General features: G+C 38.0%; 7 protein-coding genes and 1 long non-coding RNA gene across 17 annotated transcripts in view; 4 read left to right on the top strand and 4 right to left on the bottom strand.

The window, feature by feature from the left end:
- The first annotated feature begins 691 nt into the window (after window positions 1-691).
- marveld3 (MARVEL domain containing 3) lies at window positions 692-5,070 on the top strand. 2 transcript variants are annotated; one of them, XM_028436111.1, is made up of 4 exons: window positions 692-887; window positions 2,748-3,014; window positions 3,144-3,226; window positions 4,274-5,064. In XM_028436111.1, exons 2-4 carry the CDS (start codon window positions 2,758-2,760, stop codon window positions 4,879-4,881), a joined length of 948 nt encoding a protein of 315 aa, XP_028291912.1. In that variant the 5' UTR covers window positions 692-887; window positions 2,748-2,757; the 3' UTR covers window positions 4,882-5,064. The 2 variants fall into 2 exon arrangements, with proteins under 2 accessions (XP_028291912.1, XP_028291919.1); XM_028436118.1 differs by having other exon boundaries at window positions 827-870; window positions 4,274-5,070.
- Window positions 5,071-5,497: 427 nt separating this feature from the next.
- On the bottom strand, window positions 5,498-46,132 carry phlpp2 (PH domain and leucine rich repeat protein phosphatase 2). Of its 2 annotated transcripts, none has more exons than XM_028436011.1 (19): window positions 45,671-46,132; window positions 42,460-42,740; window positions 40,196-40,329; window positions 28,023-28,213; window positions 25,615-25,740; window positions 23,878-24,032; window positions 23,017-23,163; window positions 22,525-22,755; window positions 21,664-21,866; window positions 21,507-21,567; window positions 20,523-20,618; window positions 19,023-19,178; window positions 16,886-17,086; window positions 14,025-14,187; window positions 13,809-13,939; window positions 13,586-13,699; window positions 13,070-13,264; window positions 11,790-12,021; window positions 5,498-11,673 (listed from the first exon to the last, which is right to left on the bottom strand). In XM_028436011.1, the coding sequence occupies exons 1-19, from the start codon at window positions 45,872-45,874 to the stop codon at window positions 10,393-10,395; spliced, it is 4,302 nt and encodes a 1,433-aa protein (XP_028291812.1). In that variant the 5' UTR covers window positions 45,875-46,132; the 3' UTR covers window positions 5,498-10,392. The 2 variants fall into 2 exon arrangements, with proteins under 2 accessions (XP_028291812.1, XP_028291803.1); XM_028436002.1 differs by having other exon boundaries at window positions 42,460-42,743.
- LOC114455107 (uncharacterized) lies at window positions 26,370-51,261 on the top strand. The gene is made up of 3 exons (XR_003672651.1): window positions 26,370-26,393; window positions 26,430-26,572; window positions 51,232-51,261. It is a non-coding gene; the product is annotated as an uncharacterized LOC114455107 (long non-coding RNA).
- ap1g1 (adaptor related protein complex 1 subunit gamma 1) lies at window positions 50,106-73,700 on the bottom strand. 2 transcript variants are annotated; one of them, XM_028436043.1, is made up of 24 exons: window positions 73,597-73,700; window positions 65,387-65,590; window positions 65,140-65,264; window positions 64,849-64,990; window positions 64,612-64,708; window positions 62,303-62,379; window positions 61,865-61,873; window positions 59,134-59,229; window positions 58,714-58,794; window positions 58,529-58,627; window positions 58,399-58,454; window positions 58,205-58,318; window positions 57,976-58,116; window positions 56,642-56,696; window positions 56,334-56,456; window positions 56,163-56,252; window positions 55,920-56,044; window positions 55,086-55,190; window positions 54,832-54,973; window positions 54,469-54,592; window positions 53,237-53,341; window positions 52,980-53,140; window positions 52,772-52,870; window positions 50,106-52,687 (listed from the first exon to the last, which is right to left on the bottom strand). In XM_028436043.1, the coding sequence occupies exons 2-24, from the start codon at window positions 65,585-65,587 to the stop codon at window positions 52,586-52,588; spliced, it is 2,469 nt and encodes an 822-aa protein (XP_028291844.1). In that variant the 5' UTR covers window positions 65,588-65,590; window positions 73,597-73,700; the 3' UTR covers window positions 50,106-52,585. The 2 variants fall into 2 exon arrangements, with proteins under 2 accessions (XP_028291844.1, XP_028291851.1); XM_028436050.1 differs by lacking the exon at window positions 61,865-61,873.
- znf821 (zinc finger protein 821) lies at window positions 73,475-94,486 on the top strand. 6 transcript variants are annotated; one of them, XM_028436093.1, is made up of 6 exons: window positions 73,475-73,546; window positions 82,990-83,118; window positions 83,242-83,360; window positions 84,993-85,088; window positions 86,024-86,190; window positions 91,662-94,486. In XM_028436093.1, exons 2-6 carry the CDS (start codon window positions 83,037-83,039, stop codon window positions 92,638-92,640), a joined length of 1,443 nt encoding a protein of 480 aa, XP_028291894.1. In that variant the 5' UTR covers window positions 73,475-73,546; window positions 82,990-83,036; the 3' UTR covers window positions 92,641-94,486. The 6 variants fall into 6 exon arrangements, with proteins under 6 accessions (XP_028291894.1, XP_028291877.1, XP_028291885.1 ...); XM_028436076.1 differs by lacking the exon at window positions 73,475-73,546 and adding an exon at window positions 74,328-74,413; XM_028436084.1 differs by lacking the exon at window positions 73,475-73,546 and adding an exon at window positions 77,272-77,783.
- A 3,002-nt stretch (window positions 94,487-97,488) lies between these two features.
- atxn1l (ataxin 1-like) lies at window positions 97,489-108,868 on the bottom strand. Its single transcript, XM_028442148.1, has 3 exons — window positions 108,739-108,868; window positions 105,615-106,766; window positions 97,489-103,850 (listed from the first exon to the last, which is right to left on the bottom strand). Exons 2-3 carry the CDS (start codon window positions 106,641-106,643, stop codon window positions 102,441-102,443), a joined length of 2,439 nt encoding a protein of 812 aa, XP_028297949.1. The 5' UTR covers window positions 106,644-106,766; window positions 108,739-108,868; the 3' UTR covers window positions 97,489-102,440.
- A 1,207-nt stretch (window positions 108,869-110,075) lies between these two features.
- Window positions 110,076-128,007, bottom strand: mtmr10 (myotubularin related protein 10). The gene is made up of 16 exons (XM_028440998.1): window positions 127,390-128,007; window positions 124,024-124,081; window positions 121,216-121,352; window positions 120,758-120,830; window positions 120,231-120,373; window positions 117,587-117,680; window positions 117,307-117,454; window positions 115,878-115,965; window positions 115,637-115,725; window positions 115,421-115,551; window positions 115,206-115,275; window positions 115,015-115,085; window positions 114,658-114,830; window positions 114,402-114,572; window positions 113,546-113,728; window positions 110,076-113,431 (listed from the first exon to the last, which is right to left on the bottom strand). Exons 1-16 carry the CDS (start codon window positions 127,444-127,446, stop codon window positions 112,817-112,819), a joined length of 2,301 nt encoding a protein of 766 aa, XP_028296799.1. The 5' UTR covers window positions 127,447-128,007; the 3' UTR covers window positions 110,076-112,816.
- Window positions 128,008-131,250: 3,243 nt separating this feature from the next.
- myo1ea (myosin IEa) overlaps window positions 131,251-144,179 on the top strand; it is a 68,986-nt gene continuing 56,057 nt past the window's right edge. For both annotated transcript variants that reach the window (XM_028439797.1, XM_028439805.1), the window contains exons 1-2: window positions 131,251-131,536; window positions 143,778-143,921. In XM_028439797.1, the coding sequence (XP_028295598.1) occupies window positions 131,534-131,536; window positions 143,778-143,921 (147 nt within the window). In that variant the 5' untranslated portion in view covers window positions 131,251-131,533. The remainder of the gene's footprint in view (window positions 131,537-143,777; window positions 143,922-144,179) is intronic.

Consider the following 144,179-nt stretch of genomic DNA (forward strand, 5'->3'; position numbering starts at 1 on the left):
TTTATGTCTCTTTGGTAGTGCAAACTTTGCCTTATTCATTGACAAGTTTTCAATAATTTGGGGAATCTTAACTGCAGGTTTAGGCTGCACCCATACTTAACAGTATTTTTATTTTTTTATATATATTTTGACCTCATTTTAAATTGTGAAAAACATGGATGTTTTTATATAGCTACATTTATGACTGAACAATTTTGCCAAAATTAAAATTCAGATTTCCAAAAATATTTTTGCTTTTATTCTTTTAATTTAACCCAAAGTTAATCTGACCAAACTAAAGTGATGGAAAGCTGCAGCCCTGTAATGAAACCCAAAAAGTCTTTCTTTGCTTAAATATGAAAAAAATAAGTGTTTTTTTGTTTTTTTTTAATCAGGAGAAATATCTTTTAAAATATATTTTATTTGCAAAGGAAGTGAAACAAAGTTGTTGCCCTCGTAAGGACCTTTACGTTGAAATGTCAATAAACAGAAACGGAAGTACTCGATATCACAGATTGTGAAATCTCATCACGCGGTCTTACGGTGAAACACGAGTTTTTGATAAAAGTGTTTGTTTCTGTTCGGTTTTAAGCGTTAGTGGTACATTTTGTATCACAACACGCTTCATCCAACAATATTTTATAAGTTGGTGATCCATTCACTAATAAAGTGACTCGGTATTGAAAAATAAACGCCATGGTCAAAAGTAAGACATTTCCTGAAGCTTATTTTAGAACGAATGTAAAAACAACGTTACACAAACTAAAAAAAATAAAAACAAAACAGGAGAAAAAAGTTGTAAACAACTACTGACTCAGTGGGCGTGGCATGTCGCAGGTGAGTTGCGGAGGGAACGTGAAACAGGAAGTTCACAGGCTGGTGTTTGTCTGCGTGAGTGGGAATCAGTGGTAGGAAACGCTTTTATAAGTGTTTATCATTTGTGTAAATATCTCCTTGTACAATTTCAACACATGTTTGGTTACTTTTGCAACAAAATGACAAAAAGAAAGCTTGTTTATGAATCACGGGGCAATTATGTTTTCTAGCTGATGTGTTGCATCAGGAAAACTGAAGATATCAACAATTGTTTTCTATCAAATGTAACTAACGTAATGTTTTCTTGGTGCTTTTTCAAATTTCATTATGCATTTCAGTAGACAATGAAACCATAGCTACAGACTTTCCTTACAAATACACTTAAACTAGTGGTTCTGAAACTGGGGTACGTGTACCCCTAGGGCAGGGGTCTGCAACCTGCGGCTCTGGAGCCTCATGTGGCTCTTTGACTCTTTTGCAATGGCTCCCTGTAGCTTTAAAAAAAATACTAAAATAATGAATTTTTATTTCTTACAAAGGGTATTGATGATTAATGGCATTCATTTCAAATAAAATGATGATCAAACAATTGGTTTACCTAAAAATAAATCACATTGTGCAATAACTCTGACATCTTATTACTTCAACTCCTGCAACCTCTACAGACCATCAATTTTCCTTACACCTGTGGTTAACCTTGGGTTTTAAATCCCTGGTAGGATATCTAAACCAACAAAAAGACTATTCTGGAAGAAAATAGAAACTTTATTTGTGTGGGGAAAGATCTATTTAATTGCCAACATGCAGCTTAATATGCATGCTTGATGTGTTGCAAGAAATTAGCAATTAGCATGTGACATCACATGATCTCGTGTATCAAATTCAAGTTATTTTTTGTAGCCCTTCAAATCCATTAACTCATAAAATTATTTGATACTATTTCAACTGTATAGAATTTTATAAAGTGTATTGTCTTCATTGAGAAGATATTTTTTTCGGCTCGGAAGGATTTTATTCCAGACGAGATTAGGCAAAATGGCTCCTTTGAGAATAAAGGTTGCAGACCCCTGCCCTAGGGGTACTTGAACACCTCTCAGGAGGTACACAGAAACATTTGTCAGTTTATTTTTTAACATTGTAGATTTTTTTTTTGGACATGCACACAGACATTTGTCTCATCCTGCAATAATAATTTGTTGTGGCACAACAAAATTCAGGATAGACCGATAAGGATTTTTTTTTATCGCCGATGTTGATTTTTTTCCATCAGCCTTAGCCGATGATCGATACGGACTGCCGATTGTCTTGAGCCAATATTTGGAGCCGATACTACTTTTGCTCCCTCAATTTACATCATAAAAATTACACAATGATGTTAACAAATGAGTCTGAATTTTTTAAAAAGGAACATTTATTGAAATTAACAATGGTGAGGCAGAACAACAAGTAAAACATATTTAACAAATATTAAAAAAGGTGATGTAGAACAAGAACAAGTAAAAGATATTTCTGTTCTCTGTAAATAATACAGATCGGCAAACACAGCAGCCCGCATCGGCCAATCAGCCGATATATCAGTCTATCACTATCTGAAATACACCAAAAAGTTCATTTCAAATTCTATAAGGAGCAACGCTTCAGAAATAAAGGAATAAAAAGGCCTAAATTCAAGCGTAATGTTGGGCGAGACACATGAAAGAGTTTAGGTGAGCCTGCAAATACAAATAAATAATGTATGACATGAGCTAAGGGTACTTACGATAAGAAATAAAGGCTAAGGGGTACATGGGGCAGTAAAGATTGGGAAACACTGACTTAAACAAATGTTTTCCACAATCCTGCAAAGCTGTTTATTGTCCTGCACAGACATACAAGCCAGTCATTCACTTTGCATTATTGGTGTAAGGAATTTGATTAATAGCAGTTTATTTTTCTAAACTCTTCTTCCGCAGACAGATCAAGATGCCAGAGAGGGGAAGACGCCAGCAGAGGAGTGATGAATACGCAGAATATGAGAACAGGGACAGAAACTATCCATACAATGGAGACCGCTCTCCATATGACAACAGAGACAGAGACCGACGTGACAGAGCTGAGGATGAGAGACACTCTGCTCATGACAGGAGGCCCAGAGACGACAGACAGAGGGACACGACAACCACCTCTCACAAACAGCCACCTGTTCTCAGAGACCACCACCATGGAGGACCCTCCAGACCGTAAGAGGAAATCAACACAAGCGTGTCTTCCTCTGACACTAGCATGCTTTTTTTGTGTTATTAAACAGTTGTTTCTTGGTGTTGATGTAAAGCAAACATTTCTAAACACTTCACTTTGTGTCTTCACAGGATAAGAGACACATCTTTGTATTACATGGAAAGGGAGCCCAAACCCAAGCTTTACAACTTCAGATATGCGTTAACCACTAGAGGCAAGTACCTCTATTTTTATAGTATCCATCCACCTGTGTGCAAACTGCTTTTAGCCATTCAGCCTTTCTCTCCTGGATATTAGTCTTAGTCTTCATTTAGTCATCAGAATTCTATGTATTGTCATTTAAGTGGACTAAATTTACAAAGATTTTAGTTGACTAAACAATAAATGTGCAGGGTATAGTGTATTAAATCACTTTTATTTACATTCATTAACCTGATCATCTCATTTAACATCATTTCACACCACCTTGCCGACTGTACTTACCTTTTTTTGGTCATTATATTTAAAGGCAGTCTAAATTAAGTTTTCAGAGAAAAGACGACAACAATAAACATCAGCATAAAAGGATTAAAAAAAATATCGGTCTGAATTTTAAAAGCATGTTTATCTATAATTCCCCCCAATATACAGTATATTATAAGAGTACAAAGTAGGGCTGAGCAATATATAGAGATTCAAGATATATCCAGATTTCCATTTTGGCGATAAAGGAAATTTCAATATAGCCTATAGCGATACATTGTTATTTTATAACTTATTACTTATTTTAGGAGTCGCTGCTTTCACTACTCACTCACACGTGCTGTCCGTTAGAGGAGAAAAAGTCAAAAGTTGACATATTTTGCAGATGTTTGTTAATAAATGTGTCTGTGTGGCATTTTACATCACAAATTTAACCCAGAATTCTCATTCTGGAGTTTAAAATATTGAGATTTATATCATATATCGTCATTTAGAGAAAAAAATATTAAGATGTGAGTTTTGGCCCATATCGCCCAGCCCTAGTACAAAGGAGAAAACACATTAGTTGAAAGGAAAATTTCACCCACACACACACAATCCTGCTAATGACGGCGTGGGTTAAAGTATTAAAGTATTATGGTAACTCTTAGAATTGAGTCATAAAATGATGAGGTTTCAGTTCAGTCTCCTCATAATTTTACTGCAACATTTGGAAATAAAATTGTAAATCTACATTTAGAGAGACATCCTTCAGTTGGACTCACACTGACTCTGATTGTTGCTTCTTTGTGTCCTTAAGGTCTTTGTCAGCTTATGGAGATTTTCGTAAATCTGCTTATTGTAATCTGTGCTGGAGTTCCGTACAGTAACAACGGTGGATACCGGGACCTGGCCAGCCTCGGTGGAATCTACTATTATCACTTTGGTGGAGCCAACGCCTTCAGTGGAGCCGACGCAGACAGAGTGAAGGAGCTCGACCGTATGTTCCATCAGCTGAAGAGGCCTCCGTATGTTTTCACCATGGCCTGTGGGGGCCTTTTAATGGTCTACGCTAGTGTCATGTTTGCCCTGGGAATTTTCCGTGTCCCTTTCCGTTTTCCACCCGTGCTGTTTGGGGAAACTGTGTTGAATATCCTCATTGGCCTGGGTTACATCCCTGCACTGGCCTTCTACTTGATTAAATTACAGGAAACCTACGACAGTCCAATTTGCAAAGAGAGAGAGCAGATGTACAAAAGCAAAGGGCACAAAGGCTTTGAGTGCAAGTACCACGGTGCAGATATTGCAGGTGCTCTTTTTGCTGTGCTGGGAGTTTTTGTTTTTATTTTCGGTGCAGTTTTGGCCATCAGGGCTTTCCGATTAGTGCGAGAGCTGAAGAAGCCACAAACGAATGAAGACAACTTGTAAGGTAGTGTTGTGTGTGGGGCCGTGTTGAAATCATGTTACAAGGTTGGTTTTTTTTTATCTTTTGTATTCATTTTTTGTAAACTTTTAGAAAAAACAGTATAACAAAACAAAATAGCTCCTTCTTATAGTTTACAAATGAGGTGCACTGTTACATTTTCTTTAATAATGTGTGTATAATAAATATGAACTAAGTTAGTATTTTGTCTTTTTTTTTTTTTTAAATCGATTTCTCTGAAGCGAATAAGCAAATGATTTATCAAACAGATTTATTACATAGAATTACAGTCTTTACACTGTCATTGTTGAATTTTACCTTTTTTTTTTTTTTTTATAAATACTGGTTCATAAAATGTTCATATTTGCCTACCAAGACAAAAATGAGGATGTGTTTTACCAAAAACCGTTTTGTATTCAGTGGACTTAAAATCCATGAAAGAGAATTTTGTTTACTAAAGAAAATAAACTCCTTTTGTCAGAAAACAAAGGCATTTATAATTCTTCAGCTGCTGGTTTAGTAAAAACTTTCCATTTCTACAGTAAGAGGGACCCTGTGAATATTTTATATCCAATACACATCTCAAATATACTGAGTAAAATAAACACAAAACAAACACAGTCACAGTATAAAAGTTTTATTGCTACTTGGCTTAACTGTGTTATAAAAACAACAACAACTGAGAACTAAAATGATAGCAGCATTTAAAAAATAATAATAATCATCCTTTACCCTCAGAGTTCATAAGAGTACAATTCTGTCTGGCCTTCAGCAAAAAGTACTCTTCACTAGGTTAGTCTGAAGATAAATAAACTTTAATTTGTAAAACTAACAAAATGAATTCTGCAGAAATCTGCCTGTAAAAAAAAAAAGAAAAGATATTCCATTTTACACCAACAAATCACTATGTATGTTCTTTATGGTAACGCATATTTAGGGCATGCTTTCATTATTTTTTTTTAGCTTGTTCCTTAAATTGTACCTTGATGGGGTCAATCTGAAAAATTAACAAAAAATTTTAGATAGTAGAAAGAGGAATATAAATTTGAAGGAATGAAGTACAAAAATAAAGATCCGCTTCTTGGCATTGAGGAAAAAAATATTCAAGCATTTCCGGAAATAAATGATACACACGGTAACTGGGAGATCAACCAAATGGCTACTTTGGCGACGTTACCTAAAGCATCTCTGATCAAATTTCCTCCAGTTTACAGACGGATTTTTAGTCTGACTATTATCACACAAACATGCATACACTTTCTGTATGTGTGCACAAAAGCTTGGAACTACACACAACAAGCGCACACACTCTCACAGCAGTTACTCAATGAATCGGCAGTTAAGAAGTACAAACCCTCTACTTTTGAGTGATTCACATGATTGGTTCCCTTTTGCGTCAGTGGAAGAAAATATCTTTTGAGTCATTGCATCGTACACTGTGCTCGCTGCTCACTCTTCTTCTGCATATAGTCTGCGTATGTACATGCATGCCAATTTAGTCTGCTATATTTGGACACGTGTGCTCGACTGATCGGGGAGTATTTAGAAAGGCCAGGTGAATGCACAGTAATCATGCAACTGTGACACACAATGACGTCCTTCATGAACAAATGTACTGTATGTTGATGTGTGACAATGAAAGGATCACAGAAAGGGAGAAAACAAAAACAAACATTTCAAAAAGTAATCAGACCACATAAATATCTCACGCGCACACATTCCGTCCATATTTATTCTTAGACAGATAAGAAGTTAGACTTTTAGATGATGAAAACGATAGATCAGTGTCCACGTTTTTATTTACAGGTGTTATTTTACAGATGACGGAAAATTAACCGTTGTCTTTTAAAAAAAAAAAAAAAAAAAAAAAAGTACACTAAATGTACATGGTCTGTATTTGTTTCCCCTGTGCCAGCTTGCAGATAATGAGAGTTCAGATAATGGAGCTCTGAGCACAGTTAAAATCCACATTTTGGCTTACAGACCCAATAAAAGGCCACTGGAGCTAAAGAAATGATAGAAAAATAACAAAATAAAAATCTGGTTCCTCGTTTGAATCGTTTAAACAAAAACAGTGTGAAAATGTTCAAACATTCACTCGGCATACACAGAGCAATAGCACTAGGTTATGTTGGTATTATTTGTCGAATACAGATCATTACTGCAGGAGAGTCAGAAAACACGTTCAGGTGTGGCACATCATCAGTGTTAAGTTAGCAGTATGTTCATATAAACTACATGTTTTCACTCATACTATTTTCTTAGTTTCCCCTTAAGAGCTATGTATTTATATACAGTGCACTTGATCACGTTTTATGATTTTTTTAAAATATATATTGCAATAATATTTAGTTAGGACGGCTTATTCTGCTGTCTGCACAATATTAGTACCTATAATAAAAATGTTAATTACAGTAACTGAGGGCATTCAATAAAAATAAAAAAAATTGTCTTATTAATTTACACCAAAAACTGAAAGTCAGTTTTATTAATTGTTTCTTAAACTCAACACGAGGGCTACATAGTCCCAACACTATAAATACATCTTTAATTAAATGCGTATTTTCCACATACAGTATCTCCAAATGACACTATGTACAGTGTAGAAAGTGCTTTGAACAGTGTTTTTTCCTTTAAAGAAACAAAAATGGAAAATGTTCACACACACTCATTTTTAAAGGCTTCATCACTGACCCCTGCACTCATTCTCACGGAGAACTAGGAAATAAACACAGCACCTAAAGAAGGATTAGATCAAACTAAAGACTCTGTATGGACAAATACTGAGCACTGTTACTTTAAGGCTATGAGGGAGCACTGCAGCACTTAATAGAAAAAACAAAAATGTAAAAAAATAAAAATGACACCAGTCGTAGTAATCATCAACACGATAAAAAGCAAAAAAAAAACCTCTAGTGTGTCAAAAACTATCGTGTGCAACTGCCCACCTACGATATCTCACACCTGGAGTAGCTTCACTGAAATGCTCTTTATTTTGGCACAAGCGGGGAATGTTGAAGACTGCATGAGGTTTGCATATATTGAGAATAATTTCACATATTAAAAAAAGAAACACATATTGATATGAATCTGCTAAAGTAAATCAGCCCGAGACTATTCATATTCATCGCAGTTTATGTTACTGTTTCATGTTGACTTTGATCCTATACATAAGATGTCAGAATGACACGTACACCTTGAGGACTGTCGTCTTGCAGGTTTTAAATAGCTGATTGGACAGCTTCGTTAAAATTCGGGAAGTCGGACATCCGGGTAAGTTGTGACTTTCCTGCCTAGCAACGCCAGTCGCCATATTTGATTGGGGGAAAAACAACGTTAACGACGTATTGACTTCTGTTGTAACAGAAAAAGTTTCACCATGCCGAAGAGCTGTTATACAGTATGTTTGGCTATTCGTCCAATGTAAAAAATAAAATAGATATAATTTTTCATATCATCCCAAAAGAAAAAACGCTGGCTTTCCTTTATAGGACGGATGAAAATGCTGGAGTCTACACTATGTGTGCTCTCTACATTTCATAACCGAGAAGTGAACAGTTAAGATCTGAAATGAGGATTGAGGATTTTACTCATTCTATACGGCATTATGTTGTATTTATTTCCATTGTAGCTCTGTTATAAAGTAAACTATGATTAATAGTGTGTGAAGATTTACCCCAGGATTTTTACCATGCGGGTTACTCATGAAGTTCATTTATTAGGTATTTGTAAAGATCTGGGTAGGTGAAATTGGGCCAATGTTTTAGATTGTTCATCCAAGTGTTGGCTGGGACATTTTATAGAACTCATATATTCCTATAGCATTGATAACTTAGCCTTATATTGTCCCCTGGTCTGTTCTGGTAGTGTTTATTGATAGTTATATGCCATGCTGGGATATAAATCACTCCTGTATTGTAATACAGATGTTTTTGTCATTGGACAAACATGAGTTGTTTTCCCCCATTTCAAGATGGCGCTCGTTTATTTACTACCGCTAATGTCATCTGTGACGTAAGCCCGACTTCCCGAATGGTTTTCTGCTGATTAGAACAACATCTAAAACATGTTGGATTACAGCCCATCAGGACCAAAGTTTGAGATCCATGATTAAGTGACAACAATGACGCCTATACATACATCATGTTACATGCTATTGGACCGTTGAAGGAAATTCCAGAATTCCAGAGGTAAACCAAATGTGCTTCAGGGAGAACCTGCAAACACCACACACTGTCAATCTCTAGCAAACTCTGAGCCAGTAATTCCTGAGGGAGCATCTTTTCATGGAATAAGGGCACAGGTGCAAATGTGATCGAGTCGTTACGTCAAATCATTGTGTAGTGTTGTGTATCTATGTCCCAGAGCGCCAGTTTGTAACCAGATGTGCGTCACCCAGTGCACAAAGCTGAGCACTACTATGAAATCCAATCCTAATTCTGTAATGGGTCATAGGAGCACATCTTGAACATGACCTGTTGGAGTGTGTGGTGCACTTGAGGGATAAGTGTAAAAACGGAGAAGATTTAAACTGTTGATGATAACATCTGGATGCAGGGATGTGCAACGTTCTTAATAGGCAGCAGCATCCTGTGGCTGAAAATGAATTACTTCAATTTTAGGAGGAATATTTAAATGTTTCTACAAATGCGGTTTCATCATGCCAACTGTAAAAAGGGGTTTTAAACACTTACATTACACCAGCACTTGACCAATGACTGACACTTTATTGCCCTAAATAGCAATAGTTAATCTTAAAGTCAGAAGCATCAGCACACCAGATTAAATCAGTGCTAATTATGAGTGTCTCTTTAGCGATGATAGTACTATACTGTGTAGAATAGAGTTCTCTATTTTAAAGGTTATTGTCTTCTTATGCTGAAAAAACAAATACAGTGATTTTGAACAAAAGTTATTTGATCATCATATTCTTCCCTTCTCTCTGTCTTACAAGACGTGGTCATCTTTGAAAGCCATAGAAGCAGAGGATGTGTTTTTGTTTTTTTGTTCTTCTTTCCTCCCAACTAAGCAGATAAGCTCACCTCTCCAAACCCAGCCTGGATGTGCAGCTCTGAGCTGTGCTGTCTGCAGTAGGCACTTCTTTGTTTTTCATCCAAGGCTTCGCTCCTGGTGTCTGCAGAGTCCCCCGGAGTGGATTCTCAACATCATCTCTTACACACCCGAATGCACGACTTTCCAAGTAAAGGGAATTGCTATTGACATGTTTGGATACAAAAGCATCCCATTTCAGGTCAGGCTGGTTTTTGTCTGCGATAGCCAGCTGTGCTTTGTTTTGTTTCATTGTGTCATGATTCGGTATCTTTGAAAGCATCTATGGCCTATAGCAGACTCACTCCATGCTTTTTAAAAATACTGATGGCCTTGTTTCACATTATGACTATCGGGGTGCCACAGGCTTTTCCTGACACAGTGTCTGTGTGGCATCCACAGGTCTGAGAACGATCTTGGCACAAATGCAGATAAACAGCCACATGGCACTGTGCAATTATCGCCCTCTAGAGGGCAGTATCATAAACTTCCTTTTGTAGGATGGGAGCCGGGCCTGGACCTGAGACCAGGTGTGAGGCAAATGAAGGGGGATGGGTATGATCCCAAATGGGATAGTTAAAGGAAGTGGGTGTGGTTGGTGCCGAGGGGCCTAAGATGGGAGGGTTCTGGCCCTTCAGCTGCTCCCTGACTTCCTGCTCTAGACTGGGAGGCACAATGAGCTGGTCCTCTGGGTCCTGCTGTGCTGGGGCAGTGAAGTAGCCAGACTTTTTCTTCGGAGCCTCTAGAGCAACCTCTATAAGGTTATGGCTGTCTTCAGGAGCTACCACGGAACCATTGGCCAGCTTCTTACCGAACAGGCAGGACGTTGAAGGAGACTTCTTCAGGTCTATGATCTCTCGCCTACACACAGCCAACAGGCAACCATTGGTCGCAGACACCACCACGCTGTTCTGTCTGCGTATTTTCTCACAGAGAAAATCAGAGCTGTGCTTTTCAAGATTCAAATCTTTGGGTGTTTCGGGAGCCCCTGACAGCAGTTGAAAAGCACAGCAGTGAATGTCTACTTCCACCTCCAACTTGCTACCATTGGAAATAACACCCTCGAGTGGAGCTTCATCGTCACTGTCTAAGCCGTTGTCGGAGTGCTTACTAGAGAACGTAGCACTAGACGGCTGCCGCTGAAGCGGGCTTTGCTGGGCTCCTCCAGGACCTGAACCAGGGATCCGGATTCCACAGAGGGCAGTGGCAGGGTGCACACTACAACGTCTCTCAGGACGTGATGCAGGCCCAGATGATGTCTGTTCATCTGAAGCTGTGGAGCCCGCCTCGCTGCCTAACTCTGAGGCTGAGGTTTCACTGCTCAACTCGGTCACAACACCGCTGCTCGGTATTAAGGTGGTTGGGTCACCTGGACCCGGCGTCACAGGTGCAGGCCCGGGAGGGGGGCCTCTTTGTTCTGCAGTGGAGACGGGAGGCTCACACGTACAGCTGTCCTCACCAATACGAAGCGACACCACCACAGCTCCGATGTTGTCCTTGCAGCCATAACTCTGAGCCAGTGAACACAGCTTTTTAGCAGCAGCACGTGGATCCTGAACAGACTGCACAGTGCACACGGCCTCCTGGTAGGACACACGCTCAAACAACGCTCGATTTCCGAGGATCAAGAACTCATCCTGGGAACAGAGAGGCTCAGTGTGCACCCAGGGCTTTGGGAGCACCCAGGGAGACAGATAAGAGCATCCCAGCAGGCGAGAGCAGCATGTCACTCCGCTCACTTTGTTATCCTGGAAAACAGAGGTGGCATTAATGGGGCCAATGGGTAAACAGATTCATTAGCTTAAAAATTCATCATATAACACCAAATCTATAACAGTTGATAGAATAGATGGGAATTTGTTACCTCAGTAATAATGGCTTTACAGATTTGAACCCTTTCCCTCTCCTCCGTGCAGTTCTCCAAGTTGTAGATCTTAGAGAGGGGAACAGAGCGTCCATCCCTGCACAGCACAGCCTGGCAGTTGCCCACGTTGGCCACAGTCACACTATAGGAACCTCCTGGATCTGAAGACTCACGGTGGATATAGCACAACAAAGCCGAGGCACCCAGTTTCTGTCCTGCCATACCAAGTTTCCTGTTTCCCAAAAACAAAAAGTGCACTTCAGCTTTCGTGTCAAACTCATTTCAGCTCAAGTGCCACATACACGACCAGAAAAATTAATGCTTTTGTAATGGAAAAAAGCACAAATTCAAATTTGCAATGTAATTTGCAAGAATTTTCCATCTTTTTTTAAAAATAATTGCAATTTAATATCACTGTAAATAATGTAGTATTTCATAGTAATTCCCTCATCGTAATTTATCCACAACTTTATATGGCAATTTACAAAAAGTCCTGTTTTTGCTGTAATTTCTACTTTGAACAAAAGCTTTCTGTTGGCCGGACTAGTTTATCTGGCGGGCCGAACTTGTCCTGCTGGCCTTGAGTTTGACATATGTGCTGTATGATATGCAGCTTATTACCGGAGGATCGACAGTATATTTTACTATCAGTATAATCTGTGTGATGAAGAATGTAATGGTAGTAGTTAGCATGTGGAAATCAATGATGACTAGTTGAGAAAAGGGATTATTCAGTTGTTTTTTAAAAAACAAAAGAAAGTATAATGTGGGGGAGTCAACATTTTCTGTTGACTAATATTGTGGAATAATCTGAGATTTAACCTCAAGTTTAAAAGTTTGTGTTCCACATGTTTGGCACACACGAGTGTATGGCAATAAAGAAATAATAAAGCTGATATGTTACCTTAACAAAGCCTTTTTTCCCTTTATTTGTATTTCATTATTCATCACAAACAACTTAGCACCCATGGTAAATGGTAATGGTAAATGGACTAGATTTTATACAGCGCTTTATCACCACACTGAAGCAGTCCCAAAGCGCTTTACATATCAGCTCATTCACCCAATCACTCTCACATTCACACACCAGTGGGACAGGACTGCCATGCAAGGCGCTAGTCGACCACTGGGAGCAACTTAGGGTTCAGTGTCTTGCCCAAGGACACTTCGACACATAGTCAGGTACTGGGATCGAACCCCCGACCTCTCGATCAGAAGATAACCCTCTACCACCTGAGCCACGGTCGCCCATAATGGAGAAGCTATAACATCTGTTGTACCTGTGTGAGGTCAGGAAAGTGTTGCACATGTACACAGAGTCGACACTAGAGTCCAGCAGTTCCTCAGACAGCACGTCTCCCATGGTACACTGCAACAGCCGCGGCACTTCCTCATTACGGTCTCCATCGAATATACCGTAACACGCTTCCACGTTGTCTCCAAACTGGTCCACAGCCAGCACAGACACACACAGCCTATCCAACACAAAGATTTTACATACAAACACATTTATATGAACGAAATAGTGTTTATATTACTTTTAATGATGGCATTAGGTAGTAAAAACAGATAATATACAGCCTATTTCATAGACACTCAAATTATGTTTTAAGAAGAAGACAAGACTTTAAAATGTTCAGTTTAAATGAGTAAATTATTCATTTGGAATGCATAGATAGCTTTTTTCCAGACGTGGGGTCCATAAAAACCAAACAAACAAACAAACAAAACACATATAAAAAGGTCTAACAGTCAAATTATAAATACTTGACAGAGAATCAAAGAGTAGTACACACTTGTTCCTTTGGCCGCTCATTTCAGAGTAACCATGGTTCCAAGGAGTTGAGCTATTCTGGGAGTCTGCTGCTGTCGTGGGTGGTTTCTGGTCGAATTTCAGGGTTGTAATATGACTGAAATAAAAAATAAGAGGTGATGTCTCCCACTAAAAATGACTATGATAAGGTTCTGTGTCGAGGATCTTTCTTTGTTTTGCACAAAGATCACTGAGTTGCTTCTCACCTGAACAGATTGAGAGTTTTGTGCTCTAGCATGAGGCTACTGTTTCCAGTCAGGTCCAACTCTTGCAGAGTAGAAGGGAGGGATTCTGGTAGTTGGATCTCTGTGAGCTCATTACAGCTGAGATCTACAATCTAACCACAGAACACCAAGCTGAGGTAATCAGACCGATGTTATTTCAACACACGTTTATCACTTGATCTAAATAAATTGTCTGACCTTGATCTCGGGCAGATTGAGAATCTCTGGGAAGACTTTGATATGATTGGAATGTGCGATGAGGGTGTGTAGCCGTTTGCAGCTGGACACTGTGGAGGGGATTGTCTTCAGCTTGTTGCCGCTTAAATTGAGCTCTTCCAACTGCTCCAGTTTGCTCAGCTTACTGCAGAAAACACATCAAAGGTAAATGAACTGGACATTTAAATCTGCTATCCATGATCATTTCTTTGGATAAAATATTACTGTAGGCCTCATAGATCAATGAAGAAAACATAATTTACTCAAAACCAAAAAGGTTGTAATAGCTGCATGAAAGTTTTTTTTCATCTCCACCGTAAACATCTCCCTTTGTTGAACATTTCGCACATTGCATTGTGGGATGCAGAGTCGCGGAGACAAGTGCATCAAGTGTTTTTATATGAAGGTAGATATGTTGCAAAATGGGAGAGCTTGTAGAATATAATGTGAGCTTGTGTATGAAAAAATCCACACACATGAAATGAATTTCATGTCACAAATGATTGGAAGAAATGTGAACATGTGGAGTTAAAATTTAAACCCAAAGAGAATATTCACACATGCGGGATCTGAATGTGAAGTCAAGGAAAACAAGTTCTGATGAACTACGGAAGATAGCACGTACCACCTTCCCAAGAATTCAGTGAAATGACTTGGTTCTACCGAGTAAAACAAATGTAATTGTGCAACGTAAAATCATAATCTACGTTGAATTGCCTTTGAAACGATGTATCACACGACTATGTTCCGACAAATTTAGAACTTACAGGAAAAGGGGCCCCCGTCCCCCCCCTTTCAAAAAGTTCTCAGAGAGGCTCCTGATATCCACTTATAGGAGTCCATGTCAAATTACAGCCCGATTCAACAAGCATTTACGGAGGAGTAGTCATTTGAAGAATGAGGCCCCCGGGGGCCCCCATGGTACATAGACTAATGGGCCCCATTCATATATTGATATGTGCCAATGATTTGGTACCACCAACTGTCGCAATATTTGACTCATAAATAAATGAGAAAACAACTTCAATGGAAATTGCCTTAAAAGGGGGGGGCTAATCAAATTGTGCAAGGGCATAATTGTAATCTACGTTGAATTATCTTTGAAACTATATATCACACTACTATGTTCCCATAAATTTGGAAATTACCAGAAATGGAGGGTTGGCCCCTGGGCCCCCTACCCTATTTAAAAAAAAAAAGGGCTCCGAGTGTCTCATCATATTCATTCATAGAGTATTCATACCAAACCATATTCCAATCTAACGAGAACTAACGGAAGAAGTCGCTTTGAGTCTGGTAACCTGGCCTAAAAATATTTACAAATGTGTAGACTGGTGTTTACACAAATAAAATGACAGCTGTAAACTTGTCCAACACTTACTCACATGTTTCTTTTTTATTACTCTTGCCTATTATCATTCACAACCACAACTCTGCGGTTACATCTTCTTGAATGAGACGTCTGTTGTGAGACTAAACCTGTTGAATATTTTCTTTGGATTGAAATTTGAACTCTCCAGGTTCACATTTCTTCCCATCATTTGTGACATGAAATTCATTTCACATGCGTGTGGATTTTTTTTATACACAGGCTCACATCACATTCTACAAACTCTCTCATTTTGCAACATATCTACCTTCATATTTTTTTTTACTTCATTCTGTCATTCATCATGGGGAATACCTGGAACAAATTAGAACAAAAATGATGTCAAAAGAATCACTGTCCTCCTTGTGTGACGAAAAAACAAATAAACAGGGTAAGAATCTATGCGACACCACATTTCACAATGCAATGTGCGAAAGTATCAACACATTAAATGTTTAGATGAAAACAAACTTTCAAATGGGAATTTCAACCTTTTTCTTTTTTTTTTGGAGTAAATGATGCTTGATTCATTGATCTATGAGCCATACACTCACAATTATTGGGAGTAGCAGCTCTAAAGGTTATCAATTATCATCAATAATAATGACATCATTATTTTATTATTGTTATAATTATAAAAAAAACATGTTAAAAACAGAAATGTTTGAAACTTTTAGCTGATCTGCTGAGTTATGAAAATGTTTGTTCATGCTTAAAGGTGCAGTCTGCAACTATGTAAGGACAGCTTTACACCAATTTTGTAGTTTCTGTGAAAAAAAAAAACACTCATTGAGCCCCCCCTGCTGCTCCTGCAGCCTTTGGCAGATTGCCTGAACGCACCACGAAAAGAACCAATCAGAGCCAGGATTGTGTTTGATGGACTGTCTGACAGCTGTTGCTCATAGGCCCCGCCCCTTTCCCGGAGCTAGAGCGCCATCTTTTTTTTTTACAGTGTATGGTCTGGAGGAGTAGAAGATGGAATTGGTGACTTTTCTGCTTTAAAGGTAATTACTGCTGCTTGATTTACATTATGTTTGATTTGTAATTGTTACACTAGAACTCTGTGGTGCATGTGTTGTTCATGTGCGCGCAGCAGCCTCCGTGTGATCTGCTGGAAGTGACACGTGTTGTTGTTGTTGCTGCTGCTGAGGTGTGTGCACATACAGAGAGAAGCACTGCAGTAATATGCTTTTAACAGAGCATGTTATATTACTGTGATGTTGCTATCGGACTAACGTTAGCTTGTTAGCTCCTCTGAGGGAGGAACTTTGGAAAGTTTGGATGCAGGGCAAGAGAGCAGCGGGGAGGGAGGGGGAGAGAGGGATCTGAGAGTTTCGGACTGCACCTTTAAGTGTTTAAACGCTGTGGACACACAAAGATTACATTCAGCTGTAAACAATAACATCAGATGATCTTTAACACTCCAGGGTTGGTGGTCACATGACACAGTGACACAGAGGCTACTGAGACATACCTGGCGGGGAAAGAGACCAACTGGTTGTAGGCGATGTGAAGGATCCGCAGGTTCTGGTGTCCCACCAGCAAAGCTCCACAGTCCTCGTTCAGGTGGTTTCCTGTCAGGTAGAGCTCCTGGAGTGTGCTGAGGCTCTCCTCTGATTGGCTACTTGGAGGAATGCTTTTCAGCTGATTGGCTGATACATTTAGGTACTTTAGGCTGTAAGGGAAGGACATTATTCATGTAAAGTTATTAAATTTAAACAACATTTTCCTCATCTGACTAAGAGGGAATCTGCTTTATTACAGTTCTATAATAAACACACTTATCTGAGAATTAAAACATTTTAAATGGCAACTCTTTGATAAAAGCAACATGACATGTTTCTGACAGGGTTACATGGACAGGTTTCTTTACTTTATAACAGCAATAACATATATTGGACACAATACAAGTTGAAGGAATGCCAAAAGAGAAACAAACTGCTAAATGTTGCAGATTTACTTTAATTTCATTCAAGTACGTTTTAGATGAAGTTAGCCAAAATAAATCAAACAGATATCCCAATGATAATGAGGGTTAGGAGTTATAAAGTGTTGTGACGTCACCTGCATCAATAAAGCTGTAATAAAATGTGTCCTTGTGAATCAATAAAACCACAACCATAAAACTAAAGCAGACATTATTAGAGTGCTGACATAAACTAAAACACAATGCTGTCTCCAAGACAACGTGTGCATAAAAGTGTAGATAAACTTCTTCCGATCAGACAAAATTTCAGTCGCTGCTGTTTTTCTCACAGAGTGAGTTTCCTTTAGCTCTCCAGCCGAGCAGCCCTGGGATATCATCAGATCAAAGTGTATTAACAACAAAGGCACTGCCATTATATTTTAGATGCAGAGACATTAAAGTGCATTAGATCAATTGAACTGGACAGAGGAAATATGGGAGCAAATGAAGCTCCAGTTACTATCTGGAATGGAACAATAAGCTAGATCACAATACTGTCACAACCTATTTTTCTAAACCAGGGGTTTCCAACTGGTCATGCTTTGGGAAAAACCATTAACTACTTCTAAAAAAAAAAAAAAACCTCGGACCAGACACAAGGATAATGTTAAAAGTATTTTAATTACTCATTAAAATTATTGTGAAGTTTGAACTTCAGTGATCAAGATCTCGTGAAAAAGAGTCAAAGTATGATTTTTTTTAAATATCTATTTATTAATGTATTAAATGTATCTTGAACATGAAACAAAGACATTTAATTTAAAAAGGAAAGAAACAGTCCTATAAACTCATATGACAAAATCAGAAGAAAAGACGAAATAAAGAACTGTTGAGGTTAAAAAGGGAGTAGAAATACCTTCCTACACCTGAGTCCTTTCAAAACAAACAAACAAACAAACAAAAACTACAATATTACAACAATGTTTATACATAACAAACACACAACAAGAAATTAAGCTCATTTGATCCCAAATCAGGCTGTCCCTTTCAAAATAAAAGAAGAGATGCTGAATCAGAATCAGAATTCCTTTATTAATCCCAGGGGGAAATTGCTTACTTTTTGGTCTAGACCCATGAGTTGAGAACCTCTGCTCTACAAAAACTGTGAGCTACTTCAAATCTAGTGAATAGTGCAAAGGGCTACCAGTTTAACAAGCGCTACATTTTCACTTTAAGTTTTAATTGATTTTATGCAATTGTTTCATTTTCATGACGTTCCACAAAAAATCATCATGTTCCTATTTTACTAGCCACTAACAACTTTAAATAATCAAATATGTAACATGTTTGTACAATTTAACCATTATTTTAATATTTCAGGAAAATCTACTTTAATTATCACAACCCATATCCCAAATCTGTGACACATAAAACCATTTGTCACAATGTTTCGATGAAAATAACTATATATAACTTATAAAGTGCAGCAATATGTAACTCTACTAAGGCACTGACTACTTCCGTCATTTGCATTTATCTGTGTGGTTTTGAAGCCTGGCAAGTAAATCCCATTTTAGAGTTCCAGAACAGTTCTGGGGTCACCTCAAATGGTCTATGCGGGCCACCATGTTGGTGACCCCTGGACTAAATGATCTGAGGGACACAACAAAAACTGGTCCAAAGAGAAGAGGGTTGAAGGACTTACTTTAAGGCTTTGCAAAAGAGACTCTCGGGAAGCTCTGCTAGCTTGTTGTGCTGTAAGTCGAGAGCTTCCAGAGGGACGTGGTCAAGTAGGTCAGGCACTCTCTGCAAGTAATTGTTCCCCACCAGAAGCTTTCTCAGGCTCAAGCTGTTGAGCAGTCTGTTTAGAGGGGAAAGGAGACGGTACAGAATAAGATTAAAACAAGGAACGCTTAGCACTAGGTCACTGTATGGTGGATTGTGGCACGGTCGGTGATGTCGGCTGATAACACGGCATTTCTGCTTGTTTGGATGTACTGGAATGTGAAGCTGCTGACGACCTATTTACCTCCACCCACAGAGAAGCTTCCCCTTTGAGATTATTTTCTCTATCACAGACATGATGAAAGGGGGACATTAGATGTGGGAGTACAATGGTGTTTTGCAAATCGTATTCTGAATTATTTATTCAAACGTAAATGTCTGCAATGAGAGCTGTGATTGCTCTCCAAGCCAAGCGATTCAGTCAACAGCGTTAATACAGCTTTCACAAACCAGCAATCATATCCCTTTTGTGCAAGGGTTCTCAAGATTGGGATCAGGACCCTATTTGGGGTCGCGAGACACTGGGAGGAGGTCACCAGATGCCTTCAAGAACCTAAGAATATTTTACTTTTATACCAAACTTTCCACATTTTAACCTATTTTCATCACTTTTTCTTGTCATATTTTTGCTTCTTTTAATGCATTTTTGCTACATTAATCCCATTTCTGCCACTTCTCCATCAAATTTCAATGCCTTATCTGCACCTTTTCACCACTTTTCCCACCTAATGGCGCAGTTGTTGACCCATTATTGTCACTTTTCAATATATTTCATGCTTTGCCAGTTTAAACTAATTGTTCCGACTTTTTAAATGACATTACCCCTAACCCCCTTCCTAACCTTTCTGCCACTTTCAACCCAGTTTTTGGCCACTCTAATTTGCAACTTTTAATCAATTTCTGTGGTTTTTAAAATCCAATTTCACCACCTTTTTCAACATTTTTGGTCACTTTTAACCCATTTTATTTCTGAGAAAAACAAAAAGTTACATCGTTAAGATGACTATAAATACTGTGGTACAAATAATAATAAACATGCTGGACAACAGAAGATATTATTCAGATAAATAAATAAATGTGGTTATCACAGATTCATAGAACAATGGATCATCATTTTGCTGACTTTATGGATGGGCTCCAAAAAACCCTCCCTTTATAGATGACCATCTCCACATGACTGTTCTTCAATTTCCACGTTTGTTTTCAACCACCTTCAGGTACAGTGGGGGTCTTCGGTGTCTGGAACCTTTATTTTGGGGGTCGCGGCCTGAAGAGGTTGAGAACCACTGCCCTCGTGGTTCAAATATGTGAATAACATGTGCATTCTAAAACCTGGAACGCTGACTGAAGTAAAATTGTGCAGAGCATAATAAAGAACGTATTGAGAAAAGAGTGTTTAAGGAAAAAAAAGCTGTGTAACCTGGAGGGAAGCTCCGAGAGGAGGTTGGATGAGACGTCAAGCATTTCTATTTTTCTGCAGTCACACACCCAGTCCGGGAGATACTCCAAGAGATTCCTGTCTCAACAAACACAGTCCCACACACACAAAACTCAAACTGAGCAGATTTGGATGTGACAGGTAAAACTGACAGAAAGTAAAGAAGAAAAGAAAATCAAGAGCCAAATACCTACTAAATGCAAGAAAACAATAAATTATAGTTATTGTTAATATTATAAATCATGGGTTTGCAACCTGTGGCTCTGGAGCCTCATGTGGCTCTTATGCAATGGCTCCCTACAGCTTTAAAAAAAAAACTACTGAAATTTATTTATTTTTTTTTTTTTTTTTTAACCAGGGGCTATTAATGATTGATTACAAATACAATTAGGAAAATACATGTTGTTACCCTAAAATAAATCACATTGTGCAATGACTCAGCACCTTCCTACTTCACCTCTTACAACATCTATAGATCATTAACTTTCCTGCACGTGTTGCTCACCTTAAGTTTTAAATCCCGCCAATGTGACGGTTAAATATGCATGCTTTACGTGTGGCAAGAAATTAGCAATTAGCATGTGTTGACCACATGATCATGTGTAATCAAATTCAAGTTACTTGAACTAAAAAAAATCTTCTTTATATAACATTGTGCTCATGTAAACTGAGATGCATAAGAATTTGAAGATGCAAGATACTGTTTTATTTCTTGATGTTAATCAATTTTATTTTAAACTGTTTTTAAGCTGCCATTTACATGATCAATATAAATCAAATCAAATTAAACAATATTCTATATAATTTTAACTGTATAGAATTGATTCAAATGTATTGTTTTCATTGAGAAGGTGTTTTTTCGGCTCCGGGAGGACTTTAATCCAGGTGAGATGAGGCAAATTGGCTCCTTGTAGAGTAAAGGTTGCAGACCCCTGGTATAAACAAAGCCATCACCACAGAACTCACTGAGATAGGTCCATGTGTGTCATTTGGTTAGGGACGGGATAAATGTTGACTGTTAAAAGGCCTGTTGATGGACAAAAGCAACAGTCATTTAAACCAGTCTGTGTAGGATGGTGAGCTCAATGCAGGAGGACAGGAGTTGATGCTCTATTTGACTCACGATTGCTGCTGGCATGGAGCGAGCGCAGGGTGAAGCCGCCGAGCGTGAGGCTGCCCAGCTGGTTGCGCTGGCAGTGCAGAGTCTCCAGGTTGCAGACGGAGCTCAGGTCCAGTGATTCCAAGTAATTGTCCCGCAGGTCCAACTGTGTCACCTGACAAGCTGCCTTAAGACCCTCACTATTCACCCATCGCAGCCCATTTAACCTACAAAGATAAGACAAACAAGTGTGTTTGTTTCAAGTTGGGGAGCTTTGTTTGAAAATAAAGGAGGATGAGTAAATATGAAGAAGAAAGAGAAACAAAATGATCCAAAAAAACGTATGTGATGTGTTTTCATAGAATGCAGGAAATGGATTGGATAGTTGAAGACACATGATTGTAGGGGAATTCTAATTGTCACTAAAACACAAACACCACCCTTACATTTGCCTTCATTAATAGAAACTGAAATATTTACCCTTTGAAAAAACAGAACACAGAATTGAAAAGCTGAAATAAATTCAGTCAACTTCAATTTATCGTATATAGCACCAACTACAACAAAAACGTATAACTCGTCACAAAATAAAATCAATAAAAAAAAAAAATGATCAAATTAAATCAAACATTATGTATGATAATAGGAAGAATACTTTACAGTATATACATATATTACAAAAATAAAATCAACTAAAAAATATTATCACTAAAACTACATCAAACATTATGTATGATAATAGGAAAATACTTTACATATGTATATTTTAAAAGGGTAAAGTTCAGTGAACATGAAGCTAACAAGTTAGTATGGAAAAGCATGAACAGCTCGGGTTAAGAAAAGTGTTGATGTTGACCATGACCTCGTGTACTGATTGACACGTACCGTAGGTCGATGTTTTTTAGGTGGTTCATTCCCACCAGCACAGACAGCTCTAAACTCTCCACTCTGTTCCCAGCCATAGCCAGTTTATCCACTGCACTCAGACGCTCCAGAAGAGCAGGGATGTGAGAGAAGTTATTGAATGAAAGTCCAAGGCTGTTGAGCTGAAACAGGCCTCCCACGTCTTCAGGCAAGGAACTGAGGTGGTTTCCATCTAAAGACAAAATCTGCAGGCTATAGAGGGGAAAAGGGGTTTCCTGTTAGAGGAGTCAAAATATTAGAATCAGATCTTTTGACTAAATATGCACAGTTAGGAAGCTTCATGTGAGTTGGTACGCGAGCCCTGAATGCGCTCTGACATCATGCTCCATTAAATGTGAATGCATCATGTCCTGCTTTTCATGCACTGCCTCACATTCATGTTATATAGAACTATGTGCAATGTGTCACGCATGCGTGCGTATGTGTGTGTGTGTGTGTGTGTGTGTGTGTTACTTCTGTAGATTTCCAATCTGTACAGGGATGCTGTGAAGACTATTGCAGGAGAGGTTTAGTTCAGTCAGTGTAAGAATGTCGCACACACACTCCGGGAACACACCCAAGCGGTTGTGAGATAAGTTGAGACTCTTCAGCTGGGAAAACCTAAAAAGTGTTAGAGAAGAATCAACTACAGACGTTTGTTTGGATTTATGCTTTTCATATTTATTCCTATTTGTGCAATGAAAAAAATCGGATGCACATCAGCCTTCCTGTAAGGCAGGGTTCAACCTTGGGGTCACCTGGAAATAAAATGGGGTCACCTGAAATGTCTAGTAATAGCACAATTTAGAAAAATGATTAAAATTATATTTTTAAATTTCTATATTATTTTTTTTAATATTTTATTATTAGTATTTTTAATATCTATTTTGCACAATTAAAAAAAACAATACTTATTATTTTTTTCATATGAAAACACCACACAAAATCTCAAACAACTGTATTTATTTATTTTTTTCACTTTCACAAATATACATATAGTTTAAGTAAAATGTAGTATTTATTGTTCGTTTGTGAACTGATACTGGCTACTCTGTATTTGTAACAAACATGATCAAAAAACTAAAATTAGAGGCAAAAAAAGGATATCAAAATAGGGTCACAACACAAAAAAATGTTGGGAACCACTGCTATAAGGCCTTGGACGCTTAATATTAGATCATTTTTGTTGATCACTAGATGAAGCTATGAGCCGATCATCAGATGCTGAGTACAGCATGAAAAATTAATTTGAGTGAGAAAGGCAGCACAAAGACGACATTCTCTACTCCGCAGCTGAATGTCTTTGCGACACAAAGGAAAACTTAGTGTGCTAACCTGGGCAGGTTGAGCAGACTCCCGGGTCCCTGCAGGCTCATGAAGTTGTGTCGCAGATTAAGGTGTGTGATATCCTGACAGTAAAACAGATACTCAGGCACAGTTTCCAGGCTGTAGCAGGAAAGATCCACCAAGCTGATGGTCTGAGACACCACCTGTTCACACACACACAAACACGCAAATGTTCACTCTTTAAGCAGTGCAGAAAAACACTGTCCCAAAGGCTCTTCCTCATTCAATCAATAAAAGCCTATGCTAAAAGATTGATCTGTACAATCTGCTAGAGAGAGAGAGAGAGAGAGAGAGAGAGAGAGAGAGAGAGAGAGAGAGAGAGAGAGAGAGATCCCACACTTTGCAAGAATCTGCAACTAATTGGATTTTGCTCTTTTCTCTGTTGGCTTTCTCCTCTTGTGGATCATTTCAGGCCTAATTGTTTACTGGCTCTGCCTCACTGCAAGCTTTCATGGCTGTTGATCAGCTCTAGGAGGGAACTGTGGTGTAACAGACAAATTCAAGGGCTTTAATAGACAAAGCAAGCACAACACACACAGACAATTGAGTTTGTGGGAACATCTGTACAAGCTTTGTGAGGTCGCCTTTTTTTAAGAACTGTCAATTATGACTAAATATTCTGTTAAGGAATATCAGGCTCTGGAGCTTAATACAGCTGCTCAGAGCACAATCAAAATAATCACACCCTGCTGAGATGAAGAAGCCAATAAAGAGGAACACATGCAAATCCCACCCAAAACACAGTGCCCTGAACTGAAGACAAAACGATTAAACGGCACCTTCTGCAGTATTATATTTTGTAAATACTTTCCTTGTTAAAAAAAAGGCAAAAAAGTGAGATGAAATGTCAAGAGTTGGCCAACAATCAATCAACAACACTACTTCATTAGCCTGGAATCCATCCTAATCTCCTATTATTCAATGTTTAATACAAGCGATTCATCTGGAAACGCTCACAAGACACAAGCATAGATCTTTTTCCCTAAACAGAGCCGGCAGAGGAAAATGGCATGTAGTAACTTCTTCTTCTTCTTCTTGATTGTTGTACATACAGTATCTAAATCACATTTGTATAATTTTTGTAAATATCTGAATCATATTGGTATATATTTGTATATTATTATTATTATCTATCCTACTTTTTTTCTACTACTGTAATGTGTGTGTTTCTGATCACTATTTTTAACAGTCTTTTACTTAATGATACACTTATTTATTGTTTATTCTTTCTTTTGTCTTTCGTTAACGTTTTTATTCTTTTATTTGTGATGTGTTCTGTGGCTGGAACAATTTCCCCTTGGGATTAATAAAGTTATTCTGATTCTGATTCTTCTTGTTGTGATTTGAACAATATATCCAGGTCTCTTAAAACGGGGCAGAGCAGCAGCTCTGAGCGGCTTCTCCGTCACAGGCGCCATGTTTGTTTTTGACACAGCTTGGAGATATGACGTTCTTTCTGTACGACTCTGATTGGCTCTGTGTTTTTTCGAGCCAAAGAAGTGAGCAGAAAACAGCCACATTACCATACTTACTTTCTTACAAAAAATAGGGAAGTGGGTGTGGCTTATCACCCGGCTACTTCATACCCAAATACATTTGTTTTCAGAAGAAAAAAAAGTGATGATTTTGTGGTTTAGTTCCTCTTTAAGAAAACCAAACATGGAACACAGTGTTACTAAAATAAAACTCAGGTCACAAACACCTCCCACACACGCACTTGCTTACTTTTAACGCCTGCCGATACCATCGCTGATAATCTGCCAGGGTATCAAAGTTGACAAAGTATGTTTGTGCCTGTGAGCCAGCTGAGCTGAACATCAGACAGTGCTGCCGCCGCTTGACCTCCTCCACCTCAACAAAAGCAAGGAGAAAAAAATATATTCAACCAGACTGAAGTGGTATCAATATAAACAAACATTACTGAGTGTCATTATAATATTGATTATATATATATATATATATATAAGCAATATCACATGAGAGGGAGTGCTGTTGTACTAAAATATCAGCACTGGTGTGATTCGGTCGATAACAGTGTGATATTGCTTTTATACAACAGTTCTACAAGCACATTTTATTAGCTAGCAGGAATAAGTGACAAAGGATTAGGATTTGTTGATTTAATCATTTTCCTCCACCAACAAAAATAGTTCCACAGGTGGAAAGCAGACAGTGTACTGCAGTGTGTAGTTTGTCCAAGATATAACGGTAATTAAAGGTATTTAGATCAGCTGTAGAGCGGAGTGATACGATCTGTACAGGGGTGGACTGGCCATCTGGCATACCGGAAATCATCCCAGTGGGCCGGCCGGTCTGCTACGCTTTTGTTTTGTTTTGTGTAGGCAGACATGGTAACAGGTGTCCAAAAATGGTCCAGAAGTGGCAAAAATGTGGCAAGAAAAGAGTGTAAAGTGACTATAATGCGCCAAAGACAGTCACGAGTGGCCAGAAAATGGGGAAAATAAATAGGACCTAAGTCATATGTAATGGCAAATGGTAGCTTGGTAGCAAATGGTAGCAAAATGTGGCAAAGAAAAAAGAAAAAGGGCAAAATGTGGCAAACAACAGTGTAAAAGGGCAAAAATGTGGAACAAAGAGAGGTAAAAAGTAAGGAAGAAAAGGAAACAAGTGCTATTAATTGGACAAAAGGTAACTCATTGGGATGAAAAGTCATCAAAAAAATGTAACAAAGGACTAAATTTGGATTAAAGCGTCAAAGAGAACTCGCAAAAAAAAATGACAAAAAACCAAGAAAAGGTGTATGTGTATGCATTGGCAAAAGGTAGCTTAAGTCTAAAATTAACTGGAAAGTTTTGAAAAGGGTCAAAAATGTGACAAAAGAAGTTGCAAAATAGCCAAAGGAAATTGGTAAAAAGGGGTCAAAAAGTTTCTCCCTTTTAAGGTGTTTTGGGGGAATAATAATTCAAATTAAGACATTAAGAGCATTACTGACTTAATAATGGCTTTTTCGTGGTGTCCGCTGATAATCAGTGTTGGGAATGTTACTTTAAAAAAGCAATTAGTTACAGTATAAATACTCACTACTTGTTCCAAAAAAGTAACTGCGTTAGTAACTGAATTACTCTATAATAAAAGTAACTCATTACCAAGGAAAGTAACTATTTGTGTTACTGTTAATAAAAAAAGAAAGTTGCTCTATGTCAAAGAATTAGGATTTTTTTAGATGAGTGTGTCGTTGTGAGGTGCTTCATTAAATTTGAGTTGCTTACAACGGACGTTAACAAAGTCTTCACTCCTGGATATAATGAACACTTCACATGTACGTTCTTGCCTTTGACCACAATTAATTTAAAGTAGTGTTTGTATCGCCACCTTAAAAATGCCAACTTTTCTCTCTCAATCTCTGCTGATTCATCAAATCTGTAGTGGTTGTGTGCGTGCGTGTGTCGCGTGTGTGTGTCGCGTGTGCTGGCACGTCGCCTTAGCCAATCATAATCGCTCACCTTGTTTTTAACCCGCCTCCTCACTACAGCTGAGTAAGAAGCCAGGGATGCTTTCGAATAAAAGTTTATTCAATCAATGCATGTAACGCACCGCATTTAACGTTCAGTAATGATAACGCCGTTGTAACGGCGTAAAGAGTCATTAGTTAGATTACCCCGTTACTGAAAATCGCCGTTATTTTAAACGCCGTTATTCCAAACACTGCTGATAATGTGGTGAGTTGGTCTGAATAGAAAATGCCAGGGCTACATTTTCGTCTCAGTCCCCCCCCCTGGATCGGTCAGACGTCTCGGTGCTGTTGTTACTCATGTCAGCACTTTTGGAATGTCTGTTGTCCAATCAAATTACTTGGTCGGAACTAACTGATATATATTTATATAGATGACCAGCTTCTCTTTGACTTTTATAAATATAGAGGGGCTACAAACAGTACCAATAATAACATTGCAAGACTCTTTATAACTTTTTCAATTGTTTCTTCCTTTAAAAATCTTTTGTATGGACTCATAAAGCGCGTTATCCAAAGACTTAAGGAGCACCAAGTTCAATGACACAATTCTTCATAACAGTGTGTCATCATCCTTTTACCTCCATCCGGCCTCCAAACACAGCTGTGTTGTTGTAAGCGTGAGAGTGAAAGGTGAACGCCCTCTCAGGCTAACTCTCACCTTTCCCCCGACCAGAGGCAGGATGTGCATCTTCCCCGTCGTGCTGTCTTTGACCGAGGCCACGATTAAACAGGTGCCGCAGAGGATGACCTGCCGCTCTGCCCACTTGTGCAGCTGCGTCTTGCCCTTCCTTACGCTGAACACACCTTTCAATAAGGTCCGGTCCTGTTGGTCAGCATTCACTGGACGCTCTAGGAGAGAAAAGCCCACACACAGAGCTGAGTCACAGATCATGATGATATCACCTATAGATTAGGTGACTCCAGGGTGCAGTTATTACATTAATGGCTCTGACGTAAGTTATTAGAAAGATAACGGGCCTGTTTTCTCACACATTATACCTGTGGGTAAATCTGACTGTAAAGTGATCTCTGCTTCTTCTCATAGCGATTGGGTAAGACCTTTTTTTCTAATCTGAACTTTTAAAAATCTATTAAAACAAAATCACATTTGTATTTTGACAATAAAAATTCTCTGTTTCTCTCCAGTAATGCAGTCTAACATGTGAGTAAGCTGCTGTATTATTGCTGAATGAGAGTTCCATTGAATTATGCCAGTTTGCACAGCAGGCAGGCTCTGCTGCTTTTTTCTGAAAAACACACGATTGCCAAGCTTTGCATCATTTGATGAAGTGTGTTGATTTTAAAGCTGTGCTCGTCAAAGTCTTAAAGCTGCAATTTGTAACTTTTTTTTTGGCATCATTTGGTCAGAAACCCATAATAATCTTTGAGCATATTGTAATCAAAGTGTTCTGAGTGGACAGTGTAGCTATACTCCTTTGAAAAATGACATTTATAAATCCAGGAGCGTGACACGCTGGACTTCAGCCAGTCAGAGATCTTTCAACAAACACATGTGCTCCATGAGCTGTTTTTGGCATTACTATTGGTGTTCAGGTACCCACGGTAGTTTAAGTGTAATGACGGACATCCCAGCAAAAGTCTCCATAACACCGTTAGAGACAACAGTTACACAACTAATCAAAAGGAAAAAGACAGACCGATGTGGAGAAGCAACAATTTAAAGCCACAAACATACTGAGGAGGAACAGATCGCTATGTGTGGGGTCCGCCCCACTCACACACACAGGTGTCAGAGAGAGAGTGATAACAGACGCGTGTAAACCAAGATAAGCTTATTCAAGGTGAATTAATTCTAAAGTCTGGAAGCAGAGTGATGGTTGTCAGTCCGCTCAGAGCGGCAGTCAGCAGGGATCTCTGTGCCACCCGGCGGGGATGAGCTGACGGCAGCAACCGCGTTGCTCCGGACAGTAACTAGAGTGAAACGTGCGTTCATGTTACAGTGTCTAAAACACCAGACAAATCTCCAATAACACAAGATAAAGTCCATACATTTGTCACTAGTCTATATTAAGAAAAAAGTCGCTAAGAGCGTTCAGAAAATATACCGGTAAAGGAGGTTCGGCTTCGGTTTCGGTTTCAAAACGGAGCGGAGAGAGGATTCTACAAACTGCAGCTTTAATGTGATTAAGGTTTTCATAAATTCAAGTTAGTTAATCAAAAACGACAATCAGGATTGTAGATGGCAGAGTGTCATAAGGATTACAGCAGTCATCCCCATTTTTTTATTTTATTTTGCAAGATCCCATATTAAAGGCTCATTAGAACCTAACATTTTGAGGAACCCTGCTCAGAACATTAAAATATGTTGTCCAAAAAGCCAGCTAATCAACATAAAGTGTGACAAGTAACAGCTAAAATTCCTACAGTATATTATAATGTTTATCTCCAGAGAACTAGTAGGTTAAGGCAGGCTAACTCTGAGCTATCAAATGACACATGATGCAACATTGAACACTGAGGCTGTGACTGGAAGTTTTAGGAAGAAAATTACAAAACAAATTTAACAATTAAGCCTAATGATTCACTCTTGTCCAAATGTGAATTTATAAATTCCTATTTTATTTTATTTGTATTTTTTTTTCTAAACTTTTAAATCATAATCCTTGGCTTTAGGGCAATGCAGTGCCATATCACAAGTTGTACTTCTATGACCTGTGTTTGCCCTGTGTTTGATGAATATACAACAATAAACAACAGGCAGTGGAGCTGAGATGTGAACATGAAGTAAAAAGGCTTTACAAGTATATTAACTATTGATTCAAAAAATAAATGCCCTTGCCTACCAAATGGCTTTGTTTTTTAATCTATAGCTTATATTAAGTTCCTGTTAGATGATGTTACATCTTTCTTTCGTTATGAAACCTATGATTATTATTATTATCTCCTCCCTCGGGTTTTGTTCACTTGCTACAGCACATCTTCAGACGTTTTACACAAATTATCCATGTAGATTTTCCCTTTACCAAAACTACAGTGAATCAGAATGACTGTAAATAGTGTTGTAAACATATACTAATTCATTTTAGATGATGTTTAGAAAATGTGTAGCTCAAGAACTACAGTTTTTACAGCAATTTTAATTTTGATCTCATGCGAACAATTGAAGTCAATGCAAAAATGGCAGTTTTAAACATCAGTTATTCACTAATAGAAAAACAAATGACCAACATGTACATGCTGTTTAGATACAGTTTGTGTATTATCAGATTTTTGTCTTAATGATTTAATTTTCGACAGCCCTTTACAATCTGCTTTTACAAGCTAAATTGCCTGGCCCCCACTATTACTGTGCATCAGCTATAATTTAAAATCCTATATCCTTTCACATCAGATATTTTAGATGAGTCAACACATTTCTGACCTAGAACAGAATGTATGTAAACAGTATTGTACCATTATGTCTATATAACTGTTATGAGACATGATTGCACTAATGTTATTGTCTTTTTCTCTCTCTGTCAGACCTCACCTTAGAATGAACAAATGCTTTCAGGTTTTTATCCACACACTGATTACAAGTCAACTGTTGAACACTCAGCAAACACAATACTGCCAGTATCCTAGAGCCTTTTTTGTCTTGCTAAAGATTGCATAGATTGCATTAGCATGCAGTAGGGGGTCAGTGGAGGCGGAAACACAGTCTAATTTGACTCAGAACAGCAAGCTCTTTTTGGCAGCAAATTCAAATTCAACCCACTCCATAAATGCCTCTCCTTGGTGGTCTGTGTTAACTGGTGTAAGGAAAACAACAGTCGACTTTGTGAAAGAATTTCACATCGGACGTCGAGGAGGGGTTTATTTTGCAGTACATGAATGAGTAGGAGAAGTTATGATGATGTTATGATTGATTCAAATAAACAATGAATGTTTTGGGAAAAGTAAAGCATCATCCTCATTGAGGGTGTGAAGAAAACAGAGTGTGGACAACAGGCTCCACTGGTATCCATATTTATTAACATTTAGAACATATAGGGCACCAAAAACAAAACATTGTAATGCAATAAGTCGTACTTTCTTTTAATAATCTTAGAGCTGTCGCCTCTCAAGTCCAATTGTACTCCATTTCCTATTTCTGCATCCGTACCGATGTTTGCGAAACTATAAACTTCACCATTCAAACCTCACACCTCGTTCTGATAGTGTTCTCTAACAAACTGATATATTCTGCTTACTGACTGTATGTATAGGGCAGTGTTGGGCGGTAACGCCCAACATCACTTTTGACAGAAACTAGTACTGTAAAGCAATATTTTTCTAAAACATAACGCCGTTACCATTACAATATGGTGAGTTTGTCCGTTACTTTGCTAGCAGCAGTGTACTTCCTGCTTACAGTGGCGCTACATATTTTTGCGGGATGCCGAGCCAAACACGGTAAAATCTGTTTACATCACGTGCGCCAATCATGGCGAGTCAATGCGAGAGCAGGACGAGCTTCTCAGAGTGGAAATACGCGCATTATTTTTGTCTCCAAAAGATGCATCAGTGAAGCTAAGCTAACGCTGCGACTGGATTTTAACGGACTGTGACTGTTATCCAGGGACAGGTCAGCCAAACTATTGCACGGTATGTTGTTGTAAATATGCAGCCTGTCGCTGCTGCTGAGTCACTGCTAACAGCAGCTCATTAACATGATATGTTTAGCATTGTGTAGCTGAGAAAAATGCTGTGACATCCTTTTTCCACAAATAATTTTTATAAGCATTTTCAACAGCAGAATGTGCACCTGGAATATGCACAGCTTACTTTACATTACTGTGCTAAGGCTGAAAATTTACTGTTTTAATTTTGGAGCCGCTGTTTTGTGCTTTATATGCACATCATTTATGGTTGTTTTATAGCAGCTGATCAACAGTGGATTATTATATTATTACAGCACTGATATGAAGCTGTACGGACACAAATGACCCAAAATAAATAATACATTCTTTAATTCTAAGTAACTCAAAAGTGACTTTTTCCAGTAACGCATTACTTTTTGGTGTAAGTAATCAAAATATTAACTGAGTTACTTTGTGAATGAAGTACCTAGTAACGGTAACGAGTTACTTTTTTTCAGTAACTAGCACAACACTGGTATAGGGTTGTTTTAAACTGCTAGGGATAATATTCTTTCATCAGTTAAAGACATTGTGTAGGCCTGATAGATCAATAAATCAAAGGTCATTTGCTCAAAAAAAAAAAAAAAAAAATGATGTAAAAGGTTTAAATTGCTGCTCTATTCTAAACACTCTCTTATTGACAATGTTGGAAAAGTTTTGCCAATTGCATTGTGGGATGGGGAGTCCCGTCGTTGGAACCACAGAGGTGTTTTTAATTTATTGTTATTGTGATTTCTTGTGTTTCTTTTTTCTCCAGACAAGGAAGACAGTGATTCATTTGACACCATTTTTGTTCTCGTTTGTTCCCGGTATTGTCTGTGATTTCACCTCACTCCGTGAGACATTCAATTTTATCCGGATTCAAATCTTTCTGTGTAAGCCCCAAAATAAACATCTGCCATTGCTTTGCCACAACCTTCAGTCCATGAAAAAACACCAGAAATGTGTGAGTTTTTGAGGGGCAACTGCAAGAAATCACAGTAACAAATCACTAGTCGGTCTTAAAGCCCAACAACCAAGCAGCAGCTGATTTGTAATAACAGCTGATATCCATAAACTCTGAAACCGGCCATTTAAATAATTTGAATTCAAACCTTAAATATCACATTTTTATAGTGTTTTGATTTGGAGTTGTGAATATACCCGTTTGTGACCCTGAAGGCTGGTAGGCAGTGTGTCGTCCACAATGCATCCCAAGAATAACATCATACGTAGAATATGCACAACTATCACCACATTGCACTCTCAACTTAAAATAGTCGACTCTTCCCCACCCCTTCCATTGTCCTACCCTGACTCCCTCTTCCCTGTTCCTTTCCCCCCTCACTAGAGCGTAACACTGCCCTCTCTTTTTATATTCTCCCTTTAATAAAGTTTTTTTTCCTTAAATAGGGCTTTATTTAATTACAATAATAAAACATGTATAGCTGTCACAAAACAATTGCACTACAGTGTTGACCTTTGACGACATGTGCAGACATGGTAAAAAAAAAAATAAAAAAAAAAAAATAAGCACAGCTGGGTTTTTTTAATCAATGATTGGGACATCTGTTTATGTGAACCTGTTAGCAAGAAATGAGAGGTACATGTAAACATCAGCCTTCAGAATAACTTCATAGCATTTCAGTCATTGACATAGACAAACTAACATTATATTTAAAGTGAAATAGATATATTTCCATTTATGCTAAGGTCAAACTGACACTGCGCTAAAAACCTGCCTGGTCACGATTCATTACTGGGTCACAACCTCCAAAGACAGTAGGTGAGTAACATTTGGCACCAATGTCTGGTTTAATTCTCACGTCATACCTGGTATTTGTCTGAGTTTCAGACCTTGCATCATAATCTGTCATCTGAACATCCCTGTTCTCAATTTATTTTTATATTCCTTCTGTTAAATGACCACCAGCAATACTGTGTGAGTTCACACTACTCTGAGATGACTCATCTTCCAATCTTTGCCTAATATCTAATAATAAAAGCAAGAAAGGTCTGCGTGCATGTGTAAGTGTGTGTGTGAATGCTTGTGGAGCGAATATCTCCCCGGCATGGTGTCTGTTTGACCTGAAACTTTGTCAACAGCTTCCAAATACTACAAGTGTGTGCATCCGTTATTTTGGAGTAATTTGGTGTTGCAAAACATTCATTTTAATTTTAAGATTACGGCCTCCTCTTGGTATTGAGCGTGCCACTTCCGGTTCCGTGTCACTGGGTCATGGCGTCACAGTGTCGCAGTTTGTTTGGGTGTAAAAAAGAAGGTCAATATAAATATGTTTTTGAACTGCTAAAAGTTATTTCAGTTAATGTTTCATGGTCATTTAAAAATATTCCCGTGAGTCGACTTCCTCTTCCGTCTCCATCACTGTGCCATGCCATCATCAGCGTCCAAAAAACGGGAGCTCTCTGAATAGATCATTTGAAACCGTCAGCCACTGGTGAGTCTTTCACCGACAAGCATCCCATTAAACCATATAACGGTCAGTGTAATTGCTCACTAACACGCTGCGTCTCACGCATTTCAACAACCTGTGACGGAGTATGTGCATGCGCGAGGCTGATGCGCGCACACACACACAAAATACACAAAAATGACTCCAGAATCACACTACAATGGCAACAAAAAACAATATCTAAACAAATAATGCACAAAAAGACAACAGAAAGATACAAAATACACAAAAATGACTCCAGAATCAAACTACAATGGCAACAAAAAACAATATCTATACAAAAAAATGCGCAAAAAGACAACAGAAAGATACAAAAATACACAGAATGACTCAAAAAACATTAATTACAGAAAAATACATCAAACAAAAAAAATATAAAAATTAGTAAAAAAAACAAACACATTTATTATCCGCATGTCTCATAGAATCAAACCAGGGAAATCGCACAGGCCATTTTACTTTGCACCCACACATACAGTATACCCCTTTATAATACTACAGAGTATGTACACCTCTTTGTACATCCAACCTTCAAACACATACTCATTTGGCCATAACTGACAACACTACTTAAGTCCCCACTATATGAATACATACTTCTGACGGGCACTGTACTAGTAGAGTCTTAACTCAAACTACAGGACACACACAGCAGCTTCAGGTCTCTAAACTCAGAGAAAATGTAGATCATCCACTCAGAGGTGAAAAACAGCCCAGGGGTTGGGCACCAAAGATAACAGCAGGCTGTTTTTGTGCTGTGGCTTTAAGGGCCAGAACAAAGAACCACTGACCCTTTAGATCTCTGCATCTGCTTTCACTGGGAGCCTTTTTACTGAGTCAGTATGTAGAAATGTTACCTCCCTTGTCCCTGTTTGTTTTAATTTAATCAGTGCAAAGAGGGGTGATTGTGGGGAGAGAGAATGAAAGAAGTAAAGGAAAACAAAAAAGGACGTTAATGAATGACCTGCTACACTGAACTTTGACTCACTTCACTGACTGGATTTTTACAGCAATGAAGATTTAAAAAAAATGTCTTAGAGATGTTTGTATGTACATCAGATTACATACTGTACACTGTTACAGGGTCAGTGCACTCAAATTTAAAACATTTCTCATGCAGTCACAACAATGAAGGCTGCTCTCATTATGCTCGCTCGATCATTTTAGAGTGCCTCTAATCATTTTGCAAGAAAACAAATTACTGCTTAATATAATGAAGAAATTGCTGTGAGCCACACACAAAGATTGGAATTTATAAGTATCTCCACTGCTGCATAATCTCTGATTTCATTCTCCAACTGCTCTCGGAAACAAGTAACGTCCAATGACAGGGACTCTTAAAGCCATTTGACACAGAGCTTACTCATGCAGTTCACCAAATATGGTGTTTCAGCTGCAGTCTTTACTGAATGACCACATGATTAGTCAGATCATCACCCCTGGCAACAGCCTTTAGGCAAGGTAACACCTGGGAGAAGGCTCTTAAAACAAGGCTGTTGGTGTACTCTTGTAACAACGCATACACAGTCCAGCCGACACGATGCAAAACCAAACCCTGGAAAGATCACTTGCTAGACACACGCACACACACATGCATGCAAACACGCACACAAATCTTTTCCCCAGCAACGATCTACGAATAAAATTAACAAAAAATATTTAAAACCTAATTTTTTGTTTTATTTTTCCATATTTCATTCATTATTTTCATTTAAAACCTTTTTTAGATTTTTTATTATTATTATATTATTTATTTATTTTATTTTATAAATTAATTTTTTTTACAATAAAAGACTCAAATATAAGGACATTTAGCTTAGGACAGACAAGAAATAAAGCGACCATTGCAGCTAAAGTGCATAAGTGCAGAAGATAAAGTGCAGACGTGCTAATATTTTGTCTTAAATAACGAAGTGCACCGATTGCTAAATTCATTGCACACCACCCGTGGCCTAGTTAATTGTTAGTTAAAGTTTTAATATTATTGCACATAGCCCTATTGCACATGGTTAGTATTAATGTTATTTATTCAATTTTTTTTGCAGGTCTATCATTATCAGGAATGGCAAAACAATAACAAAAAAAAAAAAAAAAAAGGAATGGCAAAACAAAATCTACCAACATTTGTACCTTAATTCTCATAAAAACAGAAAATAAAAAAATTTTTGGGGACATTGCAAACTCTTTAACAATGTTATGGTAGTATTTATCTGTTAGTGAGCTTGTGTTCACATGTAAAAATAAAATAGTTTGGAAAGAAAAAAAAAAAATGGTCTAGTTTTACAAAGTCAAGTTCTTCCGTTTGGCCTCAAAACAGGCCTGACAACCATAGAGCCCTAGTCCAAGGTCTTTTTTTTCCCATGATCTGATAAAAGAAGGGAGAGAGGCTCTGAGAGTGGCCTGGCCAGGCTCTGGCTCATGTGGTTTGACTGCTAATAGTAGCTGAGATGTGACCAGCTCTTTTGTTTAGAAGAGTCTCACTGCATACATGATGATGAGAAATGGGTGAACTTTAAGGATTTGTCCTTTTAAAGCACAATGAGTGAAGGCTAATTATAGCCTATTTCTGCACCGAGTGATGCTTCAAATAAAGGTTGTGCAAATTGGTGTGCTAGAGAATAAAATACAAACACATTTTAAGCTTCACAACCAATTTAAAATACTCACAAAACTCATATATATATAATGATAGTCATAACACACATACTGTAAAGCCTCGCGGCATTCCAGCATATGGAGCCCTCAGATATTATGACTTTGCACAGCCTTCCTCATCTAAACTGAAATTTGCTGAGTATAGATGCTGAATCAGCAGGACTCTGAGCTAGTTTATTAAAGTTGAGAGCAATACACAACATCATTCACCATTTATTTACTAATGTGCAAATATTAAATTGCTACTCAAGCATGAGCACTAGTAGAGAAGGAATCGTGGTGGAAAGTAAAGTGTGAGAAAAGACTGTGAGCAACTTTTAACCATGAGCCTAATGTTCCTCACACTGGCTCTTAGATATGTAAACAGTTAGTCATGGAGTAAATAAAGCATGCAACACTATTAGATGCATGTCAGTCATCCACCACAGGAAACCATGATGAGTTTATAGTATTCATTGTGCTAATGGTGCAGAAGAACATTCATCACATTATATTTATACTCTCTCTATATATATATACACTCTAAAATGTGTACTTCAGCAGTTCTTGAAGTATAACTTAAAGTTCTGATTGAGTTTTAATCACATTTCTGTCTACAGCCTGCTATTCTCATTAGAGTGAACCTGCATTAATTCAGTTTCTCCTAATGCTCTGCGTCTGAAGTCATGATGTCTTCGCCTTGTGTAGAATTTCTCTATAAAAATACCCAGAAGAAAATTCAGATTTTATGTTAAAATTGTAATTTTATTTATTAAGTAAAAATAAAATAAAATAAATTAAGGTTACTACAAAGAGGAATTGTCATTAAATTGTCGTATCAGGCTAGAAGCAGAGGGGTGGCCGAATGGTTACAGAAGCAGACTTTTAACTGGAGGGTTGCTAGTTTGAATTCCACCGTGCCTCATCGCTATCGGCCCTTGAGCAAGGCCCTACCCTGCTACTCGGTGCTGCAGCAGGAAAGAAAAGAAGACGATAGTATCATGTCAGGAAAGAGCAGTATTTTACTTTTGAGTTATACAAATTACAGAGTTGGAAAAAACTGAAAACTTCAAGTTGACTTGGCTTCATTTTAAGTTAGACTAATGTAAAACATTGATATAAGAACAATTAAATTACGTTTAGTCAATTAAATCACTTGTGTTAATCTAACTTATTTACTTAACTCATTTACCTCTAACCAAGTGAAACAATTCACTTAAGTTGCTCCAAAAATGTTCTTTTTTCAGAGTACAATTAATTATCAATAAATATAACTATTCAATCGAAGGTTCGGCTGCAAGAAAAAAAAAAAAGATACCAAACTCTATAGCCATGGCTCTCAAATGGCACTAGCAGCCTGTTAAAGGTGCAGTCCGTAACTCTTATTAGCTGTCACTATGTAAGGACAACTTTACATGAAACTAGTAGTTTGTGTGAAAAAAACAGACTCATTGAGTCCTCCCTGATGCTCCTGCAGCCTTTGGCAGTTTGCCAGAATGCACCGCGACCAAGCAAATAGAACCAATCAGAGCCAAGATTGTGTTTGATGGACTGTTTGACAGCTGTTGCTCACAGCCCCCGCCCCCTTCCGCTGTGGCCAAAACACAGCAATGCTCATAGCGAGGTAGTGCCTGGAGCGTCGTCTTTTATTACAGTGTATGGTCTGGAAGAGTAGAAGATGGAATTGGCAACTTTTCTGCTTGAAAGTTAATTACTGTTGCTTGATTTACATTATGTTTGATTTGTAACTCTGTAGTGCATGTGTTGTTTGCACGTGTGCAAGCTGCCATCACTGCAGCCTCCGTGTGGGCTGCTGTGAGTGACACTGTGTTGTTGTTGCTGCTGATAGGTTGGTGTGTGCACATTCAGAGAGAGAAACGCTGCAGTAATATGCTTTTAACAGTGCATGTTATGTTACTGTGATGTTACTGTCGGGCTAACGTTAGCTTGTTAGCTCCTCTGAGGAAGGGACTTTGGAGGCAGGGCAAGAGAGCAGCAGAGAAGAAGGGGGAGGGAGGGATCTGAAAGTTACGGACTGCACCTTTAACTGTCTGCCTTTCCATTTCGGTCAGCACATGTTAATGGGCTATCATCTGTGGCTGTGTGCCTATTACTGTCATAGACCTCTCTCATAGATCCTGTACATCCTATCTCAGCTCACATTTAGCCTAAGGCATGGGTAGACGTCTGCAGCAGGGCCCACAGACAGAGACGCACATCCCTTTCACACGCTCATTCGCTCCAATGGGCAATTCAGAGATTTCAATCAACCTTACATGCTTTACAAAGCAGGACAAAAATCCACTGTAAGTGCAGGAAAAAAACTACACAGAACCTTTCAGAGCAATACCCATTTTAAGTGGGTACGCATTAGAAAGCAGGGGTACGAGCCAGGGTGGGGATCAATTACATTTTTCAGTTACTATTAAGTTTTCAATTACCCATGTTCAATTACAATTAAATTAAGATTACAGTGACAAGCATTCTTTCCAATTACAATTGTTCTTTTACCTTCAGAAAGTTAATTAAAATGACGTTCTCAATTACTAAAGTTCAATTACAATTAATCACAATTACTGAGCCTGAAATAAATAACCTAATAAAAGTGAACCTTCCTCTTGTGTTAGCTTTCTGTTAGCATCTCTTATGATAACATTTCCTAAATCAGCTGTAAAATACTCTAAAAACAAATATTTATCATGCCATTTCTTTCATATCTATTGGTTACCTTTTTGGCTTCCTAATCAATGAAAATATAGGTTTTTAATATTTTCGGTGTGGGTGTCTGACCCTTTTTTGTGTCAGTATACCTCAAGATTTCAATTTTTTTTTTAAATGGTAAATTGTGGGAAAGCTTCTTGTGAAACATATTTTAATAATTGCTACCTAGATATGTGCATAACTGTACATAGAATTGTAACATGGTTCCCCAGTTTTGCGTTAAATTATAATATTTTGTTGAATTTTCATGGCAATGACAAATACAAAGTCAATTACCTGAACTCAATTACGATTACGACAGCAATTATTATTACGCCATAATTGCAATTAATTATCAACTACACAATTATAAATATAATAGACCCCAACCCTGGTACTGGCTAACATAGTGAGCTACTCACCACTGTAGAACCGTATTAGACAGCTAAGGTCTGAGTTGGCAGCTTCCTGTTGAACTCGTACAGGGTCTGAGTAGCCCATCGACGTCAGGTAGTCATACACCAGCTGAAGGGGACGCTCTGAAAGTTCAAGTCTCCTGTAGAACAAAAAGACAAAGTCATTGTTCATGGTCGGTTAGCAAACACACATACGGTAAAAGTTGATCAAAACACGCAACAATAAGGTAGATTCTCTGCAGGCTCCTTAGCTTTAAAACTGACCCATTTTTTCCCACTCGAGCACCTTTATCATGAATAATACAATACTTTGCACCGAATTTTAGTCATTACACTATTTCGATTTCAAAAACTGCAAGTCTTCCATTCTTTTATTTTTTTTTTTAAAAATGATTTTATGATTTATTTTTTTTACAACACAGTCATCAGAATAAGTGGTTCTTACTGTTGAAATTAGAACAAAGAACCCCCCACAATAGAGTCTAAAGATTAAAAACAACAACAAAGTAATGGTAATAATAATTGAAAGACATACGTACAGTAATTAAATGAGATAATGATAATACCTAACAATAACAATGACAACAATAACATAAAGAAAATCATAAAATAGTTATTCTAATAATGAAATAAAAAAGCGAGTAAACAAAATACAGTCCAGTGAGTTACAATATGTTACATGTTGGACACCTAAAGACTAAATAAAGTTTCTAATGTTTGGGTTTATAATGCCTGTTACAGAGAAAGAACGTAATGTTCAGTCATTTATAAAATGATGAGAGCTTAGACTTAGAAAGGGTTGCCATTACAGTAAGAACGTGTCAGCTGACCCTCTGACAGTATACCTCATCTCATTCTCTAGTTTATAAAGTACAACATGTCTTTAATCCACTGTGTAAATGTTGGAGGCTTACATTCTTTCCATCTCATCAAAATCTGTCTTCTGGCTATAAGAGTGGCAAAAGACAGACATTCTAAAAACAAATATTTCATCAATATTAAAGCGTGTGCCTTTAAAAGCTTCTTTTTCTTTACCAATATGAACAAGCTGACTGACTTTAATTGCATTTTTTTTTTTTTACTAGCTTTGATGATCCCATGTGACAGATGTAAAGCAGAGACTAGCAACATCTTCCCACAGTCACATAACAAGATGGCTGCATTGATCTACAGTTAGAGAGATGTGGAGTCTGACTGCAACAGATTTAAGCCTTGTTCTTATTTTTAGGACACTAAAAACTAACTCAGACAAAAGATCATTTAGGTATGTTATGTATTTGAGTTAACTGTTCAAGGACTTGTGACGTAAGTGCATCTATCAAACATCTAGATTGAACTGGGGCTGCAATGTGCTTAGAATGCAATGTAAAATGTAAAATGCTCCCAGATAATCTTTGAGATTTTCAACTAATACTGAACATATTTCATTCAAATGGTAGTACTTGTGATTGCATTAAAACAGGCATTGGAAGCTTGCTTTGATCATGATGCATTTCTATAACCCGTATGTGTCAAACTCAAGGCCCAGGGGCCAAATCCGGCCCTTCAGAGCATCCGATTCGGCCCGCAGGAGAAAGTGAAAATATGAATCATCTATCTATAGAAGCAAGAAAAGTCTGCGTGCGTGTTTGTGCAAATAATTCGGATGTAAATTGTTATTGAAAGAACTCAATTTTTTTCCAAAATCCTGCAAATTTCCTTAAATCATTCCAAAAAATCTCCCCAAATTAAATCAAATGTGGTCAAAAAATAAATAAATCAAAGGACATTTAAGTATTTGTCACTTATTACTTGGATTTTGTTGATGCCTTTCATATTTTATGCCTAGTTTATAACTGGAAGTGTAAACTTTGGCACATTAATGTTGAAATAGTTTGTTTTCCTGCCTAAAACTTGCGGCCCACTTGTGATTAAACTGGTCCGTATTTGGCCCTTGAACTAAAATGAGTTTGACACCCCTGCAATAATCTATGGGGAGCAAGAGAAATTCAAATATACTGTATGCTGATTTATGTTAGTTATGTGGTTAAAATTCTTACTGCAAATCATATTGATAAAATCAAATATTAGAAATGTCCATGATTACTGTAATCTCACCTTTTACCATTAACATCATTCTCCTCCTAAAAAGGGCCAAACTCTAGACTGATGAGTTGCTTACCGCAGCATTAACCATCACTGCAAAGTGGAGTTGAAATCTGAGCATCCATTAAATCTGTCTGACAATAGACAAAATAATTCTATATATGCTTATAAATGGATGAGTTTACCTGACCAGGTCTCCGTGCAGCTGTGCATAAAGTGCCTGTCCGTTCCTCTGAGCGCACAGTTCCTCCACTGTGGTACTGGTGGAGCAGAGCACCAGCTGGAGGTCAGTCTGAGGGCTGGAGGAGGCCTGGGGGCCAGAGGCAGGCGGCTGAAGGTCCGCCGTGCCCCGATACACGCACACACAACCTCGCTGCGTGTCCCCCTTCAGCCAGTCCCGCTCTCGGGATCCAAACCTGGTCTTTCTGGTCATGCAGCTCCGACTGCCATTCCGCTTCATGTTCCTCTGCTGACACAGAGAGAGTTTATTCTAATCCAGTTTAGTCATTTCAATCTAAGTGGTTAATCAAACCAATTTCCTTTCTAGATTTGGACTGGATATGGACTCAGTCACCTCAAACAGAGAGCATCAGTAGCAGCAGCAACACATTTAATGTCATTTCACTCATTTTAAAAGAAAAGGCTGAGATCTAATGTGTTAGCAAATGTGCTAATGTGTTTTGTCAGCATCACCAGACAAAAATATATATGCCTAACAGGTATTTCTAAGATATATATTTTTAGTAATCACAGCTGCTCCTAAAAGAAACAGTAGTGAAATGATGTCACTTTAACTGTTGGATTCCAGCTGTGCATTATAGAGCTAAAAGATCAACATCATAATTTACCAGGTTTACATACAAAATCTTTGAAAATCAAGACTGCTTAGTGACTTAAAGGGGTTGTTTGACCTTCCGTTAGCTGTAAGAACACTACCAAAATGTTTCTTAAGTTCTTCTAGAATGATTTAAATAATAAAAGTGAAATATGCCTTAAACACTCACACGTAATTAATGCAGTAGTTTCATTGCCCAGAGCAGTGAAATGATTCCAGTGAAAAGGAATTTAGGCTGATACAGAAATCTCATCAAATATGATCATTTCAGTTATAAATAGTGTAACATTACATATTTATTGTCTGTGAAGGTTCTCATTCATCCATGTAATATTATTTGTATTTAAACGTGAAGACTTTTACCCTCATCCAAGAGGATGCTTGAGTTCTGAACAAGAGCCTGACTGTGCCGATACCAATATTAGTCAACATGTGAAATGAGAACATTGACATACACATGGATACTAGCGGTGGGAACCTCTGGGCACCTCACGATACGATACCATTATCACACGATTATGACGATACTGCGATTGTCGGTATATTGGTCAGAAATCAATTTACGATCATTCACAAGAAAAAAAAGATTAAATGAAAAATACAATAAATTGAAAAAGTGTCCTATGAACAGTGACACTATTATTATTATTATTATTACTATTTCTGTAAATAAGTGTCAACATAACAATGTAAATGAGTAAGTATCTCCAATAGTGCTTTCTGTAAACAAAAAATAGGGTGTTTCTAACCAGTGACACCATTATAGTGCACTATTCCAGTAAATAATGTACTGGTTCCTGTGACATTTCTGTGAAGACCTACCAGCACATTTTAGTGAAAAAGCAGAAAAGGTTTAAAAAGAAAGAAAAAAAAAAGATAATTAGCGCGAGCATATCGATAATTGATTGTGCGAAGAAAAAAAAAAAAAAATTTGTGATGTATCGCCGTATCGAGATATCGTCACACTGTACATGACATGAACACAAATCCTTATAATACCAAAAATGTGATTCAAGACAAAAAATAAAAACACTACTAAATTGAAATAAGGAACTTTTACAAGATACAATGTCAAAAAAATAAATAAATAAAATTAAAGTTGCTCAAATCACAAACAGTACATTTGGATAAATCAAAAAGAGGCAAGATGTTGGTAGCAATGAACTCGTGCACGTTGTAATTTTGTAATCATTCCTGCTGATTCTAAAGTGTTGGCTTATAAAACAGAAAGCACAGCAAAGAGCTACAGAAGTTATACAATGCAAAGAAACTTCGTGTATCGGTTACAAATTAGAGCTCAACAGATCAATCAGCCAGTCTTACGTCTGATATCGGTGAAAGGTAAAATAGGCCCCGATTAATCGGTCTGCCTCTATTCTTGAACTTATACGTGAAGCTTTTTGTACTTATTGATTTCTGTCTTCTCTACTTTACTTCTTCACCCCACAGGAGTAAACTAGACCTTGAGAAGAAACGGATCTGGCCCACAAACCATACATTGGACACCCCTGACATTTCCCCTAGCAGCAGGCTAACACATAGAACTGGGCAACATAACCAAGATATATCGAGTTTTCTACTTTGGTGATATAGGAAATTACAATATCGCTTATTTCAATATATATTAAGGCAGAACGATTAATTGCATTTTCTATATTATTGCAATATCATAAAATGCAATTTTAGGTTAGTTAGATATGTTGAAGAGGTACAGCCACAGATTTTTTTACTTTATTGTTGTAATCTATGCTTTAAAATGTATATTTTATATTTATTTAAAGTTTAAATGCATCTGAAATAGTTTATTATGAACTATATTGATTTATTGCTTGTGTTCACTGAAAAATACATGACAAGAGGCCGTTGAAAAGATATTTGCTTCTTAAATCGCAATCGCAATATTGAGGGATCGCAATTAGATTATTTTTCCAAAATCGTTCAGCCCTAATAGCTTATTTTTGTTTTAAAACACTTGTTTTAGGAGTCGCTGCTTTCACTACTTCCTAGAACAGCATTAAAAGCACGATTAGATGGCTTACTGAGTGTGTTTTAACCCAGACCATCCACTAAACAAGCCACACTCACATGTACTGTCCCTTATTGGAGAAAAAGACCTAAGTGCCAGATATTGTGCAGCTGATTGTTGATAAATGTGCCTGTGTGTCATTTTGCATCAGCAAATTTAATCCAGAACTGTGTTTCTGGTCAGACTTCCTTTGGAATAAAGTTATTGAGATTTATATTGTATATCGACATTTTAATTTAAAAAAAATTAAAAAAAATTGAGATATGAGTTTTGATTCATATCGCCCAGCCCTACTAACACATACATAGTGGAACATGTGACGTTCGTAATGGATGGCTGTGGGACACTCATCACTGACTGTCAATCACGCACAGACACACAGCGAGTCCAGTGGTTATGTAATGTTGTAACGACTGCTTTTTAGATGTGTCCTTCTTTTAATCCCACTATGTGATTACATGGAGACAGTGACATGTATAACATGGCTCTGTAAAGCACTTTGTCCCGGGTGCATGAATCCCCGTGTGTGACCTGCCTTTAGCACTCGGATCCCCGTAGCAGTGTGAGCTCCAGGTCCGCTGCGGCCACTCCGACTCACGGTGTGGTTCAGCCGCCCCTGGTGGACCACCGTGTCCGGCTGCCTGTCAACGCAAGCCCCGTTATCTCCGACATCAGCTCCGCTCCCGGTGCCCGCTGGAGCTGCATTTGCCGAGCTGTTCTCCTCGACCTCCATCGCCATGTACGGTCCCTCCTAGCGGCGACGGAAAGCCTGCTGCACCATCCCAGTGCGACACTCGCAGATTCCCACGGAGAGGAGGAGAACACGCATCCCCGCCATGTCCCGACCGAGCGGGCTGTGGTGAGACGGGCCTGCCAGTGGCGACAGCTGATCAATAGACATGAACATGGGCGGCTCCACAGCTACTTTAACCACTTGATGCAGTTCACAGGGACAATCACGACGACGCGGAGGGGGCGTGTCCTTATGCCAACTTCATGCAGTTGGTGAAACGTGTGACCATTATTTCGTTTCTACGTTATATTAATATATTGTTAAGGAAGGTGTTCTCGCGGGCCACCAGGGGCGGAAATAGCTTTTTACGCCAGGGGTGGACAGAGCGATGTTATACAACCCCAACGGTCAGCTGTAGTTAACCCTAAAATACATATACTAACTAGGGTTGGGGTCATTTACATTTCTTTTAAGTTACAATTACGATTTCAATTAACCAAGTTAAATTACAATTCAGTTATGATTACAGTGACCAGCATTTTTACCAGTTGTAATTAATTTTTTTTTCAATTCTCAGAAAGTCAATTACAATTTTGTTCTTAATTAAAGTTTTTAATCACAATTACAGAGCCTGAAATAAATAGCAAAATAAAAGTTAACCTTCCTCTTGTGTAAGCTTTCTGTTAAAAAAAAAAAAAAAACCCTAAATCTAACCACAAGCCTGTTTGTAGTAAAAAATGTTTCTTATAAGTATGTCTTTTTTTTTTTTCTTTCTTTTATTCGAATTTATATTTAGTTAAGAAACTTGGATTTTGTCACTTCAGAGTTTTGCCTGCTAAAAAGGTTTTGTTCTGTCACCAATCAATTGTACATATGAATAATTGCAGGTTTGGGTAATTTATTTCTATAATGAGTCACATGAAACACCTGAATCTTCTCATTAAGCCACACACACAATAAATTAATCTTCATTTTGCTCAATGTTTTTTTTTTTTTTTTGAATATGTAAATATAAATTTAAAATTGTCTTGTAGGTGAAGAAAACAGTAATAAAGAGTAGAAACAAAAAAAAAAAAAAAAAAAAAAACATGATAGTGTCAGTCTTTAATGTAAAATTTTGAATTGCTCATAATTATTGAAACATTTGTAACAACATTGTAGAGAAAACATTTTTAATGTTGTAGCTGAGGCATCCAGTGCATTCCAGCATCACCACTGAAAGAACTGGTTCTGAAAGGTAGTTATGGAATTATGACACCAGGATGCATTAGATTTTCATAATCAAGCATCTATTAAAAAAAAAAAAAAAAAATGTGTAATGATTAGTCCAAATGTATTTCAATCACAAAAAGGATAAACTTGATTGTCATCTTAGTAAGTTGATCATTCATTTTCAGAGTTTCAGAACCATCCCAGGACAGTGTTGGAAGTTTAGATAGAGCAGTTTTTGATCAGAACCAAAAAGAAAAACCTCACTACATTCATAAACTCATTAAAATTAAAATAAAAAAGTGGCATTAACAGTAAATTCGTTGGTATTTAGTTAATTTGCAAGTTTCTCCATTATTTAGGACAACAAGAAAAAAAACAATTTTATATATATGTATATAGTCATTTTTGCAGGATGTTCTATCCTTTAGAAATTACATCATGTGAAAGACCTACATGTGTTTTTGCTTGATACTTAAAGAGCTTTCACATCAAATAATTCAACATTAAGGCATGTCTTTCTGAAGTTGTTCTATACTTATATGATATAGTATAAAAGCCAATATATTCACACTTGACTCTTCTCAGATATTGGCGTTCGCGGTGTCCCGATCCGACATTGATATTGGTCTGATATCAGCCAGAAAATCAATATCGGATTCTATCAGACTGCATCCAAAATCTCCGATATAAGCGCTCCGATAAGTTTTTGTTGTTTCTGTCCCTACCCTGAGTTGTTCCCACCATATACTGACAGTAAAAAATAACTGAAGTGAAATTGAATTGTTGACTATTGTTCTCTGTTAGAGTAACATCACGTGATCAAGCCTTTTCTAACATTCCACACTACAAAATAAGTTATAAAAGTATGTATGATTTGTGCTGATATCGGATCGGTCAATACTCAAGGCTGCAATATCAGTATCGTATCGAAAGTGAAAAAGTTGTATCGGGACATCCCTAATTGGCGTCTGTTGATCCCATGAGGAACTATATGTACATGTATTCTTTTCATCTCTGCCAATTTAATGGTTCATCATTCTACACCAGTGGTTCCCAACCTGTTCAGGGTCATGACCTCATTTTGACATCACAAATGCCCGGCAACTGCAGATATTTTTTTCCCTTCTAGAATTATTATTATTTTTTTTTTTATCATGTGTGTTGCTAATACAGACTAGCCACCTCAGGTATTGTTAAATGTATTTTATTTGAACTAGATTTATATTTGAGAAAGTTTGGGATAGTTATTTGATATTTATTGTGTGTAATGTGTATTTGAATAAGAATAATCTTGAAAAAAAAACCTGAAAAATTTAATTCTAATCCATTGTTTACTTTTTTTTTTTTACCAATTACTAGACATTTCAGGTGACCCTAAGGTTGAAAAACACTGTTCTACGCAAACCAAGGTTTAATAAAAGTTGGTACATAAGGTTCATTTGAAGAGCACACGGACACTCTACCCAAAGAGAATTAATGATCAGAAATCAAGAATTTGATTTCATTTTTTATTTGCTTGGTCATTTTCTCCACCCCAAAGACAAGAATACACAGCATAAAATGAAAATATCCCATTTAATTGTTTACAACTTCTCATCTTTAATCACTTCATGTGTTCAGTCTGACATTCACACTCACCTTGAAGCCAAGGAACTGGGATACAGTTTGTGTCAAACTTGAGAGGAAACCATCCCCCCCCCCCCCCCTGCCTATGCCTTCTCCCTCCCCCAGCCCACCAGGTCACATGTAGTTCTCAGTCAGGGCAGGTCTTGGGAAGGTTACAGAATTTTTTTTGTCTTTAAAATACAATGGATGCATTTCACTTGCCATTTTTGATTCAACCAAGAACATGAACAAAGGCGGTTATTCAGATGCTCTCCCAAGCCCTTTACACGCTGAATTCCCCCTAAACAGTAAAAAAAAAAGAGCAAAACAGAAATCTAATACCAAACAATCAGAAGGACAGATGACCACTTATATTACCTTCCTAAAAAAAGAAAAATCAACAGTACTATGAGTGTTGGACGTGTTAGTACTGAGCCATGACGGTGTGATGAGGGATGATGTTTAAACTGTTCTTGCATTTGAAAGTCTCCGAGTAGAAATTCTATTATTTACACCGGCCTTGAAGAATTGCAGAAATCACAACCAGAAGGTATGTCATATATGGATAAAAGACATGTTTCACACGTGCACTCTGACTAAAGACCACACTTTAGATGGGAAGCATCAGGGCGTCAATAAAGGGGTGAACTCAGCGTGGAGTCATTGAAATAAATCATTGGTGTGATTAGTATGAATACACACTGGTTTAACAATACACAGCACACAAACAAAACAAAACAAAATCAAATCAAGAACATAAGTATGAGGCTTCCTTTCAACCTTCAAATGTGCAGATTTCCCCATGTGGTTACCAGCCTGTTTTATACAGTTATACAGAACTAATCTGCTCAAGATCGGCCACTTTTAAGAAAAACAGACCAACACAAACTTGCCTTGATTATGATCATGTCATTGTGACTAAACAGCGGAGGCTCAGGTCAATTTCAAAAGAGTTCAAATGTATCCATTCATTGAAAAGAAAAAAGGTAAACAGAAAAAAGATGCATGAAGAGAAAAAACAAAAAAATAAAATAAGTGTACTGCTCAGAACCAGGGAAAAAATAAATAAAAAAATCAGGTACTCGAAAGGAAAATGATGGGTTAAAAAAAGAAAGTGACAGGTTCAAAACCCAGAATAGATTTAAGTTTTAATCTAAAAATAGAAATCCAAGCAACGTATAGTAAACCCAGTGTGGGGATCACTCCACAAGGCTTTAAGTAGGCTGGACAAAGTTTATTAGATGCAAATTGTCAAGAGAGCAACGAAAGGCCAAAAGGGAAGTGAGCAGCTGGACGGCCTGGGAAGGAGAGGACGCATGAGGTGATGGCAGACAACCTGTGCAGCACTTTGCTTTCTCAGTAGTATATATCACTCACACGACACCTGTTACCACAGAAACCAAACCTATGTCAACAGTCCTGACAGACCAATCCACTTTAATTATAAATAGAGGTGGACCCATGGTAAATCAGATGCAGCTTGCTTGCAATCCAGGGAGATCTTTTTGTGTGCACACTGTTATAATATGCTAATAGTACATCTTCATTTGGGCTCTATTTAATCTGATCAGTGTTTGTTTTACAACTATATACAATATACAGACAGCAGATCATATAATCCTTTACAACGAATGACTGATGATACATGGGTGTTTTAACTGACCAATGCTGACAAAATCTATTACATATACATCGTGAATTATTGGATTTTTTTTTTTTTAGAAAATGGAATCTAAAAAAAGATGATAGTACAAGAAACAATTGTAAAAGTCCCCGATATGTACAGAAAAAGCCAAACATAGCATTTGTCAACAGCAAGAAAAACAAACAAAAAAACTGAATAATTTTCTCCATATACACATATTGCAGCTCAAAAATATTTTCAAAGCTAATAGTTCCTCTGATTTGGTCACAAAGGTGAGATGACAATGAAGCATAGAGTTATACCATCTGATGGAACATGTTTAGCATCTCACAGAAAACCCAGTAGAGCTGCTCCTTTCTCTACGACTGACATGTCGTACACACACACGCGCACACGTACTCTGCAGCTGCTCCTATTGATAATAACCAGAACCAAACTAAAGCTGCTTGCCACAGACAGTAAACAGAAAAAGGACAATATGAGGTAATGAAGTTACTGTTCCTCACAGTGTGGCTAAACATTGGATTTACAGGTGAAACCAAATAATATTAATTATTAACAATTATAATTTAATCAGTCATACAATAACAACTGGTTCCTGCATCCTCCAAACTTATAAAGGACTTGTACAGTATTTAACATTTTTTAGAAGCAAATTTTCATGCCAGTTTGAAAGGTTTACTCAACAAGCTGTCTTTATTTACTCATTCATTAAGAATTGTAGATTATTTATACATATATTTTAGTTGAATGATTGAAAAGATCTACGTGAAAAATCTGCACACTGTAGAGAAACAATCAGCAATAGTATTTTAGTCAGAATATAAAAAGCACACTGCTGTGGACATCCACAAGTAGGTGATTGACTATTCACTTAATATTAGATATTAGAAGAGTTAAGTTAAAGAAAGTGACAAACCAATTCAACTCAATGAGAATCTTTTCTCTCTCCGTTTAAAATAAAGAGGGAAAAAAAATAAACATGTTGACACAGACAGACTTACAAAGCTCATAGAGGACTCAGCAGTTCAGGGGCTTTTATCTAAGCCGAGTCAGAAAGGCACATCACTTCGATATCAGGCATAAATTAAGTCAATTTACTGCAGATTTAAAACACACTAGTGCCAGGAGAACATCAGAGAAGGTGTGAAAAAGAGAAGTCCAGGGAGAAAAATAAGCATTCAGTGCATGTAACTACATTCATAACTAGCTTCATTTACGTTTGTGCAGGCTGAACACGTTCAACCAGGTTAAGTAAATCTGAAATGTACCTACAATGCAAGTTAGACTGATTACATATAGACAAAAAAAAAACTTTAAAACGCAGATATCCAGCACAGTTTTAGCTCAATGTCAAGGCAGAATTAAGCCTAGCCATATCAATGACCATCCTCCGACTACACAAAGCAAGAAACCAGTTTATTTATCACACATATCTAAAAGGCTGCCACTGCCCAACTGGTGTGGTGACAGCTGTTTGATAGTGGTTTGCGTGGAAAAAGCCACAGGACAATAAAGTGAGCGTCCATCTTTTTTACAGGCTTAACCCTGTGACATTACAAATCAAAACTTGTGACAAACTTGCGACAGAAACAAGGAATGGTGATCCTAACATTGCCCAAACATGCTCTAAGCTCATCAATGTGAATCAAAATCAATGTGAAGGGTCCGTTTGGAGTTACCGACAAGTTTACGAATGCACTAAATTCAGAGATTTTTCTGCTGATGTCAAAGTTTTTACGGTTTTTGTCAGACAACATGAATACAAAGCCAATTTTAAATATTCAAGGAGCAGATCTTAACAGCGTTTTTAAATCTATCTTTACTGCAGTGCAAAGTGGGCAACACTTGTTTCTCTACAGTGACCTGAGAGGTAAAGTGAATACCACAGTGAATGGTGTCTATGTGCTTCAGTGGGCAGGAAAGGTACTAGGCAGAGGATTGTAAGAAAATGAAGAACCACAAACAAAGAGGATGTGAGAACCGATTAAAATAAAAATAAAGACAAAATTCATTGATTGATATGTTGCTGCATTTAAATTAATCTGATGATGTCAATAGTCAACAAGGTCTCGGTAACATCTGGATTTTTTTTCTCCTGCGCTCAATGCTCTGCTGTTTCCCATGCAACTGGAGGGCAGCAGTCTGCAGTGACGTCACAGCGGGATCCGTTGGAAGAAAGGTGGGAGGTGAAAGGAACGTCGCTTTCTTAGTTTCCTTAGTGAGGCTTTGATAAGAGCAACAGGAGCAGCTCATCACTGCCACGACTGAGGCGGGAAGTTATTGACCTCAGACAGGTCTTGAAAAGCTGAGCCTTTGTGTGTGTACGTCAGCTTGACCCTCATTCGTAGCTGTTGCTGAAAATTTATCGGGATGTTTAATGGTTAATTAGTGCGCACCTTAAATGGGCAGCATTGAAGTTTGTGGAGGAAATATCTTACCTTCTGTGGATTGAGGACTCTGATGACTTGTGTGACAGTTCCCTGGTTAAGTGCTGGGACAACATTACTGCTGGGGGAGAGGAGCTGCAGCTGGAATGTCTAAAACAGGGAGGAGACAGTGCTCTCTCATCACGGATTTGTAACAGAAATGTGGTTGTGCAAGTATTGAAAAGTCTTTTTGAAATGGCTGATGCACCGCTTTGGTTACCTTTGGTACTGCAGCCTGAAAAACAAAGTCCGTCATGTCTGCCTCTGTTGAGTTGGATGCGTGGATGGTGATGACAGCGATGTTTGGGTTGGGATTTGCTCTTTCAAATGTAAAGTCTATTTTAAGACCGTTCTTGTTGTATGCCGTCATAGGAGGAATTCCTGTGGAATAGAATAATATAAACCACTCAAAGATATTGGCGCCATTTACCTGGAACAAAAAACTAAGTAAACAAAGTGAGTCAAAGAGGTTTTCACCTGCTGCTGCAATGTCATTAAATAGAGGCTGTGAAGAGATGCCATCCAATAGGAAAGTGGGTTGGGAAGTGGGTACAGAGGGAGCAGGAGCAGGGGCTGGACCACCTGGGAGGGGCAGAGCAACATCTCAAGATTTAGATGGAGGCCAACACAAGCCTTAAAGCGGAAGTGAAACACTTTGACAAGTGGATACATTTTTGATTAATTGGTATAAGCATTAAAGTTCCATCAAAGGTTGTATTCTGTGCATAAAAATACATGTTTCCGTGTCAGAATGCAACCATAGTAACATGCACACTTTAACAAAAGCAAAGAAAACCTGGTATTGAGAGTCATTGAGTTAATGAGCCATTCACAGTTTTGACCCTCTCTACTTAGTTTTCCATTGCCTAATCTTTGAGACAGACAAAGCAGCTGCTAAACTAAGTTAGCAGGACGAACAGCTGATTGCTATTAGCCATAAACAAACCGGCCTCATTCCATCTGTTCGGTTGGTGAAGCAGAATACAGAGGTGGAGAAAAGGAATATATATGTGGAGAACTGAGTGGAGAAGCAGGAACAGTACAGCAGGATTAACAATGTTATCATTACTGGGCTCCATATGAAATCCCCATCCTACGCCTGGGCATGGCTACAGAGAATGCTGTGGATAGACTTCAGGGACGCTGAGAGGGAGACAACCTGACAACCCAGTGGCTGTCCTCACCAGATTTATCAAGAGGAAACACAAGATCAAGCTGCTGAAACAGGGAAAAAGCTAAAATGTTCTAATGTTTTTATGAATAAGCACCAGGCAGAGGCTCTGCAAGCAGTGCACTGGGCAGAGAGGGAGGTTTAGGATATGCTGTGTCATTCATATGGGCTCAGGGGTGCGCATGGGGAACCTCTATCACTGCTGTGGGAGGAAGGCTGCTGGGTAATAATGGTATTCATACAATAACATAGCAGCCAAAATGGTGGAACAAGTGTAGAGTTTATGTGCGGTAAATGCTGGATAATTTCAAAAAAAGCTAATTTATATTTGTTGGAGGGTTTCACTTCCTATTTAAAATCATTTTTCTTTTTTGCAACAACAGACTGCTAAATTGAAAACTTAGTGTGAGCAAATATAAGGTAGGTTTCTGGTGCAGTAGGACTCCAGCAATACAAGGAAAAAGGTTTTCACATTGACGAAAGCATCTAAAAGCTATAGCAGTTACCAGGAAAGAGGATAAACATTATTAAACCGTACCACTTAGTGAGAGATCACCCAGCAGATCAAGCAGCTCTCCTCCAGAAGAAGCAGTCTTGGTGGGCATTGTGGTCTGAATTACTGGTACGTCATTACCACCCAACAAGTCTAGCAGATCATTTGCCTGGGAAGCAAGGATGAATTACGTTTAAATAAATACTTTTTTCTCGACACAAATATACCTACATTCTAAAATATTAAAATAAGATATATAATCAAAACAATAAAAAAATAAATGGCATGAATTATAAATATAAAAATGAGAACTATCAGGGCTAATATCTTGTGTCGCGTCAAAAAAAGTTGAATTAGGTGTTAAAAATTCTATGTTTCAAATCAAGTGCTGGATAAAACTTCTCTCACCTGGTTGGCTGGCTGGCCAATGGGGGGTGGATGTTTGGATTCCCCCATTGAAGGCTCAGTTTCCCCGTTTGTTTGCACAATCTCTGTGGGGCCATTAGACGCCGTTTTCTCCATAATGGGCATTCGCTCAAGTAGAGCAGGCCTGCAGTTCCATACCAAGAAAAGAATCTCCAATTGAAACAAACAGTATGGCTAGAAATAATGTGTTGTTATGACAATGACCAATGAGACTAATTTTCATGATGCGTCTTCACCTCATGTGGTCGTATTTCTTGAAAAGTGCATTGTACTCCACAGCTCTCTGCTGCAACTCCACATCTATGCTGCTGCCGTATATCGAAACCACCTTCTTTATCCGGCTGAAACCAGAAAAACATTTTAACATTTCAAATCACCAAATCAAAATCTATCAACAAATTGTGCAGTTTATGTCGTAATAAAATCATTACATCAAGGAAAGTATTTCTAGGCCTGATGAGCCTGTCCTACATGCCATTACATCCAGGAAAAGGTGTAAATGGTAAATGGACTTGATTTTATATAGCGCTTTATCACCACACTGAAGCAGTCTCAAAGCACTTTACATATCAGCTCATTCACCCATTCACTCTCACATTCACACACCAGTGGGACAGGACTGCCATGCAAGGCGCTAGTCGACCACTGGGAGCAACTTAGGGTTCAGTGTCTTGCCCAAGGACACTTCGACACATAGTCAGGTACTGGGATCGAACCCCCAACCTCTCGATCAGAAGACGACCCACTACCACCTGAGCCACGGTCGCCCGTAGGTGTAGGCCTACTCTAATATTTCACACTCTGGTTTTGCTTTGTTGATCATTTAAAGCCCTCAGCTCTTCTGATCAAAGCCCTTCAAAATGTGAATAAATGCTGATTAAACACATGAAACCAATACCTTGCATGACAGAGCGAGTGATGTAATACTACATGACTGGGCAAAAACTTAACATCACCCCAGCTTAGCAAAAAGATGAAATGTTCACCATTAAAATACTTTTTGAGAATTGTTTTTAAGGCGTGTGTGGGTGCTCATATGAAAGGCAACAAGATGGGTGTCAAAGGCTCACTTTACACTGCTGAAGCGAGTGGACAGCTTCATAATGGCGGTGAGGGAGTAACCTCGGGTGACAGGCGTCGAGAGGTTGGACACAAGGAGGCCCTCCAACACATCCAGAACTTCATCTTCTGTCACCTAAATTCAAACAAAAAAAAAAAGGATACCAAATTATTAGCATTAGCTCAAGATCTGGTATTCCCTTTGAATACAAATGTGAGTAGGAATTACAACAGATTTGTTTTAAAAGGTTTACCTGAATGGGCTCCTCCTCTTCACATTGTCCAGATACAAGCAGGTCCCCGTACTCTCCTATGCACCAGGACGCTACTTGCACTAGAGGTTGCTGTAGATGACAAAGAAGAAGAAGCAGCAATCAGCATCTTAAGGTTTCATAAGCTACTGTCTGAAAAAATAGGAGTTCAACCTGAGAGATGTCATCCAACAATGCTTTGTAAAGTCTCTGAACTGTATAGGCATGCATCTCAACACTGTTGGTGATGAGTTGTATGAGGTTGGGAACCGAATCATCCCGCACGTAACTTCCAGCCTGTAAAAAGGAGAAATGACATAAAGGACAAAGCCATATTGTCTTTAAAGTAAACTTTGAGAAGTCTAATTAACTTCAAAAAGAACCAAATCAAGAGATAATGTTAGGGTAATCTGATTTACCATGAGGGGATTTTTAGAAAAAGTGCATGTTTGGTTGTTAAGTGCGTGGTGAAAAAAACCTACTGTTGTTAGGACTCTCATAATGGTGTCTATGTGCCACCGTTTTGAAGGAGCATACCTATGAAAAAGAAAAGATAAATCAGGAAAGAATAAGAAACTCTACACAAGCAACTATATCTGTAGACAAATGCTGTCAGAAGACAAATGGTGTCAGCATAGTCTGTCAGACGATGGATCACTCAATGTTTCATCATTCAGCATTTAGATGTTAGCAGCCCAAATAGTCCCACAACAATATTTAAGCTGCAGCAACTAGAGCCAACATCTGCAGCAGATAGACATTGCTCTATTTAGTGATGCTTCAGAGGCAATATTCCAAAGATACTAGTGACTTTAGCAAACATGCATGTTCACTGCATAGAAACACCATCAAAGCAATAACACTATTCAGCAAGGGAGCGACGCCTCCTCAGGATGCAGCAAATTTTATACACAACGCCTTTTTATGCAGTCCAAAAACATTGTTGCAATGCAGAGAAGTGCTGGTTCTGAACTACTTGAACTGACAGTAATAAATAATAAAAAAAAATCCTACATAGCACAACTGCATTATGACAATTTAACCACTACAGCAAAGTGTTGTTAATTCAGAGGAAGAAGAAATAACACCCAGTAGACTACACTTTTGGGTGCGAGATTATAAACATTTTCCACTTAAGAATACAATGAGCACTCATCTAAGATAACAGAGTCCAGCATAATTTAAAGTTCCCTGGACTCGCTGTTACTTAACTCCATGGAGGCCTGCTCAGACAATGCCTACTCATCCAAATGTGCTTAATGACAACATTATGATGCTGGTCAGAGTTTTACCTTTCAGAATAATTCTATGCATACATTTATATCAATGTGTGGGTGTTCAGGGCTATTTCAAAGAGTGAACGGAAAAATGAGCGAAATGAACAGGAGGAATTATGCTGATTTTTATGTAAACTTTCTAATAAACGCAACTGTTGCCTCAGGGTGTATAAAACTTGGGTTCAATCCCTTGAATGCCTGTTTGTTGGCCAAATGATAGACTGCCATCCTGACCCTGGAGTAACCAGCAATATTGCCTGAATCAAACAACCACTGTCCAGAATGATGGGTAGAAAAGACAAGTAAAGTCTGCACTAAATAAAATTTAAATAATATACTAAAATGAACACCAAACAGAGGTGAGATTATCTAGAATTCATGACTTGAAGCAAAAGTACACTGCAGCAGCAAACAATCATACAGGCAAACTCCTACGGTATGCCTTAAGTCTCAACGGGCGGCGATCATCATATGACTCGACAGGATGAGTCACAAAACCCCCCTTAAAACTTGATTATGGTCATAAGTTTGTGTCTCACTTTTCTGCAGCTAGAAAAACTCCCGATGCGCAGTCTGCCTTAAATTCTGGGTCACATGAGTCCAGGAAGTAGAGCAGCTCTTTCATCATGCCTCTAATGTTGTTGCCATTCACCAGGGCAAAGCTCAGCTCCATTGCACGTCTGCATGTCAATAAAAATCATAGTTCAGTACCAGGATGACACAATAACATAAAATAAAAAAAAAAACAAGAGGACCAGTGCAAATCACCTTTTGATCGACACATCCAGATCTTTTAAACAGTCAACAATGGTGCTTCGATGCCTCTGCACTGCATTGTGATCCGTCTGTACCGTCTTTAGTAGAGATGTCAATGCCACGTATCTGGAGCAAGGAAAACAGCAGATGCATTTACAACATATAGGAGCAAAAATATTTGTGTTGTGTTCAGTTACAACAATTACCTTATATTTTTGTCGTTGTTAAGCAGGAAGCGACCGAGAATGTTAATGGCCAAGACCTGCAAAAAAAAAAAGATTTAGTTGGTATGACAACAAAACACCTCTTTGTGTTGTTTAAGGTAAGTTTGCTCACCCTTAGTCCACTTTCAGACTTAATGTCCATTATAGTCAGTACAGTCTCATACAGGATTGCATTTCCTACATTTTTACTCGTCTCTGTGTTCGTCGCCACCTGGAAGTGTGTACAAAGTGAAACAATCAAGAAAGCTTGTTTTAAAAAAGCCCGTGATTTTTTTGTGTCCGGTAATGTTTTCTGACCTGAGCAAGAATGTCATTCATTGCTTCGCTGGAGTCATCATCACTCCTGCCTAAAATCCGTAGTAATCTCAATATCCGAACCTTTACCAAGAAAAAGCAAACAGTCAGATCATAGTCCTTTTATAGCTTTGCTTGTTAGCTAATTCTGACGTCTTCTCTTCTTTTTTCATCTTCCTTACTAGATGTTCAACAGTTAGATGAAAATTCGCAGGATAAAGTATTTACGGTGGAAATGAAAACAAACATTCAAGCGTTCTTTTGCTTTCTTCTTGGAGTAAATGATGTTCAATTCATTGATCTATGAGGCATAAACTGTGATTGTGGGTAGCAGCTTTAAATATTTTTATTCTCTAGAATAATGCCTGATACAAAAAGCACCTTGAGGTAGTGGCATCCCCATCTCGAGAGTAAAAATCTTACCTGAAGAAAAGGGTCACTTATTCCTGACACATCGTGCTCAGGTGAATATCCCGACATTATTAAGTTCTTCAAGATTCTCACCAACTGTGGGACCAGCTACAAACAGGACCGACAACAGAAAGAAGAAATATCAAGGTATTTTGTACAAAATTGGTTCATCAAAAACATCTCCGTCTCAATCACCCATCTCTTAATAAATTTAGAGTACGTTGTAACTCACACAATACAATGTGCAAAGACACATTTATTATGTAATTAAATAATATAGTTATAACAGTTTGCTGTATGTTAAGATTATCAAAGCAGTGTATTTTAAATTCTGAACAAAGAAAAATATTTTGTTGGATGGAAAAACCAGTTTAGTTAGTGAGAGAAAATTCTGGCTTCACACATCCAAGTCTGATCCAGAATTCACTAAGCAAGTTCACTAAATAACACTAAACGTGAGCTGGGGATCAACCGTGATGACACGTTTGTTTGGCCCTAAACTTGTTTATCTTTGAGGTGGATTAAGGCAATGACATATGATCAAGACTGTGCCAGTACAAAATGCAGTAGTACTGTTGTCATCAAGAAAAAAGAAAAAAAAAACATTAGTGGAGCTATCTCAGACTTTAAAGTTGTGCATACCAAGTTTGTATATTTATGAACAAACATTCCCACTCCAGTGATCTTGGTTGCATTTAAATAAATTGGACCAACAAATCAAGCTGAATGTAAGACACTCTTGATCAATAAGGGTAAGTCCTTCACTGGCAGCAGTCGGAATGCAATTCAAGGACTTTATAGCTTTTAAAGTAAATAATGGTGTCCTTTAGTATATAAAGCAAGGTTTCAAACTTGTTGTTACATCCGGCTGAACATTGTTGCAGAGGATATTACCTTACAGGGAGGGAACAGACGAAAGTGATATAAGATCATTTGCTGGTTTGACAACAAACAAGAAATGACATGTTGGGGGAGTGGGGAGATAGGGATGGGAGAGGATCAAAAAATGCTGTCTGCTCAGCCATCACAAGTTCATAACTGAACAGATTACAACCAAACCTATACTGTTATACTATTAAATCCATTTTGATAATTGTTGTAAATGTATTAGAAGATGGGCATGTATATTTTGTTGATAGGTGAAGTACGGATGACTGAGGAGACTTTACTTTTTGACCACGTCTTGTTAAAACATTGGACCTCGTCCGTCTTCAGTCCTTAGTAAAACCTCTTCAGTTTTCCTTTATACACCAACATTGAATGCCTTTTTTCTTTCAGGAAAAAAATATAACATTTTGTTTCTACAAACTTGATATTTCTAAGATGTTAGCACCAACTATGTAGCTGTTGTATACACTGCCATATTGGAGGTCAAAACCAGAAAGAATACACAGCATAACAAAAAGCCAAATTTCTAAACATTGCTTTGATTTTTTTTTTTTTTTTTTTACAATATGAATTGTTAAACCTACAATTGGATTTTCCACTTTATCAGAATTTTTTTCTTTATAGTTCACTAGGGTGGCCGAAAATAACTTTTTTTTTTAGATTATCTACATTAGAACCCTGTATTTGGTTCCATATCTGGTTAAATTATTTGGCTCCAAATATTAGGCAAATTAATTAATATTTAAAGGTTGCACAAGACACTTGAAAATTGCTCTATACCATAACATAGCAAGCCAAATTAAAAAGGCATATTGCAATCATTTGTGGTTATTATGCAAAAACAAATGGAAACTTGGACAAAAATGTTACTTAGGAACTCCAGCAAGCACTGTGGCTTTGTTGACATCTGCTGGAGGAATTCTTAAGAATGTTTGTGGCAGATCCAGAGTTTCAAAGAAACACATCGTGCCGGTGGTGACAAAAATCACTCATCTGCTTCCTTTCATTATCTGCTTGATTAAGGTCATCACAATGCTTTGGTGGAATCTTTGAACCTTCATTTTCTATAATGTTATGTATGTATAATGTATATTTAATTAGTCAATTTCCAGGAAACTTTGAGCAGCTTGTGCAGCCTCTAAAATATCTCCTTTTTTCCCCAAATTTCTTTCGAAATCATCTTCTGGATACCAAAACCTAATGCAGGGTTCTAATTGAGGTTATCTGAATTTCTTCTTTTTTTTACCATGTTTTGATGGACCACTCTACAGATATCAACACCTTCAGAGATGTTGCAATGCTTTCTTTGCAACTTTTGAGTGTACCCACATTGCCCCTGCTATCCCTTAGTGACTGTACAAGAAACACATGTACGTATGGCACACCAAGCATGTTAGCAGACTTCAAACTAAAAGCTGCCCAGAGGCATACTTTTGATTCCTAAAGTATTAACAGGATACAAAATTGTGAGGTAGGACGGTAAGATTCATGTGTAGCCTAAAAAATAACTGGAGAGTAAATGTCCATCTGTCCTGCATTGATGTCCAATATGGCAGTATAAACAAGAAGACAAAAATGAACCCGTGACATTAGGTGAAAAAACCTGACTGCCCAATAGACAGTGAACAGAGAATGTGAATTATTGTATATTTTTGACAAATGGACCCAAACCTAGTTTAGGTGGTTTAAAAAACTGACACAGTAATGATCACTTTACAAGTCAAAGTAATTAAAACGGTAAATTAAAGCACAACATGAGATTACTCAACACAAATCTGGTAACATTTAAGGTGATTGTGAGGATTGATAACTATTTACAGCATGCACCAGCGATGAAATCAGAATGTCCTCTTACCTTCTCATTCTAACACAATGCAGGAATTGTAACAAAGACAAATGACAGAAAAAATATGAGGTAGATGTTAGGGAGGGGAAACTGGAAATCATTTACTTTCAGAGAGCTCAATTTAATGCTATGAATATGAGGAGTGGTACTGGTGCTTCCTTTAGGCATTGATTGCTTACACAGAGAAAAGATAGAGGGAGAGCAAGAGAGAGAGAGAGAGAGAGACAGAGCAACCTAAAATATGAGTATAGATATAAGAGAAGACAGCAATAAGACGTAGTTTGAATGTATGGAAACTTGAGGCATAATCAAAACCTTATACAGTTCCACAAGTTTGTGTAGCTTATGTCTAACCAAAAAAGTGTGCAAAGGGAAAATGCAATATGACGGAAACTGAAATCAAAAGTATAATATTATCCCTTTCGGTAAATCAGGGGTTCATCTTACCTTTCTGAAGTGAGACAGCATGTCAGGGCTTCTTTCACACATCTCAGTGAGGAGGACAACTGATGTGTGGAGAACCCCTACAGAACAGAAACAGAAATGAATATTTAATTTAGAACGGTACAGAAAGCGGGTTTGGCAGCACTTGCAAACCAAGGCGTAAGAAGTAATGACTGAAACAGCTCTTATCAAAGAGTTAAATAACACTGATTCAGAAAAAGTGTCTCATTCTACTGGATCAAAGTGCTGCATTTGACACTTTTGAACAGGCCAGTTGGCCTCACAACAGACTTTAAAAGCTCTGGTGAATAAATCCGTGAATGGATTTGATCCAGAATTAGGGCTGCAAGATTATGGCCAAAATGATAGTCACGATTATTTTTGATCAATATTGTAATCACGATTATAATCTGTATTTTAGAAAACCAATATATGAATGATTTACAGTGCAAAATGAAGCTTTAAATAAAAATGATACCAAAAAAATTAGAAATGAACCCAAGAATTTAAAACGTACCAAGGGTTAACTGAATAAATACACTCTTACAAATTGTTATCACGAAACGCAAATGGGAATTGTAAACAATTACAGCTCACATCAATCCTCCAAATGACTCAAAGCTTCTGCTGACTAATGGTTGAGAAAGTGCCTGATTTGATATGCAGCAGAGCCCACATTTTAAATGTAAATACTGCCAATGATCAGGTGAATTTAACCGTGGCAACCAAAAACGTGATTAAAATTTTATTAACTGTGCAGCCTTATCCAGAATTCATCAGTGAGATGTTAGGCAGGTATGAACCCAGCAGGTCTCTCAGATCTATGGTCATATAGTGGAGCCCAGAGTTCACAGCAACATAATGGCGATGCTGCTTTTAGTTGTTAAAGGTAGTGTTTCTCTACTGCGTATGAATGAGAGGGATAATTTGAATTATTGTATTGTTCATTTGAAACTCTCTTTTAATGTTTTCTAAATGTTGTCATGTAAAGCACATCGAGCTGCCTTGTATATGAAATGAGCTATACAAATACATTTGCCTTGCCTTTTCATGGTTAATCCAAAATATTCACATTGAAGAACTTATGCCATCACTCATGCAAAAGCAAGTTAAAACTAAAAAAATCTAAAAGTAAATACTACATTTTTAGACACTGTAACAGCCTTCAAATGTTTCATAAGCTTTTTTATTTTAAAAAGGATTAGGATGTAAAAATATCTTGTATGTAGTTTGTACATTTAAAGGTTAGCGTGAAACCTGAAGCAGTAAAAACCCTAACAAACAAAATAAATATTTATTACAATAACAAGAAATGATATGAGTAAACACTATCACTGAGTGAAAGCGTTTGATGAGTACAACAAGGGTCTTATTGTTCTGAGAAGCAGCACTGGTCCACTGCGGTTGGTGAAGTGAAACTCAGTATGAAAAATGAGGGAATCAATACGTGAACATGATTAACATTTAAAATAAAACAATGATTCCTGACATTGCTGTACATATCAGTATTCAGTTAATATGACAGCAATGTCTAGAGACATTTGATATTAGCTTTTTGCAGATATCCAATATCGTTCCACATTTAATTTTTGATTTCTGATAAAAACAGACCCCTCCCCCCCAACCTAATTTAGGTTACATTATACAGGTAGCTATCTCCCTGGAATTAACATGTTGAGCCTACTTTGAAAGTAATGCCTTTTTTTTTACTATGTTGTCATAAATTAACAGTACATACTGATTTTCAATATCAGAAATCAATGGCCCCTCTTTTTAAGTATTGCTCCCAATGACGTTTTTCATAACCGTCCTTAGGGAGAGCTGCTGGTGGCTTTTACAAGGAAAAAAAACATGCATATTGGTCAAGAAAAGACAGCATTACATGGAGTGTCAACATAACATAAGACAACAAGTGCATACATGAAAATAAATTAAAAAAAACACAAACAGAATCAATAATACATTTTGAGGCAATCATCATCTGATAATATCACCCATCTCCAATAATAACCCATCGTAAATAATTCCTACAGAAAATACACTGCATGGCAATGGAGCAAAATTAATGATCTATGAGCTTTTTTCTGAGATAAGCAATCTTTATTAAACTTCCTACAATGGTATTTTAGTGTCACTGTGAAAACACTATAGCCTCTGATTTAACTCTCATGTAGATAGGCTAAAGGCCATCAGCAACACAGCTGTTTATTCGTGAGCCTGATGATTGCCAGCCAAAAGTGTTGGTCTGTAATTGTTTACTGCTTATCCTCAATGAGCCAGTAACTGCATCCTGAAAAACCATTTACACTTACCATGGTTTTTCTCGCTCAGCAGGTTTTTTGTGGCTGGAAGGAACATTTCCATAAGTTCTGGGACCTTCCTGATGACATGAACTGCACACAGCGCTGCCTGTTGACACATATTTAAATAAGGAAAGATCAAATATCAAATAAAATTTGGAAAAATCACCACACAACACTGTTTTTCATCCATAACTAAACATACAGAATTGAAATGATTGAAGATTACATGTCTAGAGAGAGACTTACTTTTTTTCTCAAGTAGGAGTTGGATGTTTTGAGAAGCTTCTCTACTTCTCCTGCCAGATCGCGACACATTTCTGAAGAGCCCATGCAGCCTAGCGTGCACAAAGCAAGGCCTTGGACATACTGTGTGCTGTGATTCAAATCACTGGGGGGGGGAGAATGAAGACTTTGATATAAACGATCCATAATTTATTTGATTAATTTGCGTTTAACTCTTTAAGAAGAGTTCAACAGTAGAATAAAAATACAGGCATTTGTCGATAAATATAGATGGTGTGTAGAAATACAACTTACTTCTTAATGCAATTTGTCATTAGTAAGTGCACATCCTGCCTCTCATCCAATAGCAGCATAGCTCCCAAATAACCTATTCGTTTGTCAGTGAACTTCTGGGATGCAATCAGCTTCAAACACTCCAGCTTGAAAACAGAAATCATTGTGTCATAAAGGTATGTAAACACACTTCCCCTTTAAAAATCTGACTACTTGTTTCATCACAATTCATCCTCTCGGGTCATTTTTCCACCATCACCCAACCCACCTGTCCAAAGTGTGCTGGGTAGCCCAACATGTGCATATAAAGGAGCTTTGCCACATTCCTGCAGCGGTATGTATTGTCTTCCTCTCTAAACGATGAACGGATAGCAGCACACTCTTTCTGGATCATCTCGCGCTCCTCTGCCTGGGTGCGCGCTGTCCGGATAGTCCGGATCAGCTCCCGCAGTCTGATCGGGGCTGGCATTCTCTGAAAAACACAGCAGAGATCAAGTTTGAACAACACTGAAGTCCATGTAGTTGGTAGAATTTAACATCAGTCTTTTTTGATGAGAATATCCATTTCAAACATGGGTTGTATTAGTAAGCATCGTTTCCTAAACTATGGGGCCAAGTAGCTTAAAGCCTTACGATAAACTTAAACTCCCCTCCACCTCCAACCAGGTAGGATATAAAAGTTTGGTGACAAAAGCAGACAAACAGGAAACAGACATAGAGCAAAAGTTAAAGTGGATGTGGTTGACTTTAAAGATGATTAAGATTACAGATGGTTAGCAAAAAAATGCACCAGATTTTAGAAGATCGCAGGTATTGATTGCAGGCAATTTAAGTATAGTTTCTGAAAACAACAATATAATGTTATCATGATGTCAAATGACAGTTTGATAATTCACAGTAAAGTGGTTCAGCTTGCAACCAAAGAAAACATCTAAAACTGTTCTGTTTTGTCAAAAATGTGACTTATCACTGGCCAGCCTAAGGCACACACCTATGCAATAATCTTGATGTGCCACACCTGTGAGGAGGATAGATTAGCTCGGCAAAGGAGCAGAGCTCACTAACACACATTCACACAAAAGTAGTGAACAATATTTGAGAGAAATAGGCCTTTTCTGCACTAGAAGAGTTTTTGATCTTTTAGTTCAGCTCAAAAAATGGAACCTAAAACAAAAATGTTGCTTTTCTATACTAGCCAAAAGAAATATAGCAGCAAGTGAGTCAAGTGACACATTCAATGGATGTTCATTTTAGCTCTAGTAAGCAAGTTAGTTTCATCTAGTTCCTTGGACGTTATGACAATATTACGATAAACAGATTTTTTGTGTTTAACTTACTGAGAATTGGGAAACATGAAATTGGACTTTAAAAAAGGCCGGTGGGAGCAGCATTGAAATACCACTATCAGCCTCATACTACAGATCAAGATATGCTTTCCAGTGGAATAGATTTGCCCTGGTAGAATTTTTATTAAATCACGCAAGATTACGTAGCACGTAACTGATAGTGTAGGTGAGGATTTAGTCTGTTATAATGCCATTTTTTCCATCCAATTTTGTTTAAACAAATGATAATACTGCTGATTGATTCAAATCTGACATTCATGATATCAATCACCAAAACTGCCTTCTACAACCTGAAGAACATTTCCAGTGTAAAAGGTTTCATGTCCTACAAAAACCAACAGAATCTGTTCCATGCTTTGATGTCCAGCACACTGAACTACTGCAGTGGTCTTCAGCCTAATAACAGTTGCAGCTGGTTCAGAATGCTGCAGCTCAAGTCTTAACCACTGGGACATACTTTAAAGGCTGCTGATTATTACAAAAATTACTGTGAGAAAAGAAACTTTCGCCCTGTCTACTCTGGAACACAGCTGCAAGTAGAGATGTAACGATTCACTCAACTCACGATACTGGGTTCACGATATGATTCTCTCACGATTTAATTTACAAAATGGCACTGTAGGCAAACGATGACTGAAAAATAATCTTTTATTTTTTTTGGGTTCAAAACTATAAAAAATGATACTGTCCATCCATCCATCTTCATACCCGCTTATTCCCGTTTAACAGGGTTGCGGGGGTCTGCCGGTGAAAAACGATACTGTTTTCCTTTTATTTTTCATTGTCAAAAGTTCCTTTTCCCAACATGTCCTCACATGTCCCTGGATAAACTATTCAAAACAATGCAATTTAACTAAAAATAAATCTTGAATGAAATAAATAAAGGAATAATACAAATGAAGAAGCCTATTAATTTAAATTATGGCTCTACAGTAAACAATGCAAAACTGCATAATAGTTCTTTTTCTTTTTAAAAGTGCAACTGAAAATGTATTTTGTGCCTAACAATTGGACTTTTAAAAAAAAAAAAAAAAACTGTCATTGAACTGTATTTATGTCAGATATTTGTTTGGACCAGCAGAGGGCACTGGTAACCCAGTGGTCGGTTGGCATGCAGCTATCCTGTGCAGTGAAGAAGAGATACTATGCGCTAGCAGACAAAGCTAATAGAAAAACGTGACTTTTACAGATATTCACGTAATATTAGATATTCTTTCGGTGCTAAAGGGGTAAGGAATCATTTATTAACATATTTAAGAGTAGAAGGCGGCCAGAAAAAGCAGCGGCCAGAAAAAGCAGTTTCCTGCCCGCCGCCTGAGCAGTTGGACAAGAGAAGGATAAATATATAAAATTTAAAGTTTAAAAAAAGTACTGCGATTAAATTTTCAGAAAATCGATATCAACCGTGATACCTATGAATCGATTTTTAACTGCCTTACAAATAATCGTTACATCCCTAGCTGCAAGTCCTCAAAATATGCATTCTGTCTGTGAAGGATAGTAATTAGGTGGAATATTAAACGTATAAAATATAATTATTCAGGGGGTCGCTTTGAAAAACAGAAATCAAGATGGAGGGAATGAGGGCACTCTTTGTTGACTGGGATAGGGAATCCAATAATTCCCTGTGATCTTTGAGGCAGAGGAAGGTCGGCTGGGCAAGGCCACACTTTAATAAAGCCGGAGATCTGCTGTCTACCTTAACACTATTTAAATTACCTGGGGTGAAAAGACCCAGTGTTGGCCTCCATGAATCCTAACTCCCCGTCTCATGCTGTGCTCATAATCAAAGGTGGACTCTTAAAAGGAGGTAAATCCAGCCTAGAATTTAAGGTAATTATAGTTCCCTTTTCTCACATATCAAACCCAAATGTTGCGTTTTGCCACTAGTTTATGAAACAATACGTTTCGTTTTGATAGATGAGACTAATATCAAGAAGATGAAGGTGTTATTATAGACTTTAGAAGACAGAAAGAGAATATAGGGATGCATAACCAGAGAACGGTCTTATTTTTTCACACTGCCACAACAACAGCTACTAAACAAACAAACTCAAATTTGTTGTAGAGGCAAAACCCAATAAGCAGACATTAAGGCATTTTCAGGCAGTGTTCGGGGGTAAATGGCCTAAATGTAAGATTTACTCAAGTAAGAAAATGATAAACAATGCAAATACACACAATTTTTAAACAAACTTCCAGTCCCAAGTGAAACAGTAAGAACTGCATCCAAATGTCACAACTTCAGATAAAACACAATCTGAGTCATCTAATTTTGTCAAAACTGATCAAAATCTAGCATCAATTTCAAACTGGATTGAAAACTAAATAAATAAATTGTAGCTATTCCCCTTAAATGCTCTCAAATACAATTCGTTGATGTACAACACATAGGTGTGTATTGAATGTACTGTGAAATGTTGAAAACAAGCATACTGTCTCAGGAGACCTGGAAAGCCAATCTCAATTCCCTATCAGAGCTTGACAACCAGCAACAAGCCAGCTACACATCTCATTTACTACAGGGAACATTCAACCTGTTGACTCAGGCGTCACGCTAAAAGTAGAACAAAGATAAGAATGAATGAATGAATCATCACCAAACACAATTTTTTTCCCAGGTGAACTTACATTTCAATACGCTTTGTACGATCATGTCTAAATAACTACAAGTAGGTGAAAGTAAATATTACTTAAAAAAACAAACAGCAGCAATAGAGGCCATCTGCAACCAGTAGGATTTCAATCTTATTTAGAAAATAAAAGTGGGCATCATCATCCATAAACATAACATTTGTCATTCCAATGACAGATTTGTTTTGTTCTTTTCTGTCAGCTTATCAAATTTCCATGTAGTGTGCTGGTACACGCAGATGAAGTAGTCTAGTAGGTATTTGGGCTTTTATAATACTTTCCATTCAACAACAGCCTCCTCTGAACCTTTGACAACATGGATAAAGCCAAATGAGTGGAAAGATTCAGGCCAAAGGTTCAATGAAGAACTGCAGCGATAATCTTCTTTCCCTACTATGTAATCATTCATTGTCTTGTGAAACCTGGGACCGTGGCTCAGGTGGTGAAGGAGTCGTCCTCTGATGGAGAGCTTAGAGCTTCAGTCTCAAGGCTATACCTTACCCGTCTCTGAGTTAAAGTGTCCTTGGACAAGACACTGAACCAATGGAGGAATAGCGCTTTGCATGGCATCCCAGTCTCATTTGTGTGTGAATGGGGGAATGACAATTCAACAGAAAGCAGCTAGGAAAATCTAACTCCAGAGAAAGTACACACAGAACAAAAAATGAAAAATAAAAGATTTGGTGTGAAATTTGATATCTGTTAATTTGCTAAAGTCACTTGACATTATGCCACCCGCTTTATGGGTGGAAATATTGTGGAAGTATGAAATTGTCCCAAGAGTTTTCGCTTGATATTGTCTTTTAATTAAAATAAATAACAATAATTTTGCTGTTTCCATTTCAGGAAGTGAATTTTGTCATTTCCGTTCATTTTCCACCATGCACTGAAAATGGGAGGTCCTATTCCCCTGACAGCGTGGGGATGATTTGATCTTCCACCTTTCTTTACCTATTACAGTATCCTGCTTCTACTTAATTTTTTTTTTTTTTTAAAGCAACCTTAACATTTCTTAAAAACATTTGACTTTGAGCATTACATTGTTACATTTGATCACAGACAGAGAACTGAGTCCATCACTGTTTTCTTGTTATTAATGATGTACTGTACTCTGTGTAGAGCTTGATTTGTTTAAAGTCTGACTTCATGTAGAAGTTCAAAGTTATCAGACCTCTCCTTTATATTCTCATTCTTATAATCACAGTGAGACAAGGCAAGAAAATATTACATCTTTCAATTTAACAAAAGTAACTTAACTTGTTTCACCTCAAGCAAAGCTTGTTTTGTTGTGCTTTAAGACATTTACCCTCATCTTTGAGCTCTTGCCAGTTAAGGACAGAAAAACACTGGCAAAACAACTGGGGCCATTGAAAGACCTAAAGTGTGTTTTTGTTTTAGACTTAAATAACAGCACGGGTGAAGGAAAAGTGGCATAAGCTAGGACAATGCTGTTCTTAAAAAGATTAAGTCTTAAACAAAAGTTGAAACTGTGCGACTTACGCTCAGTAACAGGTTTCTAGATAATACTGGTTGTGAGCTCATGTGCACAAGATACATTATTGATTAAATGGGAACGAGGTCAGAAAATGTGATCAGGAGATACTTGACAAACTACTTTTACTTGGGATAGTCATGTAAATATTATTTTCTGTTTTTGTTGACTGCATTTAAAGCACAAAATCTAGCACCCTTTTAAGCACAAGTGTTGGTTTGCACCTATTATCAGCAAAACTAAGGGTGTTCCAATATTGATATCGACTATTGGTGCAATATCAGCAATAATAAAATAAAAATCATCGGCCTGCTTCTGAAATCTCTGATAAAAGCAGTCAATTTCAGACTATGCGCTAGCACCTCTATCCATATGTTTTAGTTTTGATTGTATTTATTGAGATTATTTTTCAGGGTCTTCTAGTGTATTTTTTTCTATTCAAAAGTACAATAAATTATATTCAAGGTCAAAATTTAAGTAGGCCATTGGTTAATAATAAATAGGTCAGTTTTTGTCATACCTACTGTTGCTAATGTTTTCTGTCTGAGTAATATCACTTGATCAAGACTTTTCATACATTCCACATTACAAAATAAGTCATTAAATAAGAATGACCAATGTTGATATTGGCCAACATGCAATGCTGCAATATCGCTATCATATTGGAAGTGAAAAAGTTGTATCGAGTGGGTCACCCCAAAAGCAAAACTGAATGTTTTCAAATTGGTTGTAAATGTTTCTGCCTGGTACAACTATGGGTGGGTGAAATACTCAAAGACCCAGTTCTATAGAGCACACTGACAGGTTGTGATGTGCACAGTTACGCAAGTGTGGCAGCAAGACCTGGATGTGACAGCAGTTGGAGTTAAACGGTGCAGACCTGTGACTTCTACACAAAGTCAATGGAAACAAAGTCGTCTGAAACCTGTTTGTGAGTGGGTGACTGAGAAATTCCTTGCACTGCTTGAATTATTTAAACCTGTGTTGGTGTGTAATAAGCAACTGATGTTCAAAGTGGTGAGATGCATAAAATAAAGCCAAACTATCAGATATTAAGTGTACAATATGCATGCAGTTATTAGCTAGAGACCTCTAAACTTCATATAATAGCCTTAAGCATCCACTACCAACCTGCTGCATCCAAGCATTGATCACAAAGTGCAACGCAGAGTCATCAGATCCGTTTACAGCCAGCTGCAATACAACTCTACAGCAGTATTTACAGGTTCTACTCACTTTTCTTTCTGAGAACTTTAATGAGATTTGCCATGTGAACAGAACTTTCTTCTGTCCAATGTTGGGCTAATTTTAGTTAGGGATGTCCCGATACAAATTCTAGATTTCCGATACGATAGCAATAATGCAGCATTAAGGATTGGCCGATATCGATGCTATACAATATCAGCACGAATCATACACACTTATTACTTATTTTGTAGTGTGGAACGTTAAAAAAGGCTTGATCAAGTGATGTTACTCAAACAGAGAACAATAGTCAGCATAAGTAGGTATGAGAAAAACTGACCAATTTATTATTAACCAATTGGTTACATACATTTTAACCTTCAACATAACATTCTACAATTGAATAAATATATTATATATTGGAGATTTTAGAGGCAGTCCGATAAAATCCGATATTAGTTTTCTGGCTGATATCGGACCGATACCGATATAGGATCGGGGCACCCCTAATTTTAGTAGTGGAGAATAATTACGCCACTTCACCTCCGTTAAAGAAGCCCAATTTCTTTCCCATACTTGAACATCTTTGCCTTTTTAATGCACCCGACCTTGTGAGGACATGTTGGGAAATGGGCTCTTCATGTTCCAAAGCTAAAGCATAACCATGGAACTTGTCATAGATGAATAAGTTTGGTGACACTTGGATCAATTTGTATTGTGAGTAAAAACAAAAACTGAGAGGTGTAGCTGTTACAGCCACAACAATTGGATTAAAGCAACATTCTAACATAGGGATTAGAAATTGGAAGCTCCTTCGTGCAGTGTCTTCTTAAGACTTTTGCCAGTACAGCGTGTGTTCAGCATTCAGCCTGACAACACGTCACAGTCATTATGAGCTCACTACCCACCTTCTGATCACTTCCGCAAAAAGAATGTTATAGCATATATTTAACGTTAAATACCAATCTGTCAGCGTCCGCATTACAGTGATGTGAATGGCACAAGGCTAACTAACATTAGTAACTTGTAGTGAACAAGTCTTGGGAGTTTTCAGCATTCTGAGCTAGCCTTGTTAGCCCCCGGAGAGTTCATATGGAGCAGTGGATTGTAGCTCAGGTTTTGACAGCTCGTCAAAGGCTTGGAAAACGTAAAACCATTATCACGCATGTAGCCTAACATAACGTGCTTGGATTGATTCAACTAACCCTAATCCTGCCTTTGAGAAACATGCTAACGACAAGCTAACTGTTGAAGGATGTCAATCTGACAGCTCAGGGGCAGCTTCACCTTAAACAATATGTCGTCAGCATTTTTTAAAGTTGCCAGCCTCACACAATTATTTAGGGTCTGATCCAAAACCTACTCCAGATGACTATTTGATTGCCGGCTCTTCAGGACACGCTGCAGTTTAGGCCTTCGTTCAGCATTTACATTAGCGAGCTAGCGGGACCTGAGTGGTTCATTCGTTGGATTCTGCGTTAACTCACCTAACATTAGGTGAATTACTGACAATATGTAGCACAGTCTGGTTGCTAAAAATGGATAAAAGCGCCCCAACATGTTGTCATAACCATGTCAGTTTCAATGCTAACAGGAAACATCACATCTTCAGGCCAGCAGCAAGTCAGCAATGCTAGCAGCTAGGCTAACCATGTTAAGCTAACGTAGCTGGTGACAGGCGCACTGAGGGCTGAGACTTCCTATGCAGCGCAACGGCGGAGGCTGTCAACGCAGATTCAACTCAACCCCAGACAGCCATACACCCCGAAAGGTATATTTACACCATTCCATACGAAACAATGTGATCACATGTTTACTTACAGGCCGTTATGATGCCAGAAAAGGACTTGAATCGTCTCTATTAGCGACCGAGGGAGGAACACACTGGACATGTAAAATGGTGGCTACCCGAGCCTCAGCACAACTACCGCAGGCGGAAGGTTACAGTGACAGCTAGCAGGGCGGCGTTGCCAGATTGCCGTAACCCCGCTTTAATGTGTTGATTGAAAATAGTGTAAGGGATGAGTTTGGAATGGGCAGTGTTCAGATACATCAGTGTCTCATGGTTTAAAAACAAGTCCAGTTCGTGAACACAATGCTAGATAAACACATGTTTTATTTTTCGAAAATGAACTTATTTGTTCAAAATATGCAACAGCAAGAACAACCTTGTTGATGTTTTTTTTCCTTTGTTAAAAAAAATAAAACATGTATAAATTGGCCTTGTGTCACATTATATTTGAAAATTTCAAATTTGCATAGCTCTTTAATGCTAAATTCAAAGAGATATAAATATCCGATATCCATATATTCTGTACAGAATATTTTTGAACATCTATTTACAAATGTGATTATTCCCCGGCACCTATATATATATTTTTTTGTAAATTATGATTAATTATTACAAACAACTATTAGCAGGTACTTTGTTAAGTTTGTATGTACTCTTCAGCATAACAAAATGCGGTTTGTTATGCAGAGTTTTGCAGGGGGATATTGAAGGTTTTGAGGCGGAAATATACACTGTATTTGGCAACGCAGTCCAGAGGTCTATGAGATGGTGAGCGGTAACAGCGTGTAACAGCATCGTTACGGTCTACTGCAGACATCCTCCTCATCTGTGCACTGGACGTCATGGGTAACAGTCGGATTCTTATGATGTCTTTATGCTCGTTAGAGCTTCAGCCCCAGATGAATGTGTGATCCTGTTCATGAGCGTCTACCTTTCAGTCTTTTGAACAGGGCTAATGTTTTGGCTAGTTAGCCTCTACGCTCACGTCATTTTCTAATAGTTTGTGATTTTTGTCATTCATATATTGCAGTGTCATCCTGTGACTCTTGTTAATATTAACAGTACTGTTGATCTAGTGACACGATCAGGTTATATATTTGTTGAGATGGCATTTTCGCGTCACAAAGCGGATGTGTACCATGTTACTCAGTCAGCGTCGTGCTGCGGTTAGTTTACTCGTGGCAGCCAGTGATGACGACTACATGTTAATGTTATGGCAGAAGCAGCCAAAGTTACTGCAGCGCCACCTATTGGCCATTTACACAATAATTTAAAGGCGTACCAAAGTTAATGTCTAACTGACTAATACTGAGGCTACAGTTTGGATATTAGTTGTTAAGCAGAGATTTAGGACTATCCCTGGATACTTTTTTTTATGTGTAAAGTTTAATGTGCAAGCATAAAGGCAGAAAACCCACAACTATAACATGGCTGTCCATTGGTTATTATTGGCCATAACATTACATTTAGCTGCTTAACATTGTCAAAGTCCCATGCAGGCCTTACAGTTGTCCCAACTAGACTTATAGAGGTGTGTTGTATATAAGACAAAAAGAGCTCTTCTAAATGTTATTTTATATATAGTTTAATATATCATAAACTAAATCAGCAGCTGAAGTACTAGAGTGTTTGGGAAATAATCTTTCTACAGTGTTTTGTGTAACTTACCTTTTAAATATATGATTATTGGACATGTCTGCATTGATTATCGATTATTTCTCCCACCCCTAAAGAAAACAATAACAGATTAGCCCAAAGGAACTGAGATCACACATTATTTTGTGTTTTTGTTGGGAACATTAATACTCTAAGAGGCCACTGTCATCAGATAATGTTGTTTTTGTTAGAGTGGACATAGTCTGGATCATTACGAAGGAAAATCAACTGAAGTTTGGCTAGCACATCTCAGCAACAGTGTCCAAAACATGTATGTGGTCCCAATCCATGGCCTCTTTTATGATTGTCTGCAATAAAGTGTTTTTGGTGTAAGGGTTTAGCTATTTGATTTTATTTTGAAACCATGTGTGTGCTTGTGGCCACTTCCTGTTGCATCTGCAACTGTAAGGCTAGGAAATGTAGGCAAAACAGACTCTTACTTTTGTGGATTCTTGTTGAAGTAACTGTTATGTAAAATTATTTACCTCTTTTGTAAAGATTTGACACTGATAGCGTGTCTTGTAGATTTTTCTGTTGGATCAGACTCTTATTTACCAGATAAATTAGATGAATGATGCACAATGTTATTTGTGACTGTGTCTGTTTTGCATTCATTTGTGGTTAGTGCTACCTTTGGTTATTTTTTACTTTATTTTGGCAAATTTGTCCTTCTGTGATTGCTTTATGGGGTTGTTGATTTCCTCCTTTCCTGTCTCAGGTTAATCTTTGACTTGGATAGAATGTGTGTTGCTGTGTGTTTATTCAAGTCCACACCCATTACGCCACATCTCGTCACATTTGACCTGCAACACCGCTACAAAATTACATTGATTACTTTTTTTTTATACAGTAATAAAAAATAACTTGTCATTGCACCTCCAAAACAGATGGAATTTACAGAAGCAATAGCAGGAGATACTGTACGTTTGTTGTATATTATACTTCCACTGCACAGCTTGTCCACCAGAGGGCACTGATACCTTTTGTGTTAAGATCTACAAACCAAGATCATAGTTCCATCAATGCATTGTTATTATACTTGGCTAATGATTATTATTATATGAGATTTTTTAAATAATTTTTATTAACATAAATCTAGGCAGTGTAGTGGACACCCCAGCTTTGAATGGATGCCATTACATGTTTTGTCTAAAACAAGTCTGAGATCTGGTTGTAAATAAATAAATCATGTTTAGTGTTTGTTTGTCATCAATCATAATAATAATAATAATATACTATTTAACTATTTTTACATTTTTTGGCTCTCTTAAAATGTGTGTTCTTTTTTGTACAATTAATTTACAATATCAAAATATAATGTATATGCTGTAATTTTTTTTTGTTTTTTTAATTATTGAGATTTCTTTTCAATTTCTTATACAGTTTTAGTTTGTTAAAAACTTTAATTATTTGAACAGATTTTTAACACTATTATTTGTTTGTTTATCAGATTTATGGGTTGATGATGTGACACCTAAATATTATGCCCAACTGCATTTCTTTTAGTTAATAAACAGGTATACCAAATATGTAATAATTTAGTATATATGCACTGACTTTGAATTTTTTTTATTTATTTATTATTTTTTTTTATTAATTACAAATTTACTTCTCTGTAATTTACACTGTTATTCAAAGTGTCAAAATATCATGTCGTGTGACTGGCCATGACTGCTGTTTGAAAAAATCTTTAAAATTACTTTAAATTTATTCAAATTTATTTTCTGCCCTAATTTTTGTTATATTATAGTCCTGTATAATATTTCAAAGTATTTCTATTTTTTTATCATAATATTCATGCAAACCTTCCCTGATGATGCTCATTTTATGAAATATCATACGCTGAAAAATGAAAATCCCTTGAGACAACAAAGTCTTTACTCGTGATGTTTTTCCTGACTTTGTTCCCTTTATGTTGTTTGTCAATAAAATCAAAATTAAAAAAATTAAAAAATAAATTAAATAAAAATTCCCCGTGAGACCACTAAGTTTCATTTTCAAGAAAACCTGTTTTGGACAAACATTATTTAAATCCCATATCATTTAAAAGTTACAGTCAGACAAAGATAACTTAGAGAACTGATCATATTGGCCTTTTATGACCACTTAATTGTCAATATCACTGCTTATCAGAAGATATGAGCTTTCGGCCATGTTATTCCCACAATGCCGTGCGGCGAAGCTGCGACCCTCGGCTCTATTCGGCTGTGTTCGGCTGTGCTCGGCATCTGCTTCGTCAAAGGGAAAACCCGACCGGCTGGACATCGGGCTTTCTCCGTAAAAAAACTGCAAGAATGTGACTCCAAATTATTTTTTTTGCTCGTTTTTATTTATTTATTTTTTCATTTCTCTATGCACATTTTTGAAGGAACAGCTAACCGTTCTGGCGGTTTGCTAACATTGTTTTCTCACATCGTCCACCATCGGGTACGGAGTCCTGTACACCTGGACGGGTTTCAGGCACAAGGAGCGTCCAGCGTTTTCTGAGCCCGGAAGTGGACTGTAATATGTCCAGACGCAAACAGACCAACCCTTTTAAAGTGAACTGTAGGTATTTCAGGTACTGTCTCCTCTGTCTGTTATCTGTGTGTATGTCTGTGGTTTCCCTCACGAGCCGCTGCTGAATGGCCTGTTTGTTTAATGACGATTTTATTATCACATCGATGAGTATGAAATACATACACAGCCTACAGACTTGTTTCACCTCATTTTTGGATGTCATATTGTTGATTTCGACCCTTTTTTAAATGCAAATTATGTGAGTTGATAGCATAGCATAAAGAGATGAGCTAATTCAGCTTTAGTGTTATTATGATTGAGGTGTTGTAGTTATATGTTGCACATGGCTTTGTTCACATGTAATAAAACAAGAAACTAGTGACATTTAAACCAGAACTATGGAACAAAAATGAGGCTAATAGATATACTCTGTTCTTCTTGGAAAACAGCCTGGTTCATCATTGGTTTGTTAGTGATGTGTACTTTGACTTTTATTCTGGAATACCATGATCCTGATTTATTTTCTTAATTTGTTTGTTTAATATGTTTTTAATATTTTACTTTTTTTTTTAATTTCAATTATGTAATGTTTTTATTTTATTATTTGCTTATTTTATTTTATTTTATTTTAGTATTATTTATTTATTTATAGCAGAGACTGTTTCCAAAGCTGTGACCTATGTTTGGATTGTTAGTGATGTGTACTTTGGTTTTTATTGTGAAATGCCATCATCTTAATTTAAAAAAAAAAAAAAAAAATTATTAATTTATTTTTGTTGTTTATTTTATGTATTTATTCATTTATAATTATATTTTTTAATGATTATTATTATTATGTTTGATTATTATTATCATCATTATTTTATTTTATTATTGATTTTAATTATTATTATTTAATTATTTTATTTTATTTTATAACTTTTTTTTTTGCTCATGTGGAACGAGCAGAGACTGTTTCCAGAGCTGTGACCTATTTGACTTTTATTCTGAAATGCCATCATCCTGATTTGTAGCAGTGACTAGAATGGTAGTGCAGGTTGTTTCTTACTTGTTCATGTGTCGGTGCCAATAAGCAAGGCATCAAACACCATGTTTCTCCACATTACATGACAACTGTGTTTCAGTTTGTGAGTGAGAGACAGAGTTATACTGTATATATATATATTTTTAAAAATGAATTGTTAAAACATGCAATAAATAAGTACAGTCCATTAATGAATTGTAGGATTTTTAGTCCTGTCATTCGTTGACTCTTGTCGAAGAAGGATCATATTAGGCACAAAAAATAGAATAAAAATTGTTGACTATTTTATCAAATTGGCAGCATATCATATTCCAAATTTTTCATAGCCTAGGGACACATTTTTTTCTACAAGCAAAACTTTCTACCAACACTACAGATAGAATATACCCTTAAATTACAGATCCCTAGTTTGTTTTTCACTTCGCCAATTGACAAAAGAAAAGCAGCCAGCAGTTTTGATTTAAATAAAAAATGTAAGCTTGTTTTTTTTTTTTTTTTTAAGCATAAATCAAACTGGTTTTTGTGAAATGCTGTTATTTGTCTTTAGATCTGGTCAAAATAAGTAGATGGTAAATGGACTTGATTTTATATAGTGCTTTATCACCACACTGAAGCAGTCTCAAAGCGCTTTACATATCAGCTCATTCACCCATTCACTCTCACATTCACACACCAGTGGGACAGGACTGCCATGCAAGGCACTGGTCGACCACTGGGAGCAACTTAGGGTTCAGTGTCTTGCCCAAGGACACTTCGACACATAGTCAGGTACTGGGATCGAGCCCCCAACCTCTCGATCAGAAGACGACCCACTACCACCTGAGCCACGGTTGGATATGTAATAATATCAGGGATGTCTCTATACAACTTTTTCATTTCCGATATGATACCGATGTTGCAGCCGTGCATAATGGCCGATACCGATGTTGATTCGGTATGAAATCAGCATGAATCATACATACTTTAAAAAAATAATAATAATAATTTTTTTAAAAAATACTTATTTTGTAGTGTGGAATGTTAGAAAAGGCTTGAACAAGTGATGTTACTCAAACAGAGAACAATAGTCAGCAACAGTAGGTATGAGGAAAAACCTACCCATTTATTATTAACTAAATGGTTACATACATTTTAACCTTCAGCGTAATATCTACAGTATTCTACAATTAAATAAAAAATGAATGAATCTGATATTCGTTTTCAGGCTGATATTGGACTGATATCCGATGTCAGATCGGAACACCCCTAAATAATATGTTTTAAATTTTGTCTACAACAGATTTCGGCATAGACATCCATGTACAGCCCAATATATAAATACAGTATAACCTGTCTGTGAGGCTGTTTTATCCCCGTCTGTCAGTCAGGATTGTCTTTACTGTCTACATCTCACTGACTTCACCATGTGTAATCTACTGAAAGCTACACTTACCTTCTAAACATAGTTTGTTCGACCTGTTGTACAAATACATGTAGCAGTAAATAATCCCTCTGAGGTGACAAGCTCATTTGTTGCTCTTTCGATTCCCATACATTTTCAAACGTATACACCATCAAAAGCAGTTAGTTCGTTATTTTGGTCAGATTTTAAGTATTTGCAAAAGAAGCAACCACACCTCTTTTCCCCAACATGCTTATACAGTATGTCCTGCAGCGTGCACTATAGCATATATCTTATTCACTAACTTTTTCCTGCTTGGGCTTGATTGTTTCACCTACTTTGTCTTTGAGGAGTGCATGCATGGCCGCTGATTCCCATGATGCTGTCAGACACTCAGACGGACCAGACAGCCATGGAGACAATTTGACGGACAGGCAGGAGGCCACACAGACACACATTCAGACAAGTATGCAGTGGGAATGCCAGACAGAGAAGGAACTAAGAACTAGGCTGTCCGTACTGAAAATGATTTATGCCAACACTCATAGAAACTGTGTGGCATCAAAAGATGAATATGTTTAAAATGGTACTGAACGAATGACCAGCTTTTGAATTTAAAAGTTTACCAGGTACCATTCTGAGTGTGTGAGTATTTTATGGTCACAGGGACAGTGATGTGGTGTGGCTTAAGTAAAAAAAACTCCTAGATTTTTTTCACGTTTGGTCGCACTTTTGTACACAATTGGCTGGAGAGAAAGACAATTCCCCTCATTTATAATGTAATATATTAGTTGATAGCCAGTATTGATCAGCAGTCCGTCTCAGTCCTGTATATTCAGACACAGTTGTGTGTCTGGGTTTGTGTTTGTGGCTGAAGGCCTTTTTTTTATTTCATCTGGACCCCTGTTGCTTAATGTTTGTGTAGAGTTTTGGCATTCTGTCTTTTTGTGTGTGTGTATGTTTTGGGTGCTTTACACACTCCCCCCCCCACCACCACCACCACCCTTCCCCACCCCCTATTTCAGACTTTCTTGTGTGTGCGTCTGTTGGCTGATGAGTTTGTCTCTTTGTCTGGAATCAGTCAGACACTGCGTCACCTCCTGCCTACAGACACACAGACTCAGAGATAACATCACAGTGTTGGAGACTGGGGGGAGAAAAAGTGGGAGGGAGGGAGGGAGGGAGGGAGGAGAGACAGATGTACAGACTGAGACCCTAGCTGCTAGGTGGGGGGATCTCCCACACATCGAACACTGGTTATGTACCAAGAAGTCAGCTTTTTGTAGGAGTTTGTAGTTCGATACTCACACTCTCTCTCTGGCACTGCCAATAAAAATGCATTGGATTTGTCTGACAAATGTGGACAAACTGCAAAAACATGGTGTGTCATGTCTCACAAGTAGCGCGCCAGCAGGATGAGAGACTACAGGAGTATTCATTTGGTGTGTATTTGTGTGATTACCAAAGAAGAAAAACAATTCATTACTTGTGTCAATCTCTGGTGATGAACATCTGGATTGTAGAGTTTGTGCACTAAGAGAAAGACTTCATTTGAAGAACTTACTATGATGGATATTATTAGCCTTTTACAGAGTGTTTCCTCCTCACAATTGATTCCAAAATGAGCAGTCACCAAAAAAAAATCACAGTTTAAACGACACTGGTAATCAAAAACTATTTCACAGGGTGATGGGATAGAAACGGTAAGGAGACGATTGTGCAGAATTGAAAGCTTGGCATCACGTAGAGCCACATTTGGTTGTCATGGAAAATGAAATGTTTTCCTCCCCCTCAGAGCTGATGGTAAAGATATGGAAGTAGTCAGAGATGCATAATAGCAGGGAGGACAGAGGGCTAAGCAGGCTGGTTGGTGTGTGGGTGGTATTGAGAGAGAGAGAGAGAGAAGGAGCCAGGCAGCTATAGCTGGAGTAAAGAATCCCAGGCTGTGGTCCCCATGGGACTGCAGCATGGCAGTCAGAATGCAAGTGTGTTTATATGTGAGAGAGATAGTGGGGGTTGGGATGCAAATGAAGTTAATGTGCATGCATGTATGTCGGTGAGTTTCCCGCACTGGCTTAGCATGCATTATATGTCAATGTTGGCTTGTGCACGTGAGACCAGGTTTGATCACTGATGTCTTGAAATTATTTCCTCTAGCGTTCAACCCATTTTTTTTACGTAGTCCTGCCACTTCACTATGTTTGCTTCACCTTTCAATGTGTTATTGGGTTTTCTGTTGGTGTCATTTCATGGCCACTATTGGGTAGAAAAAAATGATGGTTGTAGAGATGGATGCATTTTTGTCCAAAATAGGTTATAAAATTACTATATTGGAAATGAATCAGTGTAGTTTATACATTTCCTTCTTTATTAGAATGTAAAAAATAATTTTAAATAAAGATTTATACTCTCAGGATTGTTGTCTTATTAACTTTTTTTTTGGCTAACAAATGAATTCTGAAGAATAATGATCTTCGATAAGATGTATTGGGTTCCCTAGAGATATTACATCATTGCTAAGTATATGAAAGATGAACCATCAGTTGTAGGTGTGTGTGCATGAGTTTTTAAAGTCAATTTGCGTTGCGTTCATCTGGCATTGAGACGTAAATGCTGGATTCATGTAATGGTTACCTTTTTTTTTGTATTGGCTACTCTCACCACATGATGCGTATTGGCTCATCTTTTTAAAACAGCAGGTTGTTGTTGAGCTCCATTGTGATGCTGCTCACACATGTAGTCAGAATATCTGTCAATGCAGTTTACACAGTGTTTTAAATGATCGCGGTAGCTGCTTATCGTGTTTCCTTCAAATCAGAACAGTTATTTATCTAATGACAGCTACTCTCTTGGTATCTTTAGGGCCATTCCACTCATCAGGCGTCACAGGACTTCAGCACAGTATTAACATGGACGGCAGAGACGAGTTTGAAGACGGTGAATGTTGCAGCAACAACTCCCAGGAAGCCCATGGGCAGGACAGCCTCTCAGGTAGTGGACATGGGGACAGGACGAGATGTGGACAAACTGCATGGGGTTTTGTGGGTTTAGTAAGAACGAGCTCTGCTCTGTGTGTTGTTGTCTATATTGATAGGGCTGTGTTTGCCTCCATAGAAGACAGTGATAGCGACCTTGACAACCACGGGGAAGACAGTTCCTCCAACACCTCGGCCGACGACCACATGAGCGGCAAGCGAACGCAGTGCCGCCTACAAAGAGCAGGAGTCAAAGAGGTGGGACACAAACAACAGCAGCACTTTTAAAAAAAACAAAACAATACATGTTTTGACCTGACCTGCCACTAGGGGGGTGAATTAAAAAAATGTCTTGCTTATGGGCTTTACTTCTACACACGCCCAGTCAGGGGGAACGCACAGTGCTGAGCGCCGTCTGCTCTCAACTACTACACACAATACACAGCCCATAAGCATACAGTACACAGCCCCACATACACTATATTACTCACAAACGGCTCCTGCTCTACTCCCGCCATGAGCATCAGAACATCACGGCCTCACGCTCACACACACACATAAACCAGAAAGACACACACACAGCAAAGAGAAGTACACGCACGTCCGCGCACACGCAGAGAAAGACGTGGATACGCACACGATGTGTTCGTACATACACACATAGCTTGATGAACCTTCTGATTAGTGCAGAATCTGCTCTTTATAGAAGCACAGAGTCAAAAACATCATGCGGGAATGCACAGAGCATGGAGTTTTGCATTAGAGCTGTCAATCAATGCTCACTGATGGCTGTGAATGGAGGAAACCCTCTTCCCTCCTCCCAGCTTTGAAATGAGAGGCTCAGCCAATAGCAAAATTAAATTGTAGTAGCCGGTGTAATAAGTCCGTGTGAATATCCGCACGTTTATGCTTCCATGCTTCCACTCTTTTCATTATATATCCATGTCTTTTAATGCTCTTATTAAGTAAATAGTCTCGACTCTTGTCCGTCGGTCATCCTGGATATGTCCTCACATGTCGCGCATGCGTAGAACGACCAGAATTAACTTGAAGCGCAATTAAGTGTTTACAAGAACGAGGAGTTATTTATTAGGAATTAAAATCGTAACAAACCAGCCATCTAATTCGGATTTAAGTTTAATTTGGAATTAAATTTGCATTAGGAATTAAGTGTTTACATCGTCGGTTTAAAGAGGAATTCACTTTTATTTTGAATTAAAGAAAAATTAAAGCTCCCATGTAAACGTGGCCACTGTCAGCTGTAATAGGAAGTTTGTAATGTAGTATTAAGACCAAGCTTAAAGATTCAAGAGCCCCACGAATGTGCCTTGTATCTTTTAAGTAACCTGGTATAAGGTTTGAAAATGAAAATGGGACGAGAGAATCCATCCATTCATCCACTTTAAAAAGCTGCTTGCTCCTTGTCAGGGTGGTGGGGTTCTGCTTCTGTTTATCCCAGCTGTCATTGACGCTAGGCGGGGACAAGATAATTTTGGGCTAAAATGTATACACTAGGAATTTAACAGAAATACATCTGTTGACTTGTCTGTCTTGAAGGAAACAAACCATATACAAAAAAAGATTCAAACCTATTAAAAATTAATATTTGCAGTTATAAATTAGATCATTAGAAGTTATTTTATAACTAGTATAGAACATAAATCCATTAACATTTGTGATCAACGATAATGTATGTATCATACATTTGAGTCACATCAGTCAGTGCTACTGAGTGAGTCACTGCAGCTCAGTTCCACTCACACACAGACATGTAGATGCTTCAGATACACACTAGAAATGTGATGGTACAGCTCTGCTGTACTTACAGTCACTGTGAATTTTCAATTCTAGCACCTAATTATTTTTTTTATTTACTTTGGTGCTTTTCAGGAGAGTGAGGAAGGAGCCGATGGCAACAACTTAGTGTGTCCTCTTTGCACGCTGGACTTCAGCAGTCCTGAGAAGCTCATTTCCCATGTGTATCAGGTGAGCTGAAAAAGTCCATCTTAGTCTCAAACAAAGTTTTAATAAAGATCAGCACACTGCTTGTTTCCAATCAGCTGACAACGTAGCAAAGCCTGAGCTTTGTTGTACAATTGGAATGTTAGGGATAATAGTGATTATAATATTGCATGCATCATATCATTGTGTCATTGTTTGTTTTGGTATTTTTCTTCAGTTTCCTGTCATTGTTGATTAATGGATGTGATTGTTTGATTGTGGTCGAAGCTGTAACCGTGATTGTCTTTGCTAGGACTGAACAATTTTACATTTTAAAATCTAATTATAATTTTTCTGGCAATTATTGCCATTTCCATTCATTTCACGATTTTGTTAACATCAAATTAAGTAGTGCAAAAAATACTTAATCATGTATTTTTAAAAGGTAAAATAAAATTTAAAAAAAATAGTTGGATAAAAAACAATGTTAAAGAAATAATAAGAACAACAAAATTCAACAATTCCTTAGTGTAAAGGGTACCTGTAGTAAATTTTAATTGCAAGCTCTATCTAAACATCATATAAAATACTAGAGGTTTTGCTGGTTTGTTTACTTTCAAAATCCTTTTAGCACAGCTGGGAGTTCATTAAACCTGTCATTTCCTCAGACAGGCTCGCTGCCATGTTGCACAAACATTAGTCAGCAGCAGTACGTATGAAAAAAATTCACCCATTTATTATTAGCTAATAGGTTACATACAATTTAACCTCAAAAATAAGAAAATTGTACTTGTTGTAGGCTGATATAATTTGATGTAACTCTTTTTTTGTTGATATCACATCGTGACACCCTTAATGTTTATATGAAAGAAAACATTTCAATAATAACCATTTGATTATCAGATCACAGATATTAATCGCCCCGTTCTTATACGTGTATGTGAAATATGGACCATCTCTCGCTCTGCTGCCTTTCACAGCACACGACTATGATGAGCAACACCAAGAGCTACGTGTGCCCAGTGTGTGGGCGAGCCCTCAGTTCGCCTGGCTCACTGGGACGACATCTTCTCATCCACTCAGAGGACCGCCTCTCCAACTGCGCTGTGTGTGGCGCACGCTTCACAGACACCAACACCTTTAACAGGTTGAGCTCATCTCTAAATTGGTTCAGGTGTTTGAATATATTGATAAATGTTGTATATTGTATGTGATAAATATTGTATAACAGAAACATTTTTAAAGGGGACATATCTTGGTTTCAAATCCTTCCTTTTTACATATAAATCATACAGTTGTGGTCTATATAAAGAGGAACTGCAATGCTTGGTTCTGAATTCCTCATTATTATAGCTCCACAGGCCCCTTTTCTACCCCTTTTCTGATGTGCTTCTAAGAGCAACTCGTTTTGGTGCGGTCTCTTTAAATGCAAATGAGACACTCCATACCCCGCCCCCTCGTCAAGTGACACTCGGTTCAACTCCACCCTGCTCGGCCATTTTTGTAGTTTGATAGAAGAGATACGGCTATGTAGCGGTGCATAAACTTTTTATTCAGAGGTTATTTACAAAATGTCAACAACAGAAGACTTGTCCATCCAGCCTTACATGTTCGAGCCAGAGTCGGACCCAGCGGAGCGAGATGAAAATGAAGATGATGAACCTGCAGAACCCTAACAAGTGAGCTAACACAAGCATTGAGCTAGCGCTAGCGCCAAGCTAATTTCACGAAATGCATTTTAATACAGTCTTTTCAAAGACAAAAACGGCAAAATGAAATGACTAATGAAAACTTTAGACTTAAATTAAATCACGTAGGCCATATCATCAAGGATCTAAAACGAGCACACAGCGCTAACATATGAAGTCTGAAGACGGTGCAACTGCTAATGCTAACAAAACAATGACAGAGACGTCTTATCATCACACTTTTTAGCGTTATTTACAGCTTACCGAAGTGCTCTGTTCGTTGTCTCCAAAGATAGAAGGAATTGAACCCTCAATCAGACAAAGTCTTTCGGCAAATCCTTCTTTATACTGGTGGAGGTTGCAGAAGCCGTCATCCTTGAAGTGCTGCGCGCACACAAAAATGACCTTACCTACAGATGTGGGTACATTTCTGTGAAAAATAAAACTCAACCAGACACTTCGAAAAGGTTCTGATGCTGGGAGACGGTGTAATGAAGCGTGTGGGTTACTACATCAAACAACCGAACATTTTGATTTCTCCTCTCGTAACTTTGGCATCCTTGAGCTTGGACTACAAAATAAAAGCGAGAAATAAAAATGGCGGATTGCTCGAAGTGTTGGACCTGGAGTTGATGTACTAATTTGGCAGTTCCGCTGCAAATACTGTGATGTAATAGTTCAAAAAACGTAATAGAGAATAGAAAAATCGAAACAGATTGAAAAATATGAGCAAAACAGAATATAAAGCTATCTACGGAGCACCTGAAGAGACAAATTTGATTTTTTCTGTACTTCTAAGCACTCTAAATATACAACAAAATGCATTTAAGGGCTAAAAAAGTGGATTTAGCTTGATATGTCCCCTTTAATAGGAAGACAAGTACACAGGGTAGGAATGATAGTTATCTGTTTTGTGGATGAAATTGTTAAAAGTTGATTCTCAAAATAAATTCAAACATGCTGCAGATTGATTTATTGACACGTAATCAATGACAAAAAAGTAGGGATGTAGGGATGCACCGATACTAGTATTAGTTATCGATCCGATACTGCACCAATATATTACTCGTTTGTAATTTCTATTGTATTTATTGGAATTGGCCACCAGGGGGACCTATTTTTACAGAAAATGTTTTGAAATGTCAGTTTTATACTCCATCCATCCATTCATTTTCCGACCCATTTGCTCCTTTTCAGAGTCGTAGGGAGATTTACAGTCATTTTTTAAAATTATATCAACATTTGTTGTAGGCTTTACACGATCAGGATTTTTGGGCCGATCACCGATCAGTGAGTTTAAAAAAAACGATCACCGATCTGATCATATGCATTCAGGTTGTTTTTTTAGGTACCAACCAAATTCCTTCGGTACTACCTGATACAGGAAAATCAAACGGGACCTAAACGCAGCCTTGTGACTGTGAAGGAGTGGAAGACTTTCCAGTGTGAGCGTGGGTGCGTGGCCCTTTAACTCCAATTTAATGCGCTGGTCGATCGACCAGTGTGCGGAGTGAGGGAGCGTGTGTGAACGGAGCAGATCAATTATAAGCTGTGTGCCGTTTTTAGTGATTGGCAAAATAAACGTTGCCGCTGTTGAATTAAACTGTAGTCTAATGTCATACTCAGTGACTGCTGTGAAGCAAAGAAGTTAACCCCGAAGTTGAAGATGGCTTCAACTACATAGAGTTGGAGATGAAGCAGTGGAGGACGACCACAATGGGACTATGTAAAGCCTCCATCAGCATTAGCATTAACATTAGCATTAGGAGCAAACATATACTTCCTGACTGTGGCATCGCAAAACCTGCTGTTGCTAATAGTCCATGTGTATTTACTTCATTTATCAATCATAACGATCACTTTAGTATAGCTTCTCTTAGTGCTATTGATTGAGTTGGACAAACTCTCTGATCTGAGTATTTAGAAGTTAAACAAACAATATTTGTGTGTTTTAAAAGCTTAAGTTTTGATGAGAAATGGCTGCTGCATGTAAGAAACTTTACCAATGTTACAAATTATCATTTAAAAATTGTTTTTACTCTGGTTTTACTATATTGAACATTTTATTCCTTGAAAAAAAAAAAAAAACAGTTCAATATTTTATGGAGATGATACTGTTTTGAACAGTTTGAGAGACTTTCAGAGCCTAAGGTGTGTGTACAAATAATACATAAAATAAGGGTGTTTGACTTCAGTTTTCATAGAATTGATGTGATATAGCAGAATAATAATAATAATAATATTTGCATATTTGCATATTTGATCATCTTCTCATTAAAGATACTCATGTTCAAAAGGGGTAAGAAGAAGTGTAAAACTTTTCTAGTCCTACACACTTGTATTATTTAGCCAGTGGCTATCCGTATGGTTGCCGTATTAATATACTAACATTCTATCTGTACGCAGTGCCCCTATTTGGCCAGTTTAGGTCACGTGATAGGTCAGTCATTGGGCAGTTTGGGTCACGTGACTAAAACTAAACCTTGCCCTAACCTTAAAAATTGTTGCAATATTAGGATATAACCTTGCCTTTACCTTAACCTAACCATAAGACACTACATACTTGTACTTTGGTAACCGTACCAATGGCACCGGGGGTTGTCCGTACGGCAACTGTACAAATAGACACTTTCTATTATTTATTTAATAGTGGGGTGAAAGTAAAAAGTGTCCCCCAAATATAATACTCGAGTGCAGATACTATTTCATATTTACATGTGCACAGCGGAGGTGGGGCGCACACACATGCGCACTTCTGTATCCCGCTCTGAAACAGACAGAAATCTCCGGTATGAAAGCGAAAGTAAACGGGAGCGCATCGCTCCCCTCTTTTAACATGCTTAGGCTGAATAAACAAAACAAGCGTGCGCACGAATAAACACACACACAAACACACATAACACTAACAGCAGACGCTGTCCCCGCTTTCAGAGCCGGTAGACTGGAAAAGAAGCCCGCTCAGCCGCTCCACTCCAACCGAGAGATATTTTTGCCGTTTGCTCAAATACGAGTGCTATAAAGCCGTGTCACGTAAAGCAAGCAACTCTGCGGTTTAAATGAGATGATAAAACAATGCAATGGGAGCATCTACATAAAGTTTCATCACAACAATGACGTCATTGATTGGATCGGCGAATTAAGACATTACAGCCGATCACATTAATTGCAAAAAAATGCAAAATATCGGCCGATCCGATATAGTCGATCAGATCGGTGTTAAGCCTTGTTGTAACAAGCAGAGAAGAAAACTAAATCTGTCTTCCAATTCATTGCATTTTGCTTAATAGTTTTTTGTGTTTGTATAAGTATATTGGTACTCAGGATCGGCAAGTATGCATACCCAAGTATTGGTATTGTATCGGTTTGGAAAAAAGTGTTATCGGTGCATCCCTAACAAGAAGTATACATTTAGAAGGAGAAACTGTACCGTTGGCCAAGAAATGAAGGATTAATTAGCAATAACCCATGTTGTTAATATATGTCATATACTTTTGTCATTTATATTGAATAAACTTCCCCACTTTATTCAATAATAATGTACTTGCGTTGCAGGAGGAATACAACTATTGTCAGGAATGAACTGACAGTAGTTGTTTATGAACATTCCACTTATGGGAAAACCTGAACATGAACGATATGAAGCAATTATCCATCATGTAGGAGATGAAGCCCAATAGGAACCATAAAGGACTTATTGAATCTAGTGCCAGGCTATTTGAATGTAATAAAATATACCTGAATGTTGCTTAGCAACTACAATCAAGTTTCCATTTCATAGCATAAGTAGGATCAAGATGCATAAAAAAAGAAGCAGCAAGCTGAAAATCTAGGAACGAGATGTATGAGCCTAATAGCTGGCAGAAACAGGCTTTACCACCTTTTGGGATTTATTCTAAATGAAGCACCAAAGATACAGATTTACAGAAAGAAGATTGATGCTAAGTGATCTGGTTTATATGTCTTTGTGCATCATTGTCTCGTATGTAAAATATATTTTCATTAAAAATCTAAGTTACAAACCTCAGTGACTGCAAACACAGAGTTTTTGACATTTCCTTACTGTCTAGCTTCTCTTGAAAATGGCATAAAAATATCTGCGACCAAATTCATTTCTTTTCCTCCTTCAAACATTGAGCGTGAAGAAAAGAACAGCTTCAGCTCTACATAGCTGCCACCCAAATGTGCACATTCAATCAAAAGATGTGCATCTGCTCACGTCAACGCCAGCTAGCCGCCCAGTGTCCAGAGTAACTGGTAATTGTGTCGCTAACTTGAAATTTGATTGGTTTACCCCACCTTCACGTTTTCAGCTGCTCTGTTGATTCTGAAGGCGTAAAAGCCGATTCATTAAACCCTGGAAATCCACGATGGCTGAAATAGGATTAGATAAAAGCTCTAACAAGCCGCAAAAGCCCAACCTGAGGCTGTTAGCTATGAAAAAAAAGAGAATACACTCTTTGGAGCAATCTAATAATACATAATGACAGTATTCTGGTGATGTTTAGGCCAGAAAAGAAGGCCTTCCGGGCCCTGACGGCCTGCCACTTGTGTTAATATTTTACTTAAATCTGAGCTTGTCCACACTTAGCCCAGTTGGATTCTTAATTCAAAGTTTTAATACATGTTGTGCAATTTGTGCCCTAGTTTATTACATATTGATGTAAACTACTATTTACACAGCCAAAAGAATCGGCTTGTATGCAACGGTTCAGTCACAAACATTAGGGATCATCAGCTCCTGTGAGCCTACTTACATGTTCTTAAGGGGAAGAAAAGCGTCGTTTGTTTGGTTATCTTTCTCAGCTGGCGATTGTAGAATGTAGTCAGGAATGACGGCAAATGTAGAATCGCAAAAAAAACTAACCTGAACAAAAACACCCAGATGATAAAGTTCCACTAAAGTTGACTGATTTGTTGTGTCTATTCTTAGGGAGAAGCTTAAAGGTTTGCTTGACATGAGCAAGATGGACGTTACCAGTGGAAGAGATCCTTGTTCCCTCTCCAGCAGCCCAATGAGCAGCTCTCACTCCTGCCATGGACATGGACCAGGACCAGGACCGAGCCCCAGCTCCTGTCAGGGCCCATGCACGTGTCAACCTCCGGGACAAAGTCCACATCTTTGTCAAGGCCATCATACCTGTCATGGACCAGGTCCCATCTCCAGCCAGTGCCAAGCTTCTACACAGTGTCATGGCCCTGGTTCTGGAGCAGGGCTACGCCTTGGCCCGGAGACATGCACAGGTTCAGATCAAGAACCCACTTTTCCTTCTTTACCCGATGGTCTCCTCTCCAATGGGCCATCGCTCGCCTCCATCCCTGATTCACTGAATACCTCCCCGTCAAGCCTTCCTCCCATACCGGACATTCTGAGTCCAATGCCTGTGTATCCCGCTGGGGTGCTGCTGGTGTGCAACAGCTGTGTGTCCTACCAGCAGCTGGTGGACTCCCAGTCCCCTATGAGAAAGTGGGCTTTGCGGAGGAAAAACGAACCTCTTGAGGCTCGTTTACATCGTTTAGAGCGTGAGCGCACAGCCAAGAAAAACAAGCGGGCGTGTGAGACGGAAGACGAGAGGGAACTGAGGCGACTGCGGGACCGCGAGGCCAAACGGATGCAGAGGATGCAGGAAACGGACGAGCAGCGTTCACGCCGGCTGCAGAGAGACAGGGAGGCGATGCGTTTAAAGAGAGCCAATGAGACGCCAGAGAAAAGGCAGGCCAGGCTGATCCGTGAGAGGGAGGCAAAGAGGATCAAACGACGCCTAGAAAAAATCGACCCTGCCCTGAGGACACAGATCGAGCATGATCCTGCAGCTATGGCAGCCCTGACCGCTGACATGAGCCTGTTCCAGTTCCCCTGCCCCATGCCGGTCCCTTCTATGGACAACGGTCTGTTTATGAAGATGCCTTGATCTTGATCAGAGGAGAACCGCCAACTTTTAACAGCATCCTCAAACTCTGCACTGCAACCTTCAGGCTGACAAAGTCACAATCAACTCTTTCTTACTGGTTTCCTTCCAGTTTCACCCCTAGCCACACGATGACACTCTCCTTTGTCGCAAAAATGTATATTACATTTCTAATTTATTACAGTTGAAAGCAGGGTTTCGAATGTTTAATATCGTATAGGAGATACGATATGGGCGCTGGAAAGAGATTTGAAATAGTTCATATCTGATAGATTGGAGTGGCCCTCTTTTCTCCTGGTCACTGTGTCACCTCTCTTTATTCAAGCTGCTACCTTGGATCTATGGGAAACTCATTCACTCGCACTACTACCTCAGCCAGGGCTCGGACGGCACCCTCTTCCAAAGTCCTCCCACTTTAAAACTGTACAAAATTCCAGAAGATGCCGGGCATTTTCCATGTATTTCTTCTTCTTCATTCAGGCACTTTAATAGGACGCCAACGTTGACAGGAGTGATTTAACAGTGTGTTTTTATCAGATCACCATAAGGAGTGTCATATTAGCACAAATATATACAGTATATGGCCTAATCACAGGAGAGTACAGCGTTTGATTTTTTTCTTATTTTGTTACAGTATGTTTTTATTTAAAATATTGGATATTAGCAACAGTTGCTATGGTTTCCACTCCCCCCCCCCCCATCTGCTCATAAAGTAGTAGGCTGGACAGGTGTTGTCCACATATGGTTTTGTATCGTACTATGGTGTAAGAAAAAGCAACTGCATCTTAAAAAGTAGCTTTCCTCTCCTCTTTAGAGTTGATCTTTAAATGTCTGCCTCGTTACGTTCCATTTGCCAGCTTTTTCCTTTTTTTTTGTAACGCTCCAAGCATTTCATCAGTGTGACTTCTTTTTAACTCTGTTACAGAACTCAAAAAATGAGTTTGTGCTGCTGTTTCTCATTCTGCGTGTTACGTTATTTACCTCACATGTATTACGCTAATGTTCAGTCAGGCGGTGACAGAAACAAACATTTCACCTCAGAATGTGTTGCATTACTTGAATTTTAGATGATTTTTTTTTAATGGTTTTAGATCCATTTCAACACAAAAGGGGAGTTTTTTAATCACTATTATTGCATTTACGATGCAGTGCTGTGCAATTCTTGTAGCATCCACGTGCTTTCACGACTGCAGTGTTTTTGTAACGTTTAAACCTCAACACCACTTTGAGGATTAGTTTTTTTTTTTTACATATTTATTAAGTGTTAAAACAAGTGGTTATGATTTTGCTGGCAAAATGCAAAATTCCTTTATTTTTTTTTTTTTTACGGTTAATTTCCAACCAGTTGGTCATCTTACACTAAACAACGCAGGTGATTATATTCTATATTCATTGACTCATCCTTGCATATATTGTCATGCCACATGATGTGAATATATCTTTTCTGTGAAAGTCATTTTGTTTTGTTTTTTGTGTATAAGAACTTATTTTGGTTCCATGTTGAATGTCAACGTTTATCTTTCTGCCTAAAAACGCTACCTTCACTTTTTCCTGACGTTGCGTTTACAGATGCGAACATTCCCGTCGTCCATGAGCCGTGTTAAAGACACAAGCGTTCATTCCATTTGAGTCGTTCCTGAACAACAGTCAGCCTTTCAGTCTATAATTGAATAAATGTTCAGTGCTTCACCGACGTATTAGACCACCAACAAATGCATAAGCATCCACTACCATAAATCTACAAGCATTATTTAGAAATGCATTTTTCTATAATTAATATTGTGATCATACATATATATATATATATATATATAATTAAATCTGCAATTTTGTAAATAAATAAACAAATGATGGAAAAACTTAAAATTAATACATTATTTTCAGTGGTAAATGCTTGATTGCAGGGTTGGGGTTAATTACATTTTTCAGTTACAATTACGTTTTCAATTACCCATGTTCAATTATGATTACAATGACCAGCATTTTTTCCAATTCCAATTATTTTTATCCTCAGAAAGTCAAAAACAATTACTAAAGTTTAATTACAATTAATCACAATAACTGAGTCTGAAATATATAACCTAATAAAAGTTATCCTTCCTTGTGTTAGCTTTGTTAGCATCTCTTATGATAACGGTCCTAAATCAGATGTAAAACACTCTAAAAACCAATATCTATCATCTCATTTATTTCCTATCTATTGTTTACCTTGTTAGGCTTCCTAATTAATGACTATATAGGTTTTAATATTTTTGGTGTGGGCGTCTGAGCCTTTTTTGTGTCAGTATAGCCCTCGATTTCCATTTCTTTTTAATGGTAAAATGTGAGAAAGCTTGATATTGAACGTATTTTAATAATTAACTACATATGTATACAGCTGTAACATGGTTCCCCAGTTTTGTGTTAAATTATAATTGACATTTTTTTAAATATAATTTTCATGGCAATTGCAATTACAAAGTCAATTGCCTAAACTCAATTACAATTATGACATAATTGTAATTAATTATCAGTTACACAATTAATATTTAACCCAACCCTGATTTGGAAAAAGTCCAGAGAGCTCTAAATTATGAATCAACCAAGGGTTTTAAAAAAATTAAAGCAATGACTGTAAATGTTTAAATCTGCATGTGATGACAGGTGGTGTAATACATTTGTTGAGCACTGTATCTATAAATGGACGTTCTTTTTGAGCATCAAACCTCTATGCAACTGCTGCGTTCTTTATGAAGGACAACGACTTCACTTTTCACTGAAACTATGCAGAACACAAACCGGCTTCATAATGAAGAGTTCAGCGTCTCAGGCCATTTTAACTCAGTGAGCAGCAACCATTGGCCATCTGTAGACCTGTTGCATGATGGGAACAGTTTAGGGAAAAAAAGGGGGGGGGGGGGGTCTCCCTGCCACCTCAGCAATGACCACACACTCCAAGGCAGATCTGTGTCCTACGAATACTGGGTATTCTCACAGATTCCTCTTTGGTTTAGGGTCACTGTGACACTGATGACTGTGGACTTTGGGCTAAAGTTAGTTTTACCAGCAGGTCTCCCTGTAATGATTAGATAAGCACTGCATGTTGTGTAAAATGCACTTAATATGGTCATCATGAGCTTGTGTACTGCTGTAAGTTTCTGCCTGCCTGTTTGATACATACCACGCATCAAAATATTGTTTTTAAATGTTGGCCTTTTACAGATTACAATATCAGGTTTATCTCCCAATGACTATGTTTACAAAAATCAACCTGAATGAGGCCAAATGAAAGAATTGAAACTGCTAATGAGAACTATCTGTGATAATGATGCTTTCTGACTGGATTGCATGTGTGGAGCACCGTCCTGTTACTGGATTACCAGATGTACAGACCACGATGAAACCTGCTTCTGAATGTGGAAATAAACATTGAGTTTATTATGGAGTGGAAACGTTTATTGATTCTTCATAATATTTGTTAGTAGGGGTGGGGCAAAAAAAATATCGATTCACATTGGAATCGCAATTCTAATCATCCACGATTCTGAATCGATTGATAAACTTCAAAAATCGATTTAAAAAAAAAAAGATATATTTTTAAAAAAAATTTTGCTTAACAATGTGATAACCCGACAGCATACACCTAGAGTACAATGGTAATGAAATAAGATATAATAAAAACATTTTTTACATTGACTCAGCCAGCAGCCCCAGCGCCCTAAGAGGCTGAAGGGCCCAACACAGTACCCACCTCCCCCCAGGCCCCCTCTACTCTTTTTTTCTTTTGCCACATAATTTATTTATTTTTATTTTTTGTATACATTGAACTTATTCTTGTAGTCACAGAGGTAAGACTTACTTCTGCAAGAAAGGCTGGCCTAAGCTTTTTTATAGGCAATTTTTTTTCTTGTATAGTAAGTTTTTATTTGTTTCGAATGAATAAATGTTACCTTGTGTCTTAAGTTTGCCTTTGTGTGATTACATCATTGGAATCAGTCTATTTAAAATTATCTTATCTTATCGAATCGTGAGACACCCAAAGATTCACATCCCTATTTGTTAGTACTGTAAGGGAACAGATGAAAGGTGATGCAGACATGGGAAACTGGCTGCTCTCAGTCTTCTATTGTGCGGCCCTCAAAGTAAACGTGAAAATACACAAAACGGCAAAAAAAAAACACAAAACTCCAAAAAACATTTAAAAAATCTCAATAAAATCTTTCCTGTATTAATGCTCAGATCGGCCTTTAATCTAAATGCTGGATCAGTCAATCACTACATACAGTGCAGTACAGTCTGTTCGCAGAGACTCAAACGACAGAATGAAGATTAGAACTCAAACCCTCGTCTTCCTCCCACTGCCCAAACATGTAGGTTAGATTAAAATGCCCTTAGGAGTGAATGACCAAATGTGAATCTCTGTTTTTGTGTTCCATTTGAAGTGCATCACTTTTTGCACTTTAAATATGGTCTTATTTATTATTTTGCGATTATATTCCTATTGAGTTGAAAACATTATACCCAGAGTATGTATGCAGAGTTAGTTCCCTTTTTAAAGTGCATTTTCTGTGTTGTTTTTTCAATATATAATACACCAAAACAGCATTAAACACCTGAAGAGGAAAACAGACACATTGTTATTAAAAAAAGCACAGCACACAATGTAGATAGTTGTTTATATTTGTATATATATATTCATATATTATATTGTGTTTACTTAACAAACAAGATAAATGCAATGTCTCCAAGTTAGCAGTAACAATAAAAATACAATATCTTTGTGTCCTTAAGGTACATAGAATCAAAATGGCAAAACAAAAAAACTAAGTAGTTCACAGAGGTACAAATATACAGTACAAATCTATTGTATTCAAAAAGATACAAATAATAATGCAACAAAATAGAGATATTAATGCTTTGTTAAAGTCAGGTAGGAGTGGGGTCGTCTAAGGGAGCACTTTGGGTCAACAACGCTAAGGCTTCTGAGAAAGCTCAATACATATTGGTACGTCGCCATACGATATAAAACTCACTATACAAAGTCCATACAACCTGGATTAAATTTGAGGATTGAGTTACATTTTACATAATTGCATATATTTTGAAGGTTTAGGCTTTTTTTTTTTTAATAGGGTTTTTTTTTCTTCACACATCACATGAGGAGCAGTGTCAACTTGTGCAGGAATAAAAAAGTAAAATGTGGGAAAAGCACACACTTCTTTAAAACTTTAAACCATTCCTTTACATTTTATTTGACATCAGTAACACCGAAAACCGTCAAATTCAACTTTAAGGTCCGAGGGGAAAGTTCACAGACGCCAAAACAATCCCATGAAACAGTAAAACCATTCTGGCTTTGATTAACACAGCCTGTCCTCTGTTTCAGACCAACGCATCGTAACAACCCCTCAGTTCCTCACACGATTTAAAACTATAGTTCATGATAGAACCACAAAACAGACGTGTGCACGTGTGGAGAGGAAGGATTTCCCTTTGTTGCCGACCGTGTGCAGAGGAGACTTTCCTTCATCCACATCCATACTGGGAAGAAAAAAAACATCAGGAACTAAAAGGATCAGTAGGATAAAAAGATAAGAAAATGTAACAAAGTGGAAAGTAAAAAACACAAAGTGGGTTTCAAACAGAGCTAGTCACTCTTCGAGAAGTTTCCTGCTTATGAAAAGGATACAGAGCGCAACATTTCTGATTCACCACAGGACAAAAGCCAAGTCTACCAGACGTGTCTCTCCATCCTTTCAGTTTCATACATTGTACAAAGCAGAGTTTAAGGCATTAAATCAACAAGCGTCGTCAGAGCAGTCTTTACAAAAGAACATCTATCTACAAAAACACATCCTGCACGGCTTCTGTGTGATTTACATTTTGAAATGCTCCTGTTCACCAACAGATTCAGAACACTGAAGTAAGGGCATTTAGTGCCTTTAGTTACGGCCACAGACTATCAGGGATGTGGGAAGAAAACAGCAGGATGGTTAAACTAACACCATAACTGGACCGTCAAAACTTGTGCGAGTCTGCTTTAAGTGGGTGGCTCTAACTGACTGGTCCATCAGTCCTGTGCTATTTCAATAGGATGAGGGGCAAAAACTAAACACTGCTTTAAAATGAGTGCTACTAAACACTTGGACCAAATACTCATCACTGCACCAGCCGACCTGAAATATAACAACACGATACAAAGTTTACTGCATAGGAAACACCAACACCATAAGACACGTGTTCAGGGTTTGTTTGTATTGCTTACAGTGTGAGGGAATGCTCGGCCAAAAGAAAAAAAGCTCATTTTAAAGCATGAATATTACGTTTTAAAAGGAGTGTTTCTACCTCATCACTCCAGTGTGGGAAGAGAATCCTCCGTTCTTGGCCTGTGTGCGTGAACGCATCATCTTTAATTCTATGATGCTGTGGCAGTTCCAACAGTTACATGGGGAGCAAAATTCTTTGGACTGAAAATTCTTGTTGCAGGAGAAGAGGGGGCTTGGAAACAGAAGGATGAATCATGAGCTACGGTATTTACACGCAGTGTTTTCAAACTGCTGCCTCATGTGAGTGTTAAACTTAAGCTGCTATCCGGAGTTTGAGAGAACGTCTCAATGGATGTCCTGCCCTCAACAGCTCTACTTCCTCCCCCTGCCTCTGCCAATCTACGCCTCTACGTTTGTGCACGTGCATTGTGAAACAAAGTCTCTTAACTACAAAAACTACACATTTATTGTTAAAGTGCCATAACTTTTGATTAAAACATGTTTATTACCTGTCTATGAGAAATGTCGTCAAATCCTGGTCCGTTCTGGATTTTTTTTTAAAAGCCGCAAGTCCCTCCACCTTTGAAACGCAGCTCCATCACAAAGACATTTATCTACAAGCTTTGTAACCAGACTTTTCTTTTCTTTTTTAGTAGAAGATTTATACGTCGACAATCGTGGAATGGGTGACGGGAGTTTTGGAGCACTCCTCCATGACGCTCTGCTGCCCAGTGATACCGGTTTGCTGTTGTGACGGTGCACGAGCATTCACTTTGACAGTGGCTCGCTCCAGGATGTCAAAGCCTGTTGGCTGGGCACGACGGACATCAACAAAAGCATGAAGCCACCATTTAATGCCGATTTCTGAGCAAGTTGTACAACATTGTCTGAAGTCCTCACCATCACAGACCAACGTTCCTCTCTGAAGCAGAAATAAGTTCATATCGAAAATGTTTGGGTGTAAAATACGAAGGAGGACAATCAAAACCAAACTGTGTGGGTGTGGTTTACACTTTTCTAAGGGAATGTCTGCATGAGGAATGTCTTCTGATTATAAACGTTTAGATGATGCTTTAATTGCACTTATCGGGCTTTCCCTTGTTTTTGTTGGTTTTTTTTTTTAATTCAGTTTCAGTGACTGAAATTGTATAACTACTTCTAATAAGACTGCAGCATTCATCTTGGCTAAATTGTAAACAGAGTAAGACGTGCGTGTCAGTTGGTTTTCTTTTTCCTCTTATTGACAAAAACTCTTACTTCAAACCGTATTCCCTTCATTTGAAAAAAAAACATCTACTATACTGTGACACCTTCAGGGTTAGCGTGAGCTGGGTAAGGCCGGCCGCGTGCAACACTAAACAACATTAAGATCATTGCGATAAAGAACAGCCTTGTATTTCCCAAAACTACACAAGAGAATAAATATTGTTACAATGGCTTCTAGCACGAGCCTCAATGTTGTAAAAGTTAGGACTTTTGGGGGGGGGGGGACGACTAGTGCATTACCTTGAACAACCAACCAAGCCAAAAGAAGGTGAAAGGGAGAGATAAGGCGGTGTAAAGCGATACACGTGACAAGGGTTTCATAAATAAATCCAATAAAACACACAAATGGCAAAATGGGTGACAAATTTTTAAAAAATTATCGTGCTTTTACCTATAGTTATACCTTTTTTTTTCTTTTAAAGTTTTCCATAGATTAGTATTTGTTAAAAGACATACACCGAATGATTGTTGAATGTACTGCCAGCTTCCTCCTGTGTGTTCTGATGGAGCACTTTGGTAATTCTGTGCTTTTTAAACTAGCTGCTCATGTCTTTTTTTTCCCCTTCTACAAGCATTAAAATTTAAATTTGATCGCACCATACAGTAGTGAAAAGTAGTAGTAGGACATTTGTGTTGTATTTCAATAAGAACCACTTTTATGCTGCGTTCACACCGAATGCGTCACCGGACGCATCTGCCGCACGAAACGTTCCGCAGGATCAAAAAATGTCCCCATTTGCATCATGCGCACGTCTGAAGCGACGCACCTCTCACCAGGGATACATCCAACTTGGTGAGTTTCACTGCCTGCTGAAGCGAGGAGCTGTACTCCTTTTTCTCCTCTCATAAATATAAACCACCAGTAAAAAAAGCCGGTGTAATTAGCGGCTAATGCTATCCTAGCTCAGTGCCAACTTTCAAAGATGAAAACTAGAGAGAACTTTTACCTGCTACCACCACCTCCTCGCTGATTCGCCTCCATACCAAATCCTTCCTGGTACGGTCCTGGTTATAAAGGCTGTGTCATACAGCTCAAGGGGGTCACACACAGCTTCTACTCTATGGTTGAATGAGTGAAGAGATCGGTGTCCATGTTGACAAAGACTCTGATTGGCTTTCGTCATGCAAAACAGTCGCAGGAGTTCCATAATTTCAACTCTTGTGAATGGGAGAAAATGACAAAAAAAAAAATCGGAGGAGAACTGGCTCGGCCAATGCTCTTGACGCTTGGATTGGACCGCAACGCTGCACAAGAAAGATTTCACACCTGTAACACATCTATCCATTGACTTTGTATGTAATCTGGTCACACGAACAATTCGTGATGCATTCGGTGTGAACGCAGCATTAAAGGTTCTGAGTACATTTTCTTTCAAAGCACCAAACCCAGGTGTAAAATCCCCTAAAACAGATTTGTTCTTTAAACATTGCCAACATGAGAAATTTGGAGTTTTGAGTTGTGTTGGTAAACACAAAAGCTATGCATTTGTGTGTCTGATCACACAAGTGACTTTAACAGACCCTGAAGAACAAAGTTCTGCAGTCTATGTGTCGAGAACATGAAAGGAGACGTTAACTGCACACGTTAACATACGAGACACAAAAAAGTACTTTGTACTCGTGAAGCAGTTAGAAGCTAAAAAACTGCCATGGAAATATCATCCAGCCTTTCCAAACAGATTTTTTCATGTATCTATCACCCACCACTTTGAGAGAAAGCAGTGGGTGCAACAGGGCGTGAGGCGAGTATATTTTCACTAGGGAAGTAAATATTCTTGATCAAACTGATTGATTTGATTGTAACTGGTAGCGTCCAGCCTAAGAGAGAATCCCAAAGAACTCAAAAACAAAAAGGAGAATCTCTGCTGGCAGCACAGAGATTGGACTGCTGATGTCAGCAACTCCTCACTTCTTTGACTTTCTCTAGCTGAAAACAGGAACTAATGACAGATTCTCTGGTAACAAACATCTGTTGTTATTCCATCAAACAGGAAGCAGGAGCGTTTAGAATGGGATGGCAACCTCTGTCTGTGTATGAATGGTTTTGAGAAGAGGAGAAATGTACGGTGTAACGACTATGGTAAGCACTTCAGCTACATTGATTGTTCATGTCCCTTTCAGACCTCACCAACTAAGCCTTGGTGATTCCACCGAAGCAGAACTTCTCACTACGTCAACAACGGATTTGTTGTTTCTTGTGTGCAAAATCTCAAACATTCTGAGGCTACATTCGCACTCTTCTATTCACCTCAACACTCGTGCCAGTCCAACACTTGCTACCCTACATAAATGCTACTTCCCTGCATTAGAGCGGCCCTCGATGGACAGTTTGACCTCCTGGGGGATGAAAGAAGGCCGCGGGTGGGCGGAGGTGATTATTTGAGGGCGTGGCCCTTCGTCTCCCTTCATGTTGTATCTTTGGAGGCCAGGTGAGGACCAGCGCCTGTGAGAGGAGCCCAGTGCTCCCATTGCCACCTCTGCAAAAGCAGGGCCCTCTGTGTGCAAATGGTAACTGCTCTGGCTTCTTGGATGCTCTGCTGAGGTCCGACTTGGCCGTGCCGGTAATTCAGTGAGCCCAGGAACCCCTGAAAAAGCTATTTCCTCTTTATCAACCCCTTCTCGATCCCCATCCTTTTGTCTTTCTCTCTGGATGCGGTCGACTCTGAAATGAGACTGAGGCCTTGCCAGCTGTGGAGCGGGGGGCCCCATTATCTGGTGAGCAGGTCCAGATGGAACATTGGCTTTGCTCGAAGTCCTTGAGAAGTTCTGCTGCTGCTGTGGATGTTTCTGCTGCTGCGACTGGAGCTGCTGTTGTAAGGTGATGGACACGCACATGTCTCCCACCTGTAGATGATGGCAGCTCAGGCCGTACAGCTGAGCCGTGTGCTCAGGGCTGCACGAGGACCATCCCTGACCAAACACAAAGAAGGGGTGCTCCGGGGGCACGTCAATGGTCACTTTACTCTGCTGCTCCCCAACAGTGAAATGAAGCGACACGAGCCCAGGTCTCTGCTGGCTGGGACGTATATCCGTCACCAAGCTGGAATCTATCTTCAGTCCTCCGCTCACCTCAGCGCTCTGCACAAAGTCCTGAGTCTGTAGATCTTCCACGCGCTTCAGCTCTCCCGTGGCCAGCTGGATGATGGCGCCCTTCATAAAGTGTGAGGGGTTGCCGGGTGCTGGGGCACGAGCGATGCTTGAAGCTAAGGCCTGAGTCACCTCGGCTGAGGGCGGGAGCGGAGGCTGTGGGGGAAGCTGCTGCTGAGCGGAGTTGGAGAGGCACACTCTGGCTGAAGAATCAGAGGCTTTAAAGCTTGGGTTTGCTGAGGCCGTGTTGGCAGATACATGGCTTACTAAGTTGTTGTTGGCCCGTTCTGGGTGGTGGTGGTGGTGTTGTTGTTGCTGCTGCTGCTGAAGAGCCTGTTGTGAGTGATACTCAACAGGAATCAGGACTGGTTGCCCATTAGCAAACATGACAGCGTGGCCTGGTTGTCCAGTTGGTTGCTGGAGTCCGATTACCCTGGGATCGCTGTAACTTGCTAGCTGAGTTGCATATGCTGTGCGGCCCCCTGTGGTCTCTGTATGGACATCCCGGGCTCTCTGGCCACCCTGAGAGAGATTTAAGGGAGCAAACGTGACCTCTTTCCGCACTGAACCAGCAGTTTGACTGGAAGACACTAAACGACCAACCACTTGCTGCACCTGCAGGGAAGTAAGAAAGATGTTTTATGCAAGTCTCCATTTAACACAAATCTTATGTCCACCATGATTTTTGAAAACAGAAGGCACTCATTTTTAGATGAATCACATATATGGATCTTGCTTGTGGCTCAGGTGAAGGAACACATTGTGCTTTAATCACAGCATTATTCCCTCAAACTCAATTCTCATCCTGACCAACAAGCTTGGGATGAAAACACTCTTCCTTTGGTCATCCCAAAAGGGAATAGGCACCCAACAAGCTATATATGTTAAGATGTGATCATGCAGGAATCATCAACTTGTTTGCTTTTTAACTTAACACAGACATGGGCAACAAGCAGCCCAATGTAAGCACACAAAATGACAAAAAAACGACTCAAAATGACCAAAAAATTAAAAAAAAAACAGCAAAATACAGATAATTTTACTTACTTTAAAAACACACGAGGCAACTTTAAATATTAAAAAAACAACTGAACATATACAAAACTAAAACCAAAATTATATATAATGCCATAAAATTACATAGAATGATTCTAAAAACACAAAATGACAACACACAAGACAACAACTAAAATGACACCAAAAATACACAAATGACGACAAAAACAAACTATTAGAAATATATTTACAAAATGACTGAGTTCAAAGACAAATCACACAAAAACAACAAAAATACCTCACCATCTAAAAATAAACTGAGTAATAATGTACAGTCAAGCATGTCACAGCATCAGAAGCCCATCAGTGCTTAAATGAGTACACCCAGGTAACCACATTGATTAGCATACCATTCCACTCAGAGGCATTTTAATGGTATTAGTGGTTGCACAACTACGAAAAGACGCAAAGCAAATGACACAGGAAGTTAGGGAGGAAGTGGAATCCAGAAACAACACATTCTATAAGGCTAGAGTGGAAAACAGTGTTCAGGAGCACAAAAATACCCAAAAGATACACAACGAGATAGAGAAAGTGATAATTTAATATATAGTGTTTTCCCCTACGTTTACAGCAAGATTTTTTTTTTTTGCAGCGTGGGACAAACATAACATTTATCCTATCAACAGGATCATTTTTGCACAATTTCAAGGAAAAAGTGATAGTTCTGGACATCTTTGTCTTACTGTTAAGGATTTTCTCTGTCATGTAAATATTTATTTACATAGTATATAAACATAGCACAAAAATGTTTAAATTGTCTTATATTTGCTTTAGTCTTCAGTGGTAAATGGCCAACGTACTTTACACTCAAAGAGATTTTGAAAGGTGTTATATAAAAAGACATGAGGTGATTGTAAAGGTACCTGACCACCTAGTTAAAGGCTTACTTTACTGCCTACTTTATTTATCACACAGTAGGAAAACCTTTAATCATAATATGAAAAGAACTAAAATCAATGTTTAAGCTCTTCTCTTGATTGTCAAAGGTGGACTCTAGTTTTTTTTTTAGTCCCGCAGATTCTTCTCAGTATCAGGTAGTAACAGTGGGTAGGATACATCTATTGTTTTATTTTATCACTAAAATACTTAAAACCACAAAAAGAACCGTTTCAATATTCACACAAAGGGGAGATAAGCTACATCTGTAGAAACTGTCCCTCTTCTTGCAGACTGTCCCAGGGAAGCAACCTAGTTGACCACCATCAAACATTCACAGCAAAAACTAATCCATTTACCATTAAAACCATTGCTTACAGTCTCAAGTTAAACATCAACAGTGTAGAAGTTATAGATGGCAGTTGATGAGTCAGCGTGTCTTACCTCCAGGTCACTATCAGGTGTGCTGCGCTGACCAGGTGAGTTTATATCTTCCAACCGTCGGCTGTGCTCCTGTGCTACAGAAACACCAGCTACATGTGGCAGATGTGCATTCCTGCCGATGTAGGCGGAGCCTGGTCCCGCCTCCCGACCTCCGTGCTCTTTGTCTCCACCGTTTAGCTCCAGTTCGCTCCCCTGCTGGACATGGTGACTGTCCCTGGTGACAGCGGTGGCCCTCGGGCCCTGAGGGTGGTAGAAGATCGGCATCCCTCGAGCACTAAGCTCTCCCGCAGGCAGGACTCCGACCGTGCCGAGGTGCTGCTGGGCTGCTTGATCTGACGGCAGCACCATCGAGACGCCGCTTGAAGCTGCAACTTTGGCAAATGTATGACTAGTAGCTACCTGAGCCTGAGGAGGCGGGGAAACAACCCCCTCTTGTATTACAGAAGGATAGGGAACCAGGTGGGACACGGGAGGCTGAGGGATTGTGCCGGAAGAAGAGATTAATGATCCCGGAACGAATCCAGGGGGTAGTGCGTAGGGTACTGCTGCATACGGGGAGCTCACAAACTGCAGAGAGGAGTGAGGGATCTGTGTGTACCCAAGAGGAGGGTAGGAGAGACCAGGATGCTGCAGGAGAGGAGAGTGAACTGTGTAGGCTGGAGAGATGTGGCTCAGCACAGGATGGAGACTGCTGTTGGAGTAGGTCCCAGATGGAAGGGCCACTTTGTAGAGCATACTGTACTGGTCTACGGGCACCGCCGCTATGCTCTCAGAGTTCTCCACTCCGTAGTGCAGCCCTGGTTGAGCTCGCAGCCACTCCATGGATGGGGTTCCTTCCTGAGCGTCACTGGCGGCTGCAGAGTTCTGGATGGATACTTCATCTTCTCCCACACCACCACCCCCACTACCAACACATGTTGCCGCCGCTGCCCCACCCCCTCCTGTCCCTCCTCCACTGCTGTTACTAACTAAAAGGTCCCTCTTCTTAGGGGGCAAGCACTCTTGATTACGCTCCTGAGCTGGCTTCATTGCAGTCCTCTGGCAGACTAGCTAACTTCACTGTAGCGCACAGGAACTCAAACTTATCAGACTATCAGCCTGCACAGGAACAAGCTGGAAAAATCACCCGGCTGACGTGATCGGCTACTTCACCTGAAAAAAGAAAACACACACACATTAAAAAACTCTTGGAATGTAAAAAATATCCGTGATACATCCTTTAACTTGATATTTGTGATAAAGCAAATTTATATACGGTAAGTTGTTAGTGCAAAATTGAGTAAAAACATTTGCGCTTCACTGAATTTACATATTCAGTATTAGGATAGTTGTAGCATTTGAGCAAATGAGAACAATCGCACAATGCAATAAAATCTAAATATTTAACAATTTTCACAGAGATATTCCATATTAGTTTTTTTTTGACATTTAATATGGTCCAACACTATATCAGTTTTTCTCATCCCGACTGTTGCTGACTATTGGTCGCTGTTTGAGTAACATCACTTGATGAAGCCTTTTTCTAACAGTCCACACTACAAAATAAGTAATACAAGTATTTGTGATTCGTGCTGATATCGTATCCATATCAGTATCAACCAAAACTCAAGGCTGCATAATCAGCATGGTATCGGAAGTGAAAAGGTTGTATCGGAACATCCCCAATACCGATATACACGCAGGCCCCCTGTCCACCAAACTAGTTTTTGGTCACAAAATATACATCTCCAAAGACATATCAGGTTAAGGCAACATTCAATGTGATGCCTTACTGGATGTATTCCACAAATAAACAAAATCTATGTAAAATACTAAATAAACTTATTCAACTTTAGTAATGGAAAAAGTTCCATATTACTTTTTAATATGTTGTCACAAACAGCACATAACAGTTTTTCAATATTGGGGAGGAAAAACTCAAAACCGGTTTCACAGCCGATATTGATCACCCATCTCTCATTTTCAATCTATACAATTCCAACAAGAAATACATTGTTTGATTTCCTGAACATCCAAAAATAAATTATAACAGTTTAAAGGACAAAGGCAGGCTTTTCCCACACAGTGCTGGAGAGCAGAATAGTGGAAATTTGATTTATTTCCCTCCTTCGAGCAACTTGAATCTGATGTCATCCTCATCCAGTTCTACAGAAAACATTCCAATGAACCTGTACTGACAATCAGGTGTACTGGATCAGGAAAACCTCTCAAAGCTGCCTGGTTTCAGCTTTAACACCTTAATGTGACCTTTAAGCAAATGTAAAAATGTGGTACAGAAAGGTCTCACTTTACCAACACATGACTGAGGGAGCAGAGTTTCATCAAGGTTAATGATCCATAATTGATTTGATTTAAAAAAGCCATTTGTTTGTGTGAGAGTGAAACGGGAATCAAAGAGGGCAGCTTTTTTTTTTTTTTTACATAGTAACACTCATTAGTTATAGAGATGCTCTGGCCTTCAGCTCCCGTTTACTGTTAGCTCCTCCGTTGACTCACACGCACGTGGAATGACGCTGCATACACACTAACCGAGGGTGGGCGGTGAATCCAGGCACTAACATGCAAACAGTCCCTATGGATTTCACTGCGGGTTACAAGAGACTGCAGCGCAGAAGTTTAGTGCAATGAATACACTGGTTACCAAATCATTTAATGACCTAACACCGACAGCCGGTTGGAAATTATAGCCGTCCTCGCGCACAATAACATAGGTAATACCTTAATGTAGTGTGTAGCTCGTGTACTAAATCACATACACATAGTTAGACAGCTTAACTCCAACTGAAACTGATTTTAATGGGCATCGAATGCGGCCACCAGATTAACGAGAACCGTTTGTTGGAGCGCTCTATGTGGTCGGAAATAAAGAAACAAATGTACATTTCTGTCGACAGCGACTTAATCTTTATAGCCAGATTTCATTAGACGCTATTATTAAACCTTACAGATGTTGAATCGCTCGTAGGTCATCAGCTAAAGTGGTTCCCAGCTGAAACACAACACCGGGCTAGTGAGCAGTACTGCTATCACAGCTACATGTAGCCTAACCGATTAGCTCCGGTTCTGTCGGGCTTCTTGCGTACAGACAGCGGCAAAGAGACAGTCCCTCGTTCTCAGCACTTACCTCCAAATGTCATCGCGAACGGACGTTTCTCTGTAAAACACCAGGTCCATAAGCGGAGCGGGACCAGTGGTAATCAGGTCTCAGGACTCAAACCCATCTCCAAGGCCAGCCAAGGCGCTCACCAATGACGTCAACTCAGTTTCCTGTTTGTCCAGACGCACACGGGCGCAAGGCGCAAGTACGCATGCGCGGCTAGTAGGGTGTAAACATGGGCGTAAAGCACGTGTCGCACTCAAGGCCCGGGGGCTAAATCTAATGAAACTCAATATTTGTAGGTGCTCAGTTTTCCCGGTGCTTTTATGGCATGATTGCAGTCATTTTTAGTGATAACCTGTTCAATTTTCCTCAAATTATTACATATTTCCCTTAATTAAATAGAAATTGATTACAGAATTTAGGAAATTTAAAGTGAAGATCCTGCTAGTGCTGATACTATCACTTATTGCTTGGATACTGTCAGTTTCTTATGTATTTTATTTATACGCAGAAGTGCAAACTAGGTCACAATAATGTTGAAATTACTCGCAATAAATCTGTGGCCCACGTAAGATCAAACTGCTCCGTATTTGGCTCCAGAACTAAATGACACCCATGGTATAAATTCATAGGCCCCACTATCCAGTGTCAAGCCCAATATCTGCTTTAACATTTGTCCTTTGTTTCATATCAATTATAAACAGATATAAAAGACTGGCAAATAAATTAATGTAATCTTTTCCACTATTTTTTAAAGTCCAACCAATATTTCCAGCAGCAACCCACAAAAGCTCTTCAGCTTCTTTGAGTACTATTTCACATACCGTATTGAGAGTATAAGTATTTTTCTTGTTACATTAGAATAATATGCAAAATGTCAAGCTACTTTAACAGGTTCACTCATCCCCGTTTAAAAATTTTGTGCAGGACTGTTAGCGTCTGGAGTCAAAGCGCTAATATCTACTCAGCATGCAGCATACTTCCCTGGAATATGTGCATTTCACTTTAATCTATTAAAATCATCTTCTGATGGAGAAGCTCAGGCTGGATTTGTTATTTCTACCTGTGCTTTGAATGTCAAAACTTCACAGACCTGTATCATATTAACCAAGCATGTTTATATTTATGCTTACAATAATTTTAGAGATTCTGATTAGCCAATAAGTAGATGTTGAATCTGGAGGATGCCAGAGTAAACAAAGTGAACATGCAACTTCATACAAGCCAGAGCCTTCTTGCTGTGAGGAACAAACGCTAACCACTACATCACACGGCTGCCCATCAGACGTATTGTCATTGTGAAATAAAAACCAAAACACAGATTCATTTGAGATCTATTGTAATTATCAATCACCAGTTATACAATGAAGGCTAAACTTTTGTAAAGAAACAAACAGCTTCAGTGCAACACCCCAGAGATTAGCTAGGAGTTAGAAAAACAAACCTGTTTAAACTCAAATAACACGTTTTAAACCTCAAATACACATGGAACAGTTGGGGTATTAATGTGATGAGAACTATGTGCCAAACCTCTCATTGACACCTTATACGGAAATGAAAATCTGCACTTTATAAATGTTGAAACTGAGAAACATTTATTCAGACCTTCCTCTATTCTGGATTTGATGTTACCAAATATAGAAATATTGAATAAATAGAAATAAAATAAAAAAAAAAAGACTGCAGGGAAAGCATAAAGAGTTGTTGAATAATGACTGGTCTGAGAGGCTGAACACTCTCCAGGCCACGCTGTGAAAAACTGTGCACACAAGTAAGAGAATATATCTACATATATTTAAAAAGTCAATTTTAACATGATGGGTTGCCAATGATCTTCAGGTGCTGACACTGCCCTGCATGCATGATGTTAATCAATGCTTGAATCAAGAAATGCATGTCATCACTGCAATATTAAACTCCATCAGTGCTCCATTAGACCACTGGGATTTTTATTAGCACAAAGACAGAAAGCGCTCATAATTGAAGGAATCAACAAAGGGTCAACAGATGTGAGCAAAACATTTTGCCTTTCAGATGGCAGTGAATGTGTGGCTGACTTTGTTTCAAAAATCAAACTCAAAATTGGCCTAAAACCTCTCAGTTTCAACATTTTTTAGGTTATTTTTGGTACTCATATTAAAAAAAAAAATCATTTGCACATAATGGCAATCATGTTCATATTTCACCATCTAATACCATGCATTACAGTTGTTGAGCTTGGTTACAAAAATCAGTCCGTCATTCCATAAAGAAAAATAGCAGTCATAGCAAGGACAGCATCCCACTTGTATAGTATTTAAATAAAGGAATAAATACATCTGCTGGTAATCACTTTCAAACTGTGCCACTGGGGAGTAACACAGTCATCATACAGTGATAGCAGAGGTTACCAACGGCAATTAGTAGAAAACACAGCATATAAATATATCTTCATAAAATATTAAGACTGAATTAAGAATAAACATTTTAGTACCATTATTCAAAAATAGTAGATCGATATAATCCATTTATATTTGCCCAAAATATATTCAACAGTTGCCTTAAAGCAATCAATCCTATATAGTATATACTGAGTAAAATGTGCAAGTAATAGCTTTCAGGAGAGCTGGTTTGCACTCACATTAAACTCTATTAGGAAACACCTAAACTAGTTATTGCCAAAGGAAGACCAGCACACAGTACAAGGTCAAAAACCACGTTCTTAAAGTCACTAAAGGAGTATAAGGCAATCATCTTAAAACCCATTCATTCAATTCTCCATCAAGCTAAGCTTCTTATGGACTTTGAGGAGCTCAGTTGTTTCATTCCCTCCCAAGAATGCTAACTGTTAGCTCATAGCTTGTTCTTACATGGACCTCAGTATTAGTATGCTAGCTTAGTCTGCAGAAACAGTAGTTACATCTGCTCATAAAAACCAGTGGCCTAAGCAGAGCCGAGGAAAAGAAAAATAAATTCAAGACAGAATTATGTGGGACAATGTTCAGCTCCTTTAAGCGGGGTATAGTCACCTGAAGTTACAGCAAATTATCCATTTCTGTCATTTACACAAAACTTTAAAGTGTGACACTTTGCATCAGGTGAGCTATTATTGCTTTGCCGTCAAAAAAAAAACAAAGACAAAAAAAAGAGGTCCCTCTAACTGAAACAGTGCCAGATACCTAAACCATAAACACTAGGCTTAGACTGGATTTAAAACTTTGTTCTTCCCTTTACTTTCAAATATGAACAGCATTCTCTGTAGTGCTTTACCAGTACCCCGATTTAAACAGTTAAACACAGCCCCTTAAAAAAATTATTTTACAAATATCTACCCCAGATTGAAGTCCACGTTTCCTCTCAATTTCACTGCATTACGATTTAAAAAAGCTAAATATTGTATCAAAACAAGTTTTTATCAAAGTCAAACCCAAAAATCACAACCCCAGCTACCTAATGATAAACTACCTAATTAACCTTTGAAATGATTATTTATAGGAAATAGACTCTAACTGCGTAAAACAAAAATAGCACTCTATTACATTCAAAGGGACCTGAACCTTTTGTTATAACAAAGCAGATTACTCATTCCCAGTGTTACTGTTTTTCCTCTTTATCTAACAATACAAAAATCTATATAAATCTTTAATTATGCTTTCTGAAAGGCACAGAAAAGTAGTTTTTGAAAAGCACGATCGATGCTGCAAAAAAATGTGCCTTTTCTATCAAAGCCCAAACTATCCAAGGGGGAGACAATCAAATCCATTTCACTGATGCACAAAAACCAAATGACCAGATTTCAATTTTTGTTTACAACGAATCACCAGAAAATCTAGTAAAGAGTGTTGTCACACCCTTACTTCAAATCTAGAATTCAATCTTAAAAACTTTAAGTGCAACAATACAGTCAACTCAGCAAAAAGTTAAACTGCACAGAGACAGAAAAAGAAAGGATATGTCGCAGGATATGTCGCAGTCAGGTGACCTCAGTCACAATGACACCTTTCATTTTCCAGGTTTTTTGTTTTTTTAGCTTTTTTAAAGAAGAAATGTGAGAAAATATGGTGGTGGTTAGTTTTTAGAGTCTGCACGGACACAGTGATGAGAGCCATAGGGCTTTATTTACTCAGACAGTGTCATTAGCTAGAGTCTCTGTTGAAAGCCAGATTCTTGCCCCGTTCAAAAATTTGCTAATGGGAGTCCCATAGACATAGCGACGGCACAGGTTACCAGCAGGGTTGAAGGGAAAGGAGGAGGTGAGATAGTCGGGGGGTGTCTGGGGCTCATCTGGGGAGTAAGCCCTAAAATACATATTTCTCTGCTCTGAAGGACGCCCTCTTTGCCCTTTGAGTGGGGTGCTGGCTGGACTGGCTCCCTTATACTGCCTGAGCTGGCTCCGCAGGATCTCTATTTCATCAACCAGTTGGGAGAGCTTGTGGTAGGCAGTGATTGGACCTCCTTTGGAAATGCAGGCCTCTGGAACCCAGCGCAGGAAGAAGAGCTTCCACAGAGCCATGTGAGATGGCATGAGCACAGGAATGAGCAGGCCGTGCAGGTCCGCGGGGCGTGAAAACCACTCTTTGAAGTAGCGCTCTGATGGGCTTTCGTCTTTCGCTGGTGAAAAATCAGGCTTCAGCTCTGACATCAGAGAGCCACGCCGAGGGAGTGTGTCTTCTCCACCCCTAAGGCCATTACGAAGGGATGTGGCTGATCCTCGCAGGGTGGAGCTGAAGCTTTTTTGCTAATGAAGCAACACAAAAACAAAACAATCAAGATGAAGAATCTTCTGCAACCTTTCATCTGAATCCCATATAAACATAAGAGCAGATACTGTGTGAAACTCAGCGTGTCAGACCTTTGTGCGACTGAAAGATTTCACTTCTCCATTTTGAACACAGGCAGCTCCTTTGCCTACATACATGGGGTTGTTAAAGAGGGTTTGATCCTTGGTAGAGTACTGCAGAGACCATTCCCAAACAGAAGGAAAATAAAGAGTCGGATCTTCTGCTGAAGGGATGGCTTTATTCTTTGCAAATTCCTACGGCAGAAAGACAATGTTATGATGAGTTTGCAGAAACAAACATACACAAAAATATAAGCTCCAGCTGTAAAAACTATTTTCTTTATCTAATACCTAATGTCTACTTTTGTAAACAAGAGAAACACGTGTGTGTATTCCAGAAAAGGACACTGTATGCCAGACATGCAAATACACTATTCAAATATCTGCTTCTCAATAAGCCAAAGATAAATAAAGATGTTCACATTGCCCTGTAAATGTGAGCTCAAGGATGGGGTGCTATCAGGAACTGATGGGTTGCCAACTGTAAATAAAGTTGGCATAAGAATTTCTAAATCAGAAACATCCAATAAGGAACTAATCATATTATTTCAACAAATTCAATCCGAATATGAAGAACAGCCAATCAGTGGTTTCTCGGAAGATGTAACGTGGGCTGGTTTGGTAAAATCTCTAGCCACAGATGATCTCATTCCAGAAAGCCTAATAGAAAGAGCTTCCAAGTCTAAGAAGCCATACATCCCCAAGTGCAATACAAAGAATTGCAATCTAATATCTATTGAATGAGTGTGGGTTTGGTGGTTTGTTTGAAGCATTTAAAGGTTCATTCCTCTCCAGCATATCAAAACTTTCTAAAAACTGAATGTGCATTTTATAATTCAAATTTTAGAGAAACAAGTATAAACATTACCATCAAGTTCTGTGCACGTTGTTTGGAGGAACTGAAGAGGAATGTGCTGAAGAGAGGGATCCACATGCTGTCACTCAACACGGTCAAATAGGCCTCTGTGAACTCAAAGGCTGCTGGGTATTGGTTCATCATCTGCCACACACAGTCCAGGAACAGCACGAACAATGGGGACTTTGGGGGGGAAAAAAGGGGACATGAAACAAAGAGTCGTGGGAAACTGTAATAGTTGGCTCTTATTTTTTCTGTAAACATCTACCTCCTCTTTGTCATTCTTCTTTAAGTGGTTACATCTGTCCAAGAAGCGATGGCCTGCCATCACCCACTCCTTCTGCACCAAACTCTGAAATCCAATCAAGCTGCGATAGTGAGGGTCCAACATCAGCTGGACCAGGGAGGACACCACGCAGTTTAAGTCTCGGTCTTCTTCTTCTATATTCATGTAGAGTTAAAAAAAAAAACAAAAAAAAAAAACTTTGAGAATAAATGCACTTCAAGGTTAAAAGCAGTTAAAGGAAAAAAAAATGCGGTCAATTTTAATGTTAACTCAAGAGAAACAAATTCACATCAGTTAAGACTGACAATGATAAGATGGTTCTGCTGTAGGTTTGCATACCTTGGATAATGACAGAGACATTCTTTCCATCCAGGTAGTACACAATCTCAGCAGACTGCTTTAAAAAGGCCCTAGGTTTACAAAAAAAAGACATGTTTTCCAATTTAGTAGCTACTCCTTGTAACAACATCATGAACATCAGAAAACTGATCTTCACCTTGTTTTGCTAAGCTGTCAGCTGATTTACATACCTGACAAACTCCAGCCATCGCGAGTTCTCAATTGTCGAAAGCCATCTCTCCTCAGACTCTTCAAAAGGATCTGCATATTCAAAACAGGCCAACACTTTAACACCAATTAAAATTAAACAGATGATTAAGTAATTCTTTAGATTTCATGTGACGTATTCATGCAAATGTATCACACCGTCCACGACAGCTGGACTAAAAGTTCCAATGCAACTCACCAAGGGTGCAGATCTGCCTAATTTTGATGAAGGCATTTTGAATCTCTAGGATATTTGGCAAGCACTTGTCTAGCTCTGATTTTAGGACTTCGCTGCGATGTGGATGACTTCTTGTAATGGCGGTAAAGATCCTAAAAAAAAAAAAAAAGTCAAAATTCCTGACAAAGAGCTCACACATGCAATAATGCCATAATTGAGAAAACATGCATGCATTACTTTTGATCTGTCTTTCTTTGCGTTAATGGATCTACTACGCTGGCCATGCGAACAAGAGCACTTCCATTATGGTGATTCCAGCACCACAACTACAAAAAAAAAGCACAATACAATCGTTGTGTGGATAATTCAAGAAAAACTTGGAATACATAAAACCACTAGTTAAAAATAAAACAGCATTTTTACACTGAATTTTAAAAACAGCAAACAAAACTTTATGAAATGTGGAGATGAGACTCACAGGGACGCGCATGTCAGTGAAGTACAATGAGTATTGCTTTAAGTCTTGATCTGCCATAGAAACTGGAACCACGATGAACTCTGGAAGACTAAAAAACAAAGAAAAATTGTAAAATATTGGGTAAAACAAATAGCATTAAATATCAAAAAGACTTGTGTATTCATTAATATGTCAAGATCCATCTGGTCAGAAAAACAGAAAGCAAATGAGTCAAGTTATCTCCAATTCAAAGGACCTATTTTTAGACCTATTGACAAGCATAAAATGATTGCTTAGCCAATAGCATCAGGAAGAATAACCCTTCATGTATACTTTTTACAATGATTTGCTTAAGAAGCACTTGCATACTGTATATTCTTGAATTTACTCAAACTAAGAAGTTGTTCGAATATGGTCAACTTAAAAAAATAACTAAGAATCAGAATCAGGAAAAACTTTATTAATCCCCGAGGGGTAATTAGAATGACAAAAAGTGGCATATTAAAGAAAATTAACACTAATAATAAAAATTGTACACACGCAGGAAAAAAGGAGAACGATCTGAAATAAAGGGTGGTAAACCAGGTGCGTCTCTGATTCCTTTGGTGGCGCTGTTTCTTCAAATGCTGTGAGGAATTCACTGACATTGCGGCACTTTTCTGTCTGCTGCACAAACATTTATAATGTAGAAACAAAACAAACAAAATAAAACTACAACTTTAAAACCTAATGATATGCTTTCCCCCTAATTTAATGTGGCTGTTCCATCAGGTCCTATAACTTTACTCTTAACAGTCCATGAAAAACAGGCAGATTCGGACAGAAATCATCCCATTGATTTGAGTTAATGCAGCAACAGAGTCTGTCAATCAGTCGATCAGCAGCATTTGAAGATGATCATTTGCAAGTCTGAGCTCCGGAGCAGCGCTCAGCTGAGTCTGGCCTGATGCTCCAGCCATCAACGCGACACAAGAGTTTTACAGTCAAAACATGGAGAGAAAGACACAGGAGCTGATTGGAGCGGTGTTTTGTGTCAATACTTACTGCAGCGGATCTGTGTGTGTGTGTGTTTGCACCTGCATGTCAGTCATAGTATTTTCCGGTGCTAAAACAGTCACCTCAAATAGTTACAGGTTTGATGACTTGCATTGAGCCCACTGCATTAATTTATTTGCATTTCCTGCGCCCATTTTTTTGCATCCCTCATGAGAGCCGCCTACTTTACATATTCATCAGAGGAAATGGATTGTGGGTGCATTGTGACGCACAGAAGATGCACAGTCCTGATTCCCTGGGGTTTGTACCCCTTATTAGTGTGTGGAGTTTTAATAGCCCTAAATCTTTAGTGAATCTGACTCTCAGATACAAGATGGCATTTAAGCAGAGATGAATAAAACATAACATCCATAAACACTTTAAATACTTATATCAGAATATCAGCATTGCCCACCTCGGTGAGATAATGTAATCTTCATTAATGGAGCACACCCTCCACTCTGAAGCACTCGTTCTCTTGATCTCACGATCCCAGTCAGACGAACGGTCAAAAAAAGGAGTTCGTAGCCCTGTCCTCTGGGGGTAGCCATTGACTCGCTCCCCTGAGAACACAAAAACAATCACAGTTCTTGACTATAATGCACAAAAAAACATTTGCCATTTCTGAAATGTAATATTCAAAATAACTGTTCTAATCAAACATGGGTTACAAACAATAAAGAACACCTCAGTACCTTTAAATTCATGATAGCGTCGTCCCTGATACTCAAAGCCAAAGAGCAGTTGGAGGTCAGCTGGGTGCGAATAGTGACCAATAGCAAGACAAACCTACCAAACAAACACAAAATATCTAAAAAAAAGCATGTCATGAACATGGATTTCAATTTAGGCCGTCATTTATCAATTAATTAGGAACCCATTTATATCACAGTCATTCCTGTTTCAACACAAATTTAATTTTTGTGGTAAAATGAATTGAACTGAACCCTCTGTCAGACAGCTCACTGCCCCAAGGTGGAGTGGACTGAAGCTCTCAGTGACTCACAAAGCAGTCCTTTCACTGGAAAAGCAGTGAGTAACACAGATGGACACAAAGTGTGTGCATGGACGAGCCTGCTCCCTACTCTGTAATTTCCTATTGCAAAAATAAGCTATTATAGCCTGGCATTATTCCACATGTCACACAGAAAAAGACCTGTGCCCTGTTTTCGGCTCACACTGTAATTACATACAGTATATGGTGTCCATAAAAACGCCCAAAGACAGGAGGGAGCACAGTTTTCACCCCTTTTTTTTTTTTTTTTTTTTTAAATGGAGGTACTTTATGCTACTACAGTCGGGTGCACAAAACAAATGATGTACAGGATTATGAAAAACGACAGAGATCAGACTTTAAACTTTTATTCACAATGGCCACGTTACATGTTTTTAATACGGAATTAGTTATTCCGAATTAAATCATTCCGAATTAAAGTGTTCTGCTTTGTGTTTACATGGTAATAGTAATTGCCGAATTGAGGTTTACATGGAAAACTGGTTTATTCAGCTTTAGTTCATTCGGCTTTAGGTCTGGGGGTTGAGAAGGCTCTAATTGGACAGGGGGCGAACATGACAAATCACGTCAATCACGCCTATTGGGAAAAACACACAACAAACCTGTTATTGTCAGCTGTAACACAGAAGACCACACATGAGAACTGTTTTCACCTTTATTTTGATTGTAGTTTTGAAGCAGCAGCTCAACAATAACACACTTTGGTCCACAGAGCGGAAGAAATAGGAACCAATCACCGGTAAATAAAGCCAGTACAACTCCGGAAAACAATAACCAGGAATAAATAGTTGCTTCCTGGTAAAGATAGTAGCTCTAACAACTGTTACAATGATAAACTTGGTGATATTACAGCCTGTGCAGCAGTATGGGGACACATTTACTCCGTCTCAGGGAGAACAGGCTTCGCCAGTCCGATGAAGCCGTTCCGTTTGCTGATCTCCATGTGTGTGATAACTCCATGTGTCCGTGTTAATGTCCACATGTTTATGCCTCCGTCCATCCCCTTTTTTCATTATATCCATGTCTTTTAAGGCTCTTAATAAAAAGTGTTGGCTCTATTCCGGTCCGCCATGTTAGATTATGTCGTCACCCAGCAAGTCATCGCCGCAAGTCGCACATGCGCAAAACGACTGGAATTAACTTAAAGCTGAATTAAGTGTTGATAACTCTTTACAAGACAGAGGAATTATGTAATTCGGAATTGACAACGAAATAAACCAGCCACCTAATTTGGAATTAAGTTTAATTCAGAATAATTTAGCATTTAGGAATTAAGTGTTTACAAGGTCAGGTTAAAGAGGAATTATTAAAGCTCCCATGTAAACGTGGCCATTGAGGCACATCTTTAACTTTCCTTAAGACAACGATCAATAGCTGTTTTACAAAGCTTTTACACCATTTATCCATCGTATTAAAAAATGTAGAATTATTTTGAACATTTCTGTCTTTACTATTACAGCAACAAATACCATTATTGTTGTGTCGCTCTCTCGAGTCGACAAAGATGACATTTCCCTTGATAACCCCACTAAACTGAAGCATGAAACATTTGTTCATTGACTGTATATGGGGAGGAAATGAGTCAGAGCTGATGAACAGAATTAAAATCCTGTTTCCTTTCCTTTGAATGTCCATTGTTCCCTATGTCCCGTCTTTCTTAACTGCCTCTGTTAAATGGCTTTTAGAGGAGCTACAGTACGATGGTTATTTCTAGTCACACAGACAGCAACAATGTGACACTTGAAAGTTTGTGTTGGGTCAACGTGTGTTAATGAGGAAGTGGTCACAGCACTGAAACAGAGAGTTTGAGGGTTTTTCCCATAATACAGACAGTAAGTCAGAGAAAACGGTTTTAATTCATTCGTTTTTTAAGTGTAACAACTGAAAAAAAACTGTTATGTTATTTAGAGTAAATATCTTTTCAAATTGCTACAATAAGTCCACCTTTGAGCAAAGCTAAATATGCAAGAGTATAAATATTGTTTATTTTGTTTTATAGAACAAGTAAGAAATTAGAAAGCCCATTTAGAAGGTTAAGATAAATAATTGTTAGATTAGATAATATGTAGATACTACTTTATAATGCAAGTGTATATATATATATACACATATGTATATATATATATACATATATATATATATATATAAGATTGGTGTTTAACGTCTTGACACTAGCCTAATGGGACAGAGGATGAAAATTAGCCCCCTAGCTACAATCCCATGTATTCAAATGTAAATGTTTATTAATAAATATCGTCCAATTTAAAAAACAAAAAAAACACACACACACTAAAAACACAAAAAGCCTTTTGCAGTCCCCGTACCTTTCTGGCACTCTCGGGCCCAGCTTCATTAAAACAGAAGCGTAAGATGCGCAGGTCTTTGCAGTAAAGGATGAGCTCTGTTGGGTTGAACTTCAGCTTTTGGTTAGAGCCCAAAACTTTCTTCTTCCCCTTTGTGTCATTGACTGAAAGGAGTATAAAAACAAAAGCTGTTACCGTGGGATTGTTTTTAAACATAATAAAATGATCTTTCAGTCTAAAACAATGACTCGTGTCGAATATCTAATTATGCGCTTCAATACAAATGGTATTGTATGGTACAGTGTGAAAGGTTAGCTTCTTTTTTGATCTCAACAGTCAAACAATAGTGCAGGAATCGACAGATGTAGAATATAAAAACAAAGTGAATCTGTGCCATTGAACTCTGCTGTGGTTCAGAATGTGGTTGAATACTAAAAGACTAATCAAACATCAACAGCATATCTAAATTACATTCTGATTATGGAAGACTATTATAAAAGTTTGATAATAGGAGGTGAAACAAATCCAAATATTCACAGATAAGTTACCTGTTACCACTTGCTCCAGACAGGTCAACGGAATGTCATGTTCTCCAAGAAGCTTGTGGGACAGCCGCCTCTTCTGCAACAGAGCCACAGAAAAACATCCAAAACATGGTAGGCATTTTGTAGATATTTTACAATTCAGACCAACATTCTTAGAAAGTTTCAAAACCCTAGTTGGTGTCAAGTACTGTTCCAAAGACCGAGCAAAGATGTGATTTAATTTGTTATACAACTGGATAGAGACAATATTAACAGCTCCACTTCTTCAGCACAACTATTGCCCATGCAGGAAAGTAGATGTTTCCAATCCAAAATAAGTTCAGTACACATGAGGGCGTACTCGTTACCGTAGACTGTTTAGTAAATGCTCATGGTACAGAGTAAACTGTAACGCTTTAATGACAGTCCTCTGATTCAATTCTGTTTGTCCACATGAACTATTAGCACATCTACAAGAATACCTGCTTATGTGGGTCATCATTAGGGATGAATGAGACCTTGAAGTTGGTACAAATTAATTTCCCCCAGAGGTCATCCTGGTTGTTTTCTGTGTTGATGCATTTCCTCACAAAGTTTGCCTCATTGACGACTATCTCACCTGGGAAATAAACAAACGGGGGGGGGGGGGGGGGGGGGGGGGGAGCAGGAAAAAACTTTTCTTATTGTCGTGCAACAGTTAAACTCAACTTATTTGTGTTTCTCAGCATTAACATTACAAGGTGAAAAGAAACATTTCTTTGTGCATGCTGATGAACATGCATAAATAAAAGAATAAATAAATAGCATTTATGGCATATATTTAGGTATTAAGTGATTTATTTATTTATGGTATACATATTTAGGTATTGAGTGATTTATTCATTCATGGCATGTATCTGTAGGTATTAATTCATTCATTTATTTTTAAATATGGCAGAGTTGATCCTCCATACTCAGGGCTATTTGTTTTCCTGTATAGGAAACACCTGCGTTTGGGTCTTGCTCGGAAAAGAACACGTTCATTAGCTGTCAGAGGCTGCGGTGAAAGTTACAAAGACTTGTTGTGCCAACATGTGGCAAAATAATTGGTTCTTCATATTATTTATTAATCTATAGATGAATATATAATATTGCTTCAGGCCTGAATGTCCCTTGAGGTGTGTATAACCACACAGTTAGCAATTGTGTAGTGAAGTGCATTTCTGTTTTTTTTTTGTCATTCCCTGCAAATGCACTGTTGACTACAAATTACCTTAAATTAGACATCGTCTATTCATGACATTTATTTTCCCAATTTACTGAAGCATTTTTTAATGTATTACCATTGCTAGAAAATTTTAAAAAAAACAACTTTCTTTTAACCTTCTCCCTTTTCCTATCGACAAAATTATGAGCGACAGCTAAGCAGATAAAAAGGATCTCTAGTGTTGATAAAACACATTGAGGGAATTTACTGTTAAACAAAGCTTTAGTAAAATGCTTAATCCCTAAATATGGTACAAATATGAAAGCTGCACTACCATATTTAGGCCCTGCATGAACCAGAGAGCAATACAATATTCAAATGAGTATAACTACCTTTGGTTCTGCCACATGCAACTTGCATTATGGTTTTTATTGGATCTTTAGGTTAAAAAGACTCCTTTTTATAGACCGTTTTATAAGCAGCAAAACCTCTGACCTTATATAATCAGAATCTGTTTAAGGCAGTTTCATAAATATAGCTACAAAGATTTGGCATGCAAATTAAAAATTATGAAAACTGGATTACAGGGTGGAGCCACCCAATTATCAAACCTGCGCAGTCTGGCATCCAGACCAACACGATAGAAACGAAAAAAGTCAATAGTTTTTCTCAGTAGTAGTAACACAAAATTATACAATATAAAGTTATGGACTTACAGTAGGTGTTGATTAAGAGATTAGACAGTCGCAGTTCTTTAAATATGGTTTGCGGATCTTTAAAATCCTTCACTTGCAAAACATTTCCTTAGCCATACAACATGTCGCCACCATTATTCGCAAAGGTTATTATGACAATTACTTATTTAACTGGTTTGAGATGCTTGTTAGACCAGTCTGATAAAACAGTGCAGGGTGTATAAAACAAAGAGGCATTGTCCAACATGTAAAGTGATGTATGAAATGTAAATGTTTTGCAAATCAAACTTTTAATCCTTTGTGCAATTTTTAATGCAAGCTCCAAAGGTTTGGTTTGTCCTCTGGAAGACAACAGATGATATGGTCAGCATTGTTGGGGACTATGGGTGTGACGAGATCTCGTGCCGCAAGATTTTTTTATTTATTTTATGTGAGCTAACCAACCCTTTATTTGTGACCTGTGGGGGCAATAATGCGCCTTTGCTATGTCTAGCCTGCCAGAACCTAACGCAGGAGAAGGAAAAGAAGAGGAGGAGGAGGAGTACATTTTATTTCTAGTTTCAATTTGTGGAAGAAAATGTTTATTAACAGTTATAAGAACATGGCTGTGTAGTTGCAACATGTTAATGAGATACTGTACTTGGTCAGGCTCTGTTTGCACTATTTGCACTCTGTATTGACTGAGTATAACTTTGATTTGGTTTTGCACATAATATTGTTTGCACTTGAAAAAAGAAAGAAATATATCATTTTGTTTATTTTATTTTAACTTTCATAAATTTTAGTTTACGTTTCAATTTGTGGAAGAAGAAGAAGTTTATTAAAAGCTTGCTTGTAAAGAGTTATAATAAAACATTTCAAAATGCATGTGCAACTCGGTTAAATAAAAGTCTGTTGGTCCAGTCATATTTTGTCATTGTAATTTTCCTAAAATCTCGCCTCGTCTTGTTCTCGTGAACCCAATATCGTGTCTCGTCTCGTGAGCTGAGTGTATCATAACACCTCCATAGGGGACTATGAAAACCTTTGTCCCAAACACACCGACTGTATTCAAAAAACCATATTTCAGGAGCAATGACAGAATAGACACTCAGCAGTGTTACAGCCATAATTAAACCTGAAACATCTGTTTTTCACTGTGATGTCACACTTGAAGTTGACGATATTATCAATCACTGTTGTCAAAATACAAGTTTGTTGCTGTAGTAACCATCAGGTCCCATCATATTTTACACATAGGAGAAATAAACATACAGAACAGCAACAACAAAAAATATTGTAATAGAAAGTTTTTGATAATTGTTTCAAAATGAATTTATTTATGCCTTGGCAGCCTCAGGTAAGAAGCCCTGTGGTCTGTGTTTAGTGGGAAGAAAAAAAGAAAAAAAATAAATAAATAAAAAACTTACCTATAAGTAACTTTGGTTCCAACTTCTTAATGGGTGGTTCAACAGATTTGTTTTCAGTCTAGATGAAAGAAAACCAAATAAAGAAAGTTACTTCAGAGCTTCTTCTAAGGCCAGCTCAGCAGGATGATTAATAAATAATGAAAAGGTGGTAATGCTATGCAAAAACACTCGTTTTTTTATCAATAAATTACTTAATCCCCATAGAATTCATTTATGGTAATTAACTGTATCCGTCACAACTATACTGAGCAGACACTAATACATTTTAATATTGTTTGTGCTAGTTTAGTTTATCGAACTAGCAACAAGGTGGTAAGTAAGGATCTCCTAAAATGACCTGAAGCTGGGCTACATATCAATAGTGATTTATTTCTGTCTTTGAAAAAACTGCTCTTTGCTTTTAAGGAGTTATTTCAAAGTGCAGACATTGACATTAAAATGCCAGGACTTTTAGGAGCAGGTGTAAAAAAAAAAAATTTAAAAAAATAATCTAACGGTTATAGGTTTAGGCTAATTTAACAATCAAAAGAGTCATCATGTTGTGTGTCAACATGTCAACTCTTTGGCTCATCTGATTTCAATAGGGATGTAACGATTAATCGTAAGGCAGTTAAAAATCGATTCATAGGTATCACAGTTCACATCGACACTGTGAAAATTGAATCGCAGTACTTTTTTTAAACAGCAGAAGGCGCTATATATTTGTCTTTCTCTTGTCCAAAAGTGTTGGCGGAGGGTGAAATCTGCTACTACTTTCTTTCTGGCCGCCTTCTACTCTTAAACATGTTTATAAATGATTCCTTACCCCTTTAGCACCGAAAGAATATCTGTAATATTACGTGAATATCTGTAAAAGTCACTGTCTGCTAGCGCATAGCATCTCTTCTTCACTGCTAGATTATCTGCATGCCAACCAACCACTAGGTTACTAGCGCCATCTGCTGGTCCAAACAAATATCTGACGTAAATACAATGCAATGACTGTTTTTCTTTTTAAAGTCCAATTGTTAAGGCACAAAATACATTTTCAGTTGCACTTTTAAAAAGAAAAAGAACAATTATGCAGTTTTGCATTGTTTACTATAGAACCAGAAATTAAATTAATAGGCTTCTTCTTCATTTGTATTATTCCTTTGTTTATTTCATTCAAGATTTATTTTTTTAGTTAAATTGCATTGTTTTGAATAATTGATCAAGGGATTATTTTGACAATGAAAAATAAAATGAAAATAGTACAGTATTTTCTAGTTTTTTCCTCAAAAAAAAATAAAGGAATATTTTTCAGTCATCATTTGTCTACAGTCCCATTTTGTAAAATAAGTCATGAGAGAATCGTATCGTGAGCCCAGTATCGTGAATTGAATCGTATCGGCAGTTGAGTGAATCGTTACATCCCTAGATTTCAGTGAATCATTGATCTGTTCAGCGACACTGTATGTGTAGTTATAAGCTCATAATTACAAGCAGTTTACATGTGTTGAGCTAAGCACAGTGTCACCTTACAGAGCTTTAAAAAACAAAAAAAACTTACTAATCAACAATGACAGACAATAAATGTATATTTATATTACAATCCTAATAATGGTGTGATGAATGCAAATTCGAGTTAAAAAAAAAAATCTTTTTCTTTTTTCACCACAGTTTTTTCAGACTTTTTTGCATTCCGTCCTTGTGGGTTACCGTAGCGCGATGTGAGCAAACCCCCTCTTTGTTTACATTTGTAACAATCACAGCCATAAAGTTGCACTTTTGACAATATATCTGATGTCTGCCATCATTTTTAAGTGCACTGGGGAAAAAAAATAATCGAAAATCGAATCGAAACTTGAATTTTTCTTTAAAAATTTGATTTTTTTTTTAGGCAAAATCACCCAGCTCTAGTGTGATGCATTGTTCCCCCATATATTATTTACCATTTATTTCAAATAAGATTCCCAACAAATGCAGGGTCCGATGCCCACAGCTGAGTCAGTGTAATTATTACATTTTCAGATGTTTCTCTGAAGGAAATGTGCTATAAATATAAAAGAAGTACTGGTACGAGATATTTCTTTAGAGAGATTGGGATACAAAGATCTTTTCAATACATGTCTAGCTCATTCTCTCTCTGCTGTTCAGTCTTTATGCTTTGGTGCACAACAAAGAAGCAGCTCATGCATGCTATGACTTTATTAAAAGTGTGTGTTGAGTGTCAAAACAAAATTTGGAGTCAGTTATTGTAAAGTAGTGCAGCATTTAAGCACTTTTTATTACTTTGAAAATGATTCATGCAAAGAAATGAACGGCTTACCTCATCTTTATGTGAAAGTAGAAGTAAGGATTTTGCAACATCACTAACCCTGAGTGTACTGCGGTCTCTCACTGAAAGCAACCTTAAGCTATATCTACAACACAGTGGGGTAAATATTAAGTACGGTAAAAGAAAGAGGGAAGTGTTGATCTTGGCCCAATGCATTTCCAATTTTAACCAGTATTATTTTCACTATGACAGCCCTACTTCCGTCAGTCTGCCCCAGGGCAGCTGTGGCTACAATAGTAGCTTACCACCACTAAGAGTGGAGTGAAAAAATAATGCCTTCATTCCGTAAAGCGACTTTGAGTTCCCAAAAAAGCGCTGTATAAAATTGATGTATTATTATTGATGCGGAGTTTCATTGATTTTTAACTCACAAATAAAAGACACTATTTACATTCAGCTAATCCAGAACTTTTAGCTCCTGTAATACTGAGGAAGGGAATAACCTTTTAGAGTGAATTTATAAAAGAAAGTAAGAAAAAGAAATTGTTACTTCTTTTAAATAAGTAATTTAAAAATCAAACCTTGTGGTTGGTGATCTGCAGGAAAGACAAAATATGTATTTCTTGTGGTAGATAACATAGTGGGCCTTTTTGAAGTTTTCAGGTTTTTGTTCACTAATATATAAGTAAAGGTTTAATAAGCACTTATACTGAAAAAATCTGGTCATGATGCTTCACAGGTCATAATACACATTTTGATGGGAATCAACAAACGAAAAACTAAGAAGAAAACGGAATTATTTGTGATTTCGAGAATTCAAGTCACTGTGAAAAGTATTTGTGAATAAAGAAAAGTTCGTTTTGAACTAATTACTTTTGTTTTGCTCCTTCAAAAGAAAAAATGCCTGCACTATTAACACATCTCATAATAAAGGGCAGATAATGTGAGGAGGTGGACAAACCCAGCTGTAAACATTCTAGCTGGCCTCCATAGCTTTCTCTACGTAGCAATTAGCAAAGCCCAGGTTTAAACAGGTACTCAACGTCAGTGAAAACACACCATTACTAAACAGGTCTGAAGTAACATAGGATGTATTTTTATCCTTTATAAACCAAGCACTTGCTTACCTGTACAGGGGGAAGGTAAGACTTGAAGGATGGTTTCATGGGTTTGACAGAAAACATTGTTTATGTCCTCACTCTGCGTGGTGTTCACCACAGTTCAAACAGGGAAAACTGTCAATAAAGTTTGCTTCGGGCTCGAATCCAAGCTTTCCGTAGGTGAACGACTCACGGAGACAGACCGGACAAGCGGCGGCTGTCCTGCATGTCGACAGGCGGTCCCGGAGGCGGATTAACTGGTTGAAAAACTTGTCAGGAGTCAACGTTGGCGTTAGCTCGCTTAGCTTTGCTAGCTCTAAAGTACTACATGAAGTTTATCACTGTCGCTGCTGCGCTGACACTTAACCGCAAAACAGCACCGAGGCGTCGGCTGGGCGTCTACATGTTTCTACACTACTCGTCACCGATTGAGTTACTCTCGCTGACTTCCTCAAAGTGTTCGCTAAACTCAGCCAAACGCAGTGCCTGACGCTGTGAACGACTTAACGGCCATGTTTATACAGCTCTGGTCCCGCCCTGCTTCCGGGCTCTGCACTTCAGCTGGGTCCGTGTCAGTGTCAGTGATACTTCAGTCAGTGAAACCATAAATAAACCACGACCAGACCTCAAAGCTCTAGTCTAAAGTATAACAAAGTATCTGCTGTAGTGTGCAACGACAATTTAGGACAACCGTGCTATTTTAACGTGAAGACATACAATCATTTAGTTTGCATTCGTCCAGTCCAGCGTTTACAATTGATGGACTACAAATCCCATGAGACTTTGAAAGCTAATGCAGGCACAGCCTTGTTTTTCGCCTGTAATTTTATTGTATAATCTAAAGCAGTGGTTTTCAAACTTTTTTTTTTTTGGCTCAAGTACCCCTTTCTCATATTTCTGAATCTAAGTACCCCCTTTGTCCGACTACAACATTATGAAAAAAAAATATGCCTCATGAATGATAACACACATTTTAAAGAAAGAATAAATAATTGATTTCAAAGAATTTCTGGCGACCCCAAAGACAATTTCTTTCTAGAATTAGTTTTTGATCTTGTTTAAGCTCACATATTTATTTTTATTAATTTTTTATTTATTTTTTTACTGCATTTTAGTTTAACTACATTTATATTTGACAAATTGAAAGTATAGAAATACAGTTGTTTAAGATTGTGTTGTGTGTGTGTGTGTGGTTTTTTTTTTTTCGTTTGTTTTTTTAAGAATAATGATTACAATTTTTTTAAATCTACCCCATTTAAACTCCAGGCGGCAACACATGGGGTCCTGACCCTAAGGTTGAAAAACACTGATTTAGTGGCTCCTGAATAGATTTGTTTCTATAGTTTTTAACACTAATTTTAAAATTTTATAACACTTAAATTTGTTAATACATGTTTATTAGCTTAACTTAAAGCTTTAGCACAGTCACCAATATTGTTGCATGATTTTGACTTTTTTCCTCTATTGTCATGAGATTAAAAACTTCATCATGCAAAACACAATAATCTGAGGAGAGCAGCAGACAAGAATAGATGTGTCTTAAAGGCTGATCTTTTTAAACCAAAAAACTCAGTCAGCAGGTTGTACAAAGTCACATGACTACCTGTGAGTAAAGTACATATTCAGTTATAAAATGACAGTTAATCAGTAACAACAGCAGGTGCTTTTGGGAAAAGACTAGGAAACACGTTGTAAACTCTGGAATTGTCACATGACAAAAACAAACTTTACAATAAACTTTTATACCTTTTTGTCTACTCCTAAAATAAAATCTATCTAAACTTTTAAAACAAGACACAGGTACTTTTGTGCGTTCCAGTTAAACACATTGTATTTACTCCATCAATATTTCATCCCTAAAATTTTGAACACAAATCTAAATGAATAGATCCAAAGTTTCTGTTTATAATATACATTCATTCATACACACTATATATTTTCATTATTTGTTTTTAAATAACTTTGAGCTTTGCCCAAAATTCTCCAATAATGGAAAATGTCTGCCATGCATCTATTTGACCACAAGGTGGCAGCAAAACATCACATGAAAATACATCACATTTACAATTATTAACGCTGCACCTGCTGCTCTGCACATAATCCCAAATATGTTGTTTTGCTCCTGACTGGTTGGTTCCGCATTCATCTGTAATACTAATTAGAATCATATTAAAGGGAGTACACACACACACACACACACACACACACACACACACACACACACACACACACACACACACACGCACGCTTTTATTTTGTTGCTTCACTTTTTATCACTTTTCCTAATTTGATGGGTACAATTGATTAAGCATACAATTATCATGATGATATTCACACATATTTCACGCACCGTGTGGTCCTCTAGGGGTCAATTTGACCCCAAGCTGTTTTAGCTGTGTGAAACCTGAAACAGAGTTGATCATTTTGAGTTAAATAACGCTGAGGCGAGAGTCATAAATGTACACCCCAAGTTAGAAAAGATTAAACTTAAACAACAAGAACAATCAGTTTTTAAAGAAATATTAAAGTGATGTATTATGAATACTGTATGTTCTTGCTACAAAAGGAACTTCAGTTGCGGACTGAATTTTGCTTTACAGAGAATGTTGATGGCATGGATAATAAATAAGTGACTGATTGTTTCTGTCTTTATGTGAGCTCATAAACAGGCCTACTGGGTTTTGATGAATTGTACTTTCACTTACTAAGTGTTGGTCACCGTGTAACCTAAAAGTTCAAAGCCAAAAGGCTGCACTTATGCACTTACTGAGTTGTTTTGTGTATACATATTTTATTTAGATTATGAAAATAAAGGAACAACAACAAAATAAGATAATTGCACTAAATCATACAGAAATGCTTTATGTAATATTGAAAAAAAATAATCTAATTTTTTTTTAAAGCAACACCACACAATGGCCACACTAATACAACATAAAATATAAAAGCAATGTCAATAAAGTGACATTGTTAATTGTTGAATGCTGCACATTCAAATTTAGACAGTAGAGGAAAAACAATTAAAATGTCATTTTATTATGAAAGAGTTCAAAATAATTTAACAACTACACATGTAGCCTACTTTGATTCAATGTCTACTTTTTTTTTAGTTTTTAGTTTAAAAAAAAAAAAATTATGACAACGTTGGGTGGCGATGGATCAGGTAAAGGAAGCATATTCCAGTCATTAGATGGGTAATTGAAATTCAGGTTAAGCCTATATATACTTTGTGTGTGTGTGTGTGTGTGTGTGTGTGTGTGTGTGCGTGTGTGTGTGTGTGTGTGTGTGTGTGTGTGTGTGTGTGCGTGCGTGCGTGCGTGCGTGCGTGTGTGTGTGTGTGCGTGTGTGTGTGTGTGTGTGTGTGTGTGTGTATGTGTGTGTGTGCGTGTGTATGTGTGTGTGTGTGTGTGTGTGTGTGTGTGTGTGTGTATGTGTGTGTGTGTGTGACTTTTAATTTATTCCATATATTCCCAGTCAATGAATATATATTTAATTCCCTTAACAGTTTGCCATAATATATAGTGTTTGTGAGTGTTTTGACAATAATTTTACATATAAATAAACGGGTTTTTCATAACTAATAATTCTAAATATATATTAAATGATGGTTATTATTATCATATTAGTGAGAATTCCACTTCTGTATTTATTACAAAACACTCACAATACATATATAGTGTTTTTGATTGTTACAATTATGACTAATAGTAATTTTTAATATATATTGAATTATTATTAAATAAATATTCCCATTGTTAGAAAGGGGTACCACTGCGCATGCCCAGCTTCCTCTCCTCCTAACTCATGAATAATTAAGTGCGGTGTGTGCTCTGCGCTCTGTGATTGGAGCGTCAGCCTCAGTTTCCTGTGTTGTGTGTGAGAGCCGGACTCAGTGAGCGATCATCATCCGCTGCTGTCACCGCTGGACCCGGACTGACTGCACTATGGACGGACTGCACTGAGGAGCCGCGTCCATGCTGTCCGCACTAAATCAGGAATATCATCTGTGAGCCTGGATCGTGAACTGTGGCTGAAAGTCAAACTCAGAGTTTTGTTTTTTTCTTTCTTTCTTTCTTTTTTTTTTTTTTTTTTTTACGACTGGAAATTTGAGAGGCTCCCTCTCACAGTGGATCACAGGGGATAGGACGGTAGAGAAGGACTGTTGGAAAGGATGGTGAGTGACTTAGTTTAGAATATTTCACACACAGGGCAACTCAATACTAAATTACTGCTCTAACAGTATTGCTTTTTTTTCTTTTATTATTGGAAAACTATTAGATATTGTTTTGTTATGTTTGTCCAAATGATTAAATATTAGTTTAAACTCGTCATTTTTGAGTTTGACAAAAGCTAGTCCACTTCAAGTTAGAAATTATAGTTAAATAACTGTATTTTTATGGCTTGTGAAAGATCTGAAGTCATTCTAAAGAATCAGAATGACTTTAATAATCCCAGAGAGAAATTACAGTGTGAAAAGGAAACACTATCAAGGATACATAATAATAATAATAATAATAATAATGCACTGGATTTATAGAGCTGTATTTTGGTCACTCAAAGCGCTCTACATGGCATTATTCTTTCACTCCACTCTTAGTGGTGGTAAGCTACTATTGTAGCCACAGCTGCCCTGGGGCAGACTGAACTGACAGAAGCGAGGCTGCCATAGTGCGCCATCTGCCCCTCTGACCACCACCAACACACCACATTCATACTAGGCAATGTGGGTAAAGTGCCTTGCCCAAGGACTTGACGACAATGACTTTGGTTATAGGACGACCCACTCTACCACTAAGCCATGGTCACCCCATACATGTAAACATAGAGACCCAAGACAATGATTTTACAATTATTACAAGAATAAGAATTAAATACATGTGCAAATACGCTTTCAAATATACAAATATACAAGAATATGCAAACATAATCAGTCGTCTATAAACTACACTGTAGAATCCAAGAAAGATGTTGGGGCTGCTGTAAAGTGCTGGGTTTATCATTAGATGTCTAATGATATAATTCATATAATTTTGCTTCTGTTTTCTGCTAAGCTGTGTGACCATGAGCTAATAGTGACCATGAGCTAATAGACTGTCAGTGACACCCAGTGTGTTCTTTAAAAACCGGTCTGTCCTGGGGAAGGAGGAAGCTGGGAGGCGTGTGTGTGTGTGTACTGTATCTGTGCAGCTTTGTTGTGTGTTTTTGCATTTTTACACTTGGGACTGGTTTTTCTTGGTCGCTGTCACAGACACACCTTGGGCTCTGACAGGGTGGATGGTTGTTTGAACTCATCACTGTATTTAAGCAACAATTAGTGAGTCTCTGTTCTTTGTCCTTTGATTCCCATCACGGTGCTGAAGATAGAAGATGAAAAAAAAAAATTAAAAAAAAGCACTTCATAACAATGTAACATTGAATTTTGACATGTTTGAAAAAGTTTTGTCGAAAATAAATGTTACCTGCAAAATATTCTTCTCTGAACTTCTAACTATTTTTTAGAACCACAAACTTTGTTGTATTGTTTGTATACAGGCTGACTGTGCATGTTCGTGCTGGAATTAAAACAATTAACATTTCTAAGTGTTATTATTATGAACTGGTGTGTCAGGTTCCCCACAAAGAAAACGACTGGAGAATGATGTGTAATATACTTGACGCAGAGTTTTTCACTGAGATGCACTTGTTTTTATATTTTTTTTTACAGTATCCATGTTGTTTTGGAGTTGCCACAAAGTGGGATCAGTATGGATTGGTTTAATAGTACCATGGAGATTAAGAACAAACATACTTAGTTTTTTGGCCTAACTTTAAAGAAAAATATGTTTAGTGTACGGCTTTTATTTTGAAAGCGTAAGGAAAGTATCATGAGTGCTAAAGACAGAGAGGGAATAATCCGACCGTCACCCACACTGTCTGGAATAGCAGACACCAGGATCGCTCACTGGTTCCTTCCGTGCCAGATGCTGAATAGCAAGTCGGTATGATGACAACAGATGGTTTGCATTAGTTTCTCAAACAAGGAGGTGCACACAGGGTTCCCCTTCCTTCTTAAAAAGCTGGCGCTCCATTTTCAAACCCATCACTGCTGCATAGATTTGCTGTGGAATTCAGGCCCTGTCTCTGAAAACAGGATGAACACCCATTCTGTGGACCTGGGGAACTCGTTAGGCTTGTTGCTGTGGTTCACTGTGCTGCTAATGCACTGCTCCTGATAAATTCCATACGTTTTTCTTTCAAAGCTTCTGTAGAGTGTCTTCACCGCTTTATGTTTGTCAAGACGAGCCTCGTGTGTGTTATTTTACTTAAGACTAATATTACTAATTAATAACACCAATACTTAATAGTAATAGTAACAAATGCAGAGATACGTCAACATTTGCGTCCATTCGATTACTTACATTTTCATACAAATTTCTGCATCTCAGTTAGAAGATCAAAGCCTGACTCAGGGTTTTCTTAACATGGTATCTGACCTTATTCATGGTATCTGCAACTTTGATAAGTTTGTTGTTTTGTTGTCTCGATACAACTTTTTCATTTCCGATATGATACCGATATTGCAGCCTTGCGTATCGGCCGGTACCGATATTGATCAGATATCAGCATGAATCATACATACTTTTATTTATTTATTATTTATTTTTCTTTAATAAAAGAAAAAATAGCTATTAATTTTGTAGTGTGGAATGTTAGAAAAGTCTTGATCAAGTGATGTCACTCAAACAGACAACAATAGTCAGCAACAGTACGTACAGTATGAGAAAAACTGACCCGTTTATTATTAACCGATTGGTTACATACATTTTAACCTTCAACATAATATTTACAGTATTCTACAATTGAATAAAAATTAATAAAAAATGAATTGAAAAAAATAAATAAATATATATATATATCGGAAATTTGAATCCGATATTCGTTTTCAGGCTGATATTGGATCGGGGCAACCCTAAAAATTTTAACCAAAAATAGACCTTGCGCCTTGCGAACTTACATTTTATTTGTTTTATTACATTTTTTAATTGAAAATTGGCTAATGTTAATCATTGGTCATTGGAAAAAAAAACAAACAAAAAAACCAGATCATTATTGTGTCATTTACTGTGCAGTTTTATTTCAGACAAAGGTTGAGGGAAACTTCAGGATATGTAAATGTCTGTCAATGTGGAACAAGCCATGAGTCAAATCTTTTAAAAGAATGCACAATATAAACTAAGTGACTGGAAACCAGGCTGGAATTGGCCAGCTTGAATCAGTTGTCTTTTCTAGCACATGGCAGGGCTGAGTCACAGCATTTCTTGTAGAATCACAAAGTCAGAGATGGGTCATAAGTTTCCTCTTGAACCCAAAATTGATCTACAGTTTTCAGCAAGAGTATGCAAAGAGTGGTGGATGGATTGTACGTCAGTGGACGGCCCAATACCAGAGTGTTGAGGGTAAAGCATTAACTGTCTAGTCATCATGTAAAATATGCAGCAGCAAAGTGTTTTGTTGTTTTGAGTTTTTTGTCTTCTACAACACACTCCCATTAACAAACTGGTGGTAATACACACTCTTGATCACACAGGTGACCATGACAGCATTTTTTCAGCGCTGCAAGGCCTACTTTACTCCGCGTGTGTGAATGTTTGTGAGAGCAGTGTAGTCAAAACACTATGTGAGTCAAACTGCTTTGGCAGTGAAAGAAATCTGACGATCTGGCTGTGATCAACTGCAGCTGCATCTGTCCGATATAGTGAGCTCTGAAAGCGAGTGCACTAAATATGGAGGCAGAACTTCTTTTGATACGATTCTAATTTAACCTAATAGATTATGACAATGACAACTGTTTTGTGCAAAGGTTGGAAACGGTTTTGTCAGAATTAAGAGTCGAAAGGCTTTGGATTTACAAAGTAGTTGGAAACAAGCATTACAATTCATTGAGTCAAAGTTGTTCAATGATTTTGTTAATATATTAAAGGTGAAGTCCGCAATCCTGTTCAGAAACACTGTTTGTCACAGAAGGTGAATCAGTTCTTCCATCCTGAGTAGTCAATACATTATGTATTCAGAAAAAGGAACAAAAAGAATTAAACCTCTTCTATAAAAACTTTGACCAATCCCTGTTATCCTCAATTATCTTTAGTAAAGTAAATTATCTTTTTTTTTTTAAATTTTGGTAAGTCATAAAGGCACCAAAAACATCTTTAATTTTCTGAAAATAGAGAGCATGGTTTTTTTTAGTGTTTGTTGTTATACTGTAATTTAACAGCACATTTTCTTTCAGTTATATTGCAAAACACACAGGTGTAAACACAAGCTGTATATACTGTACGTACTTCAAGTGAATACTTTCCTTGAAGTATTTCAACCATTCAACTTCACATTACAAGGGAATGTTCTAAATGAGTTTCCAGTGCTACAGACATTTTGTTCACATTCAACGACTACCGAAGATGCTTTGAAGAGATGCAGTGTCTCATGTCAAGGTTTTTAGATGACTTCCGGCCAAACCCGCGTTGTCTTTGATATGACTTTATTGGCCCCCGTATTGCCGTCATGTGTTAAATATATTAGACTTTAGAGTTTGAGTTCTTTACACTGACCAGACTTCCAGTGTTCATTGGTTTACTTACCTCAGAGAAAAGGAAAGTAGCATTCTGCCTGGCAACTGTCAGTTGTTGAGACGTGTTTGTCACATTGTATTTGTTCACATCATTGTGTCCTATTTCTCTGGGAGAAGGAGCTGCATTGAGCCTAGCCCTGCAGGTACAGCATTAGAAACCTAATCTTTCCAACCAGTCAGCGATGATACTTCTAACTCTGACAATGATGTGTTTCTTTTATTTTTACTGGGATATGACCTCAAACACTAATAATTGAACAGAGGAATCCAAAGCAAGCCCGGTTCTCTATTATGTTTAGTTGTATGAAATTTCACTTAATCTCTGATAAAGTGTCACTAACTTAAAGGTGTTGTAATTCATCTCATATCAGCACATATGTCACTGCCCCTGGCAATAGAAAAATGTCTGGAACCAGAGATAGGACCAATGTTTACAATGTTCTAATATTCCAATATTCCAAAACAGGCGGGGTGTGGGGATGGGCTCCCCAGTGATTGGCTCTGGCGCACACGTGGCTACAGTGTACAGTGATTGGCTAGGTAGTACCAATGTATCGATGTTCTAACTGATGACATCATCACTGAAGAGCGAGAAGTGATGACATCATCACTGAAGAGCTAGAAGTGATGACATCATTACTGAGTCCGTCGACTCAGGAGGTGGGGCGCCCAAACAAATCCAACGTTGCACACCCTTGAACCAAGCAGCAGCCATGTTGAAACTCTCAGGTCAGTCTGATCCTGATCCGCAGAGATATTTGAGGAACACACACACAGACAGATAGAGATCCATTGCTTTTATAGAGAGATGTGACGGATCCAGATAACTGCCAATATGTATATAATATATATATATATATCTTCCTTTTTCCTTTTTTATTACACTGTTTTATTTATCTGCTGCTGAAAACTACAACACTCTAAACAATTGCCGGTACTAGGTATTGTACCGACAGGTTTAGTCTGTTTGCATCATCAACAAAGCAATTGTTCTGTCAAGCCTAAACATCCACAAAACTCTCAGTAGTTATACAACAACAGTCCTCCACAGGTAAAATCTCACAGTACAATAACATAGAGAATCAGCTAGTTCCTTATTCCAGGGGTTACCACAGTAACTAATCAAAACTAGCTCTATAAACCAGTTTTATGGCTTTATTTGCCAGAGTCAGAAATCAAACAGTCTCCTGAGCTTTAAGGTAAACACAGGTTCATTAACTTGAGATGATGTGTTGTGTGTCCCTTGTGTGGTTCCCTTTTAATCATTAAGTCATTACATTGAGTTTTTTTTTTTCCAAGTCTTTCAACCTAAGGTTTGCACTTAAATGTTGTTGTATGTGTGCATTGGCATTAATAAAGACTTTCCATTCTATTCACCATGATGTCATTACTGACCTAATGATGGAGCTGGTTGTAACAAAAGAGTTCCTGTCCAGTCATCCATCGTTTGTGGGGTTATTAATAACTCTTGTCAAGTATTAAAGTGTTAATATTTCAAATTGTAAAATACATTGTCTTCAATGTCAAATCCGTCATAACTGGACCGAGAGTTTCACAATACAAAGTTAAAAAAAATGATGTGTCATGGTTTGTTCTTAATTTTTGCTTTAATCATAGTTGCATCAAATTAGATTTTGGTGAATGAGAAGAAATACAAACTAAACTAAACATGGCGTCTTAATCCCTACTAATGGCTTTTAATTTCACTCACGTATACGTTGTCTTGTTGTTTGTGTTTGTGATGGTTTAATAAAAGGACATTAATAGTTGTATTGAGGGACGTGTTATTATTCTTATAAGGCTGTATTGAAGTATTGAAATCAGGTCAAGGAAACCGACACAGGGTACCACCGCTAATCTGAAACCTGAGGTCTTATCAGACTTTGGGTCTTTTGTAAATCAGTTTGTCTTGATAGGATAGCACATCTACTGGGGTACCTATAAAACTGTTTTAGTGACATGATCTTGATTCTACTGTCAAATACTGAGCTAAGGATTCTGTCCGTCACTTTTTTAAATCTCTTTTTGGCCTTGGGGAGATCAGTGGTTTGGTGTACATCAAATAAACTTCCATCAGCTCTGTTTTTATTCCTGTCATTTGTTTTAGTCAGTTACGAGTTTTTCCCGGACTTGGAGTGATCAGGACTTTAGTTTTATCTGAATTCAGAGAAAAGGGTTTCATTCACATGGCCGATATCCAGATTTTGCTCTGAGGGCGGAGCCTGGCCCTCACACATGCTCGTCTTGCTCGACTGTTTCTCAAACCTCTGGTGTGGAAAAGGAAAATGGCACAGAAGGGAGAAATGAGGGGAAAACTGCCTCTTATGATACTGAATCAAACCCTGCTATTTCCTGTACCCCGAGCCATAGCGGCTCAGCACTCACCATATATGGTAATGGTATTTTCATGATGTGGAAGCCTGAGTTTCTGGACCGGGACTGGTGTGTAAATACCATAACTTCTGGGAAAAAGTCTGGGTCATTTGTGATTCTGGCTGACCTCATTACATCTGAGAAGTACCGTTATTATAACTTGCCCATTGTCTTTACATTGTATTCAGACTTTGATTTATAACTTGTATGTTTCAATCAACTGTTTGTTACAGTCATATCAGATATGGTTTCCGTACTGCATCTCTGTGCTCTTGGCTCAGAAGGGAACTCTGTGGTTGCATGGTGATGGTGTTGTTATGGCCACTGTAGAGTTTACATTGTACCAGAAGTCCCTCATGTCCGTGTGCGTGTGTGTGTGTGTGTGTGTGTGTGTGTTTCCCTCTTTGCATTTCTACTTGTATTCCACTATGGAGCAACAGCAATGAGATTCTCCTAATCATAATCGCTTATTTTGCCAAAATATATGGTGTGAAAATAAAATAAAATTTTGTTTACATTTTATCAGTTGTTTTATTATTTTCCGTAGTACAACTAAAAAAAAGATATGGCTCGAGTGAACACTCACTATTCGCCTGTCCTACACAGTTTAACTAAAAGTGTATTCAATAGTCATATTATCATTTGGAACCTTCAAAAAATGATTGACAAATGTTCTTTTTAGAAGGAAAAAAAAAAAGGAACCACATCCTCTTTAATCAACATTTTAATTGTTTACCATTGTAACCACGATAACAAAAAAAAAAAAACTTTTTTAGGCATGACACACACACACACACACATCTCTTGAACCATGTTTAAGTAATTCAGTGTCTAAAAGAGATATTCACCTTATCATTAAATATGTATTTCTACTTCTGGCTTTTTATTGTTTTGTGCTTGCAAAACAGTTGACCGAGCCAATATGAATTTGTTGGATCAGTTAATTCTTTAACCACTAAAATATTTAATAAAATAGTGCTAGTGGGTCACGACATTTTCATAGATGCAACAGCCTAGCATTATGTTAAATATTTTTCAGTCAAAACTGCTAAAAATGCTATTATTTTGGGGAAAATCAGGGTATGTTTACACTAGTAATGAAATTATTATATATGATTACAAATTTAAAAATAGATGAATAAAATGATGGGATCCATGCATGATTTCTAAATAAAAAACGCGTAGACTTCCCTCTTTCTTTGCCTCCTCTGGTTAAAGATTTGTCCATTCAAAGCATGTGAGTATGTTCATGCAATACTAACTTTTATCTAAAAGCTAAATATTACTGCATATGTCTCAGTGTAACAACATTGAGCCAGGACACCTTAATAAGTAGCGAGTAGTGTTTAAACTGGACTGTGCGTCGGGAAGAGATGTTGGTGTGCCAAACCTGAAGCAAATCTCTGCTGATTTTTTATATGAATAGAAAAAGCAGAATTATTGTACTTGTCAATGTCAGTGTTATTGGTGTATTTTTTGATTGGTTATGACCTACAAACTGAATGTGGTCTGAGCTTTTAATATTTAATGAGTGAAGAAAGGCTCATTGATGATTGTCTTTTTAAACACCCTGGTACGCAGCACAAGTCTCTGCACGGGAAACGACTCCAAGAAAAGTGTGCTTGTTTCAGGAACCTCCCTGACGTCTTTATGAGTATGTGTGCAACCCCTCTTCAGTGCGCCACTGTCCTCCCAATCCACTCCCTTAAGTAAGCAAGACCATTTTTTTTATAGTCAGCTGGCTTCATTTAACAAGCTTGAATACAAAACAGACAAAACAATCATTAGAATATTTGACATTTACCTCCTATGTCTTTAGGTTATTACTTCTCCCTTCTTAAAGCAGCACTCCTTTCATTCCAGACATAGCACAGAAAAGTCTGACATAACTCATGAGATCATTTTCCCTGTGTAGCGGTGCTATAGGACTCCCTCCTAATCTACCTCACCTTACTGTAATTAAGTTGCTTTTATGGGTACTAGTTCTTTTTTGAGCATATTTCAAAATCAGTGCGTAGGACGTTTTTGTTATTTTATTTAAGGCGAACTGATCACATTTTTGAGAGCCAAAAACTCATGAAAATTCGTACGCATATTGGAACCGGCGAAAAATGTGATATTTTGGAGGAATTGCGCATTGTCAGCAAAATTGGTTCTCTTTCAAAAAGTGCTACTTTTAATAAGTAGGTGGTCGTCAAATAAAATAAACACACGTTCTCTACTTCTACATGTTAAAAATCATAGGCAAATCTTGAATGCTTTGGGTATGATTATAATTGAAGCATATTATTTGTCATTTGTAATATTACATTGTCTCTTTTTCTAAAAAGTAGGAACCAAAAACATGGATTGGGAATAGCTGTAAAATTCAGTTAAGTTGCACCAGCAGCTGAATTGTTTAAACTTCCTGGTTTTGAATCCCATTAATTAAAACATTTAAGTAAATCATTTATGCAATAATTATCGCTATCATTTCATTAAATCATGTTGTTGGTATTTAGATACTTTATGTTTCCTTAAAGAGTGGCTCCTGCTGAAAGGCTGTGTTATTTTGGTCATTTATTCTTAGTTCCTTATATGTAACCAGGTTGTACAGTTACAAATGCTAAAGTGGCATTTTTTTTTAAATTAGCACCAGCTGATCATTGCACTATATTCCTGAAGAACACCAAAAGTAGGTTTTTTTTGTCTGTGTCATTTGGGTAGTCTCTTATGCAGCCTAAACTCTAATAAACCCTGTTCCTTTTACAGAGCGATGATCAGTGACAGCGGTAGTTACACAATCAGTGAATAAAACCAGTGTGATGTACAGAATAAATATAGTAACCAGTGAAAATGTTCAGTGAATGAAGCGGAAAAGCTATTAACATTCCTCTCACTCTCTCATGCTATGACCGAGTCTGTAAAGTGGTTTTATTTTGCTGTTGCTGTAAAGAATAAAGTCACCCTTGAGGATATTAAATGCTGCTGGCCCTTCTCTTTGACAAAGTAATTTAGATTGAGAGTTAATCACTAAAGGACTTTCCACTGGTTTGTTTCCTGTTTCTTTGGTTTGGATTTTGTTTCATCTAGTATAAGGAACAGTATTTATAGACTTATATATCTAGGAAATAAATACTATTTATATATATATATATATATATATATATATATATATATATATATATATATATATATATATATATAGTATATATATATATATATATAGTATATATATAGATATAGATATATATATATATATGTGGTAGGGCAGGGCAAAAAAAAAATCATTTAGTCGATTTATTGAAATTGTAGATAAAAACTATTTTTATTTTGCAAATTCAAGTAAAAAAAACTATATATTATTATCATTATTATTTATTTATTTTTACCACTACAGTTTTTTTGGACTTTTTCACGTTCAGTCCTTGTGGGTTAACGTAGCGCGATGTGAGCCAGCCCCCTCTTTGTTTACCCATTGAGTAGGCTATATGTGTGCCACAGACATGTTTCATTTTTTTATTCGCACTATTCTGAGATGCTAAGGGAAGAATTTATTATTTTTTTAATTGTAAAGTTATATGTTATAATTCATTTCTTAATCAAAAAATTTAAGCTACTGTGAAGTTGCTGTTGCACTTTTGCTCAAACCTGGATTAAAGCTTGAAATTGTTGAATGACAGAGACTCATTGACTTTTTATTTTGGGATTGTTCTACGCATTTTAACTCTTGAGAACAATCACAGCAATAAAGTTGCACTTTTGACAATACAGTATATTTGATCTTTGCAGTCATTTTTTAGTGCATTGAAAAAAAAAAAAGAATCAAAAATCGAATCAAAACTTGAATTTTTCTTTAAAAAATCTGAGATTTTTGTTTTTAAGGCAAAATTGCCCAGCTCTGATAGGTGGTTACATCATCCCTTCATGATTAAATGGGAGGATGAGTGAAGAAAGGTGTAGTCTGTATATTTTATTATATTAAAGGTGCAGTCCACTCCCTCTCTCCCCCTCCCTCCCCGCTGCTCTCTTGCCCTGCCTCCAAACTTTCTAAAGTACCTCCCTCAGTGGAGCAAACGAGCTAACCCGAAGTTAGCCCGACAGCAACATCACAGTAATATAACATGCTCTGTTAAAAACAAATTACTGCAGCGCTTCTCTCTTTCAATGTGCACACAGTACACCAACCGAGCAGCAGCAACAACACAGTGTCACTTACAGCAGCCACACGGAGGCTGCTGCACGCACACAAACAACACATGCTCTACAGAGTTCTATTGTAACAATTATAAATCAAACATAATGTAAATCAAGCAGCAGTAATTACCTTTAAAGCAGAAAAGTCACCAATTCCATCTTCTACTCCTCCAGACCATACACTGTAAAAGAGACGGCGCTCTAGCTCCGGGAAAGGGGGGGGGGGGGGCTGTGAGCAACAGTCAGACAGCCCATCAAACACAATCCTGGCTCTGATTGGTTCTTTTTTCTCGGTCGCGGGGCATTCTGGCAATCTGCCAAAGGCTGCAGGAGCATCAGAGGGGACTCAATGAGTTTGTTATTTTTCACACAAACTACTAGTTTAATGTATAGCTGTCCTTATATAGTGACAGCTTTAGCAAATATGACAAAAAGTCACTTTCATTAGAGTTGCAGACTGCACCTTTAATGAAGTAAACTGTATTCTTTATTTTTGTTACTACACAAACAGTGTAATAATTGATGCTTGGCTCTCAGCTGTGAAAAAAAAAATGACCTTATCCAAGCCTCACTGTAACAAAGTGGCCTGTTCTGATTGTTTGGATTTGCTCCTTCCTCTGTCTACTCTTCCTCTCTCCTGATCCAGGAAGTCATGTGTTAACTAGTGTATTGACTAATGCTCTGGTGGTTCTATGATAGGATTCTCAGTCCAGGAGAAAAAGACTCACTCCTTTCAATACGCTGTGACCCCCGTCCACAGTAGCCAGACTACACTGACTAATAGCATGTGATAAATGACCTCACCTCTCTAGAGACTAGACCGACACACTGACAGGCACAAAAAGAAAAAAAACCCAGTACCCCAAAGTGGATGAAACATTAAGCTGAGAACATCCGCACCACTTAAACAAACTACACAAAGCAGTTTTGGTTCCCTGACTCTGCAGTGTTTAAAAGAAAAACATGTTGTGTGCACATTTTGAGATTTTTTTTTTTATAAAGTACACACCTAGTGGTGTCTTATCTGCAGCGAGAATGAAACTGAATCACCACAGGCATTATGGTTGCTTATGATCTACATTTTTATGGCCCTGGTGTCAGAGTTTTAATCCACTTCATCTCTTTCTGATTTCCTGAGTAAACTTTACATTTGTGTGTGTGTGTGTGTGTGTGTGTGTGTGTGTGTGTGTGTGTGTGTGTGTGTGTGTGTGTGTGCGTGTGTGTGTGTGTGTGTGTGTGTGTGTGTGTGTGTGTGTTTCAGGGGAGCCGGGGGCACTACCGGTACCACTGGCAGAGCCACAATGTCAAACTCAGTGGTGTGGACGACATGGTCCTGCTTAGCAAGATCAACGAGGATGCCATCGTGGATAACTTGAAGAAAAGATACATGGATGACTACATCTTTGTATCCTTTGCTTACATTGGTGCTTTAACACCATGGTGAGAGATATCTGAGCCCGCCTCACCCCAGACTGGCTGAATGGTGTTTTAATGTGGCGTTTGAGCAGTGAGTAATGGGGTAGTGTAAGAAGGTGATACATTGCCCTGAAGCAAAGCCATGAACACAGGGGAAAGGCCTCTCTGCGTGCACCCTCACCTCATCAACAATTCCTGCTGTTTAGGATGTCAAAGTAACTAGAGTTTTGTCACATTTTGCTGAATG

The sequence above is a fragment of the Gouania willdenowi genome, chromosome 3 (genome assembly GCF_900634775.1).
Source record: "Gouania willdenowi chromosome 3, fGouWil2.1, whole genome shotgun sequence".
NCBI classification, from domain to species: domain Eukaryota; kingdom Metazoa; phylum Chordata; class Actinopteri; order Blenniiformes; family Gobiesocidae; genus Gouania; species Gouania willdenowi.

Bases quoted from the DNA above. Each gene is read 5' to 3' on its own strand.
- marveld3 (XM_028436111.1), top strand. From the start codon at position 2,758: ATGCCAGAGAGGGGAAGACGCCAGCAGAGGAGTGATGAATACGCAGAA. The intron at 3,015-3,143 runs GTAAGAGGAAAT...GTGTCTTCACAG, and splicing joins CATGGAGGACCCTCCAGACC to GATAAGAGACACATCTTTGT. The intron at 3,227-4,273 runs GCAAGTACCTCT...TGTGTCCTTAAG, and splicing joins ATATGCGTTAACCACTAGAG to GTCTTTGTCAGCTTATGGAG.
- atxn1l (XM_028442148.1), bottom strand. From the start codon at position 106,643: ATGAAGCCAGCTCAGGAGCGTAATCAAGAGTGCTTGCCCCCTAAGAAG. The intron at 103,851-105,614 runs GTAAGACACGCT...ACTTCCCTGCAG, and splicing joins CACCTGATAGTGACCTGGAG to GTGCAGCAAGTGGTTGGTCG.
- phlpp2 (XM_028436002.1), bottom strand. From the start codon at position 45,874: ATGGCGATGGAGGTCGAGGAGAACAGCTCGGCAAATGCAGCTCCAGCG. The intron at 23,164-23,877 runs GTTAGCACACTA...AACACTTTTTAG, and splicing joins AGTCTGCTCAACCTGCCCAG to GTTTTCCCAGCTGAAGAGTC. The intron at 21,568-21,663 runs GTGAGTCAAATA...GTCCATCAACAG, and splicing joins GCTCCATGCCAGCAGCAATC to GCCTTTTAACAGTCAACATT.
- znf821 (XM_028436061.1), top strand. From the start codon at position 77,731: ATGTCCAGACGCAAACAGACCAACCCTTTTAAAGTGAACT. The intron at 77,771-82,989 runs GTAGGTATTTCA...TGGTATCTTTAG, and splicing joins CAACCCTTTTAAAGTGAACT to GGCCATTCCACTCATCAGGC. The intron at 83,361-84,992 runs GTGGGACACAAA...GGTGCTTTTCAG, and splicing joins AAAGAGCAGGAGTCAAAGAG to GAGAGTGAGGAAGGAGCCGA.
- ap1g1 (XM_028436043.1), bottom strand. From the start codon at position 65,587: ATGCCAGCCCCGATCAGACTGCGGGAGCTGATCCGGACTATCCGGACA. The intron at 55,191-55,919 runs GTGAGCCTTTGA...TTCTGGTTTCAG, and splicing joins ACTCGCTTCAGCAGTGTAAA to CCGGATAAAGAAGGTGGTTT. The intron at 53,141-53,236 runs GTGAAAACCTCT...TCTATTCCACAG, and splicing joins TAATGACATTGCAGCAGCAG to GAATTCCTCCTATGACGGCA.
- mtmr10 (XM_028440998.1), bottom strand. From the start codon at position 127,446: ATGTTTTCTGTCAAACCCATGAAACCATCCTTCAAGTCTTACCTTCCC. The intron at 120,374-120,757 runs GTAACTTATCTG...TACTCCTTTCAG, and splicing joins TCTGGAGCAAGTGGTAACAG to TCAATGACACAAAGGGGAAG. The intron at 115,276-115,420 runs GTGAGTTGCATT...TTGAATATGCAG, and splicing joins TAGGCAGATCTGCACCCTTG to ATCCTTTTGAAGAGTCTGAG.